We start from the raw sequence: 104,385 nt of genomic DNA, 5'->3' as shown, positions 1-104,385 counted from the left end.
TGCTGCTGCTGGCGGCAACTCTGTCTTTAGAGTTGAGGTCCCAGCCAGCAGCTGCAGCTCTCCAGGGATATGTCTACACTGTACTCCTATTTAGAAATAAACTAATCCGAAATAGTTTATTTTGAAATAGCATGTCTACTCTGCAGGGAAGCCTCAAAATTAGTCCGAGGCAGACTTCCCTAATGTAGATGTGTTATCTCAATTTAGAGCCCCAAGAAGCACTGGGGAGGAGCTATTTCAAAATAGCAGCAGTGGAGCGTCTACACACACCTTATTTCAAAATGGCTTTTGGAATAGGCATTATTCCTCGTAGAATGAGGTTTACAGATTTCAGAATAAGCAGTCTGTTATTTCAAAATTATTTTGAAATAACGGAATGCCTGTGTAGATGCATTATTGTCTCGAAATAACGGTGCAGTGTAGACGCACCCCAGCTGCCTAGTTCTGAAAGTAGTACTGATGACAGCACAGAAGCAAGAGTAGCAGTACTGCAACGTCCCCTACAATAACATTGTGACCCTGGTTTCCCCACAGCTCCTTTTCTGGGCCAGGATCCCTAAAATGGTAACACCATGAAATTTCAGATTTAATAACTGAAATAATGAAAATTATTTTTAAAATCCTACTGACCAAAATGGATTGAGAATTGTCTAGGCTCTGCCATGCACTCAATTCAATATGTATTTTTTTTTAATATTGTATATAATCATTGAAGCCAACCAGTACAGTCACAGCAGCAAACCTAGATATTATATGTTTATTGCTGGTTACCCAGTCAACTATTGTACAGGTCCAAACCTGCTCAGTTCTGAAAAATTAGACAGCAGAAAGCTTGCTTAAATTAGTTATGTTGTTTTTATATATCATGCTGCTGTCCATCTTTCTTTGATCCTACCAACGTGTTCATCCCAGGATCCACTTATACATAAACACTATCAAAACATATTTTGAAGCAGTGTTCATCAGACTTTAGTGTTAGGGATCTTTACTCGTTTTATAAATAACCTGGATTTAAAATAATAATGATTGGGAAGCCAGTATCTGTGAGAAATCTTAATCAGATATTGTCCATTGAACAGTATACATATAAAGTAAAAAAGAGGGAGTTGGAAAATGTTAAAGCACACCCTATATTCTTTTATAATATGAGAGCCTAATGCTGCCTAGCATAAGTGGCATTCCTAGTTTTATTTTTGTCTGGAGTTATTTGAGCAAACTAGAAGTAATGTATTAAAATTGCTGTCACCAATGACAAATGTATACACATCTGAAGTTCCCAGAGCTATGCAATAAATTGACTAGTGTGTCCCTTTACCACAGTATACTAGAGCATGAAATCAGAATGGCTTGCTAACAGATAATATAGCCCAAGAGTAAAGGTCCCGTGTTTTTTAGCGCAATAAGCATCTTAGTTCTACTCAGTGTCATCATGAAGTTCTGGTGTATAGCATAATAGTTGTCATCACTGATAACGCAAAAAAAAGTTTTTTATCAAGCGTTATCGTACTGTAAATCTTAGTAGAGACAATGCACCTGTAGTTTTACCCTGCAGTAAACCACAATAAAAATAAACAGGGCTCGCCGAACCACGGCGAGCCCCACTCGCCAGCCGCGCTGTCCGGCGATCTGCTCATGCACAGATCGCCCAAACCCGGCTCTTCCAGGTTGCAATCTACTTGCCACGGGCGAGTAGATTGTATTATTTGTCGAGCCCTGAAAATAAAAATGGGTAGCAGGTTTAAAACCAATTAAAGGAAAGTTCTTCTTCACACAGCGCGTAGTCAACCTGTGGAACTCCTTGCCAGAGGAGGCTGTGAAGTCTAGGACTAGAGTTTAAAGAGAAGCTAGATAATTTCATGGAGGTTAGGTCCACAAAAGGCTATTAGCCAGGGGACAGAAATGGTGTTCCTGGCCTCTGTTTGTCAGAGGCTGGAGAAGGATGGCAGGAGACAAATCACTTGATCATTGCCTTCGGTCCACCCCGTCTGGGGTACCTGGTGCTGGCCACTGTCGGCAGAAGGCTACTGGGCTAGATGGACCTTTGGTCTGACCCAGTACGGCCATTCTTATGTTCTTATAAGTTTTTTGAGGGTGGATACTTCCTTTTTCTTCTGTGTTTATACAGTACATTGCACAATTATGTCCTGGTCTGTGGCTGGGATGACTAGGTGCTATGATAATACAAGTAACAATAATTAATAAACTAGTGAGGGAAGCTAGCACTGACTTTGAGTTGCTACTTCCTGGTAAAACCTAGGTCTCTACTAGGATTTACAGCAACATAACTATGAGGGTAAACATTTCATCTATTTAGTAGGAAGGATAAAACCTGAAACCAGCTATTCCTGCAGCTCTCAGGGTTCTTCCACAAAGCGCTAAGCTACACTGCTCTTCCCAACCCTTACCACTGGTCACCATGAATCCCCATGGATTTCACTGGAGGCATGATGAGGCCTGGTGTTTGTAGCCAACATTCAGAGCTGCAAATCAGCCCTTGGGCTACTGTTTATGAAGAAGGTGCATAGAAGTTCAAATCTGATGTTGGAGAAGCTTATTTCAGTGTCAGAACCTACTCTTTTCCTTAGCCATCCACCCACTGACCCCCTCCACCACTCCACACCATTCCACCTCAATTGGTAACACTCTGTCACACCCCTCCCCGCCCATTAAGCCTCTCCATCACACACCATTTCAACCTATTCCCCTACCCTCTCCATCATCCAATCTTAGTAACTGATCCCCCCTGCCACCTTCCCCCTACTCACTGACCTCCTCCACTACCTTCACCAACCTCTCCATCACACACTTCTCCAGTCGCTGCCACGCCCCCACCAGCCTCCACTCTCTCCATCTCCCACCGCTGCCACCAACCCTTTCCATCTCCAACCCCAGTCACTGACCCCAAACATCTCCACCTCTCACCCCCATCACTGACCCCAACCCTGTCCATCTCTCACCCCCGTCACTAATCCCAACCCTCTCCATCTCCCACCTCCGTCGTCGACCCCAACACTCTCCATCTTTCACCCCCGTCACTAATCCCAACCCCCTCCATCTCCCACCTCTGTCGTCGACCCCAACACTCTCCATCTCTCACCCCAGTCACTGACCCCACCCTCTCCCACCACCGTCACTGACCCCAACCCCCTCCCTCATCCACACCCGTCACTGATCCGAACCCACTCCACCTCCCACACGTCACTGACCCCAAACCTCTCCCACCACCGTCACTGACCCCAACCCCCTCCACCTCTCACCCGTCACTGACCCCAACCCTCTCCCTCATCCACACCAGTCACTAACCTCAATCCCCTCCATCTCCCACCCCAGTCACTGACCCCAAACATCTCCATCTCCCACACCCGTCAGTGACCTCAACCCCCTCCATCTCTCACCCCAGTCACTAACCTCAATCCCCTCCATCTCCCACCTCCGTCGTCGACCCCAACACTCTCCATCTCTCACGCCCATCACTGACCCCAACCCCCTCCATCTCCCACCCCCGTCACTGACAGCAACCCCGCTCCCTGATCCACGCCAATCACTGACTTCTCCCGATTCCATTTCCTGCTCCCGCTACCACGCCCCACGCGATCACGCCCCGCCCCTCCCGCCACTGGCTGAGGGAGCTAGTGAGGCCCAAAACCCGCCCCCGCACCGCGCGGCCCGGGGTGGGCGGGGCTCCAAGTCCCGGCGCCCCGCCCCCGGCCTCTCGGTGGCGGCGCTTCCTCGTGACGCAGCGGGACACGCAGGTGGGGGCCTGGCGTTGCTCGGCTCCCGGCGGGGGCTGCTGCAGAGGCAGGCCCCGGTCCCGCGCGTGCGGCTCAAGGGAGACCCTGCGGGGCGTGCGGGGGCCGGGCCCGTCCTCCAGGGGCGTGAAAAGGCTGCGGCTGGCTCCTCGGGGGCCGCTGCTTCATGGACGTGTGTGTGAGAGAAGCCGGCTGGGCCCGGGCCCTCGTTGCAGGCTGGGGTGCCAAGCGGGCGGGGCCCTCCGGGGCTGGCCCTTCACCGTGGCATGTGACGAGGGCTGGATCCATTAGGGCAGAGGATTTCAAGCTTTGTGGCCCACCCCGACCGGAGCACACCTTTCTGCAGCCCACCACCCGTGATGGCTGGGGTCTGGCCGGGAGGTTGGATGCAAGAGCAGGCTGGGGGGGGGGGGGGCAGGGTTTTTCTGGGAGGGGATGGGTGTGCGGGGTCTAGGCATCAAGGAGATAGGAATGGCTCCATACTTTCTGCTCCCTCCCCCCCGCCCCCCCAGCTGGTCCCATTGGCTATGATTCCAGCCAAGGGGAACAGCGGGGAAGCCCTCTGGGTGAGTGGTTTAATGTGCTGCTATTCCTCCTGCGGGGGAAGTATCAGCACAAGGAGCTGCCGCCTCCTCCCACAAACCACATCTGGCCAGTGAGGCTCACTCTCCTCTTGTAAATTTCAAAAGCAGAACCAATATGAGTGGAGACTGCTACAGTCCCCGCTCTTTCCATTTTCCGCTGTGCCTCTACCTCCCCTGGTCCCTGCAGAAATGGTGCTGGGGGGAACCAGTTTTTAAGCTGGCTCCCCCCAGCACTGACTCCTTCTCTACCTCCCCTTGCTGCCTGTGTCTGGGAGAGGGAGGAGGGGGGAGGAAGCAACTATTTGCTTCACTAGTTGACTAGCCAATAAACTTAAGCTTATCTAATAGTCAACTAGTCGCTTACATCCCTAGCCCTGAACCCATGGTCCATCTGCAAGACAGCCGTGGACCACTAGTGGTCCATGGACCACACTTTGAGAACCACTGCACTAGGGTTTTCACAGGGTCATTCTTCCTCACGGAGTGCAAAGAGGACAGGGACTGGTAGGGTGGCTGATTCCGTGGCTGGAATGTCTATGGTATTTGGACTCTTCCTATCCACACAGTGGTGTAAATATAGGTACAACACCCATTAAAGCATTTAAAACCCACAGAAAAGCAGGTTGGTTCCTGTAATCGCATGAGTTTTAAAGATACTGTTGTGATCTTCTCTCTCAGCTGTGTAGCTTAGGAGAGGAGTAGGTTGGAGATGCATATAAGCTGTAATTCTTAGGTTTCTATTGGGGAAAACACTGACTCAGACACCATTGTCTCTCAAGTGGGATGCTGCCATTTTCTGGTACGGTGTGCAGTCTAACTTCCTCCATTTTCAAAATGATTGACCGTTGTGCCTGTAAAGATGTGAGGGGAAAAAGGCTTGTACTAATACCATAAAAGTATGGCTCTTTATAAACTTCTATGTTGTTTCTTCCTGAAGGATCTGAAATCTGTTCTATAAACAAGTACAGAGATCTGTTCCCCACAACTGAGATGCAGCCTTCTCTGAAAAAGGTTCTGTGATCCACAGAATCTGCTTATTATAGGAAGTGAAGAATTGAAACTGCAGGGAGAATTTAAGGCAGTAGATTTCAGAGTCATAGGAGCATAAGATTGGAAAAGACCTCTTGAGTAAACAGATCCAGTCACCTGCTATTACAACTTACTCCATTCATAAACTTATCAAGTTGTTCCAGAAACTGCTGATGGCTAGAAACCTCATTTCTAGCTTAAACTTATTCATAGTGGCTACGTCTATACTGGCATGATTTTCCGGAAATGCTTTTAACGGAAAAGTTTTCCGTTAAAAGCATTTTCAGAAAAGAGCGTCTAGATTGGCATGGATGCTTTTCCACAAAAGCAACCAGTTAACCAATATGTTTAACCAGCTAACGTATTAAAGGGGAAAGTGGGCAAGGAGTCGCTCCAGCCAGGCCATAGTACCTCCCCATCTGCTGCTGGGCTGAAGCAACTCTCGGCAGGAGCAGCCCCTGCCTGCTGGGTACTTGGGTTTGCCATGGACAGAGTCTGTTCTGGCCAGGACGCTAGAGCAGCCCGTGCCTATGGCGGGAGCCCCATGGGGCTGGAACAGGCCCCTGTCCATGAAACGCAGTGAGCTGCTCCAGCTCCTGCCGGTTAACCTTAGCCAGTAAACCTCATCCATTAAGGGTTAACCAGATAACTGGTGAGACATTCATAGCTCTATGTTCCACCATTCTGCAGGGAATCCTGTTAATATGGTGAGGTAATGGACTAGTGAAGTGAAATAATGAAAATCTTTGTAGCTTTTTAGGAAATAATGGTTCTAGGGTTGCTAGGTGTCTGGTTTTGAATCGGACAGTCTAGTATTTGAGCTTTCTGTTCAGAAAACAAATTGAGAAAATACAAATGTCCGGTATTTTCTAAATAAGATGTAATGTAGATTGTGATGTAATGTCAAGTGTGTCCGGTATTTTTGTTGAAACCATCTGGCAACCCTAAATGGTTCATCTCTTCTGGTATAATGAAATGTGGTTGTCTGTGTGAGGTATTTTTATTTTAATACCTTTTGAAGTAGCTTTAATAGACAGATTAGATTTCCTTTTCTCCCTCAGCCCTTTCTAGGGAAAAGACTTAAATGCTGAAATACCCACAACTTGCATACTTTACAAGGCTGTGGAAAAGTCTGAAAATAAATTTTGAAAATTAACTTTTTAAATTAACTTTTTAAGAGACTGCAAATATGCAACATGAATTAGAAATACAGTTTAGAATATTCTGCTAAGTCTTGACTGCTTTTAATGGAACATGCAAGTCTTACATAGATGCAGACCATATATATAAACAAAAGACAACTTCCTTCTGATAATGTAAAGGAGAAGCAAAAGTAACTTATGATAGCTATTTGTACAAAATACTGCCCTCTAAAACAGGTGTGTCAAACAGCTGACCCACTCATCAGTGTCATATGGCTTGCATACCACATAACATTTTTGTAGAATCTCTGCTTTCATTTTAAAGCCAATTATCTACACTGGAAATGCTTCAGCAGCACTATACTACTGTAGCACTTCAGTGTAGACAGTACCAACATTGAGAGGAGGGACTCTCTAGTGTTGGTATTCCACCTCCTAGAGACATGATAGTTAGGACACTTTAACTATGTCAGTCAGAGGTGTGAAAAATCCACATACCTGAGGGACGTTGTTAAGGTGATCTAAGTTCCTGGTTGACCTAGCTATTGCTTCTCAGGAAGATATATTGACTATGCTACTGAGAGAACCCCTGCCATCGACATACATAGTGTCTACACTGAAAAGCTACAGTGACTCAGCTATGCCACTGTAGTATTTTAAGTGTGGACAAGTCCCTTGACTTAGTGATGAGGGTTAAGTCACCTTAACTATGCTGTGCAGAGTTATGGATATCCCTGATTGACACCAGCTTAACTTTCTAGTGTAGACAAGGCCCAAATAAATATTTAGCCATCATTATTGTTATGAGATACTTCTATTCCAAATGCAAAGTGAACATAAACCAATGTTGTGTTGTCTTTCTGACAATGACTTTTAAGGTGTGAAATTCCCTGTTCCCTTTAGCTGTGTTAGCATCTTGACTGAGGTTAACAATGAGTTTTAAATGTAAGCATTAATTACTAATCATTTTAGTATGTACAGTTAGAAAGGGAAGAGTGGGGTGGGGGCAGAAGTCCATGACATTGGGACCTAGGTATTGTTGAAGGAGAAAATTAATATAAACACGCAAATGGAAGAGAGAAATGGGGAAGGGAGACACAAGGCAAGAATATTAGAAACTTTAAAGGTGAGACTATCCTTCCAGTTGATACTGAAGTGGACAATAAGGTTCTCTCCTAAATAAAGGCCATATTCAATTCTTGATCTTTGTGTAAACCTCTCATTGACATCTCTGGGAGATAGGTTGTGAATTGGAAGGGGAAGTTCTAAATGTATACCCAAATCCATGGATTACATTTAAATATGTGATTTGATCTTCTCAGTAGAATGAGTTTGATACCTTTTATTTAAAGTAAAGCCACAACTAGTGGTTTTTTCCTCCTCCGCAGAATAACCATGCAATAGACTTACAATGATGTATTTGCTTTAGGTGGACAAAATGTCCATGGATATAACTTTTCTGGGAACGGGCTCAGCATATCCATCTCCAACAAGAGGAGCTTCAGCTTTAGTCATTCGTAGTGAAGGAGAATGCTGGCTATTTGATTGTGGAGAGGGAACTCAAACACAGTTTATGAAAAGTCATCTTAAAGCAGGTCAGTGCAATTGAAAGTTGTTATCCTAAGACAGAAATCTTACTTCATACAGTCCAAATGCAGTTAAGGATATTAAGGACTAGTCGACTATCCGATAACTAAATGCTTATCGAATAGTCGAGTCAACTAGTCGCTTCCCCTCCCCCATTTGCTGCCTCTATCAGACAGAGGCATTGCGGCGTTTCAAAGCAGCAGCACTCTGTGGAGCCTGGAGTCAGCTGGGGAGTCTCCAGCTGATCCAGGGCTCTGTGAGGGAGTTCCCAGCTGACCCCAGGTTTTGTGGAATTGCCACACAGAGCCTGGGATCAGCTGGGGAGTCCCGAGCTGACCCTGGGTCCGCGCAGCATTTCAAAGTGGCAGCGCCACATGAAGCCCAGGGACAGTGGGGGACGCTTAAGTCCCCTGCTAACGCCAGGCTCCATGCGGGCACTTCCACTTTGAAATGCACAAGAGCCCCTGCTGGGGACTCTTGTACATTTCAAAGCTGGCATGCTGCGTGCAGCCCGGGACAAGCAGGAAGTCCTGCTGACTCCGGGCTCCACCACTTGGGCACGTCCGCTTTGAAATGCACAAGAGCCCTTGGGCTCTTGTACATTTCAAAGTGCGTGGACTCCGGAGTCAGTGGGACTTCCCACTGGCTCGGGCTGCATGTGGAGTTCCAATGTTGAAATACACAAGATACCCTGCTGGTGCTTTTGTACATTTCAAAGGAGGAATGCGGAAGTGCCTATCAACTAGTCGAATAGTCGATGGAAATTCCAGCAACTACTTGACTAGTAAATTAACCAATATTTAGCATCCTTATATGCAATACCTTTTTTATTTAGGTGTATATTATCACTTCTTGACATGTTAATGAACATCTCTACATACTGTATTTTAGGAGGGACCTTTTGAAGTTCCTATGGAATCTTTCCTTATCACTCTTTGTTGCAAAATTGTTCTCTAAAACATAAGCTTTAATCTAATACAAATTTTTAGCCTTTGTGGTTATAAGTTCCAAAAATGAATTACATTTAAGCTATGCCCTGCCATGTTCTGAGTCTGCAAGCAGTTTGAAACAACTGGCTAAACCTCTTAAATTGAAATTAAGGTGCCGCAGAAAATCCAGTATTCTATGCCAGAATGTACTGTCGCTTTGCTATGGAGTACATGAAATCTTAGTTGTAAGTTGCAATATGTAGCTTGTGGAAGTGCCTCTTCGCATGTTTGGAATGAAATTAGAAACTAGAACAAATGTAGAAATTCACTTGGTGGTTCTCACTGGCCCATGGTCTTCATGTAGTCTGATAAAGTGCAGTCTCCATCCAGAACTTGTTTGCATTTTAATACAGCAAAGGTATATTAGTCAATTTTTCTAGTTTCTTTGCTCTTAAAATTAATTTTGATCTAAACTTTCAATCACACAAACTTTTGGCAAAAATGTCTTTTGGCGAAACAAAAACAGTGACAAGTTTAATTTTGGTTCAGATTATTCAAATTTTCATCCAAAAAATGAGAAGTTAAAAATTTTAATTTAAAAAAAGTTCACTTCTTGATTTGTTTTTTGTTCAAATAAATTAATTCACAATTTTTGTTTTATAAATTTCCTACAAAATAAATGCATTTTAACAGTCTGTAATTTTGCTGCTCTGAGCGTAATTGTCACGTACTGCTATTTCTTCATAGGCAGAATTACTAAGATATTTATAACTCATCTTCATGGGGACCATTTTTTTGGTCTTCCTGGTCTGCTGTGCACAATTAATCTTCAGAGTAGTTCTACGACAAGCAAGCAACCTGTTGATATCTACGGACCATTAGGACTACGAAACTTCATTTGGAGAACTCTGGAACTCTCCCACACACAACTTCTCTTTCCATATGTAGTTCATGAACTTGTACCTACACCAGATCAGTGCCCTACAGAAGAATTTAAAGAACTATCTTATATGGACAGAGATGAAGTGATTTCCAAAGAAGTGCAAGGGAGAACACTTCATCTGGATCCTGTAGAAAACGCCTACACACTGGTCAACAATCAGCAATTTGTTATGAAAGCATTTCGATTATTTCATCGCATTCCTTCCTTTGGATTTTTAGTGGAGGAGCAGCAGCGGACTGGTAAACTCAATGCACAGAAACTAAAAGACCTTGGTGAGTACCTTCATTTATTTTTTCCTTTAATTCTTATAACTTGTGGATATTGTTTCTTAAAATCTATTCTTGAATGTGCTTATGGTGCAGTTAGTGCAGTTTTAAAGTCATAATAAGATATATGATTAACTACATTTCTTATATGGTTACATTAACTTCCAAATGCCTTATTAAAATTTCTAAGGCACCTATTCTGATAATTTGTAAGCACATGTGTTATACTATAATTGTTGAAAATGGATTCATCAATAGATGATAGATATTCAAGTATACAAAGTGTTCAGGCTGGCAGCTGATTCATACTGCTACGAGTTGTGACCGAACTATATTCTTCACTAATGTCTGGAGTGTCTTCTAAAAACCCCTTCAAAGAAGCTTACTAAATCAGAATGGTGTGCATCTCTGTCTGTAATACATTCTGAAATTGACCACTTTATTCTTCACAAGAAAAGAGATATTCATATTCTAGAACTGTCTCCCCTGCAAATGCATACGGTTTTGATCATTAGAAGAGTAAAAACCCAGCTCGTCCTGTCAGCACATTCATTAAAGGCTTACAGAGAAAAAGAACATAAAACTGGATCTAGTGTATCATCTTCAAAATACACAACTTAAAATCTATTGTTAGAACTTAACTCAAATTAAAAGTTTTTGTTCTCTTGGAGTATGCAATAAGTGTAACATTAGTTTTTTGTAAATCATAGATCCACAGGATTGGTGTTATACCACCAGTTTTTGAACAGACTCTTGTGCCAGACTCCAAGAAGTCACTCTTTTCTGTCAGCATAGGCCAAGCACTCTCTCTAATGAACTTCTGGGGCTTTAGAACTCTTGCTTCATACCACTGAGTTCTACTCAGTGAATCCAACTCCTGGTTAGAGACTTGTACACCCTTCAGGGACTAATGCACCCTAATTGGTATTTGCAGTGTTACCCCAACAGTGCTTTCAAAAACAGAGTCAGCTGAAACACAATATTGGAAGTCCTTAAGTTAGCATACATAAATGTTAAAGAATAGTCCATTCTAATGAAGCTACAATTCACCAGCCATGTTATAGGGAACTCCATTTTCAGGCACTCTCTCTGATTTCCTTAGTAGAGAGCTAGCTTCCTCCAACCCAGAAGTCCTTATTTTATTCCTTGATAGACATGACTATCTTTTTTTTTTTTTTTTTTTTTTTTAAGGCAGGGCCCCTGAGTTCAGAGCCCTTTTGCCGGAGCTTGGGTTTCTTCTCAAGCTTCCCTGCTGAGAGGAAGTGATTATACTACCTTTGGTACTACCAGTTGTGTCTCTGAACTCTCTCTGTTGATCTGGATCAGTTTCAACTTATTCCTTAATGGTTATTTACTCCACTCAGACAGCAAGGTGATATGTGCCTATGTCTCCTGTGTACAAGCAGTGTTTAACCCTTTTGTCCTCACTGGATAGCAATGCAGTGTATAGAGGGAAACTGAGGTGAACGTAGGAGTCATAAAAATAGTACAGAAAAAAATTCCAATTTGCTACATCTTAGTACTTAATTTGTAAGAAAACAATGCCTTAAGAATAGGTTAAGTGTAAAATTTGGCAGATACTATATTGAACTATGAGCTGTGTTTATTTTCAAAATACTAAAACTTTTGACTTAACTTCTAGGAATTCAGCCAGGCCCTATATATGGGAAACTGAAGAATGGTGTTACGATTGTCTTAGAAAATGGAGTAATCATTTCTCCTTCAGATGTCTTGGATGAGCCTATTCCTGGAAGAAAAATTTGTATTTTAGGTGACTGTTCAGGCGTTGTTGGAGATGAAGCAATGAAACTTTGTTACAAAGCAGATCTGTTAGTTCATGAAGCCACGCTGGATGACACCCAAATGGACAAGGCCAAAGAGCATGGTCATAGCACTCCAAAAATGGCAGCTGAGTTTGCAAAGTTGTGTAAGGTTAAGAAATTGGTTCTGACTCACTTCAGTCAGAGGTATAAACCAGCTGGTCAAATTGGAGAAGGAGATATTGATGTCATGGCACTGAAGAGACAAGCTGAATCAGTGTTAAATGGTCAAGAAGTAACTTTAGCTGAGGATTTTATGACAATAGAAATTCCAGGGAAAAAGCAGAAGTAGCATCTAGCTCTATAATATGACACAAATTAGCTTGCTGTTGGACTGTGAGTTTAGGGCCTGTGAGCGAGGGCTTCAGGTATCCAAACTGGTTCCTCAGATTCCAGATGAAGAAAGAAGTTGCATTGTTAAGGTGTCATGCTTGGTTGCTGGAGAATGACTAAGTGCTGGATATACTTACTAGAGTGTTTCTCTTTGAATTCTCCACTCTGCAAGATGCTTAATGTCCTCAACTCTCATCAATTTCAATGGCAGTTGAAGGTGTTCTGCACCTATAAGAAATGGGCCATTATAGAATGGTGTTGCTATTAACTCGGCCAAATAGATACCTGCTACCATGGGGAAGAGGGAAAAGCAGATTACTAGTCAAACTCACTGCCTTAACTGGAATAGGTATGCGGCTACCTAAGCAAATGGATAAAAATAAACTCTTTGTTTGGTTTACATAAATACAACTATTCAAATTTGTGTAAGAATCATAGAGTCATATTGAGGCAAAGCAAAATATATATTGATTATCTAAACACTTTACTGCAAATCTAAATAACTTTATTTTAAAAGGAAATGCAATGCCTTTAACTTGTCTTTCTGGAGTTAAGTGATCAATACTGGAAATCTTAACTGTATAGGCAGAAATCTTCCAAATTAAAACTTCAGATTCTTTAGTCGTGAGTCTTAAAATATAATTTTGCAATTTTTGCCACTTATTTACAAACCTCTATGAATGTGAGTGGCATATAAAATACATTTTTTTAGCTTCTCAACCTCTCATGAACTTTTGTATAAAATATTTTCAATAATTCTTTAAATGATTTTATGTAAAAGGACTATTGCATAAATAAACTAATAAAATTGATAACTGTCACATTTAATAAATTTATTCATCACTAATATACAGAAATACTTCAAATTAGTATGCTTACTGTATTGTATAGAAGCATAAGATTACAAGGCACTGCCAGGATCATCTGGTCTGCAAGATTTGTTGCATATTTCAGGGTTTTCAAACTCTGTCGCAGCTTGTAAGGGCAAGCCTCTAGTTGGATACAAGACGCTTTGTTTACCTGTACCTCTGCAGGTATGTGTAATCACAGCTCCCACTGGCCACAAATTGCTGTTCCTAGCCAATGGGAGCTGTGGGAAGTGGTGTCCCAGTTCACACTGCTTCCCATAGCTCCCATTGGCTGGAATGGCACTCTGCAGCCAATGGGAGCTGCAGTTACCATACCTGCAGGAGGCACAGATAAACAAAGCATCTCGATGTCAGCTAGTGGTTTGTCCTTACAAGCTGTGACCCAGAGTTTAAAAACCCTTGGTCTATTTGACTAGACCTGACATCTCTTTGCTTGAAGAGATCACTGATGTCAATGAAAATTCTTCACACAAATAAATGGTTGACTCTATTCCCTAACTGTTAAAGGAAACTGTAGATTTAAATTGTCTCCGAATTAAAATTGTGGGTATTGTAGACAAAAAAAAAAAATGCTACCTAGGGCCAACCAAAGTGTTCCCACTCCCTTGGGCTTTTTGTGCTCAGCATTTTTGAACATTCTCAGCTAGTGTCTGAAACATAAGCAAGGGTATGCCAAGAACCTGCAATGAAACTGGCTTTCATTGTACAATATGAGCAGTACAGTAACTGGAGTGCATAGCAACAAACTGAGCTAAAATTTTCATTCAGGTATTAACAAAGGTAAAGAAAATGACAGTAGCATGCCATTTTAACTAATACAGTAGGGAAATTTTATAAGCCTGTATATGATTTTAAAATCTTCATCCAAGATATGATCTACTTGAGAAAGAAGTAATTACAAAGAAGAGATAAAATAAGTTCTAGTTATGGGCTTGTTCCTTCTATTTAGTCAGTTCTCTAGATTCAGGCATGGCTTAACAGTTCTTTTTCAGATGTTCTGTGACATAAATGAGAATACCAGGTTTTCCTACTTATGTAAACATCTTCATACCAGAATCATGTTTTATGCAATAAACTTAGTTAAAATGACATGTTTTGGAGTCCCAGAAAGTATTTTATGCAAAAGAAACATTATCAATATAACTGATATAAGAATTACTTTATCAGTATAATTGCATCTACACAGCAGGAGTTACAGTGATTAACTTTTTCTAAACTGGAATGATTCAATCAAAATAAAAACTAAGTCCTACTTTCAGACATCTTAAAAGTATCTAAGACTTTAGGTGCTTAAGTGCTAAGTCGCTTTTGAAAATGAGATGTAGGCTCCTAAGCCACTTAAGCACTCTTGAAAATTTGACCCTAGATACACTTCTTTAGCATGGATTATTAAATGCTAACAATGCTGCATGGTTTCTAGGTGCCTAACTTTTTAAAGCATTTATTAAAATACAGCTGCTACTTATGATACTGTCCACTTCCTATTACATTGATGCAAATACAAACAAGAAAAATTAACATCAAAACTTGTTTTAAAATGGATAGGACTTAAAAAACTAAGTACGGCATAAGCACATTTATACAAATATTCACATTACCACATCTCTAGAAAAATGGGTCTCATTCAGCCCAACTGTATGCAGGTACACATCTCCAGGAAAGGGCCACCTCTTTGTATTAGTTCAGATACCTAATAAGTGTCCCTCAGATATCTTACAGTATCTGCATACAGGGGTGATACTCACTCTAGAAACAAAGCTGTATCTTGCAAATACTCACATGGTGCTCTTCTACATTGAGAAGAAGCAAGTTTAGTTAAAGTACACCCCACACCCCTACTGCCAAAACAAATCTGTGGAACCATGGTATGTATTATGTAAATACAGTGGTGTATGTGAAATACTTGTGCATATTTTGTGCTGAATTTCTCTTAGCAACTGGTATGGGGCCAAAGCCTATTCTCTCTACAAACACATTTCCTACCCTCCAGTCTCTTCCTTTTTTTATGAAAGAAGCTAGATTCTGAGCCCTTTTTAAAATCTGGCCACTCGTGCCATTAGAATTACCATGTTTTAGCATATATAACTGTTGGGATTTTGTGGTTCCCAGAGATTCAGGTGCTGGGCAGAATCAAGGGTCTTCGATACTTCAATTCAATTCAATTTAACAACGACTTTATTCAATGTGCACAAAGGGGGAGCCCCTCAGCAAGGAGCCCGTCCCCTTGCTGTTTTATAGCACATGGCAGTTACATAACAGGTTACATAACACAAACTAATAAACCAATCAGATTCAACCTTTCCATATATGGCTTTGTTTGTCACATGCTTGTACTTCTCCACTCCACATGTTGAGTTCACTCCCCTCCCCTTGGCCTTTTCTAGACTGTTCCTAGGGTGGTGAGCCACAGCATGCTTCTTTATGAATACCTACTTTCCAAACCACATTTTGTTTAAAATGAACACATGCATATCCTTCAATAACCCACACTCATGTATAACCCACGGTTTTTCTTTGCCGTGTAAAAAAAACCAAACACCTTAGATTACCTGTGGATGTCAATAACCCACGGGTTCTATAGGCTAATTCACTGTAATTGCACATACCAGGGGGGAACGGAGAGTGCAGTGCAGGCAAGCTGGCCGGCCTGCGAGAGGGGAGCTGCACTTGCACCCAGGCCCCACGCAGCTGCAGCCAAGTGCAACCCACCCTCCTCTGGGCGTGGGAACAGAGAGCACAGCACAGGCATGCTGGAAGCTCGTCAGGCCCTCCGTGCAGCGGAGCGGAGCTGACCCAATTCTAATGGGTAAAAATAACCTTGTATACCCCGCGGGGGAAAAGGAGGGTTGTAAAAGTGTGTATAACCCGTGGGTTATATATACTAATTTATGGTAAATTAATGGGAATATGTGTGCCAGAAAGAAAAGCAGGATTTGAGCAATAGATTGTTCTTTATCCTCACTATTAATGGATGGATGTTTTTCTCATTGATCTATTAACCATAATTAATTAGGAGAGGAATAATTTCTTAGGATTCAAATATATCTGCTTAATAATGTGCAACTTGAGAGCTCCTGAGTAATGTGGCTACATACTAAAATCTCTAGATAGATTAGAGAAGTGTGCCTTAGCAACTTGTTTGTTTGCAGAGTTTCTAAGATGGAGAGAAACTTGAGATCCTTAACTTCCCATTTTATTTTTATTTTCAAGTGCATCCAAAGTTAAATATACTTCTCCCTGAAAAACTGAGACCCAGTACAGCTCAAATGTCAGTATTCTAATTTTAACTTAGCAGGCAAGGCAGGTACAAAGGCTGAATTCTCCCATATGCAAGTGAACAGGATATAGCATGGATTAAAATTTCCAGCTGTACAAATTCCCTTTGAATGCCACAAGCTTCCCTCAAAGACTCAGATAACATTTCCTCTTTTTTAAGAATTTTGGGCCAAGTAAAGTTTCCTCTAGCATTCATGTCTGAATTTAGTACTCTTCTTCCCCACTAGTTGCCTGCTGTTGCTATGTAATGGTAGTGAATGGATTTGTTCTTTTAGTAAATTATACCTTATTAGACCCAATCATGAAAATGCTGAGTGCCCTCAATTGCCATATAGCTCATTGGGAATTGAGAAAAGCTCTTGTCAAGTGCTGAGTGTTTAGTGACTTACAGTATTGGGCCCAATATATGTGAAGATGGTTTGGATTGTATCACATATAAACATGGGTCCAAAGGAACGGTGGCATATGAAAGGGTAACATGGAAGAAACTACTATTCTGGCTATTTTTTCTCCCCAATCTTGAGGATTTGGATATTAGATTATAAAAATAATAACAGGGATAACCGGATCCAAAACTCCTCTTAGCTATTCAAGTTCTAGTAGAATGGGGACACTGTATGTCAAGTTAACAATGAAATGGGTGAGTATTGCTGTCACCTGAAGATGACATTATGGATTTTCAGACTAACCCACATGACTGGGACAGTATTGGGGCAACAGAGGTTTTGTGGAGATGCTGATTACCAGTATATAGATCAAGGATTTCTAGAATTTTAAACTGTTTCTTTTCTTAAATATTTTTTTTCTTTTGGAAGGACTCACATTACACTGATATCAAAGGAAGAGCATGAGAAATGTATTAAAAGTGCTATGGGAGCGGCAAGGGAAAATTATTTTTAAAGGCCAGGGTTGTATCATTGCAAGTTTTGTATATACAGTTGATAATTGATGTTACCTTTTACCCTAGTTCTCTTTTTGATCTCTTTCCTGTTGGGACTTTAGGTCAACTTTGAAAAGGATCACGGACAGAAACCTAACCTGAAGTTTAGAAAATTTTAGCTATTCAAACTATGGTGCAAGTTACCTAGATGATTAATCTGACTCCCAGCAAATCTCCGTTTACTTCAATGTGTTTGGTTCTAAGTCTGGTGGCCCTAGCCATCAGAGAATTGTATTTTCAGGAAATAAACTTCTGGCCTGTGACCATTACAGATGCTTTGCATCTAAACTGCCTATTTATTTTTTATTTTTTTTTAGGACTGGCTGTAAGGTTCAATGCCTGAAGAACCAGCAGAGGTGGTAATGAAAGCTTTTAGTCCTGGTAATCACAAAATTAGAACTTAAATATGAAACATTGCTTTGTGTAAAAATGTATTTTAAAAACATAGAATCATAGAATACTAGGACTGGAAGGGACCTTGAGAGGTCATCCTGGTCTGTGGTTTCCTGGGTTGTTCTTGTTTCCCTTTTTATAGATGGGCACTATATTTGCCCTTTTCCAGTCTTCTGGAATCTCTCCTGTCTCCCATGATTTTCCAAATATGATAGCTAGAGGCTTAGATACCACCTCTATTAGCTCCTTGAATATTCTAGGATGCATTTCATCAGGCCCTAGTGACTTGCAGGCATCTAACTTTTCTAGGTGATTTTTGACTTGTTCTTTTTTTATTTTACCTTCTAAAACTACCCCCTTCCCACTAGCATTCACTGTGTTAGGCATTCCTTCAGACTTCTCGGTGAAGACCGAAACAAAGAAGTCATTAAGCATCTCTACCATTTCCAAGTTTCCTGTTACTGTTTCATCCTCCTCACTGACCAGTGGGCCTACCCTGTCCTTGGTCTTCCTCTTGCTTCTAATGTATTTATAAAAAGTCTTCTTGTTTCCTTTTATTCCTGTAGCTAGTTTGAGCTCATCTTGTGCCTTTGCCTTTCTAATCTTGCCCCTGCATTCCCGTGTTGTTTGCCTATATTCATCCTTTGTAATTTGTCCTAGTTTCCATTTTTTATGAGACTCCTTTTTATTTTTAGATCATGCAAGATCTCATGGTTAAGCCAAGGTGGTCTTTTGCCATATTTTTTATCATTCCGACACAGCGGAATGGGCCCTTAATAATGTCCTTTGAAAAACTGCCAACTCTCCTCAGCTCTTTCCTTTCAGTCATGATTCCCATAGGACCTTACCTATCAGCTCTCTGAGCTATCCAAAATCTGTCTTCCTGAAATCCATTGTCTCTAGTTTGCTGTTCTCCCTTCTACTCTTCCTTAGAATTGTGAACTCTATGATTTCATGATCACTTTCACCCAAGCTGCCTTCCATTTTCAAATTCTCAACCAGTTCCTCCCTATTTGTTAAAATCAAATCTAGAACAGCTTCCCCCCTGGTAGCTTTTTCAACCTTCTGAAATTAAAAATTGACTTCAGTGCAGTCCAAGAACTTATTGAATAGTCTGTGCCCCATTGTGTTATTTTCCCAACATATATCTGGATAGTTGAAGTCCCCCATCACCACCAAATCTTGGGCTTTGGATGATTTTAGTTGTTTAAAAAAAGCCTCTTCCACCTTGGTAGGTGGCCTGTAGTAGACTCCTAGCATGACATCACCCTTGTTTTTTACCCCTTTTAACCTAACTCAGAGACTCTCAACATTTCCATCTCCTATGTCCATCTCCACCTCTGTCCAAGTGTGTACATTTTTAATATATAAAGCAACACCTCCTCCCTTTTTTCCCTGTCTATCCTTTCTGAGCAAGCTGTACCCTTCCATACCAACATTCCAATCATGTGTATTATCCCACCAAGTTTCTGTGATGCCAACAATGTCATAGTTGTATTTATTTATTAGCACTTCCAGTTCTTCCTGCTTATTACCCATACTTCTCGCATTTGTATATAGGCATCTAAAATACTGATTTGATCTTGCCTCCCAGTTTTGCCCTGACCCTACTTTCTCTCTGCCATTATAGCCCACGCTTCCTCCCATTTCGAACCCATCTCCCAGGTCTCCATGTTCTCCACTTACCTGTGGGCTTTGCTCACCTGTCCCTGTTGAACCTAGGTTAAAGCCCTCCTCACTAGGTTAGCCAGTCTGTGTCCATGGTAGCAGGTTAAAAAAGGTATTTGTTATAGCTTTTTTTTCCTCCCAATAAAGCCTTTATGTGGTTCCAAGTTAGCCTAAGTTTACAAAAAATAGTAAAATAGTACCGATAATATGTACTTAATAGGGGTCCGGGAAGGCAATACGGTAGTGGTAGGGGTCTGACTAGATCAGGCATTGTCCTTTGAATGTGTTTTTCCCCTTCATCCTTGCATCCTAGAATGATAGATAAATGGGGTAGGGGTCTGGCCAGACTAGTTATTGTCCTTTCTGAGGTATAAACATGCTCTTTCCTTTTGTTATTGCAACTTGGAAAGATAGAGAAGCATGTAGTTGCACTAAGCAGTGTCATCTTTGTTTTATCTCTTGTTTATTCTCACTTGCTCTGTAAAAACATACTTTCAGGGTCACATCTTTTGTAATCTCTGTAACCTGCTGATTCGGGAAGTATGTAATGTAGAAAAGTGTTGATCTAACTGAAAATCCTGTAAACAGTAAACAGGGTGGGTATAATAACCTGCCTATGAATAGTCATTGTTTAGAAGTTAACATTACTAAATAAGGATTTAGGGGAAGTAGTGATAGACATGTGAATTAACATACTAAAATGGATAAAGGAGTGTAACTGGTACCAAATCATTGCTCACTCGGAACGCTGTGTTGGGAAGTCCAAGGGGAACAAGTATCCGCAATAAAGAGATCCATTTACTCCGTTCACTCCTGAGTCTCCTGTTTCTTCTCTAACAATAAAAATGTCTTGAGAAATTTTTCTGTACAATGCGTGGCATAAACAAAATACATGAGTGTGGTGTGCTAAAAAGTTTGTGGACTTTTTTTTTTTAATCAGCATTTGTGAATAATGCAGCCATCTCATAAAATTCTTTATATCTCACCATCATATATGCTTTCTGTGTGTTTGTGTGTGCCATCAAAACATGACTTGCCAGCTTAGCTCTCACCCGTTTTTTTCCCCCCAGAACAAAGTTCCCCAGCTACAACAAGGGGATAGTGAATGCTAGATAGATAGATAGATCAATTTCTGCTAAAAGTTTATAAGTAGTAAATTATCCTTTTGTGCTGCTTCAAACTTCTTACTCTGGGGCTGTTTTTCTGCTAGATTTGAAAAGAAAATGGGCTTGCTCACTATTGAATTATAGGCTATTTAGAAAGAAAAATATTGTTATTGTTTCATACATTTTTGTGTCTATAACTCATATAGTTTTATTTTACTAATTCATTTTAGCAAACTTATAGGATCTGATCCATCTCTTACTGAAAACAATGTAAGTTGCATTGGGCCCATACTCACTAAAGCAGACTGGGAGCTTTTGAGTGTTTACAAAATATATTAATAAAAAATACCATACTTAAGTCCTTAAATGGAAGAAACTAGAAATCCAATCAAAGTAATTTTATTATTTCAAAATTCTTTTTTACACATAAGATATGAAATTTCTGTCACTAATATTAAAATTTCAAAATACAGATGAAATGTGCAATATCAGAAGAACTTCAGTGTGGCTTTGGAAAAGCCAGATTTCACTCTTCTCCCCAAGTCAGCTCCTTTTTTGCTGATAGGGAAAACAGTCCTGTTAGAGATGTAGTCTTTTATAGGAACCTTAAACACTGAGGTCCCAAATGTTTGTGGTCGTTAAAGATCCTGCAGAACATTCCCCAAAAGTGGGGTGTGGACTCAGTTTCTTTCCCACTGAAATTTCAATTTAGGTAGTTACATTCAGCCTACATATTGTTTTCCATGGAGTTTCAGATGGATACAATATTCACGTTTCCCCCTAAACTGGTGTGTAGTTTGGCCATGCACCGTTCAACAACTGCTGTGCAAAATACCATCTATGCTTTATATAATTACATTTTAAGGTCCTGAAAACAGTCATGTTAGGACAGATTTGTCTCTGTGTGGAGTCCCCTTGCCTACAGTGAGACTTTACATTAAAATGTCTGTTTTTGCAAGATCAGGGCTTATATTTGTAAAGTACTTAAGGATTCCTAAGAGTATAGGTGCTACATAAATGTGTTATTAATATTAACCATAATACAATATTAATTGTCATACTTAAAACATGATTCGGATATAATTGTTTACAAAACAGCAGGCCAGGGAAATAAACATGATGATTGAAACTAAAGGCAGCAACTTCAGGGAGTAGTGGAGAGATAAGTTCAGTTGGAAAATTGAGCTACAGTTATATGGTATATAAATGAATGTATAATATGCTTCCACGTAACCAAATTAGGGTGGTGAAGAACAAATCTCCTGAACGCTTCATCTGCCAAAGAATTTGCAGTCTTTAAGCTATGATGTGCCTGAATATAAGAGAACTGAATGACTTTCCTTGTTGAGTTTATAGATCACCCCTCGCTACTTGCTTGATAAAATGCAGGCTGTAGGGAAGAATTTGATATTAATTATTCCATAATTTATTATTAAAAACCACTATTTTTGCTTAAAATGACTGTGAATTAAAAGCATAATTAAAACATTGTAGCAATTTGATGCACACTCTCCTCGTTACTCCAGATGGAGCCTTGTTAGCCGGAGGGCATGAAAACAAACTAATTGTATTGTAAATGGAAAAATATTTAGAGAATTATAAGTTAGGATTATTTGCCATTTTACTATCAACTGGAATTTGCAAATTTCACAATGCTTGGGGTTTATAACATTAACATTTTAAAGTTTCATCTACCAATTTGAACAAATTTTCTCCTTGGACAAGTAGGCTACAGTTGTCTCTCTCAGTGGAAAATATCAAGGAAAATAGATTGTTTTTATAGAAATAAAATGTTTAACTTACTTATTAAAAAATAACTGTTTTCCATGCTTGAGAAAAGCACTGTTGTATGATCGCAATCTTTTGACAAGGCAGAACATTTTCCTTAGAAATCTGTAATCTGGAAATTTGTTTCAATATAACCAATAAAAACTCATATGCAAATCATTTTATGTTGATTGGTTGGTTGTATTGCATTTCATCATATTATTCAAGCTTGCTCCCTCTGGGTACGTCTACATTTCATTCCTCTTTCGAGAGAGGAATGCAAATGCAGACAAACAAAATTGCAAATGAAGCACGGATTTGAATTTCCCATGTGTCATTTGCATAATTGCGTCTGGGCACTATTTCGAAATACCCTATTTCGAAAAAAGAAACACTGTCTAGATGCGGTTATTTCGAAAGAAAACCCTTCTTTCAAAATTACCCTTACTTCTTATAAAATGAGGCTTAAGGGTAATTTCAAAAGAAAGGTTTTCTTTCAAATTAACCGCATCTACACTGCATTTCTTTTTTCGAAATAGGGTATTTAAAATAGCGCCCAGATGCAATTATGCAAATGAAGCACTTGAAATTCAAATCTGCGCTTCATTTGCAATTTCGCTCAACTGCATTTGCATTCCTCTCTTGAAAGACGAATGCACTGTAGAGAGAACCTCTGTTATTCTACAATAACATCAGTTATTTTGAAATAACACTGCACTGTAGATATGTCCTTTGAAAGTGGCAATGTAGCATGACTGTCATGATTTTAGGTTTTTCCTTTCAGACTAACGTTTCAAAAAGAAGGTAAGAGTAGAGGGTAGTAAAGCCCACTTCATCAGATAAGTTGGAGTGGAAATAACAGAAACCAAGACATATATGTAATAGCAAAAGAAGTGCCTGTCAATTGTAGGGTCCATGTTAATGAGGCTAATTAAGTTTGCTAGATGTGTCCCATTCATAGCTTTTGATGTGAAAATGCAGATGTTAAAGACAGGAAATTGGCTTTGTAATACATGAATCAGCTAATGTCTTTATTCAAGCCCAGGGTAACAGTGTCAAACTTGTATATGAATTCCAGTTCTGCAGTCTCTCTCTCTAACAGGGTAGTGAAATTCCTTTGTAAAAGAATGGCTACTTTTAAATCCATGATTGAATGACCAGGCAGGTTAAAACGTTCCACTATAGGTTTATGTGTGTTACCATTTCTGATGTCTGATTTGTGTCCATTTATCCTTTGTCATAGTGACTGTTTGGATTGGCCAATATACATGGCAGAGGGGCATTGCTGGCACTTCATAGAATCATAGAATACTAGGAGTGGAAGGGACCTCGAGAGGTCATTGAGTCCAGTCTCCTGCCCTCATGGCAGGACCAAATACTGTCTAGACCATCCCTGATAGACATTTATCTAACCTACTCTTAAATATCTCCACAGATAGAGATTCTACAACCTCCCTGGGCAATTTATTCCGGTGTTTGACTACCCTGACAGTTAGGAACTTTTTCCTAATGTCCAACCTAAACCTCCCTTTCTGCAATTTAAGCCCATTGCTTCTTGTTCTATCCTCAGAGGCCAAGATGAACAAGTTTTCTCTCTCCTCCTTATGACACCCCTGAAAACCACTATCATGTCCCCCCTCAATCTTCTCTTTTCTAAACCAAACAAACCGAATTATTTCAGCCTTCCTTCATAGGTCATATTCTCTAGACCTTTAATCATTCTTGTTGCTCTTCTCTGGACCCTCTCCAATTTCTCCATATCTTTCTTGAAATGCGGTGCCCAGAACTAGACACAATACGCCAACTGAGGTCTAACCAGCGCAAAGTAGACCAGAAGAATGACTTCTCATGTCTTGCTCTCAACACACCTGTTAATGCATCCCAGAATCATGTTTTCTTTTTTTGCAACAGCATCACACTGCTGACTCATATTCAGCTTGTGGTCCACTATAACCCCTAGATCCCTTTCTGCTGTACTCCTTTCTAGACAGTCGCTTGCCATTCTGTATGGCTGTGTCTAGACTGGCAAGTTTTTCCGCAAAATCATCTGACTTTGGCCACTTGAATTTCCGCAAGAACACTGACGATCTCATGTAAGAGCATCAGTGTTCCTGCGGAAATACTGTGCTGCTCCTGTTCGGGCAAAAACCCTCTTGCGCAAATCATTTGTGCAAGAGGGCCAGTGTAAACAGCACAGTACTGTTTTCCACAAAAAAGCCCCGATTGCTAAAATGGCGATCAGGGCTTTTTTGTGGAAAACTGAGTCTAGATTGGCCACGGACGCTTTTCCGCAAAAAGTGCTTTTGCGGAAAAGCGTCCTGCCAATCTAGACGCGATTTTTCCGAAAATGCTTTTAACGGAAAACTTTTCCGTTAAAAGCATTTCCGGAAAATCATGCCAGTGTAGACGTAGCCTATGTGTGAAACTGACTGTTTCTTCCTAAGTGGAGCACTTTGCATTTGTCTTTATTACACTTCATCCTGTTTACCTCAGACCACTTCTCCAATTTGTCCAGATCATTTTGAATTATGACCCTATCCTCCAGATTTGTCGCAACCTCTGCCAGCTTGGTATCATCTGCAAACTTAATAAGCGGACTTGATGGCATATATCATGCTAGTGGAAATGCAGGTGGATGATCCCCTAAAGCAGGGGTGGGGAACCTCAAGCCTGGGGGCTGGAAGTGGCCCCTGGCTTGCCTGGATCCAGCCCCTGAGGCTCAGCATTGGAAAGCCCGAGCTGGTGCTCCAGCCACCCATCCGCAGGGCTGGAGCACACCGTCTACTAGCCTGGGCCGCCCCCTAGGCTCTGGTGTGCAAGGGGAATGTGAGGAGTATCTGTCTCCTTCTTAGTCAGGGGCTTCTCACTTTGCTTCTCACTTGTGTGCTGCTCCTGACTGATTTTTCTGTGGGTCAGCAGCCCCTGACAGAAAAAAGGTTCCCTGCCTCAGCCCTAATGGAGTGGCTTGTATGGTTATGTCCTGTGATGGTGTCGCTTGTTTAGAGATGCAGACGGAGTTGGCAACTGGGTTTGTTGCAGGGGTAGGTTCCTGGGTGAGTGTATCTGAGGTGTGATGTGTGGCTGCTGGAAAGGATTTGCTTCAGTTGGACAGCTGCCTGTAGGCGAGGACTGGCCTGTTTCCTAAGGGCTGTGAGAGAATGTTATCCAGGATAGGTTGTGGATTGTCAATGATACGCTGGGGGCTGGAGATGATGACCAGTGGTGTTCTGTCATTTTTCTTGCAGGCCAATCCTTGCCTACAGACAAAACCCCCAATTGTTGTGAAGGACAGGACTTTAACGGGGTTTAAAATAAAGCTAGATAAATTAATGGAGGATAGATTTATCAATGGCTATTAGCCAGGATGGGCAGGGATGGTATCCCTAGTCTCTGTTTGTTAGGGAGTGGGAATGATTATGCCAGAGGTTGATTATGTTTTGTTCATTCCCTCTGGGCTATCTGGCATTGGCCACTGTCAGAAGACAAGATACTGGATTAGGTGGACCTTTCATCTGACCCAGTATGGCTGTTCTTATATTCCTGTGTTCTTAGGATGTGACTTGCATGCTGGAAGGCTGTTTGTGAGTGTCCCAGGTGGGAGCTGCTTTGACCAAAGCATTGTAAAGCAATCCAGATTGCCCCAGATGGTGATCAAAAGGTTTGGGGGACCTATCAGAACCCTACTATATATGAAGACAAAGAACGGAGAGCCAGGTTGTTGCAGGAGAGGCAAAAGGATTGAGAGATGCATTGGAAAAGTACTAAAACATAACAGGATTCTCAAGCAACAAATGTGGCTGACTGACAGGCCCAAAGATCCCAGATCCAGCCGTCTTTCCAGTCCTTGGAGAACTCCATAGCCACTGTTCCCCATATACCATGTGGCACTTTCATCACCCCTAGTCCTCCTTCTTAGGGTATAAGAAAAAGAACTATAGCTATAGAGATACTGACCTGTGAAAACTATTATCATTCACATACTTGAACAGAAATATTTACTGTTTACCTCTATTTACACTTGGGATTGTAAACTATGATTCAGCCTGTTAACAGTATTGGTATGAGATATTTTAAACTTGTATCTGTTTGTTTGTTTGCACTTTATACAAAATATCACTCACTGCAATTACAATAAAGCTCTCTGTTTTGGAAATTCAGAGGATGTTTATTAGTTCATCTAAAGAATTACAGAATTCATAGCAGCAGGCAAAGACCCAGCAGGCAAAGACACAAACCCTGTATAATCTAAAGTACACATGGCAAACACTATTTAATGAAAGTGACAAAAAACTCTGTTGACTGTTAAAATTCTCTTTTAAAGCTTTTCCCAGAAGTGCAGTTCCTTGGCTGGCTCGTCTAATAGCACTTATGTCTGGTTGTTCATATTGAGAGCCATTTCACTTTGCCCCGCCCCCAACACACACCCTCTGGTGGCAGCTTTCCCCCCTTTGCCTCAAAGATATTCTATACAACACAACATACAACTATAGCTATTGGGATGTTTTTTTCTTGCTGTGATGCAGTCTAGTGACTAAACAATGCTAGTGTTCCTTCAATGTACCAAAAGCACGTTCAGTGGTCATTCTGCACCTCTTGAGCTGGTAGTTGAATCTATCCTTGGTGTTGTTGAAGTGGCCAGTGTATAGCTTCATGACATGGGTAGCAAGAGTTAGGCTGTGTCCCTCAGAATCACTACAGGCAGTCCCCGACTTACGCGGATCTGACTTACGTCGGATCCGCACTTACGAACGGGGCTTTCTCGCCCCGGAGGTCGAGGTGGCGGATTGCTACCTGCGAGCTCCGGGGCGAGAAAGCCCCATTCGTAAGCTGCTCCGGTGCCCCTGGTCTGCTGGAGACCGTCTCCAGCAGACCAGGGGCACCGGGCGGGTTACCGCGCTTCTGAGGCTTTGCCAGAGCAAAGCCTCAGAAGCGCCGGAAGCCACCGCTGCTGCAGCTTCAGTCCCGGTGCCTGTGGTCTGCTGGGGACGGTCCCCAGCAGACCACAGGCACCGGGACTGAAGCTGCAGTTGCGGCAGTTCCCCGCGCTTCTGAGGCTTTGCTCCGGGACCAGGGACACGGGGAGCAGAGCCGCAGCGGCAGCGGGGTGTCGTGCCTCTGAGGCTTTGCTCTGGCAAAGTCTCAGAGGCGCGGGAACCTGCCGCGGCTGTGGCTTCAGTCCCGGTGCCTGTGGACTGCTGGGGTCCTGATTCAGCCACTGCTGGTCAGTTTCAGCAGTGGCTGAATCAGGACGCCTGGGGCAGAGCAGCTGGGGTGCTGCTGGGTTGGTCCAGTAGCGCCGAGGAGCGGTGCTACTGGAGCAACCCAGGAGCACCCCAGCTGCTCTGCCCCAGGCGTCCCCAAGTCAGCCGCTGCTGAAACTGATCAGTTTCAGCAGCAGCTGACTTGGGGAAGCTTGGGGTTCTTAAGTTGAATCTGTATGTAAGTCAGAACTGGCGGTCAGTTTCAGCAGCGGCTGAATCTGGACGCCAGTTCCGACTTACATACAGATTCAACTTAAGAACAAACCTACAGTCCCTATCTTCTACGTAACCCGGGGACTGCCTGTATTGCCATTTCAGCACTGCCATTGGTAATCCACCACTCAGGAAATAATGTCCCTATTTTCAGCTCTTTGAAATGTGTTCTGTTTTTAGATGTAAGCATCACACCCTTTCCTTGGCAAACCCACCTTGATATGAGTGAAGTGTCCCCAGTGATATACTAGCACTTGCTAGAAAAGTAGCTATTTTTGTTGATAGAAGGTCTTTTTGTGTGGGGAAGGTAGGCTAGTGCTGAAATAGGGATATGCTCAGATGCCCTCCTTGTGGATTTTCCTCATTGTGGATTTCCCACCCTTGAGTTTAAAGCCAAAAGAGACCCATCAAATCATCTAGTCTGACCAATGTGCTGTATGTAAGAGGCCATCAACAGCCCACAACACATGCAAATTAAACCCACTGACTGGTAGCAAGACAATGTTGCATGTTTCCAGAACATGATCACCTCTCATTTCGCAACTGTCAGTGTGGCGCTCACTTTGGTGTCCCTGCTTCAAAGGGCTGGGGTGAACTCAGCACACAGAGCCAGGGCTGTGGACCATTGCCTCTGAAATTTGTCAAGCCACTGCTCATCATCCCAAACCTGCAGTATGATGCAATCTTACCAATTAGAGCTTGTTTTTCAGGCCTAGAAGCAGCACCACCAGATGTGGAGCTGTTCTGTGAATGCCAACATCAACAAAGCCTTTTGTTTCCCCACTGTGTCCGTCAGCATCCAGTTATGGTATGCAAATATCTCCACAACTTCCTCATTGCAGTTCTGCTTGCTCCCTCAAGCTCTGTGAATTGTATGTCCTGTATAAGCAATGCACATGAGAATTGTATTGAACTCTTCAGGGTCCATGCTTCTATCAGAGACTAAAAAGTGCCCAGTGGGAGTTTTGATCCATCCGTTGTCATCCATTCCTAGTAGTGACAAACGGAGATAGGGACATCATCTTTGGCTAAAAGCCATGAATAGACCTATATGCCATGAATTTATCTAGCTCTTTTTAAAATCCTGCTAAAGCCTTAGCCTTCACAACATCCTCTGGCAGGGAGTTCCACAGGTTGACTGTGCTTTATATGAAAAATTATTCCCTTTTGTTTGTTTTAAACCTGCTGCCTATTAATTTCATCTGGTGGCCCTTAGTTCTTGTGTTACGGGAAAGAATAAATTGCTTTTCCTTATTTACTTTCTCCACACTAATCATGAATTTATAATCCCCTTATCAGTTCCCCCCCCCTTAGTTGCCTCTTTTCCAAGCTGAAAAGCTCCAATTCCATTAATCTCGTCTCATCAGGCAGCTGTTCCATATCCCTAATCATTTTTGTTGCCCTTTTCTGAACCTTTTCCAATTCCAATATATCTTTTAAATAATTAAAAAAATATGTAAAATTATGGGTTGTGGAAAGTATTATGGGCTAGATAAAGTGGCATGGTGGTAACTTGACCCGTAAAAGCCTATCCCACTGATGTGAGGTTGAGGGTCTTCTTCCAAGCCAGAGGGGTGGGGCTGCGCTCTGCACTGGAGTGGGTGGAGTCAGGCCAAGCCCAGCCCTTGTGCTGGAAGTTAAGAGTGGGACACAACATATAAAAGAAAGGGCTGCAGCTCAGTTAGGGGATGCCTAGACTACAAGCCTCTTTCGAAAGAGAGTGTCTAGACTACAGCCAGTACTTTCGAAAAAGCGAGCCGCTTTTTCAAAAGAGAGCACCCAGGCAGTCTGGATGCTCTCTTTAGAAAAAGCACAGTTCGCATTCAATAACGCCTTTTTTTGAAAAAGCGCTTTTGAAAAAAGGCATTATTCCTCGTAAAATGAGATCTTCCGCGATCAAAAAAACTGCCATGTTCTTTCGATTTACTTTCGAAAGAACGCGGTGGCAGTCTAGATGCAGGAGAAGTTTTTTCAAAAAATTGCCACTTTTTTTGAAAAAACCCTGTAGTCTAGACACACCCTTGGAGAGGAACGACATATCTCTTGTTTGTTGCAGGCCTGTGGCTGTGGCCTGCCCCCAGGAGATTGAGCCTGGAGAGGAGTGACTGGGTTTGCTAGTGGCCAGATAGCTTGAGGAAATGGAGGACTTCTGGATGCTGAAGCCCCTGACTGGATTGTGGTAGGAAGTATCCCAGGGAAACAAGGCTACCATCTGGTTTGGCTATCATTGCTTGAGTTGGCATTTCAGTGGGGTCCCTGCTGAGCCACTGGTGAAGCCCTCTGCCACTGTCAGGGTCCTGAATTCCTGCTCCCCACTAAGTCCCCTGTTCCCTGCTGCCAACTCTACTCCTAGAGTTGCAGCCTCCCCATCTTAGGTTGAATGATCTGTTTGCAGCTCTATCCTGCCTGCAGGTTAGAGCCCCGCAAGACTGCTTAGCGTTCTGACCTGTCTGAGGACCAGAGCCCTCATACCTTATAGCCCCTGGTTTGATAATTTCCCCTGCAAGTGGGCTGACCTCTCAGAACATGTCTAGACTGCCTGTGGCTTTTGAAAGAAGATATGCAAATTTTTGGAAGAGTTAAAAAAAAAAAAAGCAGTCTAGACGTGGTTCTTTAGGGAAAAAAAAACCCTTTTTTCGAAAGAACCCTTCTTCCTAAAAAAATAAGGTGTACAGGGTTCTTTTGAAAAAAGGTTTTTTTTTTAGAAAGAACCGCATCTAGACTTTTTTTTTTTTAATTTCCAAAAACGGGATCGGAAGAAGATATGCAAATTCGCAACAAATTTGCATATCTTCTTTCAAAAGCCGCAGGCAGTCTAGATGTACCATCAGTGTGGTGAAGTGACCACCCTCCGAGCCAGAGAGAAGACCACTAAGCACTGTGAAATGTCCCAAAAGGAACAGTCCAGGAGGACAGCATGGAGCACTGTGATACCTACTTGGGGTGCATCACACTATTGTATATTGATGCAAGTGTAATGCAGACAGACCCTGGTTGCCTGTGGATAGAATTGCACCTAGGACCTCTAGAACTTAGCCTCTACTGCATGAGCTAAAAAGCCACCTAGCTATTAGCAAAGGGTGTACAGTGCACTCTTTATTCTCTCTGTAAGTGGTTTGGTGCCACAACATGCGACAGTACACCACACCAAGCAAGAGATGTGGGTTATACAAGCACTCATAGTAAGTGTCAACACAAGCAGCCAAGTGTGAGTGCACCCAAGCAATATAGAAACTTTGGTAGTTCTATACTAACATAACTTGTGTCAAATCAACTTTATAGCGTGGATATGGTCTAAGTGTTACAGGATCAAGCAGTCAAGATGAGAATGTTTTTGTTAAAAGAAATAAAACATGTCTAGTTTAAAAAGCTTTGTGTGGGAAAGAAAGAAAGAAAGAAGTTTGCTCCATTTAATAGTGGTTAACACTATTGTCTTCAAGCCTTAGCATAATTTTGAAAAAAATTATCTGTTTCAAAAACTCAGTTCTGGATGTTATTCCTTGCATTGTGCATTTTTATGTTCTTTTATTATGCTCATCACCATAGCAACTGGGCACCCTGCATTTTAAAATCAAGTTAGGAAGCCAGCCTTAGCTAGCACAGAGAGGATATGGGGAAGTGCTGCTCGGTGTTCTCTACCAAAAGGCTCTTCCTGTCCCACACAAGAGGACAGGAGAGGACTGAGGATGTGCTCTAGCGCTCACTTTGCTGCTTCTTTGAGCTGAAGTAATGTACAGCAAAGCAATTAATAACTGATACTCAGCTCCAACATATCTCTGTCTCCCACGGAAATCATAGGAGGCACAACAGGGGTGACAAACTGAAATCCAGAACATTCCTGGGAAAAAGATCTGAGAGAAAAAGAAAACTATCACTGCAATGACCCTCATTCACTCCTTCCCTGTCCCAGAGACAAATAAACAGCTCCGTATGGGTTTTAGAGGCTGCTGGTGGATCTAATAAAATCAATACAATCACCTCATTCTCTCCTTTGAGCAATAAATCACAGGTATTTCTGTGTCTTAAATCTAAGTGGAAGGGGGGTGGCAAACTCATCAGTTGTGGGTGTAAAGATAAAGTTTAAATGACAGGGCCCTTCACAACCCTTTCTTCAAGGCTTGCTTTGTTTTCAAAAAAGAAATTCAAAACCAGAACAAATCAACTCCAGGTACTGGAATATAACCACACATAGCACTTTCCAGCTAGGAAGGAAAAGGATACACACCCTTTCCTTATGGTAGTTCCAGCATCCACCAGCTGGGAAGGGAGAGGACACACTCCCACATCTTTCCTCTGTAGTAATCCTTCCAAACTGTTATGGTAAGACCTCTACTAGGATTTCCCTAGGTCTGTATCTCTCTTGTCTGCAGCCCATCTAAATTGCAGGAAGTCTTAAGGATTCCCACTGGCCACATGCTTGTGTCTAATCATGTAACCTGCAAGTATAACCCCGTGGTATAAAGGTGTGTCCCAAGGCCTGTAACAAGCATATTGGGACATGTGCATGTGCTGCAAGAGCTAGTGCCCTGATATAAGAGGACTGAGGAAATACAGATGATACAGGCCCTGTTCTAGCCCTGCCTCAGAAAATGAGAGGTTCAAACATGGAATAACTGGAAGGGCTGTCAATGACACATGATGGCTCTTTGTGGTCTCACTCATACTTCCCAAGCCTCAGGTTTTTGGCAGTGTCAGGCTTTTGGGAGACATCTCAGACTCAGGAGTGACTCCAAAACATCTGGGCTTTTGACTGTGCAACTGCAAAAAGACAGTGAGAAGTTTAGAGCTAAACCCAAGAGAGCTGTATCCTGTTTGAGCAGACTACCCTGAAGGCTGTTCTTCGCAATATGTCTTTCAATTAGCCAAGCTACACTATTTACTTTGACTTAAAAAAACCCCATGAATTTGATGTAGACTTTTTTGGGTCAAATGGCAAACACAACATGAGGTGGTGGATGAGCAGGGGGAGTGGATGAGAAAGGGGTTGAAGAATTGCATTCATGCTTTTGAATTTCTAGCTGAAGGCGGATGGATGAATCTAGTCTCGCTGCTGCCCTAACTTATTGTGCCCTGTGGTGAATCCTGGCATTAATGAGCCCTAACAACAACCCACTACCATGTGCAGCGCTGAACACCAGAGGAGGTGCCTGGACCAGTTTGCAAGGTGTCTAGCCACCACCTATGGGTCAGTCTGTCTCCCCTCCTGCCATCTCAGGCAAACAGCGTCCTCTCTGCCTATGGCTGTGAAACAGACACCCTGATTTTCCCTTAATAGTATTTACCTTAGTGATCCCCCAGAAACTGAACCAAAGCCCCCCTCCCCCCAGACATGCCCCATAGAGCAGCTAACCAATACCCACCAAGCAGCAGGAGCGCGCCCCTGTAACTGTTCAGAGTCCTGGAGTCCAAAATCCCGGGCCCCTGAGATGGGGAAAAGCCAAACGAGAGTGGGAAGGAAACTCACTTTTCCCCCTTAGGGCGGGGACAGCAACCACAATATTAAATATGAGCCCCAACCCACACAAAAGCAGCCGCCCGCCCGCCCGCATGCAAACGTTACCCGGCGCTTTGCGACCTTAGAGACGCTGCTCACCTCTACACGCCTGCGCAAAACCACCACTTCTCCGTAACGATGGTAGAAGCAGGAGGGAGGGGGACCCCTCGCCCAAGGTGGGGGGGGGGTGCGCGCGCCCGGATGTTGCGCATGCGCGGAGGCGGCTGGACGTGTCGGTGGTGGAGCGGCAGAAGCTGCAACAACAACACGGCGGAGGCGGCGGTAACGGGGCGGCTGGATCCTTCCCTCCCCCGCTCCGGAGGCCCGTGAGTGCCTCCTCCCCCCCAGCCGGGGCCGCCCTGAGGGGGCCGGCCGCAGCCCGAGGGCCTGGCCCCTTGCTGAGGAGGAGGCGGCGCCCCGGGGCCGCCGCACCGGGGCGGGGGGAGCAGGGGCTCGGGCCCGCCGCGGCCCAGCCGAGCCCGGAGAGCCCAGGTAACGCCCGCCCCCGGCGGCGTCCAATCAGACCCCGCCTGCCCCTGAAAGTGCGCCCCGCCCCCTCCCTCTCAGGATCCCCCCCCCCCAGGGCTGCGCTGGGGGCCGCGGGCGAGGTCTCTGCTCCCCAGGTCCCCCTCCGGCGGCGGCTCAGCGCTCGCGGTGGGAGGAGCGCCCACGGGCCGCCCTGCTACAAGTTCCCAGGAGTGCGGCGAGGGGGGACCCCTGCCCCTCTGCGGAGGCCTCTGGTGCGAGTCCCACTGCAAATGAGGTGTTAGGAGAGTATCCTTCCTCCCTGCTTGCTCCCCTGCCCCTCTTCTTCCCTTCCTCCACTTGACAAGCTCGCCCCGTTTTCTTGCCCCGCTTATTCGGCTCCCCGTAGTGTAGGAAGTTGCCCGCCTTGTATTCCGTTCTCTAGCTCCCTTGCTCTTCTCTCTCTCCCCGCTCCTCCAGCCCCATGGTGTAGAAAATTGTTCCTCCGGACTCTCCTGTTGATCATATTCCCACTCAAGCTGTTCTACCATCTTCATTATTAAAGTGCCTTTCTTGCCACTCTTGCTTCAGTACTGTGGCCCGCAGCCCTAGTTACACTTTACTTCTAAAACGTATCGTGTGTTTTTGTTGGTTGGGGTTTTTTCATATTTGGTTTCTGTCCTGCAATTCAACACACTTTGTTTTCTTTTAAATCTCATTATTTTTAGTTTATTTTAAGGTGCCCAGAGGCCTTTATGCTTTCAAGATATTATCTCAAGACAGTTCTTTTTATTTTAATTTTTGTTTTGTTTTATTTCTTTGCAATCTCCACTCCTTTTTCTTTTTTATTGTGCGTTATGTGCTGCATGGCAAATCTTATAGGAGTTCTTGCTGAGGATTGATGATGTGAAATTCTCTTTAATTTTGGGGAATTAGCTAAATCCAGGGGTTGAGGAGATAACAGTACAAACAGATCATTGCAACTCGTGCATTAGCGCATACTAGGACTTTTGTGTGTGTTTTAACATCATATCCCAATCCTTGGTCAATGTTTGTGTGTGTGTGTGTGTGTGTGTGTGTGTGTGTGGGGAGGGCGCTCTGTAAACTAGGTAAAAGTTGTTTTCAACCTCTGTGATTGTTCCATTTATAATCTTAGCTGTGAATTAATTTAAACTTAGAATTAATACATATTATATGACAGCCTTCTGGATAAAAAGTTTTATGTAATTGGCAATCAAAATACTTTTGTTTTGGCTAGATGATTATTGGAACACCCCCCCCCCCCCCTTCCATTTGACAGTCGTGAACCTATTTTGACTTGATTTCCTTGTTTTATAGGCATATATATGCTTTTAATAATATTAAAACCGTGTTCATACACAGAGTAAAGATCTGAAGAAATCAGTCCCTGAAATTGATCAACATCTAGAATTAGTTTTATAAATAGATGGATTTAATCGAATTTACAGAAGAAAAAATGCAATAGATATTCAGATGTTGAGAAATATCTGCATACTCTGGTGCAGAGCAAAGGACCTGCATGCAAAGAATTTCAAAAGTACTGCACGTATTCTGAAAAATTCTTTTGGGGCTGGAATTTTCCATGCTTGGTCTTACCACAGAGGTGGAGATTTAAAGAAGGAAAAAAGTGCTTGAGCAAACAAAATACTATCCCTGTGCAAATTTCAGTACAGAATGCACATTACGTAAATACCCATTGCTGTGTTACCTACGCATTAAGAAAAAATATAAAATGACACTACATTTGTTCATAAAAGATTCTACTCTTCCTTCTGTTATTTGGTCTCTGGGTAAGACAGAGATAAGGAGATAGCAATGTGTTGGAGTTGGTTATGTCCTCAGCTGCAGCCCTAAATGTATATATATCAAGGAAGACTTGAACCTCATGCTGCAAGGCAACTTACAGGTCATCCCATTTTAACATTGGTACCTGAGCCAATTGTGTTGGGGCTGTAAGAGGCATTTGGATGAGATACTGGCCACATCATTCTCTTGTGTACTGTTGACTATGGAACTGACCAGCCTTAGCCAGTCACCCCAATGAGCCATAGGCTTGTGGAAACTTTTATTTGACTGTCAGTGTTAGCATCTATGGGAATACAGATATCTCAATGAGTCAGGCTGTTGTATGTAGTACACATTGGAATTTGTCCTTTACAAGTTTGAAGAATAATGGCTGGCTGGAGGGGAAATTGAATTACAAAAACTTACAGTACAAAAACTTTCTACTGTGAAAATGGCAATGTAAATATGGTCCTCATTCATCAAATCTTCTCCATATATGTATTTGATTCATAGCTGCTACCTTTGGTAACTGAGTGAAGTGTGGAGTGTGTGTGTGTGCGGGGGGGGGTTTGCTATTTCTGCTACCATACCTAAGCTACATACTTGCATATCATTAGTAGAAAGGCTTACTGTGTTTCAGCTATAGGGCCAATCTGTTAAGCTTGTAAAAATGCCATTGAAAGCAATAGTTGCACACAGGTGGAGGCTGAGGAAAAACAAATGGAAAAACTGTCTGAAGACAGTTAAGACTTCAGATTTGGTTGTTCCACAAGAAAAAGGTTTTCTGAATTTTTGAATTGTTGTCATCTCTTAATTAAATTAAGAAGAAATGTTGTTGTTACAGTACTAAAATTTGTCTCAAGGCATTTCTCTGAATTCCTGTTCTGTTTTGTACAATTGTGCCAAAAATTTTTTTTATTTTCTTGTTACCTTTGCTTTTATATAAATGAATATGCCATTTCCACTAGCTCCGTAAGTGTGACATTCAGAACTGATGTTTAACTTAATTCAAATTTAAAGAAAGATTCTAATACCTAAAAGGTATTATCCATAATATTCATCTGCTGCTTGACATATATATCGTTTTAAGTCTAGTCCCACAGTAGTGCTGCTGCATTTGACTGCTGATTAAGTATCTACAAATCTGTTTTTGGTGCTGCTGTTCCTCTTTCGGGCAAGTAGAGTTTGATGAGGCTGGAAAAGCATCCACTATTGGTGCATTCTGGCATATCTGCATCAAGACGTAAAGGATATGTTGCATATAGGGCTGTAAACGAATAGTCAACTAGACAATTAACCAATAAGCATAGGCTTATCGATTAATCATTTAGACTGCTCACATTTCCCTCCCTTCCCCCCCCCCCTTGCTGCCTCTGAGCAGGTGCTGGGAGGAGCTGCTTAAAAGGTGATTTCCCCATCCCAGCACCAGCTCTGCACTGCTGACTGCTTCTTCACACCCCCTCCCCTCCCATGCAAGGGTGGACGGGGGCAAGGGAGGCTGCCACAAAGCAGCCCCTGTCTGTGGGGAGTCCGAGCTCCCTGCAGGCAGAGGCTGCTTTGCGGTAGCAGCCTCTGTCTACAGGGGGTCGGAGCTCCTCATGGACAGAGGCAGCTTCGCGGTAACAGCTTCGCGGTAACATCCATGGGATGTCCGAGCTTCCTGAGGAGGAGCCTCTGTCTGTGGGGAGCTTGGACTCCCCATGGATAGGGGCTATTGCCACGCCACATTGCTGCCTCTGATCTGGAGGCAGCAGTGCGGAGGTAGAAAGGGGGCAGGCAGATCCAGTGCTCGTGGGGAATCGGCTTAAAGTCAGCTCCTCAAGGGGACTGGTTCTCGCTCTTCCGCACTGCCACCATTGCTGCCTCTGATCCAGAGACAGAAAGGAGCAGGGGAATGTGTGTAGTTGACAAGATGAACCAATAAGCCTAGGCTATTTGTTAATTCTGTAGTTGACTACACTTTGACATCCCTAGTAATTTAGTTTACAGGTCCTTTATAATTCATGGAAAGAATATATGCAAGGAAAGAATATTGATTGTCATTGAGAGAGACCCTTGCTCAAATATGAAAGTACAGGTTGAACCTCCTAAATCCTGGACTCTCTGTTGCTGGATCAGAGAGCCCTGGCACCCAGGAGTGTGGACTGGTTGGGAGCTCCATCCCTTGGGTACCCTGGCTGGAAGGGGAAGCAGCAGGACCAGCGAGCCGTGTCCCTTGGGATCCCTGGACAGGCACAGCAAAAGTGGGACTGCCAACAAGCCCCGTACCTGGGCAGCCCCAGTGGGAGGGGATGTGTGTGTGGCAGAAGTGGGACAGCTGGTGAGAACCGTCCGCGGGGCAGCAGAAGAGGGGCGGCTGCAGACGGCAAGTCTTGTCCATAGGGATCCCCAGCTGGACAGAGGCAGTGGGCTGGAGCCCAAGTCCAGGCCCTGCTGCAGGGTTGGAGCCCAGAGGCAGTGGGGATGAAGTGGAGCCAGCTTCAGGGAGGGGGAGCATCCTGGGAAGCCGGTGGCTGGGGACCTCCCCATATCCAGTAAATTCCCTCTTTTGGAATGAGTCAGGTCCCCATGTTGTCAGTCCAAGGAGGTCCAACCTGTGCATCTCTTCACTTGTAAATGTATAATATTTGATTGAAACATGTCAGAATGGAACCCCAGTTTTGCATTTTTATACAAAGTAATTTTTCAGAGGAGAACCTCTGTTTAAGGTCCCTTATTTAAATGCTCAAACATCAGGGAATAAAACTACAGTTTTCATAGTTGCAGTTTGGCTACATTGCAAGCTCTTTGTTTTTGGTTCTTTTCATTTTGATTGGTTGGCTGGAGGTTTTTATAGGGAGGTGTCAAATGTATTTCATAAAATATATTGTGCACTATAGTTGAACTGAGAACACTAACACTTTCATTTCCTGAGCTAAATACAACAGTATCAGTTATGCCATAAGGGCTTTCTATGATATTCCAATGCATAAATTTCCTTTAGCACCCAGCTTGGGAGGGAAAAGCTGCAGCTGATGGAATCCAATGTCATATTGTACATTTTTAAACTTTTAATCTGTATTAATTTAGAGAAGAATGTTATTTAATCGTTTTCCCTAGTATAACATTTTTTGCACCTATAACGGAGCAGGATGAAAACTAATTTGTAGTGTTGCATGCTTAGCTCTAGAGACCAGACTGTCATTTATGCCAAACCCTTTGTCATTTTGTAGTTTAGAGAGTAGTTGTTTATCAGACCTCATTAGATGGGAATCTTATTTTCAGATAAAAGGCAAGCACTTTGGACCAGATATGTAAGCAACTAGGTACCTAGGCACCTTTGAAAATCCCAGGAGACACCTATCTGTATCAGTAGGTCCATACAACTCTCTCTAGATAGCAAATTTTTTCCTGCGGGATGACAGAATGATGTCAACATGCCTTGCATGGTTAGGTGGTAAGAGTGTAACTGTTGAAATGGTTAACCAGTAAGCATCAGTTTAACTGTTTCCATTATGGTTACATTCTTTGCTGGTGCAGGTTGCCTCCCAACTGCTGCCCTGCTCCCAACTGCCACCCCATGCTGCAGGCTCTGCAGTATAAGGCTTATGCTGCAGAACACGCAACACAGCCAGCTTCACGGGAGTGGGGCTGGCAGCTGGGAGCTAGTGTGTGCTGAGAACTAGCTTGTAGTACAAGTTGGCTTCTGGCTGCCAGCCCTGATTCCAGGGAGCCAGCTGCTGCCCTGTATTACAGGCTGACACAGAGCCTGCATTGGGGAATGACAGTCAATTCCCTGTGAGTAAGTCGAGAGGCACAGCCTGGGAGCTAGCTTTTCCCTGTGCTGTGGACTCTGCAGTATAAGACTTACACTGCAGAGCTTGCAACGCAGCCGGCTCCCTAGGAGCAGGGCTGGCAGCTGGAGCTGTTGTGCACCGGGAGCCAATTTAGCCTATGCTATAATATAGTATAAGCTGACTCTTGGGGTACGTCTAGACTACATGCCTCTGTCGCTAGAGGCATGTAGATTAGGCTACCAGACATAGTAAAATGAAGCAGCGATTTAAATAATCGCCGCTTCATTTAAATTTACATGGCTGCCGCGCTGAGCCGACAAACAGCTGATCATGTTTGCAAAGCCGCAGAGGGGCTCTGGTGGCGGGGCAGCTCAGGCGCACCGGGGCTGTCCCACTGCCGGGGCGTCCTCAGAGGCTTTGCTCCCGGTGTCCCTGGTCTGCTGGAGACGGTCCCCAGCAGACCAGAGGAACCGGGAGCAAAGCCGAAGCGGCGGCGGGGTGCCGCACTTCTGAGGCTTTGCTCCCGGTGCCTCTGGTCTGCTGGGGACCGTCTCCAGCAGACCAGGGACACCCGGAGCAAAGGAGGCGAAGGGGCGCTGGGGTATAAGACGAAACCCTATCTTTTAACTAAAAAATTAGGGGGTCGTCTTATACGCCCAGTTGCCTTATACGCCGGAAAATACGGTAGATGATGTCCTGTTCAGCTGCTAGGTTGACAGAATAATCTTCCGTCTACTTAGCTACTGCATCTCAGAGGTGAGTTCTCTGTGGTGATGGAAAAACCTCTTCTTTTGCTATAGCATCATCTATATTATGGCTGTGCCACTATAATATTTTAGGGTGTGTCTGCACTGCACTGTAATTAGAAATAAGATATGCAATTTGAGCTATGCAAATTGAGTATCTTCTTTTGATGCTATTTTGAAATAGCTTATTTCGTCATTTGCACTGTCTACACAGCGCCAAATTTCAAAATAAAGCGCTATTCCGAAACATCCCTTATTCCTTACAGAATGAGGTTTACACGGACGTCAGAATAATGAGCCTGAAATAACAGGCTTGCTTTGAAGACGTGGGATAGCTATTTCGGGGTACTCCGGTATCCTGAAATAGCATTGCAGTATAGACGTATCCTTAATGAGCATGCATCCTGAGTTTATAGTCTTGTCCGCGGTAGCAATAGTGGAAACTGCAGGGTAAATAGAACTCAGACTTTTTTACCACCTAGATTTAGCAACTAGATTTAAGAATTTGAGTGTTAGAAATACATGTTGTGTCTATTGCACCAATGGTGAAGCTGAAAAGAGAGAATCGTCCCAATTTTCTTAAGATAGCATGCAGCTTGAAGTTGCTAAGTCACTTAAGTTTATCAGCTTCTAGTAGAATGGCATGGGCAAACTTACATTTAAATGCCCAGATGTTATTTGAAAGTTATGTTTTGTGGTGACTGACAGGAGATATGTGAAGCATCTTTTATACATTTTTGAAGCTAGCATCATTACTTTTTTTAATATCAGGTAATTATTTTCCATTGATACTCAATCAAAATGAGGTAGCTGCTTGTTTAATTATTTCTGGGACATGGATGTTTCAATAGAGTACCAGCGTATATCTGTTTGTTTTGGATAAACACACTTGCTGGTTGTGCAGTTGTATCACTGAATAGTGAAGTGGCAAACCAGTGGTATTTTAGCTATTTTAATTAGACCTCCTGAGAATCACACCATTTGGATGACTGGGAAAGTTCAGCTCCAAAATAATATTGTTTGGTTGCATACTCAATCAGACCTTAGTGTGGTATCCTAAATTGTGCATCTTTTAGATGTACATAAGAATAAAGTAGGTTATAGAAAATATAGTAGCCCTTGCAGAAAGGAAACCTTATCTGCAAACTGGATACTTGATACGTCAGCTTCCTTATAGTAGCATCCCAATTTTTTCAACTATTTCCATAACTTGAGACAATTTATTCTTTTCCTCCGAAAAGCTACCAGTAGTCTAAAGGCTACTAACAATGGAAAATTTAACTCTAACAATTTGTCATATTTGCTTACAGCTCACACTCAAATACACTTTAATACTTGTGTGTGTGTGGTAGACACATCCATCACCTGTTTCTGAGCAATTTTGCCAATATTTTTCCATACCTAGTCTGTGTTTTTGGTATATGGTGGGTTTTTTTTTAATCTTACTATATGAGGTACTACAAATTAGTCTTTCTGCCCCCCCCCCCAAATCAGAGCCCATCGAAGGTTATTTGTCTACTCAGCTCTTTCTCATCATATATAAAGTGTGTGTGTGTGTGTGTGTGTGTGTGTGTATGTATGCGTATATATGTAGAGAGAGATCCAATATATGAACATTGTTGTCAGCATTGCTATAAATTAGATAACTTTTTGTATAAAAGTTTCTTTACAAAGTTGAAACCTAATGTCAAGATACAGGTTCTGTTGAAGTTGGTTTTGATATGCTGTTAAATTATCCTGTGCTCTGATAAAAACAAGTTTGTCACCTCCAAGCTGTGATGTATTAATGCTTTATGAAGACTGTTCTACAATAGGTTTGTTTTTCTTCCCTAGGTTTGCCCCAAGATCCCATGTGCCTGATGTTTTCTTTGATCATCTCTCTTTCACTAGCCTGAAAATACAGCTTTAAAAAGGATTCCAGACATTTTTGATCTGCCAGAAAAAGCTGTTACAAATGGACAATATGTCTATTACTAACACACCAACAAGTAATGATGCTTGTCTGAGCATTGTTCACAGCTTGATGTGCCATCGGCAAGGTGGAGAAAGTGAAACTTTTGCAAAACGAGCAATTGAAAGCTTAGTTAAAAAACTAAAGGAGAAAAAAGATGAATTGGATTCTTTGATTACAGCTATAACTACAAATGGAGCTCATCCTAGTAAATGTGTTACAATACAGAGAACATTGGATGGAAGGCTTCAGGTTAGTCCACATAGAGACCTGGATATTTTTTCTACTTATGCTAGCTGAGTGATAGCAAAAGTTTGTGCAGTAGGATTGAGAGATACCAAAGATGAGTGGTTATATGGCATAATTTTCCCCAGCTTTCAGCCAGTAGAAACCCTTGTGCCAACATAGTTTGTTGGATTTATATCCCTTTAAGCTTTACCATTTTTCTACAAATACCTTTTTTTAAAATGTGCATGCCACATGTTACATAGAAGGACAATTTCATCCTGCTAAGGTGTTAATTTTCTAATCTAGAGATACAATTCTACAGTTTCTCCTATATTTTTTATCTACAGACTTTTGGAAATTTATGATTTGCAATTTCATATAATTTGTGAATTCCCACCATTTCTGTTTTGGCCATTATTTTATTTCCATATTATTTGTTACATTCTTAATTTTTTTTTCCTGGGAATAATCACAGTATTAATTTAAATATCCTCTGGCACTTTTTTTTTAAATTTTCTCCTTCAGCCAGAGTTTTGGAAGATAAGTATTTTTAAAAACATGACAGGAGAAATTTTTAGTGAATGGTATCTGCTTGGTTCTAGCCAACCTTATTCTGTTAGTTGGAAATGAGGGAAAGATAGTTGGTGGTTTTTTTTTTTTTTTTTTAAACTTTCCTAATAGACTTTTGTGTCTTTAACTTTCTAGGTGGCTGGTCGAAAAGGGTTCCCTCATGTGATCTATGCTCGTCTTTGGAGGTGGCCTGATCTTCACAAAAATGAACTTAAACATGTTAAATATTGTCAGTATGCTTTTGACCTAAAATGTGACAGTGTCTGTGTAAATCCTTACCATTATGAGCGTGTAGTGTCACCTGGCATTGGTAAGTAATTTGTCAACGAAAGTGGAACAGTGGAAGTAAATTGTAAATATTTTTCCTTATGATCTAGAAAATGTAGACCTAAATTTAAATATACGTGCATAATGACATTGTTAAAGACTAAATATACATGGAATTACTTCTACCTTTTATTTACTGGAAATATTTACTGAAGTTTAACTTTGGAATAAACATGGGGCATAGAAATAAAATTTACCGTTCATGTTTTAGCCTTTCAGAACTGAACATGAAGTGGTACTTCATGTAAACTGTAAGAAAGTGATTTTAATTTGTGTATTTCTGTGATTCTTAGGCATTCTGTGTAGTCAATAACCTCACATTAGTTTGTTTGTGTATATGTTAATGAATTCGTTTGATTCACTGAAATCTTGCAAATGAAATTAATTGTTTTTAAAAGCTATTTTTACTTTTTAAAAGATTGCTTTTTCTTTTTAAAAGATCTCTCAGGACTGACATTGCAGAGTTCTGGTAAGTAGTAAATTGTTTATAATTTATAGATTTCTATGTAAAAAGAACTAGATTTCACTTTAAATACAATATTCACAAATGTTCTCACATGCTGAAATGTACTTCTTTTAGTTAAGAGGCCTTTCGAAGCAGTGTTACGTGAAGCAATCTGGTGTGTGTTAGGGATGATAGCTTACAGTCATTTAAACAATTAACCAATAAGTCTGAGTTTATTGGTTATACAAAAACTACACGCACACCCACCCATCCTTGCTGCCTCTGTATCATAGGCAGGAAGGTGGCGGAGGAGGGGCATGGGAGCTGGCTTCCTGCGTGTGCCTGTTCCTGCAGAGCTGCCTGCTGCCTCGCAGAGAGGCAGCAGCACAGGGGATAGGAGGGAGCTGGTGCTCAGGGGAAGTCAATTTTAAATCTGCTCCTCTCAAAGAGCATTGGCCTGCTACCCTGCGTTGCTGTCTGACACATGCAGCAGTGCAGAGTGGCAGGGAACTGTCCTGGCGTGGAGCTTGGGAGTACACTGAGGGGAGCATTTTAGTAACAGTGTGACCGCTAAATCGTTGCAGCTACTCTATTACTAAAATAAACTATATCTAACATCCCTAGTGTGTGCATCAAAAAGTTAGAGTTGAAGCTTTGAGCTCCCCTTTCATTGTTGCTCTAGTTTCACTCGTTTGTAACTTTTTAAAACACTCATTTGGGATCAGTTACAAGCCAAAAAAATTTTTTGTGTTTATATTTTAACTGAATAAGTCTGGCAGTATAATATCTTTACCAGCTGAGTTAGATGATAGGAAAATACTCTCTTCCTGTGTAAAATAGTATTAAAGATAAGACTGCACAGCTAATTACAAAGTCTGAACTCTCAGCATACTTGCCACAAGTCTGAAGTTAAACATAAGAATAGTCATACTGGGTCAGACCAAAGGTTTATTTAGCTCAGTATTCTGTCATCTGACAGTGGCCAATGCCATTTGTCCCAGAGGGAATGAACAGAACAGGTAGTCGTCAAGTGGTTCCTGCCCTATCATTCATTCCCAGTTTGACAAACAGAGGCTAGGGACACCGTTCCTACCCATCCTGGCTAATAGCCATTGATGGACCTAACCTTCATGAATTTAACAGAGTTCAAAAAAGAACTAGATAAAGTCCTGGTCTTTACAATCTCATCTATCAAGGAGTTCCACGGGTTGACTGCATTGTGTGAAGAAATGCTTCCTTTTGTTTGTTTTAAATCTGTTGCCTATTAATTTTATTTGGGAACTCTATTTCTTGTGCTATAGGAACAAGTAAATAAGTTTTTCTTGTTTCAGAGGGGTAGCTGTGTTAGTCTGTAACTGAAAAAACTTAAACAGTAAATAGTCCTGTAGCATGTTAGAAACTAACAAAAAATGTGAATAGTGTCATGAGCTTTCGTAGGTACAACCCACTTCTTCAGATGAATGGAGTTGAGGAGTTCAGGGTACAAATAAATATCGCAGAAAGAGAAGGGGAAAAATGGGAGGGGGGAATTGTCATTTAGCATGGACACTCTAATTGTGGCTAATAAGAGTGAGCTCTAAGTACTCGGTGCTTAGCTTTTTATGTCATTATGGTGTGGAATGTAACAGCACATCCACTTGAGGTCTTTGTTTAAACCTCTATTCAAGGTGTCAAACTTGTAAATGAAACCAGTTCTGCAGCTTCTCTTTCCAGCAGGCTTTTGAAATTGCTTTCCCCTCCTTCATCTCCCCATCCCCTCTCTTTCTCTGCTATTTATTTGTATCCGGGATTCCTTAACTCAGTGGTCACCAACCAGTAGATTGGGATCTACCGGTAGATCTTGGTGCCTCTGACCATGGCTTAGACAAATTGGAGGACTGGGCCACAAGAAATCTGATGAGGTTCAACAAAGACAAATGCAGAGTGTTGCACTTCGGAAGGAAGAATCCCAAGCATTGTTACAGTCTGGGGACCAACCAGCTAAGTAGTAGGTCTGCAGAAAAGGACCTGGGGATTACAGTGGATGAGAAGCTGGACATGAGTCAACAGTGTGCACTTTTAGCCAAGAAGGCTAATGACATATGAGGTTGCATTAGGAGGAGCATTGCCAGCAGATCCAGAGATGTGATTATTCCCCTTTATTCGGCTCTTGTGAGGCCACATCTGGAGTATTGTGTCCAGTTCTGGGCCCCCCACTACCAAAAGGATGTGGACACATTGGAGAGGGTCCAGCAGAGGGCGACCAGAATGATTAGGGTGCTGGAGCATATGACCTGTGAGGAGAGCCTGAGGGAGTTGGGTCTTTTTAGTCTGCAGAAGCAAAGAGTGAGGGCAGATTTGATAGCAGCCTTCAACTTCCTGAAGGGAGGTTCCAAAGAAGCTGGAGAAAGGCTGTTCACAGTAGTGACGGATGGCAGAACAAAGAACAATGGTCTCAAATTGCGGTGGGAGAGGTCCAGGTTGGATATTAGGAAAAACTATTTCACTAGAAGAGTAGTGAAGCATTGGAATGGGTTACCTAAGGAAGTAGTGGAGTCTCCATCCCTAGAGGTGTTTAAGTCTTGGCTTGACAGAGCCCTGGCTGGGTTGATTTAGTTGCGATTGGTCCTGCCTTGGGCAGGGGGCTGGACTTGATGACCTTCTGAGGTCTCTTCCTGCTTTATGGTTCTATGATTCTATGATCCTGGCTGGTTTGGCTGGGAAGCTGTCAAGCACTGGGATTTGGGTTGCCCCTCCACCTACTGTCATGCTGTTCCTGCCCTCTGCCTTGGAGCTGCCCCCTGCCTTGCTATGCAGGGTATGAGAGGGTGAAGGGAGGTGCTGATGTCAGTGTGTCCCTCCTCCCCAACTTCTGTACCCTATCTCCACACAGGGAGAAGGAGATGGAGGGTCTTGGCAATGCAACTCTGTCACTCTCTCTCACTGTGTGTATCTCAGTCATTCTTGCAAACACACATTGTCCTTCACTCTTATCTTCTGACCCAACATATATGTGGGGGGTTGCTGTTACTACTTTTATTGCTTGCAAAATGGGTTATTTTTGGGTTCTGACTGGTCAGTGCATTTCATAATTTTCATTTCTCTCTTACGCTTAAATTTCTTCGAATAGTGAGTTCTAACATGCCTAACCTGTCCTGGCTGGAGTCATTATCCCTATCATAATTGCTGCTCCTGGAAGGAGCTGGCATGTCCTGCAGCCCCTGAGAGAAGCAGAGCAAGGGGTCTCCACATGCTGTCTTTGCCTGGAGGCACAGCTCCCACAACTCCCATTGATCAGTAATGGGGAGCCATGGCCAGCAGAAGCTGTGGGCTCAGTGCCTGTAGATGAGGGGCAGGCAGCAGATGGCACCATGGAGCCTTTGCTGTACATGCCAGGTGCTTTCAGGCGTGGTGCAGGGCCAGGGCAGAAGCTGTCTCTGTTAAACAGTGCCCAGCCAGAGCCTGCTTCCTAAACCCTTGTCCCGGCCCTGAACCCCTTCCTGCACCCAGCCTCCTGCCTCAGACATGAGTCCCCCCGCACTCAAACTCCTTCCCAGAGCTTGCACCCTGAAATATCTCCTAGACCCCAATCCCACACCCTGGGCTAAGCCTGGAGCCCCTCCCACACCCCAAACCCCTTGGTCCAAGACCAGAGCCTCCACCCCAACCCCCTACCCCAGCCTGGTGAAAGTGAACGAGGCTGATGGAGGAAGGGGAATGGAGTGAACAAGGTGAGGCCTTGGAGAAGGGGTGGGGCAGAAAGGGTATTTGGGTTTGAGGTAGATCTTACATTGCACTTAAATTGAAAAAGTGATCTTGTGGTTAAAAATGTTGGAGACCACTCCCTTAACTCCATTCATCTGAAGAAGTGGCTTGTGTCCACGAAAGTTCATGATACCATCTACATTTTTTGTTACTCTAAGGTGCTACAAGCCTATTCACTGTTTTTGAACTTTTCCTTATTCATTTTCTCCACACCAATCATAATTGTATAGATCTCTATCATATACCCCCCCTTACTTTCCTCTTTCTAAGCTGAAAAGTCCCAGTTCATTAATCTCTCCTTGTATGGCTGTTCTAAGCCCCAATCATTTTTGTTGCCCTTTTCTGAACTTTTTCTAATGCCAAGATATCTTTATTGAGATGAGGTGATCACATCTGTGTGCAGTATTCATGATGTGGGCCTATCGTGGATTTATATAGAGGCAATATTCTCTTTCCCTTTTTTAATGATTCCTAACATTCTGTGTGCTTTTTTGACTGCTGCTGCATATTGAGTGGATGTTTTCAGAGAACTATCCACAGTGATGCCAAGATCTTGGGTGGTAATAGCTAATTTAGTCCCCATAATTATGTGTAGTTGGGATTATGTTTCCCAATATGCATTACTTGGCATTTATCAACATTACAATTCATTTGACATGTTGTTTCCCAGTCACCTTGTTTTGGGAGAGCCTGTTTGAAGCTCCTACTTAAGTCCAAAACAGACTGCTATCTTGAACAGTTTAGTATCATCTGCAGATTTTGCCACCTCATGTTTACCCCATTCTTCAGATCCATTTCTGAAATATGTTGAATAAGATTGGTTATAGTACAGTACAGACCCCTGCGAGACACCACTAGTTACCTCTCCCCATTTATTTCTATCCTTCGTTTCCTATCTTTTGAATATTTTGGGGGAATAATCCAATTGATAAACTAAGGGGGCATATATTAAACATTTACTTTCAAGTTTTAAATAGTTTCCAGGTATATTCAGAGAAGCAAGATAGCATTTTAGTTAGTTATGTAACTATTTTGTATATTCAACCAAATAGTAGCAAAGCCATGGTTTTTTTTTCTTTCCTTCCAAAGGACCGAAGTTATAGTGGGACTTCTTGTTGGTTCAAGTGTCTGAAAGTCTTTAAAAAAAAAAAAAAAAAAAATCAATTTGCTAAGTTTACGAATTTGAACTCTTGATAGATTAGACTCCAGACCAGTTTGCATTCTGTTGTATGAGCAGAAACAATTGAAAATTATTTATATGCATGGTATCAAGTTTGTAAAATTTTATAGTACAGTAACTAAATACATGGTATGTGTTCGCTATAGGTATATTTTTGTACAGATACTCAACTCATAAAAAACAAACAAGAAAATATTTTAATGTCCTTTGTTTTTTTTATTTAAGAAATGTCAAACATGGTATTAATGCAATGTGAACATTTTAGTTTAAAACAGAGTCAATATAGAATGGTCGTATAATTAATAACTCAGCCACAGGGACTATTTTGGATTAGTAATAAGAAAAGAAGTGAGTTCTGTTGTGCCTTGCATGTGCATACATACTTCTGATGAGAGTTATATAAAAGTAGCCTGAGGAGAGCAAGGCTTTTTTGTGTGCAGTGCTGGTGAATTAAATTTATTATGAGGAGTTTGTCTTGTTTATTCTGAATGGTACGTTTAACATGAGAAGCTCACTATTGCATTACTGTAAGGGTAAGCTGAAGTGCTTGAAAAATAGTGCATTTCAACTTTATCATCCCCTCCACTCATACTCAAATTAAGGGTGTTAAATTGAGATTATCTGGCTAATCGTGTAGTTGATATAATTTGTACTGACTACACAGTTAATCAATAATGGGCCACTCTGCAGAGCTGCAGCAGGGGTAGCTCCCTGAGCCAGCTGGAGCAGGCTCCGGGAGCCACCTGCACTGCATCTCTGCATTTTAAATGTAGTAAGAGCCACCAGGCTACATTTAAAATGCAGAGGTGCGGTGTCCTGGACCAGTGCAAGCCAGGAGTGCAGCCCCCGTTGGACTACTGCTCCTGTCCATGGCCAGAGGAGGGGAAGGAACCCCTTTTCATGGACAGGGGAGGGGAAGACAGACCTACGGAGACAGTACTGGGGGGAACTGGCATTTAAACAGGCTCCTCTCCCTCACCTCTTATACAGAGGCAGTAAGGGTGGTGGCGGGGTGTGTGTGAGTAGTCGAGTACTCCACTCTGCTTCCCGATAAGCTTATGCATAGTTTGGAGACTCAGTAGCTATTTTGGAGTCATCATGGGGAACTCACCATTCTTTGGTGTTCTGTACAATTTCTCTTTACATTTCTCATCTACTCGATGAATCGGTTATTTTTGTAAATAGGAGATTATCCAGCATTGCTAGGATCATTAATTAATTTTTATTTTCCAAAAAAAATGAAAAATTAAAATATACATGCTTCATTTAAATCATTTCTGTGGAGTGGGGTTGGTAGAGAGGAGTTCAGTGTGCAGGTTGCCTCATTGACAGAAGACTACTTCAGCCCTCTGTCACCACAGCAGCTTGAGGTCAGGTGAAAAATGCCTCTTCATGGCTGCTGCAGCTCCATGTTCATCTGGCTGGGGAGTGCAGTGGGCAGAGTGAGGAATGCAGCAAACTGTGCACTTTCCCCTCGTTCCCTAACCAAGAGCCTGTACAAACTGGGCTTCAGCCCCCTGATTTCCTATCACCCACGTGCCCTTTAGGGAAGGAGGCTTGGGGCTGGAGCAGTCCTGGATGGGGGAGAGTAGGCACCTTAGCCAGCCCATCCCTTTCACCTGCTTGGTGATTGATTGTCACTTTTTGTATGGTTTTCTGAGAAGCAAACCCATTCCAGGTACATCCCATTTTCCTGACACATGCAAACCCTTACTTGCTTTAAGTTATGAGAGGAAGCTGTATACCGAATTTGGTGGTCCTAGCTCTTACCATCAAGGAGGAGTTCTTGTACACACAGATACACATAGAGATATACTCTATGGACTAGAACAGTGATGCACAACCTTTTTTTCAACCATGATCCCCCTATACTTGTGTCGCGACCCCCCCAAGATAATGTGAGCTGTGCGGCGCTTAGATCCAGGCAGCTGGGGGCTGGACCCAGTCGTTGGCAGCCTCCGCAGGAAGACCTCAATGGGTTGTGCACTAGAAAATATGTCCCATTATACTGTGACAGGGTCTGTGTCGGTCAGAGATTATTGCCTAAACTGCTTTTCCTAGAATACAGCTTGAACACTGATTATTTGGAAGTGATGTTGCTCCATATAGTGTCCTATAAATTAGCAAAATATGTATGCATGCTTAAGGATTTAAACCTTTATTTCTTCACAGCTCCATCAAGTATGTTGGTGAAAGATGAGTATGTTCATGACTTCGAGGGACAGCCATCATTATCTACTGCTGAAGGTCATTCTGTCCAGACCATCCAACACCCACCAAGTAACAGAGCTTCTACTGAGACTTACAGCACCCCAGCTATGTTAGCTCCTACTGAGTCTAGCACTACCAGCAGCACTAACTTTCCCAACATTCCTGTGGCTTCCACAAGTATGGTTCTTATCTGGAATATGAAATCAGAATACTGTATTTGAATATCATAATATTTGGTAGTCTCTCAGGTAGACATTGCATAGGAGACTTGCTTTTATTTTATCAAAGTAACTAAGATAAAGTGAGATACTAATGTAGTCCAGTCATCAATGACCTGTTGCTCTAAGCTGTTAAAATGAAATTTTACTTGGAGCCTAGAATTTGTATCAGTTTTTTTTCTATTAAGGCCCCCCCTCTCGCCCCAGCTATTAAATTTACTGGATTTTATAAATTACAAAAAATGATGAGACTTCTTGGTAAATTCTTACAAATATTATTCATTATTGTGGTATTTATTATTTGCTCTCGATGAGTACTAATTAGTCCTGAACAACTGGTGTGGAAATGGAAAATTTCAGTATCCCATTAAATTAGCAGGAAGGAAAATAAAACTGGGTATATGAAGAAGTACTTACACTTTTTGAAGCTAACAGGACAACTTTTCTAGTTTTTTTGGGGGGGGGAGGGGGGGAAGGGTGACCACTTGAGAAATAAGCCTGTAAAAATTGCAGACTCCTAAAATCCTCACGAATACATTGGAATGCCATATCTAATTTTTCTTAAACCCCTTGCGTGAATTTAGCCAAGTGGAAGTGCTGAATTGATCTAGTCATTACATAGCCCTAGAAAAGGAAATCCTCTGTTTACTTAGGTCAGGGAATAGCGGTATGCAAAGATCCCCATGCTACCTCAGTAGCATCTCTCAATTCTGGCCTAGGGAAACCTTTTGGGGTTTGTATCATTCCCATCACCATAGGATCATGTTATTCAAAGGGTGTGAAAATAGTTTAGTCTCCATTTCTTTTCAGTCTTTAATGCCTGTACCAAGTCCATGGAAATCTTTTCGAACAGAAGTATTTATGGGGTTGAGTGAAGCATGCTGCTTTTTCTTCATCTTTTAAATGAAGCCTTTAGCTTCTCTTCTTTCCCTGTCGAACATATCCAAACAAATTTGAGTAAAACAAAGATATGTTTTCATTTTAGCAAATAAAAAAGTGCAGAACATCCCCATCATAAGATATTAAAGTAGGCTGTCAGAATAGAAGCAAAATTAGCTGAAGCTTTCTAAGGTTCTTTCCTGCAAGAAATACATCTATAAATCAGGCCTGTCAATCAGTTTAATCATATCATTAAACAAATAATAGAATACACATTGAAATTTAATATAAATAATGTGTTTTCTACATTTTCAAATATATTGATTTCAATTACAGCCAAATACAAAGTGTACAGTGATCCTTTTACATTTTTTATTACTAATATTTGCACTATAAAAAGAATAAACAAAAAACATTTTTTTTCAGTCACCTCATTACAGGTACTGAAATACAATCTCTTTATTTTTTGTTACATCACTCAAACAAAATTTTAGAGCCAACAAGTCCACTCAGTTCTACTTGTTCTGCAAATGTAAACAAATGCATTTGAGCAATAGGCTGGAGACAAGTCACCTGAAAGTGAGAACAGGTATTCACATGATATTGTTTTAGGTGGTGTCCTCAAGCTATTTGTCAGATGCACTAAAGATCCATATGTCCTATATGCTTCAACCACAATTCCAGAGGACCTGTGTCCATGCTAATGATGGATTCTGCTCAGTAATGATTCAAAGCAGCGTGGAAATGCATGTTCATTTTCATCATCTTTGTTTGATGCCAGGAGCAGGTGGTTGATTACCTATTTTGTGCTTCAGGTTCTATAGAGTCCACATCAGAGTGTTGCTCTTTTAAGACTTCTGAACGAATTCTTCACACCCCATCTCTCTCAGATTCGGGAAGGCGCTTCAGATTCTTAAACCTTAGGTTGAGTGCTGTAGTTTTCTTTAGAAATCTCACCTTGGTACCTACTTTGCGTTTTCTCAGATCCTCAGTGAAAGTGTTCTTAAAACAAACAACATGTGCTGAGTCATCATCCAAGACACCTGCAGCATGAAATATATTGCAGAATGTAGGTAAAACAGAGCAGGAGACACACAATTCTCCTCCAAGGAGTTCAGCCACAAATTTAATTAACACATTACTTTTTAATGCGCACCATCAGCATAGAAGCATGTCCTCTGGAATGGGAGGCCAAAGCATGAAGGGGCATACAAATATTTAACCTGTTTAGCATGTAAATATTTGACAATGCTGGCTATAAAAGTATGATGTAAATGCCTGTTCTCACCTTCAAGAGATGCTGTAAAGAAGCAAGCAGCATTATCTCCTGTAAATATAAACAAATTTCTTTGTCGTTGCGGTTGACTGAATAAATAGAACTGAGTGGACTAGTTGGCTCCAAAGTTTTACATTGTTTTTTGGTGCAGTTATTATTTTATACATAATTCTACATTTGTAAGTTCAACTTTCATGATAGAACTTGCACTACGGTACTTTTGTTAGGTGAATTTAAAAATACTATATTTTTTATGGGGCAAATATTTGTAATCAATAATAAATATAAAATGAGCATTGTAAATTTTGTATTCTGTGTTGTAACTGAAGTAAATATATTTGAAAAAGTAGAAAACATCCACAAATATTTAAATAAGCTGTATGCTATTTAACATCACAGCTTTTAACTGACAGCCTAACCGTAAATTATAGTAGCTTTTTTTTAATAGCCTTGATAATTGGAATGTGTTTCCTTCAGTAGGATTGTGCAATTTCCCTCTTATAATAAAACTGTGGAATATTTATGAATTGGAAGTATGTTCTTTCTAGGTCAACCAACCAGTATATTGACAGGTAGCCATAATGATGGACTATTACAGATTGCTTCAGGGCCTCAGCCAGGAACACAACAGAATGGGTTTACAGCTCCGCCAGCTACTTACCATCACAGTGAGTATACATGTTACATGCAACTTTTTAGTTTTCAAAAGCCTGTTGTTAAATGTTCGGGAGAAAGAATTTTTTTTAAAAAAGATGGATTAGCTCCCTTAAATGCAAATAAATCCAGGCCTTTTTTTCTTTTAGATAGTACAACAACTTGGACTGGAAATCGAACGGCAGCCTACACACCTACTATACCTCACCACCAGAATGGACATCTTCAGCATCACCCACCTATGCCCCATCCTGGACATTACTGTAAGCATTTGTGTGTTTTTTCAAATTGCTTTACTTTTTATGCTGTCATTGTAGCATGATGGCAAAATTTCTTTTGGGACTGCCCTGCATGTCCCACCCCAGCACAGGTGTAAATTCTATTAATTATAAAACTGTAATAATTGTTAACGTATTTCAGCAGTTAAATATGAAAGTTCCATGAGATTGGGTTCCCTGTACTTTGCATCAAAACAGGCAGAGCAAATTAAAACGATAGTTGTGTTTTAAAATGCACCATCCAGTTTTGTACTTAAAAGCCTGTCCTGTCCATATTTCCCTTTTCAGACTCTGTTTATAGACCTTTGGTTTGAGTTCCTTGTTTCAGATCCTTTACTCTAATCCTACCATATTTAGAGTAAAGTATCATTTTTTTTAATGTTACAGAACTTAAATTACACTTTAAAAGAAGTATTTGTCTATGTGCACTGAAATTTAACTATAGGCAGTCCCCGTGTTACGTACAAGATAGGGACTGTAGGTTTGTTCTTAAGTTGAATTTGTATGTAAGTCGGAACTGGTACATATTGTGGGGGAAACTCTAGCCAAACATTTCTCCAGAGCTCAGTTTTATTCTCCCACATCTCACTTTCCTCAGTCCTTTATTCTCAAGCTGAGGTGTCTGCTGAGAAAAGCCGCTCCGCGTTTCCCTGGTCTGCTGAGGGGGATGGAGAGGGACGCTAGCTTTGCGTCTCCCTGGTCTACTGGGGGGAAGCAGCTAGTGGGGGGTTGCCTCACCCCGTTTGTAAGTAGGGATCCGATGTAAGTCGGATCCATGTAACCCGGGGACTGCCTGTATTGTAAAAGTTAAAAATCATTGCTGATTGGCCTCACTACAACCCAATTCATGTGGACATTTGGCACATAAATTTGCACTAATAACAAAACAAACATGAAAATGGTGTGGTTTTTTTTTTTTTTTTTTTTTTTTTTAAAGATTCCTAGTGAGCTTTTGGCCTCAAGTCAAAATTGATTGATTTTTGTTTTTCCATGTTGTGATCTAGCTGGTTTGAATGAAATCAGTAGAACCAAAAAGATATAGGAGATTAGATGGCTCATCTAAGAGCTAAAAGTGCAGTGCGGAAAGGACAAACAAGAAAATTAATTTTCCTTGTCCTTTTTTATGAAATTAAGTAACCTCTAAACATTGAGATAAGTCTGGATTTCTGATTATTGTACATATAAATTATTCTGTTTGCAGTGGTTATGCTCTGTGCTTTATTCTTGAGGGGGAGATAAAATCAATGATTGCATTAAATTACGTTGGCAGTTTTCCTGTATAAACAAAAAAAAAATTCTTAAGTTTTATATGCTCCCTTCTAGCTGATTCCCTCTCCATATTCCATTTTGTTTATCTGAAGTACTGGAGTTCACAATTATTTCTTGTGCTTTAGTTACTCATAGATGTTTTTTCATTGACTTGGCTTTGTAATGTAATATTTTGAATTGTCTATAAATAATTCTACATGGGTGGTGGTACTCCTGGATTTTCATGTTGGCCTCCTGCTCTTCTCACTTGGGGCAGTTTTATCTATTGACATCTACTAACTTTATTGATCCATTTGTCACTTTCTCCCAGAATCCATTGAACCTTTGTCCATGATGCATATCCTGAATTTATCTTTAAGATGACATATTTATTCCTGTTTTGCTGTCTAAGACTCCTAGCTAGTTTATAATAAAAATAAAAACAAATTATTAAGTTAATCATGCTTTGCCAAAACTAATCTCTACTGACTTTTGTTTTTAGAACGAGCTTGTCTGGTCCAAGCTCTGACCACCTTGTCTGTTTGGGAAGTGCTTAACGTATTGTGGACTGTACCAAAACAAAATTGTTATAAATCTGTATCTTCATGAAAATAAATTGTAATGCTTTTTTTTTATTATTATTTTTTAAAGGGCCAGTTCACAATGAACTTGCATTCCAGCCTCCTATATCAAATCATCCTGGTAAGTGCTTAATTCTGAAGAGTTGTTAAAAATGCAATGGAAAATTTAAATTTATGCCGTACAGGCCTGATCTAAAGCCTTGTGTCACCTATCTCAAAAGGCGTGCCAAGCATATGTTACAAAGAAATAATACATTTTGAGATCACACAAAATGACTAGTGTCTGGAAATACCAACAGTTAGCATTTAAAGGCTCATACTTTCAGATAATGGATTTTAAATAGAAAAACCAGACTTGTAAGTTTAAGCAATTAGTGGAGTCTAAGCAGGTACAGTTTTGCAAAGAAACCTAGAAAATGACCCAACTTGCAAATGCAACGTAGTATACCAACATCATAATGATACAGTTTGTCCCATCACACAAGTTACATCGTTTGTATGATTTAAATTGTAACTTTTCCCCCTTCATTGGCCTTTTCCAGCTAAAGGAAAACTAGCAACTATTGAAAGCTGAACTGATAAGACAGCAGTGTTAATTGTACAAATGTGAATTTTTATATAATCCACATGCTTCATAATTAAGTATTGTTTCATCTCTCTGTATATTAAACAGATCTTTTCCTGTGAGATGACAGTGATGTCAGCATGTCACTCTGCGTCATGCAGGAAAAGTTTCCATCCTGCTGCCCCTCTGCCATGCAGGTTCCTCCCCCGCCTTCCTGGCAGCTGGGGAGAAACCAGTGCAGCCTCTCTCCTCCCCCCAACTGTCCAGGGTGACCGGCCCTGGGTTGGCCGCTCCTTGAAGTGCCAAGGAGAATTGCTTCTTCAGCAAGCAGCTATTTCGGGTCCGGGCTGGGCGGATCATGATTGACCCACTTACTCAGCGGCTTCATGAACTGGGTGCTCAAGTAGGGTTGCCAGATGGTTGAAACAAAAATACCGAACCCACCCCCCCATTGTTTCCTCCCCTCCCCCCAAAAAAAGCACTGGGAAAAAATTCTGTCGGGGTGGGGGGGGGAAGTGGGGGAAGAGACCAAAGTTGTTGAGCAAAAAAGAAAAAGGACTCCAAGATTTATTAAGCCAAAAAAAAAAAATAAAAAAAAAAATTAAGACTGAATGCAGGGATAGGAACAGGGAGCGGTTGAGCACTAAGACCGCGGGGAGGCAGTGCTTCCCCTTGGTCTTTTGCTGGCAGCCATTTTGTGCTGGCAACTTTGTGGAACCAATAAGCATGGGGGAAGGGGGGAGGCCAGGCGCTGAGTGTTGATAGGGTTGCCAGGTGCCCGGCATTTTTGCCTCCTGGCCAGGAAAAGAACAACAGAAAATACCGGACATCTTAGGTGTCCAGTATTTTCTGAATTTTTTTTACCAGACAGGAGGTGAAAATACCAGACTGTCCAGCTGAATACCAGACACCTGGTAATCCTATGCTCAAGACCTACCCTGTTGCACTACAGTACTGAGCTAGAGGCAGCGTGGGGCCCGCCGCCCCCCTGCTCGCTCTCATTGGAGGCAGTCCAAGGCCTGGACAGCTGCTTCCAGGCGCAGCTGCTGCGGAGCCCCGAGGCAGTGAAGTCAGGGCAGGAGCGAAAGGCTGGGCTCATCCCGCTGCGGAGTGAGTGGGGTGGGGGAGGAGGGAGAGACCACAAGATTTGTTGCGTGCGGAAAGAAGCCCTCCACTTCCCGGGCTGGGGGAACATCAGCGTGCTGTCTGGAGCCTTTCCCTGCACTCCCATTGGCCAGAATCGGGCTAATGGGAGCAGTGGGAAGCTACGCCTGGTACCAGCACGGGGCCGTAAGACAAGTCCCTTACTTGCCTCTCGCTGAGACCCTGCCCCTTCTCTGCTGGCCAGACAACCTGTCCCCAGCCCACTTCTGCCCCCCTTTCTCTTGGCCAGACACCTACCCCCACCCTGCTCCTGCCCTGTACCTCTAGCCCACTCACCTTTCCATGGAGACCCCACCACCCCAGCCTGCTACTGACCCCCCTCCTGGCCCTGCCCCTAGCATGCTCGTGCACCCTACCTCCTACCCAGACCTCGCACTCCCAGCCCCTCCTGCATCCTAGCCCTATCCCACTCATTGGCAGCCCTGTCTCACACATTAAACCCCTCATTTTGGTCTCATCCCAGAGCCAAAGGGGCCCACAAAATCCACTAACCCTTGAATCCCAGAAGAATTAATCTGGTGTGAGGCCTTGAACTTCAGTCCTCCCCACCACCACCCCATATGGCTGGAGCACCAGGGGAGTGAGGTGTGTGAGGTGGGGGCCACATCAGTGAGGGTTGGGCTTTTTTGGAGGGGCTTTTTTTTTCCCCTTCTCACTTGTGTGGTCCCCAACTGATTTTTCTGTGGATCAGTGGCCCCAAAGGCCATTAATAAAGACAATGTTGAAACCTTTTTGGGTTGGACATGATATTTTACTTTTATTTAAAATGAAGCCTGGCCCACAAGGCCTCAGTTGGGGCCCAGCCTGCTCTGGTTTGAGCGTCCTGTCCCCAGTCCTGACCCAGCCACAGAGAGGCAAGCTCCCTTCCTGCTACAGCATGGGTAGGAGGCGAGGCCATAATCTGGCTTCTGTGGACAGAGTGGGGGGTTAATGAAAGTAGTGAGCAGGGAGCGCAGCCCCCTAGTAAACATCTGAAATACTTGTTCCTTAAGGTTTTTTGTAAAAACTAGAAACCTTTGAATCTGTCCTGTTATGGTAAAAACAATCTTTCTCATAGTAATTTGCAGTCATTGTCTTAATTTTCTAAAAAGCAACATGTACTAGCTATTTATATATAAAGAATATAATATGCAAATATATTGACAAGATGTTCAGTCCGAATAATTGTTAAATATAACTGCAAGCTTAAATTACCATAACCACATTCTTGCCCAGGTGTTTCTGTTCTCTCTCTACTGTGCAAATCGTTTACTAGTAAATCTGACAAACATTTTATGCTCCTTTTGATTTCACTACTCTCTTCCTCTCTGTATAATATAAAATATGTTCATATACATGGAAAATTAAATTCCATGTACAAATGGCAGACTTTCTAAACCTTGTTTCACAGCGTTTTGCAGAATTTTGACTGACACAATTTAGTCTGTCCTTTGTTTTCTCTAGCTCCGGAGTACTGGTGTTCAATTGCTTACTTTGAAATGGATGTGCAGGTTGGGGAGACATTTAAAGTCCCTTCAAGCTGTCCAGTTGTTACTGTTGATGGATATGTGGACCCTTCTGGAGGAGACCGCTTTTGCCTGGGCCAGCTTTCTAATGTACACAGAACAGAAGCCATTGAAAGAGCAAGGTATTTTGCACATCTTCTGGAACACCAGACTTTAATTGTATTTTGTATTTATTGTTCAAGCATTGGTGTTCTACCTTTCCTTTGAAAGTATAAGTGCTGTTATGCACATTCTAATTAACATGGTATTGCAGCATGGGTCGTCTTGGGCCTTTGGGTTCTCACTTCAGGTGTGTTCATCCATCTGAGAAATGCATCAGTGGTCAAGAAGCATGCCCCTTGATGTGTCATATTGCATTTGTGTTGGTTTATATAATTGTGTTTCAAAGTTGTCATAAGTTTAAGAATAGTTTGAGCCCTTGTACTTGGGGAAGGAATAATTAATCTTGAGAGAAAGGACAGAGATGAGGCTAAGTTAAGCACACAGGCTCTTTAGAGTGTCATTAGCAAATTGAAAAATGATACTTGTCTTTCATTCTCACCACACACTTAAGTTTTGGTGAAGGAGCAGAAAAAGGATTTCAGGAACTCTTGCTAGTGATAATCTCCTTTCCCTGTGAACAAACAGGAGTACAACATGACTAAAATAATTCCAAGTGTTTATAGTTAGTTATCTTAAAATATGATGCGTTATTATGACATTATCAGAGGTCATGTTGCTGTTTTGGAACATTGCTCTTAAAGATATGTACAATGCTATCCTCTGATTCAGTTCAGACTGTACACTTGGGTAACTTTAGAAAAGCTCTGTGTAGCTTGAAAGGTGGTCTCTTTCACTAGCAGAAGTTAGGTCAATAAAAGATTTTACCTCTCATCTTCTAGAACCAGTATGGCTCCAATTATACTGCAAACAATTTAAGACACTTCTCAGTGTGAATTCTTATTGTACTGAAATGGGAGGCCCAAGTGTTGTATTTGCTTAGATACAGTTTTGGAATGCAGAATCTGCCTACAAAAGTGGCGAGGAGTCCTGTGGCACCTTATAGTCTAACTGAAGTGTTGGAGCATAAGCTTTCGTGGGCAAAGACCCACTTCATCAGATGCATGTAGTGGGTCTTTGCCCACAAAAGCTTATGCTCCAACACTTCAGTTAGTCTATAAGGTGCCACAGGACTCCTCGCCACTTTTGCAGATTCAGACTAACACGGCTACCCCTCTGATACAATCTGCCTACAGTTACTTTAAATGTTCCTACATTACTTGTCCAGTCTGCTACTACCTTAAAGTTACATGTTCAATGCAGAATATTTTGTGTACAACATGGATGTGATACACCTTCATGTTGTATTGCATAGCTTGCAGCGAACTGCTGTTAAGATTTCAACAATCCTAACTTTTTGAAAAACAGTTAATTTATTCACCTTCTAGGTAAACCATATTACAGCCTAGAATTTAGATTATGCTTTGTTCATTTAGCAGGGTTCTAATGTATAGCTTCTGAACATAATAACATTGGACTTTCCCTTTTTTAAGGTTGCACATAGGTAAAGGGGTGCAGTTGGAATGTAAAGGTGAAGGTGATGTGTGGGTTAGGTGCCTCAGTGACCACGCAGTCTTTGTTCAGAGCTACTACTTGGACAGAGAAGCAGGGCGTGCACCAGGAGATGCGGTTCACAAGATTTACCCAAGTGCATATATAAAGGTTGGTTTGAATATTCTGGATGACAATTGTAGGAAATAACAAATGAATTTGCTCCTTGTCAGTGGCAAAGAAATTTGTTTTATTAAGTGCTGAAAGAAATTTAACCCACATAACCTACATCATTTTTTCGCACTAAAACAAAAACTATTTTAGTTTCTATTAGGCTAACTACTGCCAAATGAAGTTTTGTTTATTTTATTGTTGATGAATGAATGGCTTTTAAAATTGGCAGTGTTTATTTAGATGTTGTGGAAACACAGTGATTTCATAAATCTGTTACAAGCAATCTTAGCAGTGGTTTTGCATTTAACAATGATTTTTTTTAAACCAGTCATTACAAAAAGTTGGTTACTTAAGCTTTATAATATGGTTCAGTTATTTTTCTCATTTTGGGAAAAAAAATCTTTAAAAAACAGCTAATTTTTTAAAAAGCATCAGCATGCCAATATTGAACCAGTGACTCCATCCTGAGTCATATTTTTCTTTAAGATTTCAGATTTAATCTACATTAAAATAATCAGTGACTTTACATATATCTCAGGGTAAAATGAGGCTTAAAACCCAACTACGTTGCTGGGCAACATGCCTAGGACACCGAAATTCTTTCACTCACCGTAGAATCCCCCAGTCTGAGAGCAGATTTCTTGTGTATTTCAATACCCTATCTCCGCATAAAGAAGCAATATGCTCGCAAATTGAAACCTAACTGTTTTAATTTGAGGCCTACCAGCTGTCGGCGTTCTGTGTAAGAAGAGTACCATATTTGAGGAAGGCTGTGACAAAAGTAGACAAGGACTCTCAAGTTTAGGAGGACACCTCTTTAATTTTTCATGTATATGCTTCACTTCTTGAAATATTAAGGATTAAGATATGACCTTCTCTTGGCTTTCGTTAGTTTGTTAAAATCTTAGGCCTTCGTTCTGCAATTTGATCTGCACAGGTAGCCCTTCAACCCACTCAGATTCCATCAGAGCCTCAATGTGTTTGGCTTTTTACTTAGCTACTAGTGCTCAAATCTTAGGGTGTGTCTAGACTACAGAGTTTTGTCGACAAAAGTGGACTTTTGTCGACAAAACTATACCTGCGTCTACACTACCGCTGAGTTCTGTCGACATAACGTCGACAGAACTCAGCAGTTTTGTCGACGCTGGTAAACCTCATTTTATGAGGCATAACGCCTTTTGTCGACAGAGTTCTGTCGACAGAAGGTGTTGTTGCATCTAGGGTTGTGTCTAGACTACAGAGTTTTGTCGACAAAGCAGCTTGCTTTGTCGACAGAACTGAATGTAGTCTAGACGCTCTTTGTCGACAGAAGCTTTGTCGACAGTATCTGTCTACAACTTCTGTTGACAAAAGCCTGTAGTCTAGACGTACCCTTAGAGTCTGTAGAACCAATGGATATAGACTTTTGACCCTATATCTTTGAGAAATAAAAATTCAGTTGGTACAAGCTTGTGTCTAGGGAAGCTAATTTTATAGGCGTTTTAAATCTCTTATATGTAACAGCAATAATAGCATTGATTCTTACAAACTCTTTCCCTCAATGGTTAAGATAAATATGTAATGCAGGACTTATATATTTTTTAAAAGGTATTTGATTTACGCCAATGTCATCGTCAGATGCAACAGCAGGCTGCCACAGCACAAGCTGCAGCTGCCGCCCAAGCTGCAGCAGTAGCTGGAAACATCCCTGGACCAGGATCAGTAGGTGGAATAGCCCCAGCTATCAGTAAGTAAATACTTTGCTCTTTTTAAGGAAACACACCCTTGAGTGAATGAGGACTATTTTATAGCTATACTTATTCACACTTCAGACTTTCCCTTATTTATCAAGTAAATCACCTATTTCTGTAGCTTCCATGCTAATGAAGCTCGCTGTCTCTCTCTCTCTCTCTCTCTCTCTCAATTTTGGTGTGAATGTGACTGAAGAATTTGTCTTTCTAAAAGGAATGTGACAAAGTACAGTACTTCCAAGGCACAAAAGTTAATCAGTGTAACTATGTTCCTCTAAATGAAGTTGTATCTCCTCCTCCTCCTCCTCCTCCTAAAACAGCTTTAAAAATTTCCCAGTGAGAATTAAATGTACTAGCCAGCTGCAGAAAATACGGATTGTGTGTGTGAAAGAGAGACCAAGACTGGGGCCTATCACTAACGCGTAGAGGAAACAGCATAGTTAGAAGCTTGTTCTGGGGGAGATGCTGAGATGTGCTACTGAACTTGCCTGATTTTTGCTAAGAGGATTTTTTTTTTAAATTGGTGCCTAAGTTTTAGACTAAGTCCATATTTAGGCACCTAAATAAGTAGCCAAACTTTTGAAAATGCTAAGCACTTATAACTTCCATCTTGCTGTTGGCAAGTAAGATATTTCATGGCATTTCATAAACATTGAAAATGTTGTGGCCAAAATAATTAAAGTTGTTAATTATCAGAAAGCACCAGCCTTATTTAAATGATTGCTTGCCACATTTATCTTTTTATTAAACATGGGGGTGGGGGGGAGGAGAAAACAATTTGGTTAAGTTTTTGTTTTGTTTTTGTTTTTTTTAAATATGGTGTATATTTTATCTGCTTTAAAACAAAACAAAATTTTATTCGATCATAGTATATGTCAACTTTACACTGTTTGGGAAATGTTTATTGCAAAACTAAATTTACTGAAATGAAGGTTTAAAATGGAAATACAAAGTGTTCTCATTAATAACACATTTTAAATTACAATTATGGCTTTAGATCCCTTTCTACAAATCACATGGCAGCAAGTAAACTGCAGTAGATGTTGGAGGTTGTACAACCCCACTTGTTCAGTCGTTTTAGGTAATCATGCTGTGAAAATATGAAATTGGCCACAAACGTATGCTTGTACATAGAAGGTGCACCTGGATAAACTACATACACAGATTTGGAAGTACTTTTTGCTTGCTTTTCTTTAATTTGGATTTGTGTCTTTTGGGCGATTTTGACTTAGTCTGCCACAGTGATATGTTGAACTGTCAATATTTTATATTCATAAGGCATCATAATTTCTTTCAGCACATAATATCTTTAGCTTTCTAAAATGGGCTTTTAATACTGGCTTACATCACATAATTGCTTTCAGGCTAATTAGCTATATCTGAAAACTTATAGAGGTTTAGAAGCCACATAAATCAAATTGAGGGTTGCAAAATCTATGTATCTGTTGGACAAATCTAGCAATGTTAATAGGCATGGTTTGTGAAAAGGGAGAAAGAACTATTCATGTAGGAACAGCTGAGCAAATGGTTCAGTGTTGCATGGAACTGGCATGGCAAAATGTCATGTCTTAGACAAAAGCACATGAATACTTACTCAAAATCTCTTACTTAGGTTTGTCAGCGGCTGCTGGAATCGGTGTAGACGATCTTCGTCGCTTGTGCATACTCAGGATGAGTTTTGTGAAAGGTTGGGGACCTGATTACCCAAGACAGAGCATCAAAGAAACTCCCTGTTGGATTGAAATTCATTTACACCGTGCCCTCCAGCTTCTAGATGAAGTACTTCATACCATGCCTATTGCAGATCCGCAACCTCTGGACTGAGATCCCTCCATGCACTGCTGTGGGCCGTTACATTGTTGGGATGATGGATTGTAAAATACAATTCTGTTTATAACCTGAAGATATCTCTTACTTTTATTCTGCTTAATCTTTTAAAACCAGGTTTTAAAAATGTGTTTGCCTCTTGCTCTTAGCAGAAAGAAACTGAACATGCAGAAATTGGATTTCTGTTACTTTTTTAGAACTTTACTGTCATAACACATGGCTCAGGGCTTAAATTAAAGCCCAAATGGATGCTTTAAAAGGAATCGGACACAGTACTGGCAACTTCCTGATAAGCCTCACGAGCCTTTTGTATGCAGAATATATATATATTATATATATTTATATTTAAAAATTGCTTCTAATCATCATAAACACTTACCTTAAAACAACTTTAAAGTTACAGAAATCTTACATTTAGTTCTTTAGGGAACAAGTTGTTAGGGGAGATTTCTTTAGCTTGATGAATATCTTAATGTGGTTTTCTAGGTTGAAGGGTACAGACTGCCAAAAATGAAAAGTATGTTGTTGGTAATTAAAAATAGTCTGGAAAAAGAAATGTTTCTTTTCCATTACTATTTTTTTAAAAGACGTCTTATTTTTGTTTATATAGGCACACAATTTTTAAAACACTAAAAAGAATGGATACTTTCAGTGCTGGCACTCAGTTTAAATAAAACGTAAAATATCCAGTCTGTAAAATTGTCAGTTAAATGATGAATATCTAATGGCAGGAACATATTTTCATAACTACTGCTGACTTCTGTGATCTAAATACAAAGAAAGTCAGGCTTGATATTTGTCTAAAATGGGTAACTTGACTGTTTTTACTTAATTTGAAAAGGGATAACTTGCATATGCCATTAAATCATGTATACAATGACATCAAGTATTTAGGATCCAGTTTTTGTATCTGTTCACCATTTCCACTCAGGGCAAGATGACAAACTTGTTTTTATACCTCTTGGTTACATTAAGCCCAATGCCATCAATGACCTCATCAATTGGCAATGACTTTGTATAGAGAATTAAAGTAGAAAAACTTGCAGATGTATTGACTGTATGACAGCTACAATATGTATGCTTTTTCTCTAGTTAATAGTATAAATAAAATTCTGAAAACCCCAATTTATACAATTGTATTTTGTTTGCTTATGTTAAATATTTTCTTCTATAATTTAAGTCCACTAATCGAGAGTGATGGGTCACTTTCCCTTGAAAGATCAACAGCAGCCAATAGCAGTAAGGTTTATGTAACTTCCACCCTAAATTTTGATTTTTCGTTTGCGCTCTTCTAGCTTTTCTTTTACTATATCTCCAAAAGTACAGAAGAATTGTTGTTTCTTAGTGACTGTATATGGCTATGCTTTTTTTAACAGCATATTGGAGAATTGGAACTTGAAGAAATGGACCAAATATATTCAGTGCGAATCTAGTGTTGCATTCAAATACTGTTAATGTAGTCTACCTGCTTCGTTGTGTGAAGCCAGTCTAATAGCACAGTTTCAGCAGGTAGCACAATTAGAAATAGTCTTTAAGCAAATTAATCAAGGGTTTTTTTTCTTTGTTTTGCCAAGTTCCTTGCATCAAATCAAGAATCTGAAGGGGACTGGGATAGCATTTATATTGCGTTTTGTGGATGAAAAGGGTTCCAAGTGCTTTAGAAAAACGGCCAGAAGTCATTCCTATTGTACAAATGAGCACACACAAGTAAAATGATGTGGCCAAATTAATGACAGCTGGGAATAGAACCTGAGCCATTTCCCAGTGCTCTATCCTTTCCCCCTGTTTATGGTAAACTTTAGACAAGTAATCTTGTTTCTTCCTCCACATTTCTTTCTCATACATTAGCTCCTTGCTTGTTCCCAAATTAGCTGCACTCATTAGATTTTTATCAAGGTCTTGCCTCAGGCATCCATGGTTAAGTTTTGGAGTCTTTCTATTTTTCCTTTTTTGCTCCCCATGGTTTAACTTGTTCAGCTTCTCCATCAGGGAAAGAAAATTGATTCTTCCAATTCAATGGAATGCTTTTCTAAGATGATAGGATGCTTCTAACTATGTGATCAGATACCCTGACTCATCTAAAAAGTGGGGGTAGGGGAGAGTCTGTAGGAGAAGACTTATTCTGTTGGTGGAACCAAGTGACATATGACCACACATTCTTCTTACTCAGCTGGTTGTTGAATTATCTGATGTGCTCTTAATCCCAAATTTTGGTTCCATACCACTTGGAAAGTGTACACACTTTTGACAAGTTAATTGTCCTAGGGCAGTTCGTGTGAACCAGATTCTATGTGGTTTCCCTATGAAAAACTGTGCACTCATTTTATAATTGCTGATCTTTGCATAGTTATATTGAAGAAACCTTCCAGAACTTTGCATATACACGAGTCCCCAAGCTTTCTGCCATCTTGATGGTGTGATGCAAGATTCCTTCTGCCCAGTTTAAAATAAAACAAATACTCAAAAACAAATAGTGTTCGTAGAGAGGCATCACAAACAGGAGCAATGATTTGTCCCTTCATTTCTTGAAAACTGCATCTGTGTTCAGATTCAGGCAAACCAGAGTATTCAGGCAAAACAAATAGACTAGTAGCATCTTAAAGATTAGAGCAATAAAATCAGATTGAGGGATTAATCAAAAGTATGAATTCCAGATTTATAATCAGGAAAAATGTCCTGTCAAATCAGTGAGACTATGAAACTCCAGATGTCTCATCCTGGAGATACTTGGTTAATCTTGAGCTGGCAGGAGGTAGACTAGCGCAGCAGTTTCCTGGGCTGCAATCCCCTACCAGAGATCCACGTTCCATGTGCATTCTCCTCTTTTCTGAAAAACAGTATTTTGGTGAATACCCATCCTGGGAAGGGGAGCACCCTGCTGCTCCTAGGCCCTTGAGCATCTGCCCCAGGGTATGTCAGGCAGGGCAGTCTCAGCAGGACACAGACAGCGGGGCTGCACCTATCGTCTCCTAGCTCCACCACTGCAATCACTGAATCGCTCTCAGGCTGCAGGCTCCTCTACTTGTGGCACAATTCCCAGAATGCATGTGGAAGAGCCTGTGTGGGAAGGGGGAACTACCTCCCAAGGGGATGCATGGGTTTCAGCCTCTGGAGAAGTCAGCGAGCTAGAATGGGCCCCCACCCTTTGTGCAAGGAGAAGTCACGCATTCTCACTTTTCATCCTTTCCCTCGTTCTTCCGGCCTCAAAGCAGGAACTGCAGTTAGAGGACGGTTAGGTCCTCTCTGCTCCTGATAATCCAATGAAGGCGTGTGCTGTAATTTGAAAACTAATCAACAGGGTTCCCAAGCTCTGATCAGCCAAATGATGAGAACTTGGGGGCTATGTCTACACCTGTGGCTTCTTGCATGAGTAATATGCAAATGAGGCTGTGTGGAATATCGCTGAGCCTCATTTGCATACCTAATGAGCCACCATTTTTTTCAGAAGAGGCTCTTGCGCAAAAAGGAGTGTCTACACTGCCCCTTCTTGCGCAAGAAAAAATGTGGTTACACCTATTACTTTTCAGGAAGAACGGCGTTGCGCAAGAGGGTTTTTCTTGCGCACGAAGGGGCAGTGTAGACGCTCCTTGCGCAAGAGCCTCTTCTGAAAAAAATGGTGGCTCATTAGGTATGCAAATGAGGCTCAGCAATATTCCATGCTTAGCCTCATTTGCATATTACTTGCGCAAGAAGCCGCGAGTGTAGACATAGCCAGGATGTCTTCATCTTCTGGAGATGATCTGTCTTTCCTGGCTGTGATGTTAAAAGCTAGATTTCATATAACACCGAAGTTAACTAGCAAAGTTGAATCACACACTTCTTAAGCTCTGGACAAGAACTTCTTGTCTTTAAAATAATGAGTGCTAAAAAGGATGCCTGTACAAGTGCTGGATTTGTGCAGTGTCACAGCTTGCACTGTCCTGAGATTCCCAGGTGATGCTTATTTGCTACTGGCTGTCTTCAGTATGACTAACCTGAGAGAACCCTGCATGTCCACTTGTAAGAGAGACTGGAAATGGATGTGTTGTGATTTTTTTATTCTGCCTGAACAGCCATTAAGTCAATTAGAGAGACTGCAAGAAGAGCAAAATGTGACCAAAACAGAACTTGCATTTATCTGCCTCCGAGATAAATCTGTGCTTTTTTCACGCGACAGGGACAGCCTGTGTGCAATGGCAAATTCAAGGGAGGGTCTCCTCAGAATAACACATTTAATCCTTATGCAAAGGTGGGGCTGCTAAGAAGTGAACTTACTTAATTCAAGAGAGCTGCTAAGATTCAGAACTCCTTGGCATCACAGCATTCTTAATTTTAATGCATCAGGGGCTGATGCCAGAAATAGAGGATGTGACTATCAGGCACACCAGGCAGTCCTGAATCTCAGGGCTCTATGAGCAGATTATTTCTTCTGCTTCAGTTCCATGCCTGCTGTGCCAGAGGACCACTTTTCTCTGAGACGTTAGCACTTGTGGGATTGCTTTTGAGTCTCTTATCCTGGATGCTTTCCTTTTCAAAAAAGCACTGATACTACAAAGCGTGGCACTTGGTAGCCTGTAAAGTAGAATAGCTGGGATTATTTCTACTATACTGAACTGCTTCTCCATAAAGCTTAAAATTAAAGTTACTTAAGCTTCGTCCCCACTGACATTAAAATGATGGCATTTAGATGCCGGATTTGGAGAACAACTATGCCAACTGAATGATTTTTTTTTTTTTTAAACTAGCAATTTTCTTGGCTAGTGTAAACTGGGGACACAGTCACTTTGGAACTCCTATTTAGGCTTTGTCTACATTGTGAACAAGGGATGTGGTTCCTTTGCTTGTGTGCACCTACTCCTGTTAGCTACTGTTGAGTGAGTGCAAGTATAAATTGCAGTGCAGCATGGCTAGGGGCAGTGCAGGCATAGCTAAGCCGTGTCAAGTATATACCCACCTGTTTCAGGCATGTTTATTCAGCACGACTGACCTATGCATCTGCTGCCAAGGATACACTACTATTTATGGTTGCACTAGGGACCACAGGCTCCCATTGCAGCTAGTTGGCATATTGTTACACAACATGGTACCTTCGTTGACATTCTCCATCAGAGACCTCTACCCACATGCTCCCAGGTCTAGACTGGTGGATAGTGAAGTGGTAGAAACCATTCTTTGCACTTTCATAGACTATTACCTATTCAAAGCACTTCACAAACTCTACAAAAAGTTTATCTACCCATCTGGAACATCCCATTTCATTGTCAGTATTTTTACTGTGCATGTACCTGCTGAGTTTCACAGAGATTTTGACTTTTTGCGTTGTCCATCAACATACTTTGGGTAGACCTGCTTACAGTAGGAATATATCTAGAAAATTCCAAGAGATTTGATACTGTTGGCTGCTAGTTACCTTTTATGCACATGTGAGAGTGCTTCATCACCCTGGAATTACAGGACTCATCATTTTGAAAGTCAGTGAATTCCTCTAGTACTCTGTCTCCAGTACCTTTATCCATGGTGTTTGATGACGTTTGGGAGCTCTGCTACGCCAAGATACCACTGGATTTATTGTTGTAAAACATTCAGAGGCCAAAATGCACCATGGAAGTTTTCTTTTGAGAACAAAAGCCAATGAACAGTAATACTTGTAGCCATTGCCTTTTTGATAAATGGTTGACAGAATTCCCAGTGGTTCCTTTTGTAGCTTCTTGTATGTTTTTCATTAGATAGTTTGTGGATAATATATTGTAGTTAAGTTTCCTGAAAATTCTGTAACAGTAAGTTTTTCATTAAAAAAAAAAAAAAAAAAAAAAAAAAAGATTTGTATCTATGGCTTCTTTATTTTGTTTAGTGGACAGTTTCTACACATTTTTTTAATTGGCTGTCCACACTGACAATTGAAGCTGTGAAGGGAGCACCACTTTAGCTAACATAGCCATTTTAGGCTGCATCGCCTTAAAGAATCCTGGTTTGGAGTGTATGTAGTTTAGTAGTATATTTCCGTGAACTATTATTTTGTACTTTTTGCATTCTAGTATGGTTCGCAGTGTGGTAGGCACCATCTGTACAGGAAGACAACCAGGGCTTCTATATAACCACAGAAGCTGGACCAGTTTAATGTAAATTAGTTTAATGTGATGCATCTTTTTGTGTGTGGACATACTTTTATTGGTTTAGATTATGCATGTAAAGTTTGATTCAAGCTAAACCCTATAAGTCAAGTGTAAACCAGTACTAGAGTGTATGAACAAATTGTACCAGTTTAAATTGGTATAACAATACATCTTTAATTATATCAGTACAATTCTGCTGATACGGTTTTGTGTTAACATTGTACCATAAGTCTGTACATAAGGTCAAGGATAATACCATAATCTAAAACTTTGGGGGGTTCTGATATCCTGTGTATGTAAAGAACTTTAAACCAGTGGTTCCCAAACTTTTCGGCATCATGCCCCCTTTTTGAGAAACCATCACGTTCTCCCCCCTCCCGCCTCCCATAGCAGCAAAACTTGTTGAGCAAAAAAAAAAAAAAGAACTGACTGGGGCCAAAAAACAAAATAGCAGCTTAGGGGGGGGATTAACAGGATGTGGAGGGGGCTGGGTCACCTTGCGCCCCCCCCCCCCCTGGAATTTCTTCACGCCCTCCAATTTGGGAACCCATGCTTTAAACTGTGTGCTCTCTTTATCCCTCCTTCACCTTTGGCTTGGTGTCCTCCATTAGGGTTTCCACACACAGAAAACTAAGGAGTAAAATATATGTGTAGCATTTAAAAGGAGTAGTTACTGGGATGGAAAAGTTGTGGCTTAATTTTTAAATGCCTGATTTTGGGGCAGATGTCCCCCCTCCCTTTTTTTTGGCTTACAAAAGACAGTCATGGCAAAGGGTAGTCACTATGGGGAAGAGATTAATTGCAATTTCAAACTCAATATAAGTTTGGAAGGCTTACACTTTTAAATGTTTGGAATTGAGCTACACAGATTTTTGAAGACTTAAAGTTATGGAGCAGTTTAATGTGAAGGGCAAAGAATTTTTTCTATAAAGTTATAATGGTGCTTTTAGCTTTAGTCCTCTCACTGTTGGCATTTATGTAACTCAAGAAAACACAACTACTTGCTTCCACATGCAAATAATATGGAAATATTTTTTTTCTGTGGAGATCTAGAGATGGGTACAAGTTCCAGAATACCAGCAGTAGGACTGCCATGCAACATAGAATGGCAGACAGGCTAGACAGCAGTGTTATGTTTGAACTGTTGGAACTTTTAAAACTACTTCTAGTGCAACCTAAATGTAAGTGTGTATGGTTTTGGTGTTCAAAATAGTGTCTTATTCAGCTACCAACAATAGGTCAACAATATTTATATGGAATTCAGACTAGTAGCAGAGACCTGTCACTCTTGAAGAAAGGCCTCTATTGATTAAGGAAGCCTAATAAAGTTTTAAAAGTAAAGGTCATCTTAAGGCAAAAACATTGTCATCGAAATATATGGAAGGGTGCTTCATGCATAATGGAGTATGTCAGTGGTTGACAGGCCAGAATGTTAATGCAAGTTCATAATCCATTTTACAACACTTCAGATTTGGCTGTTTTGCTTGGAACTTATTTCTCGTACTTCCATCCAGTAAACTGTTTATCCTTCCACTCTGAGGTACTTTTTCCATGGCTGATTGTAACCACCAAACACATCCAGACTGAAATCCAGTGTAAAGAGTGATGTTTTTTTTGAGCAATGTAACTCATCTGTGTATTCCCTAGACTACAGTGACTGCTGCTTAAATGAGCGAAGCACTTGTTAAGCAGATGAAATCCAGAAACCTATCATTCCATTCTCAGCTCTTACTGGGCTGGTAGCACTTGAAATGCGATTCTGATAAATGAACTAATATGCTACTGTTGTTCGTGCTCACCTGTTTTGACAAGGAGAGAAGAACAGATGGACAGTGTATTCCAGGCTGCATTCAGTTGGAGGGTGCTACTGACATTGTAACAGTTTGTGAACAGCAGAGCCCCATGAGTGGGGTTCTGGGCTTGTGTTCGTCTGTTTGTTTGTACGTGTGTTTGTTTTGAAAGGCTGTGTGCTCAAGTTGGCAGTTGGAAGCTGTGAGCCTTAATTAGGATTTGAAATCTGAAACTCTCTGCTCATTGGTCGAGCCGTAGCCAGAGGGAGGAGCTATCAATCAGGAAGGCCAGAGCTTTATGAGCCCTGCGAGGAGGCGCCCAATGATGTAGGGAAGGATAAGAGAGATGCCCTAGAGGCCAAATTTAGGCTGCTAGGAAAGATACGGAAATCAAGGACCTCTATGGTGGCATTCTCTGAAATGCTTCCCGTGCCACGTGCAGGGCCAGGTAGGCGGGCAGAACTTCAGAGTCTCAATGTGTGGATGAGACGATGGTGTAGGGCGGAGAGGTTTAGGTTTATTAGGAACTGGGGACACTTTTGGGAGAGGGGGAGCCTATACAGGAATGGATGGGCTCCACCTAAACCAAGGTGGATCCAGACTGCTGGCACTAAACATTAAAAAGGTTGTAGAGCAGTTTTTAAACTAAGAGATGGGGGAAAGTCGATTGGTGCGGAGGAGCATGTGGATCGGGCGGAGACTTCTCTTAGAGGAGAATCCGTTGATGAAGATTCTCTAGGTTTTAGTCAGAAAGAGAGGAGGGGAGATGATAAAGTATGGGCCAGATCAGACAAACAATCACATATACAAGAATCTAATACATCATGGAAAGAGAGAATACGAGGTGTGGCTATGTAAATCCCAGTGTAGACGCTCTCTTGTGCAAGAAAGCTCCGATGGGCATTTTAGCCATTGGGCTTTCTTGCGCAAGAAATTAACTTGTCTGTCTACACTGGCCCTCTTGCGCAAGAATACTTGTGCAAGAGGGCTTATCGCTGAGTGGGAGCATCAGAGTATTTGCACAAGAACCACTGATTTTGTACAGTACAAAGTCAGTGTTCTTGTGCAAATACTCGCGACCAGTTTAGACAGGCAAATACTCGCGGCAAGTCTACACGCAGCCAAAAAGTAATAGCAAAATGTTTAAGTACATTAGAAGCAGGAAGCCTGCTAAAAAACCAAAAGCCCCTGGACGATTGAGATACAAAAGGAACAATCAAGGACAATAAAGCCATTGCGGAGAAACTAAATGATTTCCTTGATTCATTTTTCACAGCTGAGGATGTTAGGGAGATTCCCAAACCTGCACTGTCCTTTGTGGGTGATGAATCTAAGGAACTGTTCCGGATTGAAGTGTCATTAGAGGAGGTTTTGGAACAAATTGAAAAACTTAACAGTAACAAGTCACCGGGACCGGATGGCATTCACATTTGAGTTCTTTCAGAACCCTTGGGTGAAATTGCGGAACTATTAAGTGTGGTTTGTAACCTATCCTTTAAATCAGCTTCTGTACCCAAGGACTGGAAGACAGCTAACATAATGCCAATATTTAAAAAGGGCTCTAGAGGCGACCTGGGCAATTACAAACCAGTAAGTCTAATGTCAGTACTGGGCAAATTTGTTGAAACAATAGTAAAGAATAAAATTGTTAGACAAGTAGAAGAACATAATTTGTTCGGCAAAAGTCAACATGGTTTCTTTAAAGGGAAATCATGTCTTACTAATCTACTAGAAACTTCAGGGGGTAGCCGAGGTAGTCTGTCATAACTCTGATCATCTGAAGAAGTGGGCTGTGCCCACGAAAGTTCATGATACTATCTACATATTTTGTTAGTCTATAAAGTGCTACCAGATCATTTGTTGTTTTTAAGCTATTAGGCTACGTCTACACTGCAGGCTTTTTGCGCAAGAACAGGTGTTCTTGCAGAGCGTTTACATTGCACATGCGTTCTTGCGCAAGTAAATTTACAGTAAAGCGTCGGAAAACACGGCTTCTTGCACAAGAGTTATTCCTCTCCCCACGAGGGATAATCCCTCTTACGCAAAAGCTCTTCCACAAGAAGGCAGTGTAGACAGGCAACAGGCTTTCTTGCGCAAGAAAGCCATATGGCTAAAATGGCTATCAGAGTGTTCTTGCGCAAGAGAGCATCCACACTACTGTGGACACTCATGCGCAAAAGCACATCTCTTCCACAAAAGCACATGGCAGTGTGGATGCACTCTTGTGGAAGACCTTTTGCACAAGAACTCTTATGTAAAACAGTTCTTGCGCAAGAAGCCTGCAGTGTAGACGTAGCCTTAGAGTTCTTTGAAGGGGTTAATAAACATGTGAACAAGGGGGATCCAGTAGATATAGTGTACTTAGAGTTCCAGAAAGCCTTTGACAAGGTCCCTCACCAAAGGCTCTTGTGTTAATTAGGTTGTCACGGGATAAAAGGGACGATCCTTTCATGGATTGAGAACTGGTTAAAAGACAGGAAACAAATGATAATAGGAATAAATGATACATTTTCAGAATGGAGAGGTGTAACTTGTGGTGTTCCCCAAGGGTCAGTCGTAGGACCAATCCTATTCAACTTATTCATAAATGATCTGGAGAAAGGGGTAAGCAGTGAGGTGGCAAAGTTTGCGGATGATACTAAACTATTCAAGATAGTCAAAACCAAAGCAGACTGTGAAGAACTTCAAAAAGATCTCACCAAACTGAGTGATTGGGCAACAAAATAGCAAATGAAATTTAATGTGGATAAGTGTAAAGTAATGCACATTGGAAAAAATAACCCCAACTATACATAAAATATGACGGGCTAATTTAGCTACAACTAATCAGGAAAGAGATCTTGGAGTTATCATGGATAGTTCTCTGAAAATGTCCACGTAGTGTGCAGCAGCAGTCAAAAAAGCAAATAGGATGCTAGGAATTATTAAAAAAGGGACAGAAAATAAGACAAAGAATATCTTACTGCCCCTATATAAAACTATAGTACGCCCACATCTTGAATACTGCGTACAGATGTGGAGGTCTCACGTCAAAAAAGATATTTTGGCATTAGAAAAGGTTCGGAAAAGAGCAACTAAAATGATTAGGGGTTTGGAATGGGTCCCATATGAGGAGAGGCTAAAGAGACTGGGACTTTTCAGTTTAGAAAAGAGGAGACTGAGGGGGGGACAGGATAGAGGTATATAAAATCATGAGTGGTGTGGAGAGGGTGAATAAAGAAATATTTACTTGTTTCCATAATATAAGAACTAAAGGACACCAAATGAAATTAATGGGTAGCAGGGTTAAAACTAATAAAAGAAAGTTCTTCTTCACACAGCGCACAGTCAACCTGTGGAACTCCTTGCCAGAGGAGGCTGTGAAGGCTAGGACTATAACAGAGTTTAAAAAAGAGCTAGATAAATTCATGGAGGTTAGGTCCATAAAAGTCCATTAGTCAGGGGGTATGGAATGGTGCCCTGGCCTCTGTTTGTCAAAGCCTGGAGAAGGATGGCAGGAAACAATTTGCTTGATCATTGTCTTCGATCTACCCCCTCTGGGGTACCTGGCACTGGCCACTGTCGGCAGACAGGATACTGGGCTAGATGGACCTTTGGTCTGACCCAGTTTGGCCGTTCTTATGAGTGTGTTCAGCTTTGTATTTACTTATCTGCTCCATGTCTTTTGCAATATTTTATTCTTTACTTTCACCTAAGTTTGAAGTCTATAGGATTCCAACCACAAATACCCTTTATCTTTCCCATTTAGGGACATAATGTTAATATACTATATGACCATCTAAACTGTGGTTTGGGGATGTACATAAATATATATACATGTAAACACGTGTAATAAAACATATATACATGCAATGTATAAATAATATAAACACTGATAAAAATCTGTTCTTTTTCTCGCTGTATAGTGCATCTTATCATTCCAGAACAAGTTTTTCCGAAATGCCTGCATTTGCCACTAGGTATTGTTCCTCCAGCATTTTAAATTCTAATTCATCCTGTTTATTACAGAAGGAAAGAGTTCCTTTTTCCATACATCCCATCTGTTGCTCCTTCAATCACTTCTCCCATGCTGTGAACTACCTAAACGATCACCAATAGCTATGCTGTTTCTATCCCCAGCATCAAGCCCCTCTATGGTGTTCTACCAGTTCTGAAGCAGTAGGGGGTAGAGCTAACTAGCACACTCAACCGGCCAAATAGCCACATGTGGCTTGTGGCTAATGTGTTGGACATCATGGCGACAGGGCTTACTCCTTTTCAAAAAATCACCCATCGCCTTATTGCCTAATCTGAAGTGGGCAAATAGAATATCATATCATCCAGGTTGATTAGACTTCTCTTGTAAATGGCAATTGGATTCTTCTTTTGGGAGACTGAGCCTTGCTTCCTGTGTCACCACTTCAATCAACACACTCTAGATGTATCAGCTATTTTAAATTCTGACTGAGTAGTGGGAGACAGGATGCTCTTAAAGCAGTCTGCATAACTCCATTTTAAAAGTCTGGAGCATAATTCCAGCTATCCGTTTCGGAACTGTCTTTACCCAGGTGTTCCTTTAATCCGAGATCCAAAGCTGATTAACACGAATGAAAGTCTTTCCATGGACTTCAATGGGTATTGTAATAGGTTCTTTAATTTCTAGTTCTTTAAATTTAATATGCTCATGGTGCCTCCTGGGAAATGAAATTGCCAGCTGCCTTTTTTTATTTTGAATAAAATCAGTTTCTATGACAGATACGTACCGCTGTTAATAGACACCCACAGTCCTTTTAGCCATGGTAAGAAATTAAATCCCATTTCCATAATAGCAGCAGAAAAAGTGATTAAAAATGGTGAAGTGGAAAATTGATATTTGGAGTGACATTTGAAAATTCTGCTTTGTCCTCCTGTTGCACATTTATTACTGTTAACCCAGGCGTTGCTAAACCCAGTGGCAACTGGAGGATCTTAATCAAGTATTTTATATGCAGGGGGTGACCAAACCACGGCTCGTGAGCTAGATGTGGCTCTTTTACAGTTGAAAGTGCAACACCCAGAGCTTGGGACTTCTGCCCCTGCAGAGGGGTGGTGGGGTTTCTGTCTAGCAAGATGGCCTGGTAGGATGTGGGGCCAGTGCGCCCCGGTTCTTGAACTTCTGAAGATTGTCATATGCAGCTGAGAGGGTCAGTAATTGTGTGTCCCTGTTATATGCATTCACCGCCCCCAATCTTTTTTTGTTTTCTCGTAAATCCAGCCGAGAGCAGTAAAGCATTCCCACAGGATGAGCTCTCAGTTGCATATGGCAATTGTCAGACCTTTGAGAGCCAGGGCTTGGGGCTTCAGCCCTAGGGGGTGGCACCTGCTCTGTCTTGGGGCTTCAGCCCCTCTTCTGCCGAAGCCCCATGCTTCAGCAAGGCTTCCCCTTCCCTGCAGAGCAGAAACCAGAAGTAATGCCTAAAGGGGACAAGTGCTCCTCCCCCCATATTTTTACCGTGGTTTGCTGACCCTGCTCAGTTGCATGGTACCACTCTGCCACAGGGCAGAAACCCTGAGCTCCTATTCCCCAAGTCTGGTAGGTGGCGAATGGGGAAGGGGATTCTGGGGGTTGCACTTTAACTGTAAAAGAGCCACATCTAGCTCATGGGTGTGGTTTGGCCATCATTGCATTATGATCTGGAAGAATGGCTAGGAATTGTGTTCTAATTCTCCTTTATCACCAAATCACTCTATGGCTTTGTGCAATTCCAGCCCTGCCTCAGTGTCCTCATCCCTAAAATGGGAAACATCCCTTCCTAGCTACCTCACAAGGATGCTGGAGGGATTAGTTAATTGTGTAATGCTTTGAAGATGTAAATCATGAAGCAAGTGCCAAGTATTATTACTCTGCTACTAACATCCCTATACTGCTACTGGTATTAGTGTCTTTCTTGTCCCCGTTGGCTGCATTATCATCTCTGATTGAATGGGCAAGGCAGATAGAACTAGGTTTATAACCAATGTCACTTTTCCACTTAATCCCCTTGATTCCAGGGTGCCCTTATCAGTATGGCACAGTAAGTGACATTAACTAAAGACTAGAAGACGTGCTCTGTCCTTTGCACTAGAATGATATGTGAGTCCATAAAACCACTCTTGAGAAGCACTAGTCATTTAAGAAGACTGGATATTCCCATTCAGAAATCTTAATGACTTATTAAAAAGTACTGCCCTGATATGCATTTCCAATAAGTGTGCAAGCCTACAGGCCACTTGAAAAGCGATGAGTAGCTACTATGAGTGATTATCTGAAATTTCACAAGTATTTACAATCGACTGATAATGAGGAGGAAAAATATTGATCCAAATAACTTTCCCACCTATCTGAACAAACCAAACCTATCCCTGAAGCTGGACAGGGTTTTCCCAGACTGAAGAAGAAAATGCCACTGGTCAATCAGATCTCCAGCCTTACTGATCAACACAGAATAGTCTTGACTAATGAAGTCGTTCTAGGGTAAAGGGAAACATGCTCCATTAAGAACTGATATTGATGAAGATCCCAAGCATGATTGTTAAATCTCTTGCATCTCTATTTCTGTATTTGTATGTGACTATCTTCTCTCCAGATCAGGGCTAGTTTCTAAATATCCCTAGATCCATTCTGAGGGTTCTCGAGTGAATGTTACGTGCTGTACTTTTCTTCAATAACATGGTTCAGTAGCATCTAGTCAAGATGAATTGAAAGCGTTTATGGGCCCCAGGAGTGATCCTCCTCCACCTCAGTGGGCCACAAGGTAGACGTACTCAAGACGGTCTCCTGGGATAAGATAAGCTTTGCTAACTGGACATGCACACCTAGAATTTGTGGGGTGTGCCAGTTTCACCATGGCAGTGCTTTGATTGGATGCAGAGGGAGCACCCGGCTCTCACAGTCAGTGTTGTGTGCAATCAGCATGCACCTCACTTCACACACCCTTGCTTTATGTGTGTCCCTTCAGTAATACTGTCAGGGAAAAAAAACCCCTACGTGGATGGAAACCAGTGAAATCTGGCAACCCTGTGCATGGGCAACCGTAAACAAAATGTTTCATGGGCCACAATAGAACCCCAATAGGCCACATGTGGGCCATGGGCTGCAGGTTGCACATCACTGGCATTAACCTGGGCTAAAGCAGGCTCCAGATCTATTCCTGCTCTACTGTTGACATCCTCTGTAATCTTGGGCAAGTCCCCAACTTGCGCGGCGATTGGTTCCTGGGGAAGCGTCACAAGTTGGGGGTGCCGTAGCTCAAACCCTCATTTATGATAGGCTCTGTGCACCGTCATAAATGCGGGGGCCGAGGACCTAAGTCGGGGGTTTGCGGTCCCTTCCGCACTTACAAAAATGGTTGTAAGTGCAGGGCGGGGGGAGGTTGGAAGTCGGACGGTGATATGTTGGGGTTTCCTGTAAGCCAATTCCCAGTGATTAAAATGTGAGTGAAAGCACTGGCTAACCAGCAGGGATGCCCAGGTAGAAAATGGTTATTAAAAACCACATCTGTTCAAACAGAGAGAGTGTTAACTATTATTTGTTAAAATAACAATAATTTGCCAGGATTGAGGCTATAGTGAAAGTATGTACCAGGCTATTTCTTTTAGGAAAACTTAGTGAGTTTCTCCTCCCTTTTGATTGTCTTTGTTTTTTCAGACATAGCGTTGAGGGCCAAAGGGCTCATCAGATCATCTCTAGTCTGACCATCTGTGTTTCACAAGCCATTACATTTAACCCACTGACCATGGCTTGTGTTTGGCTAAGACCTATCTTCCAGACAGACATCCAGTCTTTCTTCGAAGAGAGATGGAGAATCCACCACTTGCACTGACAGTTTCTTCCATTGATTAACCAGCTTTATTTGGGGGGGGCCTTATTTCCAAATCAATTTCCCTAGCTTCGGCTTCCAGCCGTTGGTGTGGTTATGACTTTCTCCTCTAGATTTAAGATCCCTTTTAATACCTGCTATTTTCTCCCTGTACTGTAACTAAGTTGCCTTTTGTACTTCTTTTTGCTGCACAAATGGATTGTGCTCAGTAAGTCTCTCACCCTAAGGAATTTTTTTCCATCTCTCAGAATCATTTTTGTGGCTCTCTTCTGCATTGTCTCCAATTTTTCAACCTTTTTTTACAGTGTGGACCCCAGAACCAGAGGCATTAGTATTGTGATCAATCACTTTTACTGCTGTAGTCCTTAGTTAGGGAGCAGAACTTCGTGTGTGAGTATTTCTTCCTTGGTCTCACTAGCACCACCTAGAGGTAAAATCACTTTCCTGCACCAACGTCCAACTGTCATTAGCCTTTTTTGCCAGTTTCCTACAGCTCGTGTATAGTTGTTTGTTCACTATGACTGGTAAAAAGCACATTCCCCCTTTCTCTAGCAGAGGCCTGCATATCTTGTGCCTTGATGTTTAATTTTGCATTCATTTTGTTTGAATGGACCCAGTTAACCAAGTCATTGAGGTCTTGCAGTAGGACTGCCCAGTCCTTGTCATTATTTACCACTCTCCCAATCTGTGTGTCATCTTCAGATTTTATCAGCAGTGATTGTATAGCGACTTCCAGATCATTGATGAAAATATTGAATAGCACTGGGGCTACTGTGAAATCCCAATAGAAATACTCTGGGTTGATGTTGCTTCCCCATTCCCTACTTGGCTTACAAGAGCCCAAGTTATTACATCTTTGCAGTTACCTTGAGCAACCAAACTTGTAATCACATCAAAAAACAAAACCAGATTTGTTCTGTCAAAACTTACTTTCCGTAACACCATGACGCTTGGCATTAATTCTTAATTCCCTAGCCTCTAATTCTTTATCATTTGAATCCCATGTTCGGTTTTCCCTGGTTTTGCCAGGCCTGCCTGCCTGTTGATACCCTGCTTACCCTTTGCACTAACCTGCCTCTTGCTACCACACTTAGCTAGAAAACTGGATCAGCATTAGGTCTCTTCCACTCTTCTGGACTGTCCCCAGCACTTCAAGTGTTATTAACAATGCACATCACCGGGGCAGAGAACTCAGCCAGCTTTTTTGCTGTCCAGAGCCTGCATTGCTGAATGATCAGTAACTCAAAACCAGGTAAAGGGGTCATCCATGTATTTTCCCTCCTTGATCACCTCTTTTATCAACACCACCCTTCCTGGTTCTTTTTCACAATCATGTGAGACAGCCCACTAGGTTTCAGTAATGCCAACTATACCAAATGTTTTCTCCTTAGTGAGAATTTCCAGTTCCTCTTCCTTGTGTTACCCAGACTCCCAGCATTGATGTGTAGATAGTAGTGTCTGAAAGGACCAGGAAGGGTGAGAATCCCCTACCTCTCCCCTCTGCTTTGTGATTCTTGTTCCGGTGATCTTGAGTTTAGGGACATGAGAGTTTAGGTGTTTGTTGTTGGTGTAAGTGAAGTGGATGAGGGGTAGGTGAAGGCGCAGGGCTACCCCTTTGAAAAGATCTATTAACAAAGCCCCTGTTGGACAGTTTATCGCTTTAGGAAGCCCAGGTTGGTGATTTTCAGCCAATGTCTGGCCTCTGAATAAAGCTGATGTAGCTGATGATTCTGTTGTGATCTGACTCTGAGCCCTGTCTGGCTGCTGCTGCAGGCCTGGTTTTGGCATGCCTGGTTCTGAGTGATCCCCTGCAGATTAAAAGGAGCGTGGTGGCTATCCATGAGTTTTTGTTGATTGGATTCTTTTCCATTCCTACGGCGAAGACGAGTTTATTTTCAGCATTGACCCGTCACTGCCGGTTTGAGTTCCCTGTAAGTTGTAGGGTTACTACATACTATTTAGTGCTGCACAGGGCAGGAATCTGCGGCAACCAGGGCCATCTCACTCCCAGCCCCAACCTAGCCCATCCTCCAACTTGCCGGAGATACTTGGCCCCAATACTGGGAGAGGAGGGGGTAGCCCAGCCTGGCCCCAATCCTGCCTCGTCCGGGGTGGTCTGGTCCTACCCCCATCCTGCTGCAGCTGGGGTGGTCTGGCACTACGCCTGATCCTGATGCACCCCAACTCTCTGCCCCAGCCTGAGCCCCTCAACCACAGCCCCTCCCAGAGACCGTACCCCCAGCCAGAACTCTCACATTCCAGCTAGGGATGTAAATGAGTAATTGAGTATCCGATGAACCAATAACCCTAAGCTTATCAGGTAATCCTCATGATTACTTGTATCCCTCCCCCCGGCCTCCACTGCCAGGAGGAGCAGTGCTGCCTGCCTGCTTTCCCCCTGTGCTTCCGCCTCTTTTGGGCCCAGGTTTGTTACAGACAGAGGCTGCTCCATGGGAGGTGGAGCAACCGCTGTCCATGGGAAGCTTGGACCCCCCATGGACAGGGGCTTCTGCTGCAAAGCCGCCTGCCCCTCTCCCAGCAGCCTCTATCTGTGGGGAGCTCAGACCCCTTGTGGACAGGGGCTGCTGTTGCGAAACAGCTTGGCCCCCTCCCCGATAGCCTCTTTCTGTAGGGAGCTCGGACTCCCCATGGACAGAGGCTGCTGCCACTCCATGCAGCTGCCTCTGTATCAAAGGCAGCAGCCGGTCTGTGTGGGGAGCTGGTAGAGGCTCTGATAGAGGCTCCCCGGGAGTGGGGCTGGATTGCATTGGCTGCCAGCCCTGCTCCTGGATACTACAGAACAGTCAAATAACCATTACGAATTCATGCAGTTACTCGACTATTCAATTACCCAATAGCTAATATCCCTAATTCCTGCATCCTAAACCTTTGCCCCAGGCCTGAGCCTCCTCCCACTTTCAGAGCTCCTTGGTCCCACTCTTCCCACATGACCTCCATATTGGGGCAGGTAACAAAATTCATTCTGTTCAGGGGTGGGTAAAATTGAGAGGAAACACTGCTGCTGGTGCGCACAATGCATATGAAATGGTACTTATCTTGAGCTACATACACTACTAGGAATGATCCTCCTAATTCTTCCGCATGGAGTCTCTGGATGCCTTGTCCAATTGGTGGTTTCATTTGGTCTAAGATCATATGACATGGTAGATTTGGAGAGCTTATAGGTGAGATAGAGGCAGCCAGCTGGCATCTCTAGCTCTCCTTAGGAGAATTGTCTGCTCCTGGCAGTCTGTGATCCATTGTTTGCATCTGGCTGATGCCTGAGGAGGATAATAATGGGTTTCCCAAGATCCATCAGTAGTGGTTCTTAACACTGTCCACCGTGGTTGCACTTAAGGCAAATTGGATAGCTGGCAGATATTATTAACACCTTGCTTACTGGCAAGAGGGTACAGCTATCTGTTAATATACAATGATTCATCTCCTGTCTCAAGAAACCATCTTTGGAATGGGCATGTTTGCAAAGTACCACCCAGTCTGAAGTCACCCCTTCCTTAGGGAAGATGAGAATGTGCTGGCAATTCAAATCCAGGGACATCAGGACACTCCTGAGCAGGCTCCATTTCCTTCCTTTGGACTTGGGGAAGGGAATGAAAGATCTGGAGATAATTCAGGCTCAACTGTCCATTCTGGACATGCTGGGGTATCTCAGCAGCCTTCAGGGTTAGTTACACCAGGCATTGTCATCAAGTTGTCGTTGTACCTGGAATCACACACCAATGTTTTTCAGCCAGACCTAGAAAATAGTGCTCACTTGGTGAGGACGTATAATTGTGCTGCTGCCGGTGGGTTTGGAATGCAGTGTCCCTCAATGTTATCTCCTGTTTCCTACGCTGTTCAAAATACACAGGAAGATGCTTTGAGAGGACGAATAATTCCTACCCATGAGTGGATCATACATGTTGTTGAAGGGATGCAGAGAATAGCTCTGGTTCTGTGGCGGCTACCTCTGCCCCCATGGAATGCTTGAATAAACATGGGCATGTCTACTCTGCAGTCAGAGGTGTGATTGCTGCTCAGATAGGAGTGCAGTCTGAAAACTCTATCTTGTTCGAGGGGTTCTCAGCCAGACAGCTTGGTTCTGGACTCATTTACATTGGTTCATATTCACTAACTCCAGTAGCATTCCTCCTGATTTACAATGCTGGAAAATACACCAGATTTTGGCCCTCTGGCTCTTGATCTCTGCCACTTAGATTTGCTTGACTATTTCGTCTGCTTTTAATGTACACTGTGTTTTAAGTATTATAATTATGCACTGCTAACTGATGCATTATCAATAAAATGATTATACACAATTGTGGTGGAGCAGCTGTTTGAAGTGAAAGCCAGAGCTTACACTGCAGTGAAGGATTTGACCTGCAATTCAATGAGAAAAGTCTCTTCATTCACCCAGAAACGTCTTCAACGGAGGAAAGAAGAACAGAAACGACGTGAGTGCTATGCTGGCTAATTTGAGGTTATGCTCAGATTGGTTTGCAGAGCCTCTGCTGATTAAACTAGCCCGTTAGTTTGATCTTTTCCTGAGATGCTTGCATTTCTCCCTGTTCACATCTCTATACATAAAGGAGAAATTAAAAAACCACCTGCACCACAGCGTGTGTGGAAAGGGAACAAATGCTTTTGATTATTTTAATTAAATCAAGAACAAGCATAGTGTTCCTCAACTTTGGATTACACCTCAGGCATTGATTATGCCACCTCCTGAACCAGTGGCATCTCAGCATTTCCTGGAGCTTGCTCCAGCAGGATCTCCACTTAGCTTGCTAGATCTGCATAGAGCACAGCATCAGGTAAGAAGGCTATAGAATGGCACCACAGAAATTTGACCCATTTTCTGAAGACCAGCCCAGTCCATCTCGTGTTAAGCAAGGGTGGTCTGAATCCTTTGCAGAGCTTCTCACCTGAGGACCCCAAAGAGCTCTACAAATGTTACTTAAGTCCTGCAACAGCGTCAGAGCAGCTAAGTGTCATGGTGTGATTTGCAGCTGGGGAAACAGGCAAGAAGAGATTAAATGATGTGTGCGAGGTCACAGAAGGAGTCAGTTAAAGAACTGGGAACAGAACTCAGGATTCTAGGCTCCCTGTTTCCTGCTCTAGTATCTAAAAACTGCCTTCCAGAAAAGAGCCATTAAGAAAATAGGTTGCTGATTGCTTGCCTTTTCAGGGCTGTTCCCCACTCTGAGTGCAGATGGTGGGAGCCCACAACAGACCTTAAATGCCTTGCCTCTATAGGCTCTGCTTACAACAAGCTTCCCCAGGTTACAGGGTTACTGCCCTGGGGAGCTAGACCACCACTTTCAAATGTCCAACTCCTCCTTTTAAAACCCAGGAAGAATTACTTGAACTTCTTCCAGAAGAGTACCCCAAGCTCTTTTACGACAAGAGAATTTGAAAAAAAAAAAAACCACAGAAAACAAAGTGCAATCTCTAGTAGCTGACATCTCAGGCTAGGTAGGCGCACACACAGACTTCCTGTTACCTCCCAGGACACGAGAGTCAAATCATCATCTTAAAAAAGGTGATTTTATTAACAAAACAAAAGATGTACTTGATAATGCATACTTGATTGCTAGGTGTTACAGAGCAACTAAGAAAAGAGCAGATTAAAACACCCAGGAAAAATGGTATCTCTGGCACAGTTTATGTATAGTGAATGGGGGAAGGGAGGCACATGGATTTCACAGAGAGAGGTTTAACCAAACAACCAAAACAGAGAAAAATACCGTGATCACAACTAAACATACACTTCTCTATGTACTCATGATCTGTACTGCCCATACTTTCTTCAAGGCCCTGTCCATTCTCATGCCTAATATTCCTTGTAGGCATGGTAATTCTGTCTGATTACTTCATCTTGCTTCCTCTAGCTCTTAACTTAGAAACCTCACACACAAAGGAACAGCAGCAGGTATATATTTACAATTTAAATTTCAGCACTGTATCCCATTGGCTCTTCCGTCTCCCTTAGCTACCTGAGTTTAACTCTTTAGTCACCAAGTGCTGGGCAGCACTCCTCCCATCCATCACAGTACATAGGTCTTAGGTAGCTGTGTGTTTATTCTCTAATCTAGCAGGGTCACATCACCTCCTGCTTCCAGAGGCTCTGGCTAGCAGGTGGTCCAGGTGGATGAGAGAGTTGCTGTCCCCCACTTTGTCCAAGTCTTGCTTCTGCCTCAGTTAGGTCCTTGACTGCAGCAGGGGTGAAGTGGCAACTGGTGTTGACAGAGCTAGTGAACAATTGGTCTAACAAAGGCCAGGTCTACACTGGGACAGCAATTTGATTTAAGATGCACTATTCCAGCAATGAGAATTGCATAGCTGGAGTCAACATACCATAAACTGAATTTCTGGGATGGCCCCACTGCAGGAGGTTGATGGGAGAAACTCTCCTGTCAACTTCCCTTACTCTTTGGCTGTGTCTAGACTGCATCCCTTTTTCGTAAAAGGGATGCAAATTAGACATATTGCAATTGCAAATGAAGCGGGGATTTAAATCTCCCTCTTAAATCTCATTTTAAGAGGGATAAGGAATCTTTTGGAAAAGGCTTTATTTTCCGAAAGATCCGCGTCTAGACTGGTGCTTTTTTCCAGCAAAGCGCCGTGCCGAAAAAAAGCGGCAGCCATTTTTATGCTAATGAAGCGGGGGAGATTTAAATCCCCACTTCATTAGCAATTGCAATACGTCTAATTTGCATCCCTTTTACGGAAAAGGGATGCAGTCTAGACACAGCCTTTGTGACCTCATGGGGTACCAGGATTGATGGGGAGAGGGGGCTCAGTATTCAATTTAGTGGGTCCTTACCAGTGTTCCCTCTAAGTTGCATGGCAGCACAGCTTCACAAATGATAAAGCAGCCATGCCCAGTCAGTTAGCGCCGTGCATGGAGCCCTGAGCCTCTGATTGGGTGGGGCTGATTAACCATCTGTGAAACTGTGCTGCCACACAGCTGAGAGGAAACACAGCTCCTTTCTAGACCCACTGAATTTAACCCCAGAAGATTATGCAGAGATCGATGCTTATACCCATCCTTTTTATTCTGTGTCTGTTGGTCCAGTATTCCTTCCTCACTTCCTCCCTACTTGCTTTCCACCAGCAGCCACTGACCAAGAGGGTAAGCCTTATAGGGAGACGCGCGGCATGAGCTAGTGAATGGGACTGTGATCTGCAGCAGCTGGTGCATTTTGAATGTTTAGGAAACTATTTCCCTGAAACCGTTTACTTAAACTCTCTGCAATTCCTTAGTGAGCTGAGCCTGAAATGTTCATGTCCATTAGATTTTTAAAGCTCTCCCTGGCATGCTGGTAAGTTTTAGCATTTGGCATTTGCTTTTACATCAACTCAATGATAGTGCAGCTGCTGCGAAAAAGCAAGTTAAACACACAAAGTTAAATTCCTCCCTGGTGAGACTCTAGTGGTTGCAGGGGATGAGTATGGTCCTTTTGTCCCTCACATTCTGACACTAGGTTTCCCAGCACTGCCTTAAAATCGCCAAGCAGGCACAAAATGTCAAATGACAGCGGGATTTGTTTAAATTTTATTAAGCTTTTGAGCCTCTAAGTTTGGCAAATTCATAATTTACGTACCAAGCCAAGCCATGTTAACGAACATTGTTTAGATTGCAAAGTCAAGCCCTCAAATGTTAGGAAACATTTGAATTAAGGCCTTCTTCATTTGCAGTGCGAGACCATCCTTAATTACATGACCACATGCTTTCCCCCCCCCCCAGACCTTGGCCTAACTCAGGGCCTAGGACAGAAAGTGCTCAGGGAATGAGGCAATTGTTTAATAGTTCTTTTTATCTGCCCCTTTCAATGTGTGGTCTCCAAGGCCTTCATTTTTGCACACCACCCAAATTCTGCCCGCATATGAAATTTTTAATGTTGTGGTGGGCTTTCCCATAGTATTCATCACCAATATTGAATTCCCTCAGAATATTGCTGAACATGACTTCCTTGTGAGTAATAAGGTATGTCTAACTCCAATATTTAGATAGGGAAATAACTTGCTGCCTATATTTTCAAGAGCCCATTAACTTTGGGAGTTTCAGTGCTGAAGTGACCAAGTTAAGGACCTGATTTTTCAGCATATGAAGGTACACACCATACTGCATTAGGAACTGCCCCCTCCCGGAAGCAGTAGTAGTGTGTCCATTTTGCATGAAGGAAAATTGAGACTTACTCAAGGAGCCTGCAGAACTGGGATTGGAACTCAGGACGTGCCAATTCCTCACCCTGTTCGTAGCCTTCCTAACCATACTCCTTGACTGTCATCAAGGGAATGCGCCATGTTGCTGCATCTCAGCCCACAGGAGCTGAGCCACACATAGCCCTGGTCCACACTAGGGAGTTACTGTGAAATAACTCCCCTTATTTTGAAATAACAAGCAGAGCATCCACACTACCAAACCCGCCATTTCAAAATAAGGGGGTGGTTATTTTGAAACAATTGCTCCTGCTTTCTATGAGGCACAATGCTTCAAAAAAGTTATTCTGAAATAGTGTTAGTCTGGATGCTCCATTGCTGCTATTTCAAAAGAACTGCTCCTTTGAGTCAGTCAAAGTAATTACTTCCTGGGGCTCTAAGTTGAGGTAGCGCGTCCACATAGAGCAGTGGTCACCAACCAGTAGATCAGGATCTACTAGTAGATCTTGGAGCTGCTGACGGGCTTTTGACTGGTTTGGCGGGGAAGCTATCAAGCACTAGCACTTCAGTTGCCCCTCAACCCACTGTCCTTTTGCTCCTGCCCTCTGCCTTGGAGCTGACCCCCTGGGCGTCTCCTGCTTTCTGTGCAAGGTGTGGGAGGGATAAGAGGGGGAGTGCTGAGGTCAGGGTGTCCTTCCTCCACTCACTTCTGTACCCTGTCTCCACTCAGAGAGCCTGCCTTAACCCATTGCTCCACCACCCAGAAGCCATCGCAGTTAAACAGTGCCCAGCCAGAGTCTGCTTCCTGAACCCCTGTCCCAGCCCTGAACCACCTCCTACACCCAACCCCCTGCCTCAGACATGAATCCCCCTGCACCCAAACTCCTTCCTAGAGCTTGCACCCTGAACCCGCTCCTGGACCCCCAATTCCCTGCCCTGGGCTAAGCCTGGAGCCCCTCCCACACTCCAAACCCCTTAACCCAAGACCAGAGCCTGCACCCAACCCTTTACCCCAGCCTGGTGAAAGTGAATGACGATGGAGGAGGGAGTGAGCAGGGGAAGGCCTCAGAGAAGGGGTGTAACAGGGGTAGGGCCTCAAGGAAGGGGTGGGAAGGAAGTGGGGTAAGGGCATTTGGGGCTGAGGTAGATCTTACATTGCACTTGAATTGAAAAAGTGATCTTGTGGTTAAAAAGGTTGGAGACCACTGAGGGAGCCTGTGTCAGACTAATTTCGAGGCTTCCCTGTAAGCGTGGACATGCTATTTCAAAATCGTTATCTCCAGCATTATTATTTCAAAATAAGTTATTTCAAAATAATTTCCTAGTGTAGACATGCCCACAGTGGCCACCTATGAAGTCTAGTTAAAGTAAAGGCCAAGCTAGAATTGAGTTCTCCTGGATAGCAGTCACCTGCCTTGTCCATGAGACCACCCTTTCTCTTCTTACCAGCCCTTGCCTCATTCACTGCAGGCTTTCCAGCTTTTGCAACAAATGAGCCAGGGGGGGTCCTATCGATTGACAGCCTCTTTCACCATGCAACCCTAGTTCCTCTCCAGAGCAGGTCTAGGCTGGACACTGAATGAGGCACAGGACCTGTGGATATACCACCTGTGGGATGACGTATTATACTGCATATGCACGCGCAAGCCCAGTTGAGGTTGCCCAGAGAATCTTAAGTCTGGCATTTCCTAACGGTTAGATGTAATTATATTGCTGTAGTACCCCAAGGTGCCATGAAACGAGGTGCCACCTATGTGGCTACTGCTGTGCCAGCCTCACAGTAAGAGACAGTCTCTGGCCCAAGGTGAGCCCAGTGTTGCATGAGCATTCTTTTACTTGTTCTGCCTGGCCATTTTTGTTTTCCTTGCTTGTGTTTAGGTGTGGGGAGAGGAGATGGGTGTGGCACTCTGGAGCAATGCAAGTGCAGCTTATGTGGTCACAAGAGCCTTTCCTTTGAAAGACTCTCATGCCCTGTGCTATTACGTCTGCCCACCTTCACCATACTGGTGTATGGTTAGTCATGTCTGGAGCCTATCAGAGTGAACGGGCGCTCAACCTGTCACTGATGGTCCAGTAGGCGGGATTTGGCATTTTCACTACCAGGCCCTGGATTCAAGTCCCACTCAAGGAAATTCCTTGACCAGCTGGGTGGGCTGTCTTTGTCACATGTGCAGCCTTGAAGACTATGCTCTTCCGTTTTATGTGGCCCTAGTGGCCTAGGCATTGACCTCCTAAGCCAGGCATTGTGTGTTCAAGTCCCACCTGGGGTTGAAGACCTGCATTCTTCTTCAAGTACCTAAAAGAATGTTATAAGGAGGAGGGAGAAAAATTTTTCTCCTTGGCTTCTGAGACTAGGACAAGCAGCAATGGGCTTAAATTGCAGCAAGGGAGGTTTAGGTTGGACATTAGGAAAAACTTCCTACCTGTCAGGGTAGTTAAAGTTGGGAATAAATTGCCTTGTGGAATCTTTATCATTGGCGATATTTAAGAACAGGTTAGATACACATCTATCAGGAATGATCTAGATGGAGCTTGGTCCTGCCATGAGGGCAGGAGACATGCCCCTTCCAGTTCTATGATTCTGTGAGAGGGTATTTCTTGTGACTTCCCCTCCCCCCAAAGACACCAAAGGGTGGAGCCAGAGAAGCCTTGCTTGCTGATATTCAGAAGCAGTTGCATACGATCATGGGTCACTAGTGAGGAGAGACATAAAGGGGGCACCAGCTGGGGGGGAAGCCTAGCCCTTGCCACCCCATGTGACTTGTCCCTCCCACCCTCTCCCTGTCTCCCGTGATATGTCACCGGGGAGGAGGGGGCACTCGCTGTGCATGCTTCCTGCTTGGTGCATGCTCTGAGGCATCCTCCGGCCACACTGCCTGTCTGAGACGCTGCGCAGTGCAGCACAGCAGCTGCCTGGGAGCGTGCACCAAGCAGGAAGCACGGCTGGAGGCGGAAAGGCTCTGGCCCCGCAGCTTCACTTCTGGCTCTGCCTTTGGCCCCTTGTCCCCAGTTTGGCATTTTAGGGAGAGCCATGTGACCATTTACAATCCCCCCCTCCAGCGTGTTGCCCCTGCAAACTAATGCCAATAAAAGTGTCAAACCAGCTCACTGCTTTTGTGTGGGGTTTTTCAGAACCAGCACCTGCAGCCTTAGTTTTCCTTTTCAAAAGAGCCTTTTGTACCGTTTGATCCATTTTGCTATAGCATGACTAAGGCTGAGCACAAGTCTGCCCCATGCAGCTCCCCTTGGTCTGCAGCAGCTTCTGTGTTTGACAGCACCATAATAAAACAGGCAGGCACTCTAATCACTGGCTGGTTGAATACTGTGCTATCAAGCAGTACAGCCCTCGGGAGAAAGCAGTCATTGCTTCAAATGAAATGGCTCATTTCACTGCAGCGGTCTAGTCAGCATGGATGCAGCTCTGGGACAATATTACTGCTCAGCTTCTGCAAATATGGTAATGAAACAAAAATATCAGCCTTAAACAATGAGCTGCAATCCAGGGTGGCCGCTACTTTTTAGATTAAAAGAGAGTTTTATTTCACAACGTCAAGGCGCTTTATAGACATTAACAACTGAATCCCTCCATGAGCACTACATGGATGAAGATCATTATCTGTCACTGTCTGTAAGTACCTACACGGGGGAACAAAACTTTGGTAATGGGCTCTTAAATCTAGCACACAAAGGTAGACCATGACCTCATGGCTGGAAGCCAGTCCCATTCAGACAAGAAATAAGGTGCAATTTTCAAAGGAGCGTAGTGAAGCACTGGAACAATTTACCAAGGCTGCGGTGGCGACTCCATCACCGGCCATTTATAAATCAAGACTGGGTGCTTTTTATAAGACGTGGTCCAGTTCAAAGAGAAAGTAGTTCAAGGAGGACCTGTGGCCCATGCTATGCAAGAGGCGAGACTAGATGAACCCAGCAACCCAGTGATCTCAGGAATCTATTTTACAGTTGGAGGAAACTAACAAACCTTGTCTTCAGTAGGGTTTTGTTCTGAAAACTTTCTCACAGCTAATGGCAACAGTGAGCAGAACTCAAGTGCCACAGCTGGTGTTAAGACCACTGTGCTGTGTAGACCTCTTCTGAGCAGATGGGTGGAGATGAACTAACATGCTGGTGAGTCTGGACCACTAGCTCATCTCATCTCATCATTGCTACGGCTACAGGAGTGGTCACCACGCAGTAGATTGGCATCTATTGATAGATTCTGGAGCCTCTAACAGGTGATCCTGTCTGGTTTTGCGGAGAGGCTATCAAGTGCGGACACTTCACTTGCCCCTGCCGCACACTGCCATGCTGCTCCTGCTCTCTTCTCTGCTCCAGCTCCCCTGGGAGCCTCCTGGTTGCTGTAGAGTGGGGAAGGAAGAAAGGGGTGCTGATATCAGGGTGTCCCCCACCTCTGTACCCCATCTCCATAGAGTAAGCAAGGCAGGGCAGAGCCTCGGACAAGGGGTGGGGCAGGAGAAAGGGTGGGGAAGGAGGTGGTTCAAGGGTATTTGGGTTTGAGAGACATCCTGGGTTGACTTAAAAGTGATCTTGTGTTTAAAAAGGTTGGACCCCACTGCCCCAGAGGAACAAGAATAGGTAAGTTTTCAGCAAAAAGCCTAGCACGGAGACAGCCAGGAAGGCTTAAGTGAGATTGTTAAACCATGGACAAGTACTACCTGAGGGAGTGGAAGTCGCAGTCCTGGCTGTCAGCCACACAGCTGCTATTGCTCCTGTTTCTGAGATGAACATAATGCTGCCAGCCCTGTCCATTCTACCCTCTGGCTACGTCTACACGGCCTCGTTTTTGCTGAAGAGGCAATGCAAATGAAGCGCTCATTAGCAACTTCTCATGCTTCATTTGCATAATTCTGCCTGAGGCTTTTTTGCGTGAATGGTTTTTGCGCAAAAACTAGCAGTGTAGATGAATATGTTTTTGCGCAAAAACCTCTTGTGCAAAAACCTCTTGTGCAAAAAGCCTCAGGCAGAGATTATGCAAATGAAGCGCAAGAAGTTGCTAATGAGAGCTTCATTTGCATTGCCTCTTCTGCAAAAAAGAGGCAGTGTAGACGTAGCCTCCCTGTTTTTTTAGAAGTATCTTCCCTTGATGCAAGTGCATCTAAAACCCTTTGTGCCCCATTTCTCCTACCTCAGCGTGTCTTACAGTGGGTGTTCCGCTGAGTTGCCCATTCCAAGTCTTGTGTAGGCTCAGCAAAGTGCTTTTCTCCATCTCCCTTGGGCAGCAATTCTCAGCTCAGTCTGAATGGCAGCTGGTCGGAAGTTTTCTGACCATCTCCACCATGTTTTTAAAAGTAGAGCCCAGCGAACTAGGGTCTGCAGGCAGTTTCCTAACTAGGATGCTAGTTTTGAAGCAAAACCCTTTAAAACCAAATTATGTTTCTACCCTGAGAAGTTTCTCTAGGAAAAAATGGCACCATCCAACTCAACAAGATGCTACTTCTTTGCTAGAGGCTGATAGACCTTGTGGCCAACGCAGCCGGCCACTAGATGTCCCCATTGCGCCTCTGTCCTCTATGAAGAAAACAGATGCTTTGAGTTCAGCAAATGGGAAAACCCCTCTATCTGGCAATTATCTGGCCTGACCTTTCAGCACCCCGGGGTTCTGCAGGCGGGAGGGGCATTTTCACTTCCAGTTCAAACTGAGAGGTGCCTGCATCGGCCACAAAAGTGAAGGCGGTGCTGGGGCAAAAGTGGTGCAAATGTCATAAAATACATCTAGTGGGAAATTCTAGCTAAGGCAATGTCTTTGCAGTAGCATAAGAAAAGGGTGTGAGAGACAGAGAGAGGCTCTGACTGTGCTGGACACAGCCGCATCAGGCAAGGGCAGAGGCTGGCCTGCAGAAGGCTGCATAAGTGTGTCGGCTCTGCTGCAGGCACCCTCCCCTGACACGTCAAATTGCAGATCCGGGGCTGGGCGCACCTTCACTTTCTTTGAATTCAGGAGAAAAGGCTTTTGGGCTTTTAATTGGGTCTTTTTACCCAGCATGCCTGTTCTCTAATTCCCACAGTCCCTAGCATCCCTACCGTAAGGGAAACAGCTTAGGTTTGGGCTAAAACTGAGCGTAAAGCTTTCCACCATCAACACCTAATGCTAGGTGCCTAAAAGCCACTGTTAGGCACTGAACTACAGAATTAGTTGCCAAACTTTACGTCCACATTAGAAAATTTTGGCCCAGGGGTATGATTGCAGAGGCAATTGTCATTGAAAAATGAAAAACTGAATTCCTTATTTTAAGAGGAATAAGGGATATTTCAGAAAAGGCTTTATTTTCCGAAAGATCTGCGTCTAGACTGGCGCTTTTTTCCGGCAAAGCTCAGAGCCAGAAAAAAGCGGCAGGCATGTTTATGCAAATGAAGCGGGGGGGATTTAAATCCCCGCTTCATTTGCAATTGCGATGTGTCTAATTTGCATCCCTTTTACGGAAAAGGGATGCAGTCTAGACCCAGCCAACATGTGCAGTGTATTGGCTGTCCCTAGAACAGCTTATGATGTGTGTGTGTGGGGGGGGGGGGGGAAGAACTAAGCCCCGGGGGCTGAGGCTCAGGTGTCCACCCTCAGCCCTGGAGAGTGCATGCTGGAGCTCCAGCTCCCCTCCCCCACTATGGGGCTGGAGCACACAAAGTCTACTAGTCAGCGCCTGCCCCAGGCTCTGGTGTGTGATGGGAATATGGGGAGTGTCTTTCTCAATCGAGGGCCACATCAGTAAGGGTTTGGTTGCCTTTTTTTTTTAAACTTTTCACTTGTGTGCAGCCCCCGACTGTTGGGCAGCAGCCCCCAACCCAAAAAAAGGTGTGTTAAAAGTCCCTACCCCAACTTATGGTGTGTGTTAAAAGCACTCTGGCTTAGCTTCTCACAGGGAGTTAGGTGATTTGTAAACTTCTCCCCCGCATCCACGTTGCCATTGGAATGTTTCCCAGCAGCACCCACACACAACGACATCTCACCACTACCTGCTCCTCCCCCTGCGTGCACTGCCTCCTCGGTGCTGCTCCTTTCTGGGGCAGTGCACGCTTTAGCATGTCCGATGGCTGCAGGGACCATGCTGGGCTGCAGGGGTGGGTCACTTGGGTAGCCCCCCTGGCAGCTGTGTAACCAGGGTACAGATGGGGGAAAAGGGCAATTGTGGGGGGGGGGGCTCCTTGACATGGGGGTTGGGAGGTCTGTGTAGGGAAGGCACTGGAAAGGGGAGGGTTGGTGAAGGGCAGGAGAAGCAACTTCGAGGGGGAAAGTGAGGCTAGGGGAAGTAACAGGCATGGAGTCTGGGCAGGACATAGGGGAAAAGGGGAGGCTGGGACAGAGAGTCTATACAGAAAATACAGTCACTACGAGCATTAGAGCAAATCAATTTTTGTTCTGTTGTATGTAGCTAGTGGCTTCCTATGTAAAGTACACATTTAGGGCACTGAGCCCCATCATATTGTGTGCGCCAGGCTAGTTCCATGCTTATACAGCTATGGATATTTAACAAAACAGCCTGTTCTATAGGCACTGCCTCTGTGGGTGCCTTGGGGGCTCAAGCCCCAAAGGAAATAAACTAGAGGGCGCTCAGCACCTTCTGGCGACACGGATTCTGGGCCCGGACCCGGCTGCTGGGAGGTGGTCAGGGGATGAGGGATAGAGAGGAGGGAGTGGTGGACTAGCACGGATTGATGCAAGTACCACTCAAGACCAGTGTAATTTCACCAACCAAATCCTTTGGATTACAAATGAAGTGGTTTCCCAGAGGGCCAAGGTTAGATGGATTCAGTCATGGCCTAGAGAGCGTTCGTTAACAGAAGGGTAAAGATTTTGAAACTTGTATTTTGAACTCCAAGAACAAAGGCTGGGGGTCCTCACAGATAGTTAAGCAGTTAAATTCAATTGGACTCAAAGAACACATCACCCAAACAGCACCCACACGCCTTTGAGAAGCCGAGCAAGAGAAGCCTACAACAACAAGCATTTTTCTAACATGGATTATATACAATCACCTGTATACACTGTGATTGGCCCCATCATGCTCACGCAGACAACAAGAACAGCAGTTACAAGTTGAAATAAGAAGGCAACACTCTTGTATAGTTTGGAAGGGAACAGGCTGAGCTGATTCAAGGGAAGGATTTTAATCTACTACTAAGTAGCAATGGACTCAAACCAACATTCCAGCACAGAACACACTGAGCTTTGGCACGGCTCCATGCTAGACCCAACCTTCACAGCTTGAACTTCTCCCTCATAATAGCCCATCTACTGCAAGTCCACCGTCTTGGGCTAATGCTAAGTGTCCTACTTAATCCTTCTGCTACCAGCTGTGTGGGTCTGGATCTGGGGATGGGTTGGGGACATGACCCATTTGATTATTTTAGCACCACAGCCGCTCCTAAATGTTGGGACAGAAAGGAATTCAAGGAAGTCAGCTAATCCATTCACTTGTGCTAAGGCAGGATAGCTAGAGGCAAGCCGTGATAGGTGGCTGGCTAACCTGGTCTTAGAAACATCAAATGACAGAGGTTTCCCAGCCTCCCAAATCCCTGGCCTCTTTTAGTACTTAACTGGAGTTATAGTTAGAAAGCTTTTTCTTAAAACTCCAACTTAAATCTCTCTTCCTGCAAACTAAACCAATTATGTCTTGTCCTGCCCTCAGCGGGTTTGTTGTTCTCCATGTCACCAACCTCTTTATAACAGGCTTTTACATATTTGAAGATTGTTATCCAGTCCCTGCCAAAGCACCCTGTGATTTGGGGAGGCCACATGTCTGGACCATGGCCTGACCCTGAGGCCCACCCAGGCTCAGCCTCCTCCCTGAGAAGCCTCACCTACACTCCAGCCCCACTCACCCCTCTCTCTGAGGGCCTCCTGCGCCCACCACTCATGCCTCTTCGTCCCCTCTCCCAGACTCCCTCATCTTCTGCTTGTGCCTCTTCGCCCCTTCCCCCGCTTGGCTTATCGGGTAGTCGACTAATAGAATACTCTTTTACATTCCTAACAATGGGCAAATCATTTCCCAACCTTTGCCTCAACTTTCCCATCTGTAAAATGGGACCGATCATACTGACCTTCTTCGTAAAGTGCTTGGAGATCTAAGCACTAGACATTATCATTATACCAGTACAGACTGTCTAGCACACACTGGTCCAGCAATATCCATGGACTGGCATGATTTTAGTTAGCCAGAGGTTCACTTATTATGGATATGGCCCACTTTCTCAGTCTCAAAGTTTGTTTTCAGCTACCAGTTCTGGCTCAGTGTTTTGTGCTGTTATTTAGCTCTAATTTACCCCTAAATGTCTTCTAAGAGCCCAGTAAGCAGTGGAAACGTTGGTAATGCTGCTAGACAATACTGATCTCTTGTGGTTTATCAAATTCTCTGGTTTGCAACCAGTCAGGTCCCAAGAGGGCCAGGATACAGAGGTTCAAGCTGTATAATTGTAGCCACACTGCAGGTTGTACTTGCATGATTATACTGGTTAAAAAAAATAATCAGCTCCTCCCCCCCACTCAACACCACAACAATTGCAAAAAACTGTGTGGGTAAGACCTTTGGTACCCCTCCTCCCACTGGTTTACCATGAGACATGTGCTCAAGCCATTTTTACACCTTTTTAAAAACATCTCCCCCACGGGCTCTAATTTTACATGCCCTCAGTACACGACCCCAGCTTTATTCTGGCTTGCAGCCAAACGCTACTTTCACATGAACCAATTCCAATGAGCAAACCAGAACTAGAGACTGGACAGTAAAAACCAACATTTGGAATCATACTCATGCTTTTGTTAGGGACCATAATCCCACCTCCCTACGCAAAAACACTCACCCCCCAGTGAGGTACAATCAATAATGGTCACAAGTTAGAAAACAAGAGCTGCACTTCTGGCATGGATATGCACGCTTATAAATCCAGCCTCAGGAAACAGAAGTTGCTATGCTAAGCTAGGGTTTAGACCTAACTAAACTCAAATGCTTGAGCTTGTGGCTAGCTCCAGCATGAGAACAGAGAAGGGCTACTCAGTACACGGCCCGCGACCCATTTGTTTGTGGCCCGCGGTGCGGTTTGGGTTTATGCAGGGCTCAAGACGCAGCCCGTAGGTGGGATCCTTTGAACATGGCCTTCACTGGGAACACCCCACAACAGCAAGGTGTCTCCCAGCGGGGTGAGCACTGAAAGACAGCCTGGCTGGAACAGACGGGTACAGGGTGTCCGCGTTTCTAGCCCCCAAAGACGTGCCGCCGAGAGTGCTGGGGCATTGTGGGAAGTGCCGGCTGCTTAGCCTTGTAGGCAGAGCCTGACAAGCTCTGACTGGCTCACACTGGCCATGTTTAGGCTGCGGCTTAAGGCTTAATCTTTTGTATTGATGCCCGTCAGTGTGAAAAGCTATTTGCATGTATATGCAACCACACTTAAGTTGCAGCCCTCGGCATGTGCTTTGAGTATCATTGTGGCCCCCAGGGCTTCCAAAGTTGAGTAACCCTGGAAAAGAGACTTCCTTACATATAGTAGTGAATGCAAGGTAGAATAAATGGGACTTCCAATTACAGAGGGAGATTATGAAGCTGAAGCATCTTCAGGAATACAAACATTTACTGGTGCCTGAGGGCTAATCAGATTATCTTTATGGCTGCTGGAAATTCTAATTAACTGTAGCTTTTTTTTCTTTTTGGCAGTAGTAGGCCTGATGCATCCATGCATGGGCTTATTTTATCTAAGAGCTCTCTCATCACATCTTTCTTCCCCACGCTAACACTGGCTCCCATCACAGTACCTCATCTTGGGCAACAGCTGCAGCTTCTCTTCTGTGATGTGGCACCGCTCTCCTCTGGATAACTGTGGCAAGATGTTTCTATAAGTATTAATGCATCACTGCCTGTGTGTATGATTTTGCCCTTTCCTAATGATTGAATTTCCACCTCATCGCAGGGAATTTTGGCCCCAACTTGTGATAGTTGAAGAATTTGGAGAAAGTGCCACTTAAAAGCCATTCAGCAGATTAACTGGGTGAGAAAAAGATCCCTAAGTCTAATTCCCTTCTAAGCCCCTGGCTGGCTTTAAAAGACACCTATGACATAAGTGAAATATCACTGTTTTCATTTAGAGGCAGGGAAACCCAGGCTAAAATTAATGATGTCTTTGGCTTGCAGTTGAATCATAATGTCACAATGAGGTTACAATGTGTCTTGGCTCCCTATCCTATACCTATTCCTCTAGACAACAGCTAGGAAAACCCAGGCTGAGGAACATGCTTGATCATACGCAAGCTAATGTCACCATCAGAGCTTGGTAGCGGGTGATAACTCCATTTCATGGAGAAGTTTGAGATTTGGTTTAATCCCAGTTCAGAATGAAAACCAGAGTTCAACATTCTCCATCAACTGGAATTGCTGTTCTTCATCCAGCTGTACAGAGAATCCCTGCTCCAGAGCCATTTACATAGGGAGGAGTTACTCCAGCCTGGAAGACTTAGGGAGCCCAGGCTGCTAAGGAGCAATGATAATGAAAGGCAGGACTTCGAAGGCTTCAGGCTCTCAGCTCCCCGTCAAGTCCTGATGCAAGCTAATGAGAAGCTGAGTGGACAAGCTGGCAGTAAACCAGACAGGGTTCTATCAGAAGCATCCCTATTTGCAGTGGAATTCGGTTGGAATTCACAGTTCCAGGCATGCATCAATTTTGACTAATCAGCAAATTCAGATAAAAAAAACATTTTGTCCAAAATTTTCTGATTAGCTCGTTACAATTGGGATTAGAATCTCTTGGTGCCCTTGTTGTGTAGCTAATCTACCAGACTACAACCCCTGAGTCCCTGGAGCCTTACCTTTCCTGTTTGAGAAACAAGGGCAGTGACAGGAAAGCCTAATTAATTGAAGCTTGTAAAGTGCTGCTTAAATGTGCAAAGCAGGTAAAGCAGCATTTTTCAGAGGTGAGAACGGAACTCTGGCCCTTCTACATCACATTCCTGTGCTGTATCACTACATTTCCAAGTGAAGGTGATTTGAGCTTTTGCCAACACTGAAGCAGTAATAAATAGCACATGTAAAGTTTTGCAGAACATTTCCTAATGTCTTAAAATTGCTCGTTTCACAGGAGTTTTGAAAACTCAAACAGGCACATTAAAAAACAAAACACATAAAATCCCCACAAGTCTTCCCCTCCAAAAAAAAAAAAAAAAATCTAACAATTAAAAGCTTCCTATGCTGGATATTTCAGCCAGTTCAGTTTACAAACATTAATTATTGTCCAGAGGTGAGGTTTAACTATTGTTCCCATTTTACAGATGAGTAAACTGACCCAGTGTGGGATTCAATAACTTGCCCCTGCTCTCCCAGCAAGACACTGCCAGAAATAAAACCCAGCAATCCTTCTAATCTTACAATCTAATCATTAGACCAAGTCTTCTGTAGAAACCTGTTCCTTGGAAACCCATTGAAGAGCAGCAAACCAAAAACTGCTCTAGTACAACCAGGGCATAAATTAACCACCTTGAAACTGCATAAACATTTTATAATCTGTTACTGGGCTCATATTAAATATAGGCAGTTTGTACACGCATGAAACCAAAAAGAATAAAGCAATAGGGACACAACACTGCTAAAGGACTCCAGAGAATTATAGCAAATACTCCAACTGCCTTACTGGGTCCCCTGTAAACATTCAAAAGATGAGAGGTTGAATGAGTGTGGGTCAATGTTGCAGATGCCTAAAAAATCCAGGAGACCTGCATACGGGAAGTGTCATTTTTGGCTCTTAAATTTGAGTCCATTTGGCAGGAGATTCCAGCCATGTCTGTTTGAGATAACTAAGATATCTTTCTTATTCTAAGAAGAAAATTTAGATTAAAAAAATCAGTGCAGTGCAATGCTAAGATTCTGGAAAGCAACAGTCTCTTACAGTGAAGAACAGCTGTCCTCATTAACCACTTGGAAACTGCAGCCAGTTACCCTGGCACTGGGTGAAACGTGAATTGAATTGATGTCTCTGGGTTTCAGGATTTGCATAACTTACTGTGGCCTTGCAGCACCCGGTGAGCCTGCTCGCATTTGTGAAGGATGGATCCATTTTGCCAGTTAAGAGGACAAGCCGCTAACTCAGAATTGATATACTGAGTAGAACGATTGCCAGAAGAGAGTATGTTGACTTGGAAGCTCTCCAGATTCTAGAGACTGAGCAGAGCAGACACCTTTATTCTAGGGTGACAGCCAGGGTGGAATAAAGGTTTCTTTGTCACATAAAAAGCTGTATAAACTGTCTGCTTGCTGCTTTTCATGTAGGTTAACACCTACACAGAGTGTTTGGCACTGGCACCTGTGCTGCATTGAGGTAAGGTGCACGAGTGGAAATCGTTTTACACTGCAGTGCAGCTGTTCTGGGATTTCGTAGCCCATACAGCCAGGCTGATACAAGACCTCCCTCCCCCCATGAACACAAGGCCGACTGCACAACAGGTGCAGTCCTCTTGCATGCAGGGAGCAAACAATGGTTTCCATGTTTAAGGAATGTAGGTGTTGTGTGCCAAGGTTCAGAGCTTCCAGGCCAGGAGACAGAGTAGGTGTGTGTGATTACTCCAATATTACTTTCCATTAGTGTATACTGAAGATTACCACCACAGCCGTCCCTCCCTTACACGAAACGGTTGCTTCTAATGCTACGCATAGCAGCATCTTAAAGATGGATGTACCCATGCACAACTCCGCCGCTGCCAGCAGGATAGCATGTTCTGCAAATACAACAGTTTGGGAATGTTCACGAAAATCTGGACCATTAAGATTCCCCTGTGGTCAGTCAACCAGCCATCCAGAATTGGCAATGAATCATCTGTGCCTGTGCTTCCCCCAATTCAACAGTATTAACATGCAGCTCTGATTCTTTCTTAGCTGTAGATATCAATGTGTTTTGCAGAGGACAATATGCAGCATTGCCTCTATTTTATAGATGGGCATAGGGGCACAAGGAGGAAGAGAAGTGACTCATCCAGCAGCAGCCTCCTCCCCTCTTCCCCTGGCCTCCCAATCAGTGACAGGGCCAAGGAAGAGAGACCATGTCTCCTCAATCCATGTCAAGTAACCTGGCCATGAACTACACTGCTTGAAGTAAGGAGTCTTGTCAGATAAAATACATTGAGGCAACAGTCATGATTGCATATGGTTAGGTCACAAACAATACATTGTGAAGCTGAGTTCCTTCCCCCCCCGCCTCCCGTTTTGTTTATGTTTTCTTAAAGTTGTCTTCATCTCCCAGAAGCACGGATGAGTCACCTTACTCAGCACTGACCATCCTGTTACTTCCTAGCATAGTTGTCATTAGGTGGTTACTGCCCATTTTAGCAGCTGAGAAAAACTCCTCCGGGTACTGCTATAAAGCATCAGCTCCTTAACAAAAAACCTCTTGGGCAATTGCTTATGCAGCATAGGCGAGTCACTAGCGAAACTGCTGACTCCAAAATGCTTCCCCCACAGACACCCAGTTTTGGCATATTGCCCTTTCTGAGGCTGCCCCACGCCCTGGAGTACGTTAAAGCCCAAGCAGTAACAACTATGGGAAGCCGATGCTGGCTCGTAACTGCTTATTTAAAAAACACAACCGTTCTGGCAGTTTTACCAGGACTACTTTGCTTAGTTATTTTTGACACAAGAAATGACATAAGCCAAATCCAAAATAGAAACATTGTTGATTATGCAAGGAATAAGATAAACTGCAATGCCAGCTGGTTAGCAGCACATAATAGGATTCTGTTGGAAATATGCATTACACTTTCAGGAATCATTGGCCGTGTGTTGTCTAATTATTAAAACACTTCTAGGTCCTACTGACTTTTCTGCCACTGACTCACTGCATCACCTTGGTCAAGTGTCTTAATTTCTGTGCTTCTTTCACCTCTCTAGGTACAGTACTTACACACGCTCACCAAAGTATCAGTACATTCACTAATACTGTCTTTACCACACACCTGCAAGATCAGGAAGTATCCTCTCTTTTACATACAAAGACTGACACAAAGATTGAGCAAGGTGCCCAATGCTGGGCTAAATGTTAGGTTAAGTGATTTAGGCCTGCTGCCAAAGTTTTGCTTAGCAACACAAATAGGGGAAGGAGAGGAGAATGGCAATGTTTAAAAACCATTTTTAACTTGTCTAAACTTTAATAACATTTCATTGACCTTCTTGTCCTGGAGGGTTTTCTCCCAGCCAGATTTCAAAAGCCCACTGAAAACTGTGGAGGTATTCACAAAAACAAGGGTGAAAGATATAATGAAAGCGTTGGACTGCCTTAGTATACACCGAGTGGCAGAGCCGCAGAATCTGTGCTGCACCCCTGTTTTAAACAATCCCTGGGATAAACCCCTGCAGTGTGCCATACCCCTAAAGAAAAGTGGGAGCCCTTAAGAATAGGCCATGTGGTCATGTTGGCTCCATGATTGAGCCTCTGGGCTGTAGCATTGTCCCACATTGAATGGCTCTTCAGAGACTTTTGCACTCTTTGGGGACCACTGCACCTCAATAAGTATTTGCAATGGCCCCAAGCAGCTTTGTCAAAACAGAGGAGGACTTATTAGCTGTGTTCCAGCTGACATCAGGAAGTTCTCAGCACAGAGAAGCCAAAGTTAAGACAAAGACCATGATGATGAAGCCACAAGCCAGTGGCTTTCTTTAGCCATAATGCTGAAGGAAACAATCAATCTTGGGTTTCTCTCCCCCCTCTGTCTCCCAGGGAGGTCCTGTGTCTCTACTCATAGCAGCTCTTACTCTAGCCTTCTGTCACCTCTCGGTCCCTTTAGGGATGTTAAAATGGTTAAATGGTTAATGCACTTAACCAGTTAACCATGATAACTGTGGCTGTGAGGTCCGGCTGCCTGGCCTGCTGATCAGTCCTGGGCCAGGGCTGCTCAGGCTTGGCATAGCTGGCTGCTGCCAAAGTTCACTGGCAAGGGCTGGTTAACCAGTAATCTCCTTGGTCAGCCTCATGCTTACCAGTCAACTGTTTAAACATCCCTAGGTCCCTTATCTCCCTCCTGCAGAGTCGACATGTTCTACTTACTGTAGTTTCCTAGTTGTCGGGGTCATCAGGTGTTCGGCCACTAGGGTTCT

The 104,385-nt window shown here is 42.9% G+C and overlaps 2 protein-coding genes across 3 annotated transcripts; both read left to right on the top strand.

The window, feature by feature from the left end:
- Positions 1 to 4,276: 4,276 nt before the first annotated feature.
- On the top strand, positions 4,277 to 14,340 carry ELAC1 (elaC ribonuclease Z 1). The gene is made up of 4 exons (XM_075932659.2): positions 4,277 to 4,315; positions 7,934 to 8,099; positions 9,768 to 10,235; positions 11,872 to 14,340. The coding sequence occupies exons 1-4, from the start codon at positions 4,277 to 4,279 to the stop codon at positions 12,339 to 12,341; spliced, it is 1,143 nt and encodes a 380-aa protein (XP_075788774.1). The 3' UTR covers positions 12,342 to 14,340.
- A 19,218-nt stretch (positions 14,341 to 33,558) lies between these two features.
- On the top strand, positions 33,559 to 65,572 carry SMAD4 (SMAD family member 4). Of its 2 annotated transcripts, none has more exons than XM_075932658.2 (12): positions 33,559 to 33,695; positions 41,996 to 42,365; positions 43,047 to 43,221; positions 43,678 to 43,707; positions 50,780 to 50,995; positions 53,740 to 53,859; positions 53,995 to 54,108; positions 56,023 to 56,073; positions 59,125 to 59,308; positions 60,719 to 60,887; positions 62,478 to 62,616; positions 64,233 to 65,572. In XM_075932658.2, the coding sequence occupies exons 2-12, from the start codon at positions 42,117 to 42,119 to the stop codon at positions 64,442 to 64,444; spliced, it is 1,659 nt and encodes a 552-aa protein (XP_075788773.1). In that variant the 5' UTR covers positions 33,559 to 33,695; positions 41,996 to 42,116; the 3' UTR covers positions 64,445 to 65,572. The 2 variants fall into 2 exon arrangements, with proteins under 2 accessions (XP_075788773.1, XP_075788772.1); XM_075932657.2 differs by having other exon boundaries at positions 33,617 to 33,861.
- Positions 65,573 to 104,385: the final 38,813 nt, after the last annotated feature.

Source organism: Pelodiscus sinensis, chromosome 6 (assembly GCF_052426305.1).
Source record: "Pelodiscus sinensis isolate ZL-2025 chromosome 6, ASM5242630v1, whole genome shotgun sequence".
In the NCBI taxonomy this organism is placed as follows: Eukaryota; Metazoa; Chordata; order Testudines; family Trionychidae; genus Pelodiscus; species Pelodiscus sinensis.
This window is presented reverse-complemented; position numbering and strand designations above follow the sequence as displayed.

Coding starts and splice junctions, on each gene's coding strand:
- ELAC1 (XM_075932659.2), top strand. CDS start 4,277: ATGATTCCAGCCAAGGGGAACAGCGGGGAAGCCCTCTGG. Junction 4,316..7,933: donor ACAGCGGGGAAGCCCTCTGG/GTGAGTGGTTTA, acceptor TATTTGCTTTAG/GTGGACAAAATGTCCATGGA. Junction 8,100..9,767: donor GAAAAGTCATCTTAAAGCAG/GTCAGTGCAATT, acceptor ATTTCTTCATAG/GCAGAATTACTAAGATATTT.
- SMAD4 (XM_075932658.2), top strand. CDS start 42,117: ATGGACAATATGTCTATTACTAACACACCAACAAGTAATGATGCTTGT. Junction 53,860..53,994: donor GCCAGCTACTTACCATCACA/GTGAGTATACAT, acceptor TTTTTCTTTTAG/ATAGTACAACAACTTGGACT. Junction 56,074..59,124: donor TCCTATATCAAATCATCCTG/GTAAGTGCTTAA, acceptor TGTTTTCTCTAG/CTCCGGAGTACTGGTGTTCA.